Source organism: Muntiacus reevesi, chromosome X, assembly GCF_963930625.1.
Source record: "Muntiacus reevesi chromosome X, mMunRee1.1, whole genome shotgun sequence".
Classification (NCBI taxonomy): domain Eukaryota; kingdom Metazoa; phylum Chordata; class Mammalia; order Artiodactyla; family Cervidae; genus Muntiacus; species Muntiacus reevesi.
The window spans coordinates 39590404-39734582 of record NC_089271.1 but is presented as its reverse complement, the minus strand read 5'-3'; the positions used below and the strand labels follow the sequence as shown (position 1 = coordinate 39734582).

General features: G+C 37.5%; 1 protein-coding gene and 1 pseudogene across 5 annotated transcripts; both read right to left on the bottom strand.

Moving 5' to 3' along the window:
* LOC136154438 (small ribosomal subunit protein uS5 pseudogene) overlaps positions 1 to 187 on the bottom strand; it is a 7414-nt pseudogene extending 7227 nt beyond the window's left edge.
* A 25661-nt stretch (positions 188 to 25848) lies between these two features.
* On the bottom strand, positions 25849 to 141722 carry USP9X (ubiquitin specific peptidase 9 X-linked). 5 transcript variants are annotated; one of them, XM_065916535.1, is made up of 45 exons: positions 141523 to 141722; positions 107148 to 107401; positions 102958 to 103103; positions 101249 to 101328; positions 99401 to 99513; positions 98002 to 98220; positions 95631 to 95746; positions 95182 to 95433; positions 94971 to 95109; positions 93128 to 93280; positions 91923 to 92027; positions 88039 to 88245; positions 86572 to 86708; positions 85277 to 85425; positions 78731 to 78818; positions 75493 to 75835; positions 73101 to 73196; positions 72118 to 72329; positions 70120 to 70360; positions 69632 to 69781; positions 68707 to 68827; positions 62956 to 63086; positions 62484 to 62762; positions 59150 to 59275; positions 57833 to 57958; positions 56490 to 56656; positions 53032 to 53140; positions 52654 to 52800; positions 51947 to 52093; positions 50818 to 51040; positions 48226 to 48446; positions 45841 to 46031; positions 42788 to 42961; positions 40012 to 40153; positions 38061 to 38814; positions 37564 to 37687; positions 36841 to 37066; positions 36238 to 36367; positions 33453 to 33638; positions 32770 to 32990; positions 32478 to 32566; positions 29784 to 29940; positions 29313 to 29573; positions 28906 to 29001; positions 25849 to 27444 (listed from the first exon to the last, which is right to left on the bottom strand). In XM_065916535.1, exons 2-45 carry the CDS (start codon positions 107241 to 107243, stop codon positions 27307 to 27309), a joined length of 7728 nt encoding a protein of 2575 aa, XP_065772607.1. In that variant the 5' UTR covers positions 107244 to 107401; positions 141523 to 141722; the 3' UTR covers positions 25849 to 27306. The 5 variants fall into 5 exon arrangements, with proteins under 5 accessions (XP_065772607.1, XP_065772606.1, XP_065772610.1 ...); XM_065916534.1 differs by lacking the exon at positions 141523 to 141722 and adding an exon at positions 140515 to 141161; XM_065916538.1 differs by lacking the exon at positions 141523 to 141722 and adding an exon at positions 140515 to 141160 and having other exon boundaries at positions 29361 to 29573.
* Positions 141723 to 144179: the final 2457 nt, after the last annotated feature.

Genomic DNA, 144179 nt, shown 5'->3' with positions numbered 1-144179 from the left:
AGCAACAAAGAAGTGCTTGGGTGAATCTTTTAGTAGTTGTTTTTCCTGTAGCACCCAAAATGGTACAGGTTTGGGAGGAGAAGGCCCCGGAGTAGGAGATCAAGACAGAGTAGGTAGCCCCTGTGTCAACCAAGAAATTCTCAGACCTACCTGCCACATCCAGTTGCACCCTTGGCTCCAGCCCCATGATGGTTATCTGTGACAGGCAGGCTGGCTGGAGCAGGATGCTTCAGTCCTCTTGGATCATCATGAAGGAAGGCTTGGCGCTTGACCTTGAGGCTCTTGGGTCCCGAGGGCAGAGTGCCGCCCAGTGTCCCAGTTGATGGCATTTGTGGCAAGCCGTTCTAGGAGACTTGTCATGGTTTGGACACTCTTTGGCCCAATGCCCCGCTTGTCTACAGATTAGGCATTTGCTTCGTGCCTTGTCCTTCAAGGACTCGGGGTTTGCCATAGGGCTTCCCTGGAGGGCAGCCAGCATCTGGGCATGCCTGTCTCTTTCCTTTTCTCCCTCTCCTGGGCCTTGGCCTCCTTCTCCTGTTCTCTGTTATAAAAGATATTGGTGGCTGGCTGGACCATCTCTCTAGAGAGGAAGCAGGGTCCTGCTGCTGTAGCTGTTGTAACTTAATTCTGATATCTGATGCGCATTGGGACAGGAATTTGTCCTTTAAAATCACCTTTCCCTCATAAGAGTCTAAGTCCAGATTGGTAAACTTTTGGAGGGCCTCTTTTAGCCTTTCCAGAAAGGCAATGGAGTTCTCATTGGGCTCCTGAGTTATTGCTGACACTGGGTACAGTCCCACAAGTAATAGGCTTCCTTCTATTTCCATGGGTGGACTTCCTTAGGGGTAAGTCTTTCTGAAGCTTATCCTACCCAGTACCGTTGCAACCTGAGAGCCAGGCGTCCCCAGGTCAGGGTGCAGATCCCCAGGCAGGCTGAGGCGTGACAGCCTCCTAGAGATCGAATCCCCAGGCAGGTCGAGGCATGACGGCCACCCAAGAATTGGGTCCCTGGGCTGTTCGAGGCGTGACGACGTCCTGGGACCCTCGGACTAGAGTTTGGGTGTCCCCAAAGTCTCCAGCGTGACCAGTGTTAGGTAGGATTAAGGGGTTGGATATTATACAGTACTTCCCTCCCAAGGCTAGCTCTTTTCTGGTTGTCCCTCTAGAAGATTATAGAGGCAATATTGTGGGCCCGGATGGGGCTGAGGAAAGGAGCATGAAACAGGAGGGAACGAGGCAGAACACAACCTTTGAAAGAATGGCATAGTATGAGGGCATAATGTAAACCGATTAAAATCAATTGGGTCCAAGATGACAAGTCAGATTGAAGTAAACCTTAATCCCCAATCTGTAAGCCAAAAGACACACCCAGAGGTGGCAGGACAGCTCTAAGGCACTGTCTAAAGACAGAGGAGTGGGTGGTTCCCCAATGGCTGGGATGCTCTTCCTGCTCATTAGCATATGAATTCACCCCACTCACAAAACCTAGCCAGGCCTCATTCCATGACCTTGTAGAATGGGCGCTTTTCTCTGAATCCTAACAAATCTACCTCTTACCTATTGCTTTGTGTCTCACTGAATTTTTGCAACGAGACATCAGAGCCTGAGCTTCATTAGGTCCTGAAGCTGGGCTTCCTGGGTTTTGGTCGGGTTCGAGTCCCGGGAGAGAGCTGAAGGAAAGGAGGAAAAAGCAGTGGGGGAAAACGTGCCAAGGAATCCCCCTCATAGCCTGCTGGAAAATTTGCTAAATATCTGACCGGTGCTCACAGTTTTCATTGGCCTGATCCTTGGCACAAAGAAGAGTAAGGACAGAAGAACCCACACCAGCTTGTGTAACAGCTACTGGGGCTCAGCAGATAGCGCCTTTGGGACATACCGAAGAGTAGCCTCTCCAGTTCAGTTCAGTTCAGTCACTCAGTCGTGTCCGACTCTTTGAGACCCATGAATCACAGCACGCTAGGCCTCCCTGTCCATCACCAACTCTCGAAGTTTACTCAAACTCATGCCCATCGAGTCGGTGATGCCATTCAGCCATCTCATCCTCTGTCGTCCCCTTCTCCTCCTGCCCCCAATCCCTCCCAGCATCAGGGTCTTTTCCAATGAGTCAACTCTTCACATGAGGTGGCCAAAGTATTGGAGTTTCAGCTTCAGCATCAGTAGCCTCTCCAGAGTCCCTCAATTGCTCCCACTGCTGCCCGCCTGTTCGCCGGGGGGTTGAAGGAAACAAGAAACAAGAGACTGTAAAGGAATTATGATTTCGTTAGGCATATGTCCCTCCAGCCATAGGAGCGAGGACCTCCTACCTTAACTGGAGGTCTTCTGGAATCTGAGGCTGAGCTGCGGGCTTTCTGCTGAGTTCGGTTTTCGCTGCCCCGGTTTCCAGCACGATGGGCCTTTCTGGGCGCTGGGTTTTCTTTGCGTTCCGCTTCTACCACAGGAACTTCACTGAGTTGGGTTTATGCTGCGCTTGGCCGCCGCCTCGTGGAGGTTGTTTCAGCCAGGTTAAACCCAAGTCACAGCACCATAGATGTCAGGCGAGTATATGCTTTGCGGTTCTTTGTCTCATCACAACAAAGATTTGGAGTGACGGACATTGAAGCCCCCCTCCGCGTGTCACAGCTCTCGGGTCTTGGACAGACCGTGTTACAGCTCTCAGGTCTCAAATGGACCATGTTATAGCTCTTAAATAAATCAGTGTTACAGCCCTCTCTTATTTAGATAATAGCAAGAAAATCCGTCTTCAAGGCATGAGGGCACGTTGATCCAAAGACGCGAAGAGTGCCCCATCGCGTGGGGGGGTCGGGGGAGAGAGAGAGAGAGAGCCCTTTGGCTCCTCTCTTTATATGTTTTTGTTTTTTTTCCCCTCCCTGGGCCTGTCCTATCTAAATTGGGCCAGCCAGGGGTGCTGTTTGTTTTACCTGAGGTTCTCACTCCAGTCCTCGGACCTTCCTTTGCTCTATTTTCGCAGGCTTTTCCCTTCTATGTCTTTTAGTAACCGCCATTCTGGACTCCTTTTCCCTATTCTAACTACCTAACAATTTCATTTAGGATTGACTGGTTTGATCTTGCAATCCAAGAGACTCTCAAGAGTCTTTTCCAATACCATACTTCAAAAGCATCAGTTCTTCAGCACTCAGCCTTCTATATGGTTCAACTCTCACATCCATACATGACTGCTGGAAAAGCCCATAGCTTTGACTATATGGACCTTTGTCGGCAAAGTAATGTCTCTGCTTTTTAATATGCTGTCTAGGTTGGTCATAGCTTTTCTTCCAAGGAGCAAGCATTTTTTAATTTCATGGCTGCAGTCACCATCTGCAGTGATTTTGGAGCCCAAGAAATTAAAGTCTGTCACTATTTTGTTTCCCATTTATTTGCAATGAAGTGATGGGACCAGATGCCATAATCTTAGTTTTTTGAATATTGAGTTTTAAGCCAGTTTTTTCACTCTCCTCTTTCATCTTCATCAAGAGGCTCTTTAGTTCCTCTTCGATTTCTGCCATGAGGGTGGTATCATCTGCATATCTGAGGTTATTGATATTTCTCCTGGCAATCTTGATTCCAGCTTGTGCTTCATCCAGCCCCACATTTCCCATGATGTATTCTGCATATAGGTTAAATAAGCAGGGTGACAATACACAGCCTTGACATACTCCTTTCCCAATTTGGAACCAGTCTGTTGTTCCATGTCTGGTTCTAACTGTTGCTTCTTGAACTGCATACAGGTTTCTCAGGAGGCTGGTAATGTTAGGGGAAGCACACTGATTGAAACCGCCCACCCTGGCCAGGCACCACAGTCACCATCTGCATGAGTTGTTTTACGACAGGAGGTCCTGGTAAGGAACAGGGAACTAATAAGCCTCTACCAACTGGAAGAGTTCGAGAAAGGTCAAAAGGAGACACCACATGTCCGACCACCTCCCAGAATCCTTCTCTCTGGCATCCATCTTGGCTGAACATGGCATGCACCACCAGGAAGGACTCTGAGTCAGAATGATTGGCTAAAGACAACCCAGAAACTAATCCCATCACCATAAAACCTGAGACTGCAAGCCATATGGCAGAGCTGTTCTCCTGGGTTCCCTAACCCTACTGTTCTCCACCCAGGCGCCCTTTCCCAATAAAATCTCTTGCTTTGTCAGCACATGTGTCTCCTTGGACAATTCATTTTCAAGTGTTATACAAGAGCCCAGTTTCGGACCCTGGAAGGTGTCCCCCTTCCTGCAACAGTAAGGTGGTCTGGTATTCCTCTCTCTTTAAGAATTTTCCATAGTTTGTTGTGATCTGCACAGTCATAGGCTTTAGTGTAGTCAGTGAAGCAGATTTTTTTCTGAAATTCTCTTGTTTTTTCTATGATTCAGTAGAGGTTGGCAATTTGATGTCTGGTTCCTCTGCCTTTTCTAAACCCAGCTTGAACACCTGGGAGTTCTTGGTTCATGTACTGTTGAAGCCTAGCCTGGAGAATTTTGAGCCTAGCTTGGAGAATTTTGATTTGATTTGTGGTTGCCCTGATTTTCAAGTATATTAACCCAGTACTGTATCTACATGCTTTACACTGGTAGTCATATAGGCTCAAGCACATTCTTTAGAAAAAACTACAGAACTTGCCTGGTTAAGAATCTGTCTACCAATGAAGGGAACACGGATTCAATCCCTGGTCTGGGAAGATCACACATACTGAGGGGCAACAAAGCCAATGTGCCACAACTATTGAAAGCCTGTGCTCTGCAACAAGAGAAGGCACTGAAATGAGGATCCTGTGCAGAATAACTAGAGAAAACCTGCAAATAGCAACAAAGACCCAGTTCAGCCAAATAAATTAAGTTTAAAAAAATCTACAATTTTTTATTCCCCTTCCCCACATTTTATGATTTTGATGTCCTCTTTTACATCTTCATGTTCATCTTTTTGCTATTCTTTGGAGTTATAATTCACAAAAAATTTTTGTATTCTGTGTACTAGCTTCCCCCACTACCTGCACCACGTGGCTTTAGGGATCTTAGTTACCTGTCCAGTGGAAGCACTGAGTCCTAACCACTAACCCTGTACTCACTTATTTAAGTGATTTACTTTCCAATTTTTATTTTCTCTTACAGATTCTTGCTGCTTTTCTGTTTTGAGAAGACCTTTCAATATTTCTTTTAGGATTGGTTTAGTATTGCTGTAGTCTTTTAGTTTTTTTTTTCTCTGAGAAATTCTTTATCTCTCCTCCTATTTTAAATGATTATCTTGCTGAATAGAGTATCCTAGGTTGCAGGTTTTTCCCTTTCAGGGTTTTGAATATTTCTTGCCACTCTCTTTTGGCTTGCCACTTTTCTGTAGAGAAATCAGCTGATAGCCTTGTGGGGGTTCCCTTGTAACTAACTTTGGTTTTTTCTTACTGAATTTAGAATCCTCTCTTTAACTTTTGCCATTTTAATTATGTCTTAGTGTAGGTCTATTTGGGTCATCTTGTTTGGGATCCTCTATATTTCCTGTACCTGGATGTCTATTTCCTTCTTTAGGAAGTTTTCCACCATAATTTCTTCACATACATTTTTGATCCCCATTTCTCTTTCTTCTCCTTCTGGGAACCCTGTTATAAGTAGGTAGGCTCACTTTGTATAATCTGGTAGGTCTCATATATTGCTTTCATTTTTCTGCCCACTGTTCTGATTGGGCAATTTCTATTATTCTACCTTCCAGATCATTTATTATTCTTCTGCATTATTAAAGTTGCTATTTATTGCCTTTAGCTCAGCTTTCATCTTAGCACACGAGTTTTCTAATTTTAATTGGCTCCTCTTTATAGTTTCTAATTCCTTGTTATAGTGATCTGCACTTCTATTGATAGCCTTTTATAATTTCTTCAGTATTTTTATAACCTCCTTTTTGAACTGAAGATCTAGTAGACTGGAGAGGTTGGTTTCATTATTTATTCTTTCAGGGGATTTCTCTTACTCTCTTAATTGGGAGTGCTTCCTCTGCTTCTTCATTTTACTTATATTTGTCTGACTATGAATTTAGGAGAAACAGTTATTTAGTGTCATCTTGGAGGTGTTTGTCAACCTTGTGCTATACCATTTAGAGAATGAAGCACACATACACACAAAGCCACCTCATCATATAAGGATGGAGATTTAAATTTCAAAAGATCCATCTATATAAAATAGATAACTGACAAGGACCTCCTCTGTAACACAGGGGACTATACTCAATATTTTGTAATAACCTATAATGGAAGAGAATGTAAAAATATATATATATATTTCAATAAGAATTTAAAATAATACCAAGAAAATATCCAAAGATCCTATAATCTTATAGGGCAGTCTTTTATTTTTCATTTATTTATTTTTATAATTTTATTTATTTTTGATTGTGCTGGGTCTTTGTTGCTACAGAGGCTCTCCTCTGGTTGCGGTGCACAGCTTCTCATTTTCGTGGCTTCTCTTGTTAACAGAGCACAGGCCCTAGAATGCACGGGCTTCCGTACTTGTGGCTCACGGATTTAGTTGCCTCATGGCATGTGGGATCTTCCAGACCAGGGATCGAACCCGAGTCTCCTGCATGGACAGGCAGATTCTTTACCACTGAGCCACCAGGGAAGGTTGTAAGGCAGTCTTTTAAATGAAACAAATTCAATTTTATTAAAATCTTACTATGTTGTCCCTATTTCTCTCATTTTTCCTTAATTTAACCAGACAAATGCTCAGAATATGAGGTTTGAGGACCAGTCCAGGGTTTAGGGCTTCCCTGGTGGCTCAGACAGTAAAGAATCCACCTGCAGTGCGGGAGACCTGGGTTCAATCCCTGGGTGGGGAAGACCCCCTGGAGAAGGAAATGACAACCCACTCCAGTATTCTAGTCTGGAGAATTTCATGGACAGAGGAGCCTGGCAGGCTATAGTCCATGGAGTCGCAAAGAGTTGGACATGACTGAGCAACTAAACACTTTCACTAGGGTTTAGAAACCTCTTCACTGATCCCCTACCAGGGCCCCTGGAATCTTCTCATCTGGTTATCTTGTTTCCTTCTTCAATTAGTATTCCCAATTTGATTTTTAGGCTTATTTATTTATTTATTATCATTTTATTCCCCCGGAGAAGGGCATTGGCAATCCACTCCAATATTCTTGCCAGGGAAATCCCATGGACAGAGGAGCCTGGTATACTGCAGCCCATCAGTCCATGGGGTTGCAAAGAGTCAGACATGACTTAGTAACTGAACAACAACTTCATATATATTTATATGAAGTTCATTTATAAACATTTATATGATTAAAAAATCATATATAAACTTCATTTATATATATGTTTCCCAGGTGGCGCTAGTGGTAAAGAACTCGCCTGCCAATACAGGAGACGTAAGAGATGAGAGTTTAATTCCGGGGTTAGGAAGATCCCCTGGAGGGAGGGCATGGAAACCCACTCCAGTATTCTTGCCTGGACAATCTCATGGACAGAGGAGCCTGTTGGGTTACAGTCCATGGGCTTGCAAAGAGCCGGACATGACATGACTAAAGCGACTGAGCACAGCACAGCACATAGCTTTATAATGTTGTGTTAGTTTCAGGTATATAGTGAAGCGATTCTGTTATATATATATGTATTCTTTTTCAGATTCTTTTCCCATATAGGTTATTACAGAATATTGAGTAGAGTTCCTTGTGCTCTGTAGTAGGTCCTTGTTGGTTATCTGTTTTATATATAGTAGTGTGTATATGTTAATCCCAACCTCCTAATTTATCCCATGTTTCCCGTTTGGTTAACCATAAACTTATTTTTGAAGTCTGTAAGTCTATTTCTGCTTTGTAAATAAGTTTATTTGTATCTTTTTTCATAGATTCCATATAAGTGATATTCTATTTGTCTTTATCTGACTTATTTAGTATGAGAATTTCTAGGTCCATCCATGCGACTGCAAATTGGCATTAGTTTATTCATTTTTTTGTAGCTGAGTAATATTCTACTGTACATATATACTATGTCTTTTTTGGTGGGGAGGGCTGCTCCATCAGCAGTGAGAGTCTGTTGCCCTAACCACTTGACTGCCAGGGAATCCCCTGTGCCATGTCTTTTTTTTTTTTTAAATCAATTTCTATGTTGATGGATAGTCAGGTTGCTTCCATATCTTGACATTTATTGTAAATAGTGCTGTTATGAATATTGGGGTGCATGTATCTTTTCAGATTAGTTTTCTCTAGATAGTTGCCCAGGTGTGTGTGTGCTAGAGCATATGGTAGTTGTTTTTTTAATTTAATTATTTAATTAATTATTTATTTTTTTGCTGTGCAGTTTTTTCTCTAGTCACGGTGAGCTGGGGTTACTATCTAGTTGCAGTGCACAGACTTTTCATTGCCATGACTTCTCTTGTTGCTGAGCACAGGCCCTAGGGTGTGAGAGCTTCAGTAGTTGTGGCACAAGGGTTCAGTAGTTGTGGTTCTTGGGCTCTAGAGCACGGGCTCCATAGCTGTGATGCATGGTTGCTTCTTGGCATGTGGTGTCTTCCCAGATCAGGGATCGAACCCATGTCTCCTGCATTGGCAGGAGGATCCTTTACCACTGAGCCACCAGGGATGGTGCTGGTAGTTCTATTTTTAGTTTTTAAAGGAACCTCCATAGTGTTCTCTATAGTAGCTTTGCCAATTTACATTCCCACCAACAGTGTTGGAGAGTTCCCTTTTCTCCACACCCTCTCCAGCATTTATTGTTTGTAGATTTTTTAATGATGGTCATTCTGACTGGTGTGAGGTGATACCCCATTGTAGTTTTCATTTGCGTTTCTCTAATAATTAGTGATGTTAGGCATCTTTTCATGTGTTTATTGGCCATCTATATGTCTTCTTTGGAGAAATGTCTATTTAGATTGTCTGCCCACTTTTTGATTTTTTTTTTTTTTATATAGGGTTGCATGTTGCTATTTGTCTATTTTGGAGACTAACCCCTTGTCAGTTGCTTCATTTACAAATATTTTCTCTCATTTTGTGGGTTGTTTTTAAATTTTTATGATTTTCTTTGTTGTGCAAAGTTTAATTAGGTCCCATTTGTTTATTTTCATTACTCTTAGAGGTGGATTCAAAAAGATATTGCTGTGATTTATGTCACAAAGTGTCCTGTCTATGTTTGCTTTTAAGAGTTTTATAGTATCTGGTTTTACATTTAGGTCTTTAATCCATTTTGACTTTAGTTTTGTATATGGTGTTAGTGAATATTCTAATTTCATTTTTTTTTGCATGTAACTGTCTAGTTTTTCTATCACCATTTATTGAAGAGACTGTCTTTCCTCCTTTGTGTATTCTTGCCTCCTTTGTCATAGACTGACCATGGGTTCATGGGTGTATTTCTGGGCTTTCTATCCTGTTCTGTTGATCTATATTTCTGCTTTTGTTTCAGTACCATACTGTTTTGATTACTGTAGCTTTGTAGTATAGCCTGAAGTCAAGGAGCCTGATTCCTCCATCTCCATTTTTCTTTCTTAGGATTTCTTCAGCTATTCAAGGTCTTCTGTGTTTCCATAGAAATTAAAAATGTTTTGTTCTAGTTCTGTGAAAAATGCCATTGGTAATTTGATAGAGATTGCATTGAATCTGTACATTGCCTTGGTATTTCCAGTTTACTCTTTTTTCAAATTGAAGTATGGATGATTTCTAGTTTGCTTAAAAAAAATCTGTATTGAGGAGTAATTGCCAGATATAATTGTATGCATTTAAAGTGTACAATGGGGGACTTTCCTGGCAGTCCAGTGGTTAGGACTCTGCACTTCCACTGCAAGAGGCGTATGTTCCACTCCTTGGTTTAGGAACTAAGATCCTGCAAGCCATGCGACATAGCCAAAAGTTAAAAATAGAATAAAGTGTACAATGTGATTTATTGACATGCATACACATAGAATGATTACCAAGATCAAGATATTTAACACATTCATCACCTCACATAGTTAACATAGTTAACTCTGTGTGTGTGTGTGTGGTTAGAATGCTTACAATCTACTCTTGCCAACTTTCAGGTATCAAATACCTTTTTGTTAACTACCATCAGCATGCTATTCATTATAGCCTCAGAACTTATTCTTCTTGTAGATGCAAATTTGTACCCTTTGACCTACAGCACCCCATGCTAATTAGAAAGCATACTGCTCAAATCAGAACCTCTGATAGCTTCTAGAAATCTCTAGTGTATTAGTGGTGAGCAACCTTTATCTGCTCCCCCCCCCACACCCTGCCTCCCCCGCAGCCTTCCTCAAGAGACAATTTCAGGGAAAGAAAATGATGCTTATAGGCTGCCTGTATTTGCATTGCAAATGAAAATAGCTTTGAATCCTGTGGGGGAAATATGTATTTTCTTCCAGGGGAACTTGCCTGTGCAATCAAGTAGATTTATTCTAATGAGCAACCGATGCCATTTGCCAGTTACTAAAATGTTAATATCGGCAGAATTGAAAACTAGTCACATAAAAGCAGTTTTCTAATTTTTTTATCACAAAATTAGTTGACAGGCTGAAGGTAGAGATAAATAGAAGAGCATAAAACCATTTGTTACAAGTAGTAGGCTTCATCTCACTCCCTTTGATACATCAGTTAGACTTGTTTTGATGCACTACAGGAAACCAGCTTATTAAGAATTCTGCTTGTTGGTAATACATTGCAAGCTGTACATTTCAGTTAGAACTCAAATGGTTTCTAAGGTACAGCCATAAAGGTCAGTGCTCAAAATAGCTGCTGCCCCCAGGGAGTGAGGGCTTCCTAAGAGGCCCTTAAGGGAGCCCAGACCGAATTTACTGGAATTGCTGGTTTTGGAGGCTTAAAAAAATATTACAAATATAAGTCCTTATGTGTTATCAGGCAGATTTTGACACACAGGTCCTAACTCAAAGTATTGTGTGGTTGACACTTGAATTTACTAAATCATGCGAGTCCTAGTTGATTAGAACTATGGTAACAAAGAATTTGATTCCTTTGATGCTGAGGCAGCTGAGTTAACATCTGGAGTCAAAGTGCCCAGATTGGAACCCCTGAGAAAGCACTGTTATCTATTTAGTTATCACTCTGTTCTGGCCACTAGTGCAGGGGGATTTACAGAAAGGACCAGGGGAGGGTAAGGTGGTTAGCAAGATGGCACATATGGGAACTTATTAATGATACAGCAGAGGAGGAACAGACATAGGGTATAAAACTTGGAGAAATCACATGATTTGGGAGACTCTTCGAAATTCACTTCCTTATGTTTGTAGTTTTAGGCAAGAATGTTCCTTACCATAGCAAGACTAAATACATTGTCTGCCAGGCCTTAATTCTCAAATTGGTTTTCATTGTTAAAAAATGATGTAGAAAATCCTGAGTTGCATTCTCTCTGAAGTCTGCAGCATTGCAGAGCCCATTTACTAGAGGCCATGAAATCTACAGAAGTTCTCGTCTTATTTTCTGCATTTCTAGTTTTATGCAATTTCATTAGATATTTCTGCTTTGGTAATAAGTTTAGAAAGGAGAAGGAAAAGAACACAGTTACAAATACAACACTTATGGACTTTCCTGGTGGCCCACTGGTTAAGAATCTGCCTGCCAATGCAGGGGACACAGGATCGATCATTGGTCTGGGCAGATCCCACATGCCACGGAGCGACTAAGCCCATGCGCCACAACTACTGAGTCTGTGCTCTTGAGCCGGCAGTCACAACTACTGAAGCTCAGGTGCTCTAGAGTCTGTGATCCACAACAGGAGAAGGCCGCACGCTGCAACTAGAGAGTGGTCCCCACTCACAGCAACAAAGACCCAGCACGGCCGAAAATAAAAATATTAAATATATATATATATATAGCACCTCTTACCGTTTGAAAGTGAAAGTCACTCAATCGTGTCTGACTCTGTGACTCCATGGACTATACAGTCCATGGAATTCTCCAGGCCAGAATACTGGAGTGAGTAGCTGTTCTCTTCTAGAGGGATCTTTCCAACCCAGGGATCAAACCCAGGTCTCCCTCATTGCAGGCTGATTCAATTACAATTTGCTTGCCAGTAATTAATGATAACTTTAATCCCTGCAATACAGTTTTTCTAATTGAAATACATTTGATGTGTAACATTGTGCAAATTTAAAACTCAATTTTTCCTTTGTTTCCTTTGAAGATAGTGTGACTTGTTTCTGGACAAAAACATCTTCAGTATTGGGTATGTAACATTAATCACGGGGTGGGGAGTGGAATTGATCAACAAATAGTATCAGGCACAGTCAGGAAGAGGAGAAAGGGCGGCAGCGGATGAGATGGTTGGATGGCATCCCTGACTCAGTGGACATGAGTTTGAGCAAACTCAGGGAGAGAGTGAAGGACAGGGAAGCCTGATGTGCTGCAGTCCATGGGGTCACAAAGAGTTGGACATGACTTGGTGACTGAACAATAACAACAGTCAGGAAATGCTAGCTTTCTCTTCAAAGAGATAAAACCATGTATTTTGGTCCCCAGTCCCACAGATGAAACATTTCATTATTAAATGCTGATGGATTCCAGTCAAGTCACGACACAGGAGCCCCAGCCATCAGCAGCATCCATAACTGTGGGGTAGTTTCGCAAACCTACCTCCTGTTTGTTTTATTCATTTGACCGATAGTTTAATACAAAGAAAACAATTTCTCATTTTTCTCTCTCCCTGCTGAGCAACCCCAGAAAAAGTCATATTTAAGCTTTTTGAGCTGAAATTTCTTCATGTGCATAACTCATATGATGCTGAGGATTAGGGCTGTCCTGCTCGCTGAGAATGAAATAATCCAATCTTTTCATGTTGTCCTATTCTGTAGAAAAGAGCAAATAAATATAATGTGATCTTGTAATATCACTTAGCAAATCAATAAGGAAAAATCCCCACTGGGCTTTTTTTTTTTTTCCCCCAAAGCAAACACAGAGGAAAGCTAACTGCCATTGGTCATTTATGAATATCATTCCCCAAGTGTTACCAGGAATCACTTGGTGAACTACATGGGCCAATGTTCCAGAAGATCCTTTGTGCTAATTTCAACAACAAAGCCAAATTTAAACAGAAAAGTACCCCCTCAACGTTGCCACACCCCCACATTTTCTTGCTTTTCTTCCAAAAGGAGGGGTGCCTGAGCAACACCAGAGCACATTACATTTCTTTCTCTGAAGCAAATCACACGTTTCCAAAACATCTTGGCTAAAAATAAATTAAGTTGTGTTTCTTTCCGAGACGGAAATTGCTTTTGGCTGCTCACCCAGCCATACTTTTCTGCTAAACTCTGGGCTTTGTTTTTGATTTTCATGGAAGTAGGTTTATAAACACCAGAGGCAAAATGCAGCAACTAGAACAGATGGTTAAAGTGCTATTTCATTTGTCATTATCGGTTTGGGGAATACTGCAGAGTCGGGCTGCTGGGCTTACAGGCGTTCAGCTAGAGGAATTGTCTTGGGCAGAATCAAAGCCCCTCGTTGCAAAGCTGGGGATCAGTATTTTCCTTTCCTGAAAGGAACAGGTGACAAAGAAACCATTCTCTTTTTGCCCGTGGGGCTCTTCCCCCAGGTGAAGAAAAATCAGGTGGCTAGAAATCTTGTCTTTACAAATGGGGGAAGGCAATGTTGATGAAAATAATCAATAAACAGTCTATGGTAGGAATAGAAAAGAGTTTTATTTGAGCCAGACTGAAGATTATAGCCCGAGAGACAGCCTCTCAGATGACTCTGAGAAAGTGCTCTAGAGAAGCTTGGTTTTCAGTGCAGTTTTATTAATATCTCTCGTCAGAATGAAGAACATTAAACAAGTCAGGGATACATTCCTGCAAGGTTTGAAAAAACAGACCAGCACATACAGAGCGAGTCAGTATGGCCTTGGCATCTGGGAAGGGAGTCTTATCACTGAAGGAGCACCACCATGGTGTCCCAGGAAGGGGAGCATTTAATCTTTATTTTATTATTATTATTTCATTTTTACTTTTTGGCTGCCATACAGCATGTGGGATCTTAGTTCCCCCACCAGGGATCGAACCCGGGCCCCCTGCATTGGAAGCATGGAGTCTTAACCATTGGACATCCCAGGAAGTCCATAATCTTTATTTTTTAACACAAACTTCCTTACTTCTGGTCAGTGCACCCTTTTCTTCAATAATTAAAGCAGATATATAATATATGTTTCATAGGCCACAAACAGGCTGTTTAGTTAGCATGACTTTCAAGTTAGATTATGTCTAAGCCAGAGTGACTTCTCCATACCTCAATACCTGAAACCTTCTTCCATCAGTGGTCATGTCTTATCCCATGGCCTTACAGTTGGTGGGGAAAACCATTTCTAACCCAGAATCCTTTCACCACTTTTGACCTTTGACACCTTTGCCTACAAGATACTACACTACGGTTGTTTTGTTCACACACTGCATTGTCAATGTTCCTGAATTTACTAAATCCTTTTTTTTTCCTTGGGGTTCTTTAGGGAAGATTCTCCCTGCTCCTTCTCTAGAGAAACCCCGAGAGGTGCCCGGGGGTGTTGCTGTGGCTCCTACACGGGCCACCTGGCAGCAGCCGGGGCGCCATCGCAAACAGTGCCTGAGGGACACTCGCTGGGTGACAACCATGATGGCTTCTGAAATGGAGGAAGGGAATGGGGCTGAGCATGGGGGTGGGGGGACTCGGGGGCTTTATTGTAACACTTGATGTTTTTAATGAAAATAATACTTGAGGCAAATATGCTAGTAATAGGCACCTGGGTGTCTGTCTACTTGTCTGTAGTTTTAACGTTTGACAACCCCCCTCCTTTTTTTTTGAAAAGAACAACAGTACACTCTGGAAATGGTTTTCAAACCTGACTGCAGTTACATGTGGAACTTTAATAAATATTTCAGATTCCTGGGCCTGCTACGCCTATACTCAGTTTTCAGGGGTGGAAATTAGGGTCCTCAGAAATTAGGGTCCTTTAAAAAGCTCCTCAGATGTTTCTCATTCAGCCAGTCCAGTGTTAGCCCTTAGACCAGATTTGAAGCACCACTACCTTGCAAAGATTATTCTGTTGATACTTATAAATATTATAATACTTACGCGTGTGTTTTAGGTCGCTCCAGCTGTGTCCGTCTCTTTGTGACCCTATGGACTGTAGCCCGCCAGGCACCTCTGTTCATAAGGATTCTCCAGGCAAGAATACTGGAGTGGGTTGCCATGCCCTCCTCCAGGGGATCTTCCTGACCCAGGGATCAAACTTGCATCTCATTTTTTTCCTGCATTGGCAGGCAGGTTCTTTACCACTAGCGCCACCTGGGAAACCCATAATACTTATAATCCTATGTATAACCCCAAATTGTGTTAACTTACACTATGGGGTAGTTGTTTTTTAGTATGTATCTATCATTGGGTCCTTTTAATCTAATTATAATAACCTAAATTTTTGATCTTGCTAGAGTAATAAAAGGGTCTCTTTTTAGTCTCTTTGTGAAAACTAGGTCAAAACTCATTTGACAACACATAGATCCTTGTGCAGTTTTAAAGCCAAACTTTTAAACTTTAAGAGATTAGATTTTAGATTACAACACAGTCTATAAATGGCCTTTCAATATACATGAAATTTCCTTTTCAATTTGAACCTTTAATTCTGCCAGGTTTAGGGCAGTTCGGCTTGACAATAATAGCATCTTTTCCCCAGTATCATTGGATATTATAGAATTGTGTACACAGTTTCTTTTGCTTGTCCTCATGTTTAGCTTTTCTTTTCCCAGGCTTACTCAGAAATTTTTTAGTTTTATTAATTAATTTATATTTATTTTTTGACTGCAGATAGTGAGAACTTAGTTCCCTGACTAGGGATCAAACCCAGGCCTTCAGCCGTGGAAGCATGGAATTCTGACCACTGGACCACTAGGGAATTCTGCCATGTTCACTCAAAATGATTGTTTTAAAGGTAATGAGTTTAAGTACACATATGTGTACTTACATTTACATGTGTGTGCCGGGAGCCATTATGGGAGGTCCCGCCTGTGATGAGGTCATGAAGAAAATACCGGGCAGGCAAGGCCGTCCGGGACCCCATCCATGACGAGGTCACGAGGAAAAAACCTGAGAGGCAAGGCCGTCTAGGATAAGGGGCCCTCCAGGTTGGCCTCAGGTTCTACCCTACCCTATATCCTCCCCCCTTTTCTGCTGTTGTTTTTATTTGCCCTGCTGTGGATTCTTGTGTTGCCTGCCGAGAGCTCTCCTGCTCCTCTTTCACTGAATAAAGACCAACTTAAAAGCTAATTAATAAATCTCCTGAACGCTGGTACCCTATGAAGGGGCCAGAGATGAAGGAAATGCTTCCATTCAAACATTTTGCTGGCATTCTGGCTTGTTTGATAAATGTGTGATCTCATTGCACAAAATGCTCATGATTGTTCTAAACATCCTAAGCACAGTACGCTAACAAAAGAAACCATTAAGCATAGGCCCCTTCACGGGGTGAGAAAGGCTCCACAAATATGATAGCCACAAATGTGCCTAATAGAAAATACTTTAGACAGAGATTAGCTGGTGACTTCTTGCAGGTGGTTAACTTTTAGACTAAGAGCCTGTTTTGTGCCATATCTGCTGTTTCTGCAGTCCTTCGCATTTCTGTTCTGTAAAAATGTAATCCTATCTAGTTCCCATAGAGATGACGCTTATTAGAAAGAAAATACATTAATTATAAGAAAAACAGGGTCGGCTACTGAAGTTGCTTAAGTCACACCAGGTGCAAGCCATAAAATGTTAGCAGGCCTGAAGGCCAAATGATAAGAAAGACTCTTGTGAACGAAAAAATATGTGGGTGACATCCTGTTTCTGTTGAAGGTCAAATTGCTGTAATGTTTTGAGATGGCCTGTGTGTAAGCAATATGTACTTCCCCCAAAGATGTTGTTAAGGGTATAAAGGGGCCGTGCAAAAATGAACTTCAGACTTAGCCCTGAGCTTTGTCTCACTGTCTCTCTCTCTCATTCGCCGACGCCGTTCATCCTGAGGGTTCCCCTGGATCCTGCTGGGGCTGGACCCCAGCATGTGTGCAAAGTCACTCGTTGACAGTGTTGTCCCAGTGGCACACGTGAAATCTCTCCCTTTTGCTCAATCTGTGCTCAGCGGCTCAGTCATGTCTGAATTTTGTGCCCCCGTGGACTGTAGCCTGCCAGGCTCCTCTGTCCAGGGGGACTCTCCAGGCAAGAATACTGGAGTGGGTTGCCATTTCTTCTTTCAGGGGATCTTCCCAACCCAAGGATCGAACCCAAGTCTCTTGCATCTCCTTCATTGGCAGGCAGATTCTTTACCACTACATTACCTTCACCACTACCCCCATCCTCCATGAGATGGTGAGCAACAAAACAAGGAAGTGAAATTAAACAGCTCTTTTTGCTATTTGGCAGCAGCTTGGTCGAGGTAGCTAAACCTAATAAATCAAAACCAGGACAATTTTATGAGTATGTATGGCTTGCACTAAATATGCAAGCATATTTTATGGTTTGTTTTCTTCACAACAGCTAAGACTAGGCTGGGTTTTTCTCTTTTCTTTAAAAAAAATTAAGATCGATCCTCTAACAGGTGAGAAGCACTTCCATGTCAGAAGGGCCCTCCAGCCCTGGCTGTCCAGACTGTGTTTGGGACTTTGAGTGTGAGGCTGGCCTGCTTTGGGCTGGGCGGGTTCTTAGCCCAACCTTGCAGGAATCATCGTGTATTTCTTCGGCACCTGTCATGATCATGTCCTTCATCCATATGCCTGGGATACCTGTCACGTGTTCAACAACGTCTTACATACATTTCAGTAGGTAGCGAAAACTGAGAAGATTCTCTTCTCATTGTAAAATTCTCCTATCCTCTGACTTGTTTGCAACTTCACTGATGTGGACAGGCTTATTATAAGAGCAGAACTGGAGACCTAGTGACCAGCTGTACTCAGGTGAAGTGTCCCTGCTCTTTTTGTCTGGCTCCAGAACTTTCCTAGGGGTCACTGCAGCCCTTGCTGGTTCCTTGATTTCATAACATTAGAAAAAGGAAAGCAAGTTCAAGTCTATAGGAACATTAGAACAGCAGAGAGTGTTTGTTTGTTTGTGTGACTGTACCATGTGGCATGTGGGATCTTAGTTCCCCTGCAGTGGAAGTGCAGTCTTAACCATTGAACCATCAGGGAAGTCCCTCGATCATCTTCAGTGCAAAGTAATTCAAGCAAATACAAAGAAATAAGGGCTTCCCAGGTGGCGCTAGTGGTAAAGAACCCGCCTGCCAATGCAGGAGACATAAGAAATGTGGGTTCGATCCCTGGGTCAGGAAGATCCCCTGGAGGAGGGCATGGCAACCCACTCCAGTTTTTTGCCTGGAGAATCACCATGGACAGAGGAGCCTGGCGGGCTACAGTCCATGGGGTCACAGAGAATCGAACAGAACTGAAGTGACATAGCAGGCAGTCACAAAGAAAGTGGCCAAAGTTAGACAAAATAATATTCCTTAAATGTGTATATGTTCAAAATCTGAATGTTAAAAAATAAATACGAACAAGCAACTCAAAAGCCAACAATGTAAACAAACCACTTTGGGCTGTGTCCACCTATCCAGGTAACCAAGCTCAACATAGGATTTTATTTACAGGAATCCTAAACTTAGTTTTTCGATTTTAATTCAAAACTGAAAGGTCTGACTGGTTGCCTTTTTTTAACTTGAAGGTTGCAATGACTATAAAGAAAGCTGGCTTTTCTTACAAAAAACACAAGCAAGTACATCTGAAAACCCTCAGCAAGGACATGCTGACCCTAGCATTTCTCTGGAGCAAAAGCAAATGACTTTACACTCAGGATTAATGACTGCACTTGATGACCAGAGACCAGAGCTTATGAGGGATGCACTTGGGACCCAATCCCCATATTCAAATCAAGGGAGCAACTGTTGTTGTTGTTTAGTTGCTAAGTCATGTCCAACTCTTTGTGACCCCATGGACTGTAGCCCGCTAGACTCCTCTGTACATGGGAGTTCCCAGGCAAGAATACTTGAGTGGGTAGTCATGCCCTTCTCCAGGGGATCTTCCCGATTCTGGGATCAAACCCTGTGTCGCTTGTCTCCTTCACTGGCAGGCGGATTCTTTACCACTAGCGCCACCTGGGAAGCCCAAGAGAGCAATGCAAGATGATGCAATTAAACACATTATCTGAAGTTGCCTTTGAGTGAGAAGTGTGCTTGACATGCAGCACCCGTGCTTCCATTTGCTCTGATAAGCACCCTCACCTCCTTTCTTTACATTCATTTATTTCTTCAGGGCCCATAACCTGTTTGCAGTACTATACTTCTTCAGAGTGACCATTACAGCAAAATTAACTTCTGATGAAAACTCCTTTTAACAAAAGACCAGACTAAAATGCACAGGAGAAAAGTCCCTGCCCTGAGGCTACCCAGGTGCGCTTTAAATTCAGACCATTTCCGAAAGGGTTATAAGGAGGTGAGTCTTTAAATCAAAATCTCTGTGGTTGGGTTTAATATGAATAAACAAGTTTTTTGAAAAAGCGTCTTATTTTTTCACAGAGGAGAATGTTTATAGTTGAGATCCAACTTGAGAACCACACAGAAAGTCAGGCTGCCTTGTTCTAGGCATTGCTATTTGAGTGGGCAAGAACACAGCGCATAGACAACCTCTTCTGTTTGGTGTGGGATTGAAGTCATTCTGGGGTCTGTGGCATCCATACTTTAGGGCAGAGGAAATGGCTGGGAGTGGTACTGGGGCAGGATACATCCTATTGTACTTTGGAAATATGAGGTGTCATTTTCTTTTCCCTAGGGGGTCTATGTTTGTTGAAGGCATGTTAGCATCTTCTCATCCCAAGAATTGGCTACAAGAAACCCCTCATCTGAGCTACCAGAAATGTGTGAGTATAGCTTTTCAGAATGTGTGTGCACGCTTAGTTGTGTCCGACTCTTTGCAACCCCATGGATGGTAACCCGCCAGGCTCCGCTACCCATAGAATTTCCCAGGCATGAATACTGGGGTGACCTGCCATTCAAATGTACTTATTTTCAAATCAGAACTAAGAAAAAAAGTAAAATGCATATTTCAGTTTTCAAAGTTGTAACCTCACGTCAAATTCTTAACGCTATTCCTCAATGAGAGCTCACACTAAACGCATGGCAAAGGACTACTGCAGTTGATGTAAAGCATAATTTAAAATACGGGATATTATTTTAGGCAGCTGTATTTCCTCTTTTAACCTAGGCTCAAAATGTAACACTATGTTTCAGATTTAATACACCCATAAACAAATTCAGAATACACCAAAAAAACCTTACTTTCCCCCCCCTTAGTCACTAGCCAAATTTAGAAGGCCAACTTTTAACACCTGCTTTCAAACCAACCTTGTTTTCCCCTGGTGGCTCAGTTGGTAAAGAATCTGACTGCAATGCGGGTGACCTGGGTTCAATCCCTGGGTTGGGAAGATCCCCTGGAGAAGGAAAAGGCTACCCACTCCAGTATTCTGGCCTGGTATAGTCCATGGGGTCGCAAAGAGTCGGACACAACTGAGCGACTTTCACTTCCTTCCAACCTAACACTGAACTTGAGTATTTAGGAGATTCAGGTATGACATGTATGTCTTCCTTTGGTTCTAGCATTACATTTTCAGTTCATTCTTGACTTTAAAGAAAGTGTTTAAATGTGTTCAACGTGTTTAAACCTTCTAGAATTAAACCAGCTTTTCTATGATATAAACTATCAGTCTTCTTTTCAGCTTCAAACTGGTTTTGTAATGACTATTGCCTGTCACACTTGGTCACAGAGGAATAGCAATTACAAACGTAAACGTGAATTGCATATTGATAAATTATTACTGCAGAAAAGCGTCTGAAAAAACTGTTAAGTGCTACTTTTGGTTACTTGGCACCATGCTTTTCTAAAGACAAAAACACAATGAGAGGGACATCCTATAGCCATTTCTCGTTTATCAAAGTGTAAGGTTTTTTTCAACACTCACTACATTCTACTCTGGCCTGCACTCCTTCCAAAACAGTATATCAGAAGCTTTTCCCTGTAAGAATGGAGGGTCTGCAAATCTCAGTGTAAGAAGCCTACTTCAAGTGTCTGATGCTGAGTGGATAAGTGCTAAACAAAAACCCAACATCCGATTTATCTACCACTTACATTACTAGTTACAGTTAACTAATCCAAGCTTCAGTAAATTAGAAAGGCAAATCTGTTTATATTTTACTGCAAATCTTAAGTTTGTTTTTTTTTAATTGATTTGGCTGTGCTGGGTCTCTGTTGCTCCGCAGGCTTTGTTCTAGTTGCAGCGAGTGGGGGCTACTCTCTAGTTGTGGTGTGCGGGTCTCTCATCGTGGTGGTTTCTCTTGTTGATTACGGGCTCTAGAGCGCAGGTTCAGTAGTTGTGGTGCATGGACTTTTTTTTTGTCTCCAGGCATGTGGAATCTTCCTGGACCAGGGATCAAACCCATGTCTCCTACATTGGCAGGCGGATTCTTTTACCAGTGGGCCACCAGGGAAGCCCGCAAATCTCAATTTTTGGTTTTTGGCTTTTAATTAAAAATCTCAACCTTGGGGTAATACAGAAGGTTAACTACAACCCAAGAGCTTGGTATTTAAATCTGACTGAGTAACTTTAGCTTTTAAATCTCTCTAATGTAATATATTCACAACCTAGTCAGACTTCCTAAGGAAGATATGGTTAACACAGCCTTGTAGGAATTCACATTAGGCCCATTTTGCTAAGAAAGGATTTATACTAAATGCTTAAGACATTCTGAAAGTAGATGACTGGAAGAACTAACTACTAGTACTACTGATTAATATTTTCAGTAGTAATGACTTTCTAGATTTTTGACTTTAAACGCAGAGCCTGAAAAAGCTGTTTCCCTATTCACCCAACAGAACACACTAATTTACATCAAGAACCCTTTAGGGACACATCCTAAACATAGAGACCTTTGGGAAAAGGATTACAAAGGGTTAACCTATATCTCCTTGGTGACCCAAAGACACTATTCCTTGCTGACAGCCTTGGGGCACGCATAGTATTACACTGCCAGCCTTCACAATGTTAACACTTCCTTCTCAGTCCCACTTAAGAGCACCAGATTTAAGACCCCAAGTTATCTACTTCCAGATTCCAAAGATGCACCCAGTGTTTTAATGGGTGGGGAAGAACTAGATGGCAACTCAAAGAATACACATGGAATCCTCATGTGGGGATTTGCTTGCGGAAAAACATTCGTGTCCAAAGCATCTGTTTTGAATAGTTTTACATCTATACAATTGAAAAGAAATAGGAAAAGAGTTGACTTTAATTTTGTAGGGTGGTCCCCACTGGGCTCCCTCTGGGGCAGGAGGTGGTGAAGGGAAGGTGAGGCTGGGGCAGCTGGTGTTTGAACTGTCATTTACGTGAAAAAAGCCCACCACAATGAAAAACTTCTATTTTTAGATAAATGCTGATGGAGCAAAATGAGATGACCGTCTGTTTTCAGATGACAACTAAAAGCATCCCCATTTTACTCTTGAGCTGCATACATTTCAGTGGAATATCTTTAAAAATCAACTGATTTTTTTATGTGGGTCTGTAAGTTGTTTTGTGGAGGAAAGGTTTTAGTATAGCTTAAGAACATTTCCCTTGAGAATTTAGGTCCTAAAGCAAATGAATTATTAATGAAGTCTTTGCTATCACCTTAACTTTAAACTTCGAGGTAGAAATATTATCCATTTTCCATCTACCTGTAAATCATCAGATTACAATGAAGCAATTCAAAATATTGGTGGCCATATACATTTTCACTGTTAGATGTGTTCATGTGCCTAAAAATACTTAAGTCAAACGGCTTAATCCAACTAGTTTCCCAAACTGCAGAATACTGGATTTATTCATCTTCTCATTCTTTTCAAAAAACAAAGTTTGATGGAAATTAGGGCTATGTCTCTTTCTTTAGCAGTAATGCTTGCAGTAACCCAACTTAAGGGAAGTACCAACAGGTTTCTATGGAAGTCATATTTCTTTGGAACATGGCAACAAAGAGTTACTTTTCAGATGCAGAGCAGATGGAATCTGTTAGACAATTAAGTGAATTTCCACTTCAGTTCAGTTGCTCTGTTGTGTCCAACTCTTTGTGACCCCATGAATCGCAGCATGCCAGGCCTCCCTGTCCATCACCAACTCCCGGAGTTTACTCATGTCCATTGAGTCGGTGATGCCATCCAACCATCTCATCCTCTGTCGTCCCCATCTCCTCCTGCCCCCAATCCCTCCCAGCATCAGGGTCTTTTCCAATGAGTCAACTCTTCGCATGAGGTGGCCAAAGTACTGGAGTTTCAGCTTCAGCATCAGTCCCTCCAGTTCTATTAACACCCCTCAAATATGTGACCTGCTTTATTGCTGACTTAAGTGAACTTTGAAACCAAGTGTTTGACCAACCTTGGTTTTATAATGAAGGGTTGTCAATAGTCAGACCACATCTCGTTTGAAAGGCTTAGATGTGAAGATACAAATTAAGGGCTGCATCCCTCTACTTAAAGTTCCCTGCAGATCAATTACACCTCTAATTTACCTTCCATTTAGAAAATCTTATTTTAATAAATAAAAGGGGAAACCGTAATTTAATTTATAAAGTTTTATTTTTGTATATGTGCTAAATCTTAGGAACTGTGGACAATCTTCAGTCTGTTGGCTTGTAAAAGGCTGAGAAGTATGTGATCTGGGTGGTGAGATTTCCTTTTAGGAATCTGGATTTCAAAATGCAAAAAAATTTTTTTCACTCATTTGCAAGTTTAGAACATGGTGCACCTGTCCCCCTTTTTTCTTAGACCTATAAATTCGGAGGAAAAGTGCTACATTTCTGCGGACGTAAAATAATCTAAAATAATCGTAAATACAATCGGCAGCAAGTTCTTAATACATTTAGCACTTCCGTAGTGATTTACCACACCCAAAACCTTATTTTCAAACACTAAACACTCACATAGGTGCAGGACCAATTTTAGTTGAGCCCCACTAGGAAACCAGTACTGAATTTTTTTTTAAATCAGTAACACAAAAACTGGGGGGTAAGAGGAGCAGTGTTTACTTTCTCGGCAGTATGTAATACCTTCAAACTAGAAATCAAAATTGGGCACTTACAAAAAGGCAATTTTTTAAATCCAGTTATAATTCTAAATAAGGCAGGATATATCCACCAAAATTAACCACAAGATTCAGCAAAGTAAGAGTTCCAGCTGGAAAAATAAGAAAAAATGGAACTATTTTGGAGTAGTCATCTGAGTATTCACAGACTTGCTTTCATTTATAAATGTTTCAAATAAAAAAGGCTCCTCTTCTTTTTAACCCACTACTAGGGTTAAATACTTAAATTGTTATCATTCACTAATAAAAGTTAATCATGAAAAAAATATAAAACATTTTCATAATTCTAAATTTGTACACATAACAGCTGAAAGACAAGGCTGGGAAATTATCATTTGAGAAAAATCAATGAAGACAAAAATCCCAAATATGAGGAAGTTCTTATTTCTGCCTCGACAATGCTGAACATGAAAATTTGGTTGATAGAGGGCTTAGAAACAGCAGCAGTATGGTTTTTGCCAAGTTGTGCACTGAAATACTTAGATCCAATAGGGCAAAGCCCTTGTTCACACAGATTAACAATGCAAGTATCTTCAGTCTTTATGTTAACAGATTCTACTGTCTCCTATAAAGTAACCACGCCATTTAGAATTTTCGGGGGTACTTCTCTGAAAGGAAGACTAGTGATTCTGCAACAAACATTTAAAGTAGGAAATATATATATGGCTCAAGAAATCAGTTGAGGGAGAATTAAATAATCTGTAGGCACTTTGAAGACTTGAAGTTTAAAATGTGCCATTTGTTTTCAGAGAAAGACCTCAAAATCACCGCTATGTTGCTCTTACAATAACATGCATCTTAAAATTTTCAGTTATACATTAGTGCTTGCTTAAGAGTTAAATAGAGAAAATAATTTGCACAAACAAACAAAACTAACTCTTTCCATTCACTTTCCCTAGATCTTGATCACAGCACAGACCACTCTTTCTCAAGTGGAGTGGGGAAGGATTCACAAGCCCTCAAAGCAGCCAAGGTGGGATCTCCCTCCAAGGAGAAAAATTCACAGCCTTTTAAAATGTCAAGTTTTGACGTCTAGGAAGTCATTCGTTTTTAAATTAAGTATATTACATACTTTTGTTAAGGACCAGGATACACACAAATCACCTCAGATGGTTAGATGGTGTAATTTATGATAGCAACTTGTTCAAATAAATTTAACCTATTTTTGCTCATTGTTAAGTCAACTTGGAATTGAGGAACTTCTAAATTAAAGTTACCAATTGGAATTGCAGATAGTGTGTATGACTTTGGCTCACACCTAAACTCATATGTAATATACTCAAGGTAAAAACAGGCTCTATCTGGTGCCAAATTTTCCTAATGTTATAGAAAACCTAGAAGCACAGATTGACTAGAGTACTGCAAATAAGATATCCAAAGCTTTATCTTAAATACCTGCCCCCTTTAATCACAAAATAACAAATTCTCAATTTTGTTTCTGCTTTGTTCAATTCCAACTATAGCCTTTTTGACAAAACATTTGCCTATTAACTGAATTGTAAAAAATACAACCAAGCTTGTGCTCATTAAATATACATGTATATAAAAAACATACAAAAAGTACAAGATTGATTATGTTAGGAAACTTTTACAGTGTCAACATCCTGTTTTTGTCTTAAATCTCCAGTCAAGGGCCAAAGGTCAAATCTTTCTGTGCACAAAAACTCAATGGGACTGAACTCCTGAATTCAGGGTCATGTCTAGGTGTGTTATGCACAGAATTAACCTTCATATGCAGTCCTTAAAAAAAAAAAAGACAAAAAACCCAGAAACACACCACAGGACGAAAAGTTCTTCTTAAATCAAATTCTATTTGTGAATTCAGCAAAATAATTTCTATAAAATAAAACAGCAAAATATTTAAATAGAATAGGGTGGACTGTATCTGTTTGCAGGGGTATTTGGTTTTTAGACAGGTTCCAAAAAATTACACACATTCAAGTTACCAATTCTCTTTTAAATACAGTATTAGCTGATGAATTTATCATCTTAAATGTTTATTCTGATATTGATACCTCAATTATATTAACCAGTTTTCTTTTTAATTAGACCCTGCTTCAAACATGAAAATTTTTGGAATAATGGAAAAGGAGCTAGGACAACTCTTGCTTTCAAGTAAAAACTGTGACTGAGCAGCAGCTCAGCAAACATCTTGGTGCAGTGGTATTCCAAGTACTGTGGGTTTCTGAGGACTTCCGCTTCCCTGGGATCCAGCAGAAGGCAAGTTTTAGAAGGTTCTCCTAGTAAGCTCTACAAAAGAAACAAAACAAGCACACCAAATACAGTCTTCTATTATGCTCCGAGCATCCTGGCATAGCAAATTTTTGCATATTTGTTTTAAATCTTTTAAAATTCCCATTACTGACACTTAAAGTTTCTTTATCCCACCCAGAGATTGAATTGTCAAACATTAAGATGTAAGCAACATATGTGTAACTGAAATCCATCTGTTTAACACACTTCTCCCCTTGTTTTTCTATTTTATATTCTAGGTGTAAGAAGGAAAAGCTCTGAGCAATACAGCTGTCACACTGGGACAACTGCTGTCATTACGGTAATTTTTTCCTCATTGGCTACACTAACCTGGTGTGAAGCCATGCTAAATGTTACAGCGTAACTATAGCTTCAAAGTGATTAACCTAACATCAGAATAAAAAGGCAATGAAAAAGATCTAGAAACAATGTTACATCACCAATTTTCCACATCAACCAAATAATTTAAAGGTTACCAGCCTTACATTGCTCATAATAAAACTGACTCCAGTGGCAAAGAATTAACATGAAACTATTGGTGTGGCTGACATGGATGGGCTCTGGTTTGTTGCTGTTGGTTTATTTTTTGTTTTTGTAAAGGAGTTGATCCAACTGCCGTCAGGCAGGCAACACTGGTTGCAGAGTGCAATGGGTATAACAAGAAAATTAACTTTTGTAGGTTTTGTAGATCTGTGAGTCTCATCAAGAAAAAAGTCTCGCTTAAGAATTAACAGTCAGACATTAATATACTATATACACCTTTGCCATTTACACATTAGCATCAGGCCATTTATTACAAAACACTATACACTTTCCACTGCAGGCGAGTTATATATTGACAGCAAATTTCTGCAGATAAGACAGTGAATAAACTTTCCACTCCATATTGATTAGGAATAGTTTTTTCTAGTTTTAAATATTAGCCAGACACAGAAAAAGGTTGGACTGTAAGGCCTGGGTGCACAGTCTTGATGGAACCAGTTAATCATGTGCATTTCACTGATCCTTCGTCTGAGGTGGGGACACTTCTTCACTGCCTTCATAATTTTCTTGTGCTCGTTGGCCAGTTCTCTGAGGGTTGTTCATGTGATGTGCCGCTGGGCCTGTATACGGCTGTCCATGCACATGGTTATTCTGGGAGGGGAGACAAGATCTGCATGTTAAAACTTTTAATATATTGAACTTCAACTTTAAAGACCATAGGCTGAAGTTTGTGGAAATGTAAACATTTCCTTTTATTCCTGGGACTTAACGAGTAAATACGCGTAGGCTAATGATGAGAAACATTGGTTTGAAACAGAAAAGACAGCCTCAAAGCCCCAAGTAAGAGCAGCGTAGGTGTGATTCTTTGGCCAAAGTGATTTTAAGTGTCCAAAATTATTCACATTCAAGTCTGACAAATAAGGGATAACACAGCCCATTATTGCTTGTGGTAAAAAAAAAAAAAAAAAAAAAAAAAAATTCACAAAAGAGCCAGAACACATCCATTCTCACTCTAAGCATGTAACTTCTATGAAAAATCTGACTAAATGATCATATGAAATCCTCATAAGCAACAACCCTCAACACAGAATGATGTTAATGAAAACAAAACAACATTGAAGATAATGGATTAATCAGGCATGATTAAGCGTGAGCTTTCTCAGGGCTGAGGGAAGTAACTCTTCTGCTAGATTTTGGTCCTTAATGTTTTAAACCCCTGAAACATTTTTCTGTACATTCCCACCAGGTAAGCCAAGAAGATTTTAGGCTTTCACTTTCTGTAATTTCTATTAGGAAAATAAATATCTTGAATATGCATTTTCTAATTATCCAGCATGCTTCTACCTCTACTATGAACTGTAAGAATGCTTAAATAATGGCTCTGAAAGCATGGTTCCTAGACCAGCAGCAGCATCAACTGGGAACTCATTAGAAAAGTAGATTTTTCTGCTTCCATCTCCTAGACCTATTGAATCAGAAACTCTGAGGTACCCCCCCCCCACCACAACAGCCCACCAGGGGATTCCAATGCTTGTTCCAGAATCACTGCCACAAAAGATCAAAATTAGTCACACCTGGGACTTAAGACACATTCTCATTTAGAAAGTTTCATCTAAATTTAGTTACTGATCTTCTAAAAAAATTCAGGGAAATCTGTCAAATCCCTGACTTTTTTCCAATAATTTTTTACTGTCATTGAAGTCTTGGTTATGCTATGTAAGCAAACAGTTCTTCCTTCATTGCCATATCCAGGGCCTTCCTTCACTGCCTTGTTTCATGCCTCTACTCACAGACTTGGCCTACCAGGAAATGTCATCTTAATCCATTATACTAAAGATTATCATTTTATATTGATACAATTAATCATAGTTTTTACTAACTTCATCTAGTAAGTACAAGAGGGGTGCATATATTTGACCAGGAAACATCACAGGGGAAATGCAAACATGTCACACTGTGACCCCATGCCAGCTATTCCTCTTTTGATCATGCCCCCAAAGCTGGTCTAGATTATCCCCCTATTACTTTACATTGGCAACAAAAAACTTAGCCATCCTATAAATAATGTGTACAAATTCTAGGGGATAAAAACCCAAACTAAGCCTGATATACCTGCTGATACTGAGATCCGGGTGAGTGGGGGTATAACGGGGCATCTTCAGGTGGAGGTGACTCATGCTCATCCGGGGCATCTTGGTCATCTGGCTCCTGATTTTAAATATTTAAAGATAAAGAATTATTTAGGCAAATTCGGTTTTTGGGGGGTTTGAAATAAAATCTTTAAAAAACCGACCCACTAACAAATTTTAATACAGATAAAATAACTGAAAGAAACCTGATTTGGGTTCTTTCAGAAATACTAGATTCAGGCAATCTCCCCCAAATTACTTTAAAAGAAGACTCCCTCATTAAATTAAGACCACATATAGTATACATATTAAAGCAAACAAAATCTCCACATAACCCCCCGCCCCATTATCATTAATATATAAACACTGGCCTATAAAGTAAAGAATTACTTTGCTTTCTTCCATTTCTATCTGCTGCACACTGGTGGCTTTTTTTACCTCCTCTGGACAGAGTTCACAAGCTTTTGCAAGTGTCATCCTAGCACTATGTGATCTCTCCAAGAAATAACCATTTGATGTTTCATTGCTTTGCACAGGAGGAGACCAATTGTTATAAGTGTACTGAGGATTGCCAGTGTATGGTCGTCTTTCAAGTTCATCTCCAAGCCATTCTACTGCCCAGGTCCACTTCCTTTTAAGATCTCCATTGCCCTTCAAAAGAAAAGAAAGCTATGCATGTAAAAAGGTTTTGCAATATTTTTCAAAGTTAACTTGAAACGACAACTCCAAATTCTCATAATTCTCTTCTTTTAAAACAATCTTTAAATCAGATTCAGGTTTCTACAAAATTATACACACACACACACAGACAGAGGTTTCTACAAAATTACATACACAGACACACAGAGAAAAAACTCTCACCTGTAGAATCTGGTAAGCAACAGGACAATTGCTGAAGAGAGCTACCATACATTTTATACACTGGTATGCTCTCTTTTGATAGTGATTCTTAGAGCGCTGAATTGTGTCAAACAGCCCATCTCGGTCATCTGGGATTCCTTTGAGTGCATTGTGAATTCTGAAAGGAAACGACATAAATTAGAACTTCTAAAATCAAATAGCAGCTAACATTTACTAAGTACCTACTATGGGCCATTCAATAAAGGTCTTTAATGTAGTCATGTGATCTAATACTTAAACACATAAGAAATAAGAGGTTAAAAGGCTTGCACCCAAGGTCATGTGGCTGCCTAGAACCAACTTATTTCTGATCCAAAATGACAAATATTGTGTGATTCCACTTACATGAGGTATTCAAAATAGACAAAATAGCAAAAATATTCTTGCTTTCTCAGAGAAAGCAAGAATAATGGGCACAGAGTTTCACTTTGGGATGATGAAAAAGTTCTGGGGATGGATAGCAGTGATGGTAACACAACACTGTACACTTAAAAATGGTTAAAACAGCAAATCTTGTTATGAATACTTCCAATTTTTCAAAAGGTCTTTTAAAAATTACCTGCCTCCAATTCTACTCTGAGCTATATAAAAAGAGAATTGAAAACAGGTGGTTTTTTGAAAATACAAAACGTGTACATGAATGTTCACAACAGTATTCTTCACAGTAGCCAAAAGGTGGAAACAATTCAAATATCCACCAACAAATGAACAAATAGATAAAATGTAATGTGTATCCATACAACAGAATATTATTCGGTCATGAAGAGGGATGAAATTACATATATGTACTCTAACATGGATGCATTTGAAAACCATGCTAAATGAAAGAAGCCAGATACAAAAGAACATATTGTATGATTCTGATCATAGGAGATGAACGGAATATCCAAGTCCTGGGTATTTTGCCCATGGATAGACAAACCTATAGACAGAAAGCAGACAAGTGGGTGTCAGGGGCTGGGGGATAGGAGGACGAGGAAGTGACTGCTTAACTGGGTTTGGATTTTCCTTCCAGAGTGATGAAAATGAACGGAATTAGACAGTGGTAATGGTTGCACAACACTAAATATACTAAAAGTCACTGAATTGCATATTTCAAAATGGTTCAAACAATAAATTAAAAAAAACAGTGAATTTTATCTCAATAAAGAAACATTACCTGTATAGTCAGTAATTTTAAAAAACCTTTTATACACTGTATATTTTACTTAATAGAATATTTCAAATCAAAAGGCAAGTTTTGTCTTTTTTATATTACATGCATTCATAAAATTCATTTTGTTTGGAAGTAACTTTGTAATTCTGCAAAGTTAAACCATCTCAGCCACATAATCAACCACGTACAGGCTTCCTGCTATTTAATCTGAAACACTGCAGTGTATTTTCTGTTTTTACCTTCAATTTTTTCAAGTGATAACGAATCAACTGCTTCACAAATGCCATCTTTATCAATATTATCTTTGCCTCCGTTGTTCTTCAATGCCTAACAGTGCCAAGCCCATGGGAGATGCTCCATAAATACACAGTTTACTGAATGACTAATAGCCCACTATGAGAAAATTATTTTCAAGCTTGATGCCAGGGAATCATAACAACAATCTTATTACACAAAAAACAAACTCTCATGTTTAAACCAGCACACGTGCTTTTAGCGTTATTACTTATTCTAATTAGGGCTAAGATATGGCTAACTGGTTTAAAGCTATACATATTTACAATATTTTCAAAAGAAAATAGTGAAAACTTAAGATTCCATTTCAACTGACTCATAAGTTTTAAATCCTCTGATCATATTGAGAAAGGTACTGGTAGTGTTCAAAATAAACAGCTACAGTTTTGGAACTATTAAATTTTGTTTTTAATGGAAACGGATTTCTGGTTTAATCTGATTTTTGTAATATTAACTGTTTGAAAACTATGATTGTTAATTTTGATGAATAATTTGAAAATATTATTTCATGATTTCTGGCATTTGCAATCCACACTAAGACTCAAGACTTTTTATTTTTTGTTGTTACAGAATTTGTTTTCAGGTTTCTGTTTTAGTTATAGTGACAGAGAGGAAGCAGTCTACTATACAAATTCTTAATGGTTTCCCAACAAATTCTTAAATATATATTAAATAAGATTTCTTTAAACAGAACACAATTTTAAAAAGGTTATGTATTGATTGGTTGAAAAAAAATGTGCCCAGAGGCTTGCATGAACCTAACTTTGTGTATCTCCCGGGAGCAATGACCTAGTACTTGCTCAGTGTTCATACTGACTTTCAGATCTAAATTAACTACTATGAATATTGGGAACCGCCTATACTTATTTACCGAAGGGACTTTCATGTAATTCTAAAACTAACGTAATCCAATCCTAAAATAACTCTAGAGCATCACTGATGAAATGGAAACATTCACCAAAAAATTCCTCCAAATAAAAAACATAACGCCAATTGAAAGAAGAAGGTTAGTACATTAAGTATGCAACTTGGGCAATGAGAGGGAAAAAAAAAATGAAGTTGTGAGGGAAGGGGGAACCTTTTTATTCATCCTTAAGTTTTACAATAAAACATTTATTAGACTTCCAAGAGGTTAAAAAGAATAAATGTGCTGTTAATTTCACTTACTCTAAGAACTGGGCAAGAAACAAAAAAAGGGTAGCTACCTGTGAGTCTGCCAGGAGTCCTCAATCAGCAAGATCTGCAGAAGCAGATCCAAGTAGGGCCGGAGTTCGTAAGTATAGGAATATGCCACCTAAAAACAGGTAAAACATGGTGAAGACCTTATTTAAAGCAGCAACAGTGGTGATCACTTTGTAATGTGTAAGGTATAAAAATATCAAATCACTATGTTGCACACCTAAAACTAGTATAACTGTAAAGTCAGTTATACTTAAAAATATAATAAAAACAAAATAACAAGTTATAGAGACATATGAATGTATATTTTCCTTTAACCTGCCAGAGAAGTTCACTGAGGACAGTAGATGAGAACTGAGGATTCTCCCAGCAGCAAAAACGAAGCAATTTGACGGTTTCCTCTGAGTTGCTGCAGTCCTCAATGATTTTCTTCACATAACTTGTCCTCACAAATAAAATGTCTGCCACGTTCTGCTGAATTGGCATTATAGGTTGTGATAAATTAGGATCACCAAAAGGATTGGGAAGAGGAGGGTTACCTAGAATACAGATTTGTCATCAATGAAAAACTAATCGGCTTCTCCCCAAGAATATCCAGCTTTCACTACAGAAAATAGCTTCATCATTGTTTTAAAAGAAAATAATAATATAGACCGTTTCCTAAGTACAAAGAAAGTAATATGAAGCATTATAATGATCAGATATAACAAGATGATAAAACATAAAAGTTAAACACCAATACTGGTGTTTTCTTATTTAAAAGTTAGTTCTTAAACTACTTCATAAACAAGATACCAACCTCAGTAGCAAGTAGATAGAAAGATTCCCTTTTAAGCATGTGAAAAACGTGCAGGACTCAAAATATTATAAAATATTCCAAAGCATGGACTTTCAGATTCTTGTTTTATACTGAAACTTCTTCAGAATCACTTTTAATGAGGTACTATTTATGGCCAGCAGTACTTTAAAACCAATGTAAAGAATGGAGTATTTAACTTTACCATTGATTGAAGACTGCATTCTTGACGAGACATTGCAACAGCGGATTAGCTGTGACACTACCGAGTATAATTTGCCTAATTCAGCATACTGATACTTGATTGGAGGACCTGGACCTTCGTCTAAAGACACAAGCATAAAGGTAGCAGGTACACTCAATTTCAGAAGCTGTGTCTTCTCTGCCACACCTACAGTACAGAAGGGAGAAGCAGGAAGAGAAGGGAAGAATTATATGAAAGAACTGGGACGGAAGGGCTTCATAATAAAGTAGTTATTTTTTTCTACAACCTTTATGATCAGATTACTTTTACTTGGCATTCAGAGTATTATTAAATCATACTTAATACAAAAAATAATTATTAAAAAAATTAAAAGAACCAAAAATCTAATTGGAGTTAAGTATTAAAAGGACACTGCAATCCTCTGGACACTTTCTATGGCCAGGGGAGTCTCAGGGACCAGCCTAGACAGCAATCCTTAACATTAGGTGAACGCCGAAAATGGAGAAATCGGAATTCTTTTATAAATTGCCTTTCTTCTTTCTTCTAAGCCAAGCTTCTCGAAAGACGCCTAACCTCGTTCCCTCTACTTTCTCGTTTTCCCGCTCTTCAATCCATGCTTATCTGGCTTCTGCCCCTCTTTCCGGTTTAAAGTTAAGGGATAGTTCTCAAATTGTAATCATTTCACCCTTTCTTGGGTTCCTCTCTTATTTTCTTTCTACCTCTTCTTGGTCTTATTTGTGAGTCCTCCTCCTGTCTCTTAAAAAGTGATGGCCCTCCAAGTTCCCATGTCAGGCTATCTCCTCACACTGTATGCCTTCCCTGGATGATCAAACCCATTCTAATGGCTTCAAATTCCAGCTATTTTCATTCAGCTGATTCAAAAATATTTCCAAAGAGATCCTATTCTACTGGACACCTCTATTTGGGTGTCACAAAGACGCAAATTCCCTGTCCATGTTCTTCCTGTGTCTCCCCTGCTCAGTACATGGCACTACTACCTGCTCAGCTTATCAAGCTGGAATCTGGGCATCATTCTTAACATCTCTTCCATGTTACCCTTCCCTGAACATCCAATCACCAAATCCTACTGGCCTTGCATCTAATGAAAAGCACCAGAATTTGTCTACTTGTATCCCCCTCACTGTCAATTTCTCAGTATAAGCCACATTTCTGTCGACAGGTGGTCTAGGATTAAAAAATCCTCTAGCCTTACTCTCCTTGTAATCCATTTCACACTGCAGCCAGGATGATCTTTCTAGAAGCCAGACATCTATTCAAAATTCTATAATGGATCATCAATGCCCTCAAGATAAAGTCCAGAATCTCTCAAGGCTTGACAGAATAGCACAATTAGAGAATTCTGCTCACCGCTCCTGCCATCCCCATATTACATCAATTCTAGTCAGATTGAATAACCTTTCATTTCCTCCAATGAGCCATGGTGAATTTACTTCCAAGTCTCTGTACCTGCTGTTCACTCTGGATGGAAAAATTCAACCAATTCCTATAATCAATTTCTCCATTAAGTCCCACACACTCCCCAAATCTGGTATTTTCCCCATTATTGTCACAAACATATTTTATGGCAAGTACCCTTTAATTTGCTTCTATACCCCATTAGAAAGTAACAGTCTTATTTATTGCCATGTTCCAAGAAGTATAATAAATACAAGTCCACAATCCCTTATTTGAAATCCCTAGATTCAAACAGCTCTTTTCATCAATATAAACAAGTTCACTCATAAAGTTGGTTTGAAAATCTGGCCTAAACTGACAAAAGCTATTACAGTCTTCCATCCAGCCCCTCTCAATGTGAATATTCATGTGTGTGATTACAAAGTGCTGTTCTGGACACTGCTCCAGGGATGTTACATAATTCATGGTATATGCACTTAAACCTGAACAGTTCTGAACCCCAAAGCCTATTGGTCCTAAGGATTTTGCATTAAAGTTTATAGACCTGTATTTGCTTTCAGCAGCAAAACTTTAGATTACATTATGGACAAATGATGAATGCTTTTTTAGACAGGGAATACCTAAAAAAGTGAGTTGAACAGAGTAGAATTTTTATAAATGCCTATGATTTAGCATATCTAAGTGTAAAGTACAGATTCCCCTTACGCTTGTTTGTGTAATAAATATTCTTTTCAACTGCAAATATGCAAGTATTTCTAGTATGGGGAGGTAAGGGAAAAGAAGACAAATACAAAGTAGAATGTTGCTGTGTTAAAAGGGTTATGGACCAATGGTGATTAGTGACACACACAAACCCTAGAATGACAGTAATGTTTGGGTTTAGAATTTAACATAAATAACAGGTAATTTAAGTGAATATTTACATTATCCCCAACTTTTAATTTCATTTACTTCAAACCAAAACTTAAGTATAGACTAAATCCTTTACCCAAACTTGGTGAATATTACACAATCATCTGGGGCCTTTTGAAAATGTGGATTCCTCGTGTTAGTTCTGAGAATTCTTATTCAGTTGGTTTGGGATGGGGCCTAGGAATCAGTATTTTCAAAAAACCAGGTCTAGCACCACTGCTTTAGGGAGATAAAAATATGACTAAGATACAGATTCTGACCTGTGTCTGAGCAGAGATAAGACACATGCATAAATAAAAGTACAAGGTAAAAAATGTAGCAAAAAGTTTCAGATAAAATTCATAATAGGTTTTATGAAACACTTTCTATTTCAGACCAGGTTATATTTCATCACTAGACTTAAATGATTTCATTACTTAATACATTAAAACAAAATTACAAAAACTTAAATTCTTACCTAAATTGGCATACATTACAAACAGGTTGAAATACTGCTGTAAATGACGCCCATGCTCTGAAACTTCTCTTCTCAGCAGATTTAATACTGCTCTTAGTAAGTGATCACTCAGGCTTAAGTTGTCATAAGCCTGTAAAAGATGAAAACATTGGTTGTTTTTCTAGCAACAAGATGCAGGTACGATATAATTTCCTTCACATAAAAAAGGAAGATGTACATATACATGTTAAATATAGGCAGATATTTCTGGAAGGGCTGATCACACAAGAACGATTAAAAAGGGTTGCTTTTTTAGGAAAGGGGATGAATTAAAATTCATGTATAACATATAACAGTAAGTGTATAACTAAGCCACTGAATGTAACCAAATTAACAGAAAATTCCATTAAGTTTTTAAAGAAGCAATAGTCACTACTCATTGCTGGGAAGTACTTTTTAATGGAACTCATAGACATTGAGGCATCAGATCACATGGTTATTACATGCTCATGCACATTTGTTAGGCAAACATCCCAAACAGATGCACATATGTGTGGCTTCAGCTTCCAGGAAACAGAATTCATGTGTAAGCATTTAATCATTAGAAGTAAACTGGGCAATTACCTGACTAGAAGGTCCTGGAGAGGCAAAAGGTGAAGGACATGGCCCATCTTGCAAGGAAAAATGTGCAATAAAAACTATCAGTTTTGCAAATGCACCTCTCACTTCTGCACTAGGGCACTCCAGAAGGTATTCAGAGAAGCGATTTGAAACATTAAAAAGGACATTATGAGCAAACCAAAAACGTACGTTCTTGCTGTGACGAAGCAGAATACATAATGCATCATACCTAAGACAAAACAAACAAAATATGAGCTTCAATGACAAAAACGATAACCCCCATTAACATCTTACTACTAGAATAGTTAAGTAAATACTGTTAAATCAAGGTATGATATAAATGGTCTCTAAACTTCCACAACTAGAAACAAATTCATTTTAAGTTTTTACCTTTTTAATCTACGGCTGAATGTAATCTAGGGAAGCTAAAATGTGATAATTTTGTGATTAGATAACCTTTAAGTATTATCCTGTAATGTTTTGTACACAGAAGTCAAAGATATGATATACACTATAACAGAAGTCGGCTCTTGAGTAATAAAGGGCCACATTTAATCTCAGGAATTACTTAATTATGATTTCTTTCACTATTGCTACCAAGATTTTTTAAATTCTGCATTCCAAATCTGAAACAAGATTATTAGGGCTTGGAAAAAATAAAGCAGTATATTAAAGAACCAAACTAAATGCCAATAATAATAGGAATGAAAATCCAAAACAATGTACCAATCACTGGCGGAGCCACGGACTATTTTCTTGGTATGAAATCCTGTGGTAAAGAGGAACCTAGCGGCAAGCTGAATACTAATCATTGTGATTTCTTCTGCTTCAGGCAACAGGTGATCTTGCCCTATAAAAAAAGTGCAGATTAAAAAATAGTCAAATTTTTATGCCCAAGCCCCATTTTCATACAAATCTGCATTACCTACAATTTTCCAAGTCCCAACTATGTTAAAACCCCTCTGAGGCTACTTATGAAATAATTCTGTTCATTAAAGCACACTTCAATTAGTGCTTGAGTAAATAAAAACAAATTATTATATAACAAACAAAAGCTCCTCTGTCTCTAAATACCCAGACAATATATAATGCTCAAAGATAACAGTCATCTGAAATAGGACTTGAAAACAATCAGAAAGAAAACAAACATATTGACGCTTGCTAAGAAATCCTGCAAGAGGAGGAATGCTTTGTTACTAAGAAGATAAATTCTTGTTACTTACCTGGAGGAGGATTTAAGTAAACACCATTACATGTAAGCAGTTTTTTCATAAACTGAAAATATTCCAAACTGTATTGCATTCGGTTATGCATGAATTGCACGTTCTGTTTCCGTACACTTCTCTCAATGGCTGATGGCATAACAATCTGATGGGGTCTTGCGGTGATAGCAAGCTCTGATATATATCTTATCAACTCATCGCCCTGGTCTATTGTGTCCAATCGTTCATAAAAAAGTATGTAAGCATTCCACCACCTTTTCTGGCGCCTGTATGACATGCGCTTCATCATGTGATCGAATACTTCTCCCATGTACTCTCCACCAAAACACTGGTTTTTCATTTCTTCATCGTCATCCATTTTACATTCAGTTACATCTCCATCATCAAATTTATACCAACGGTTTCTCTCACCATCTCCTCCATTCCTCTGAATGATATAAGAATAGTAATGTCCTCCGCTTGCTTGACCGCTGTGTACAAGCACCCCCACGAGCCTGTATTTCGTGCTTCCTGCTGTCTCACTGTCAGACTGCTCATTCTGTTGTATCAACTGACTCTCTGGGTTTACGTTATCTCCTTCCAGCTTTGCAACACCTGCAACTGTGTAAGGTTCCATGTCCAGCTCACGAGGAAATTCAAAATAATCATTAAACTTGATTGCACATTCTCTTTCCCAATCATAGTCGAATCGTTTTAGTTGGATAGCAAGAACAGGAGGCAATTTTTTAATAAGCAAGCGCTTTACAGTATCAACCTAAAATGAACAGAGCAAATTACTAGATGTTCTCTTATAATCCACTACAAAAAAACACCAAACTTTAAAACTCTATTGTTAAATTCTCAACATTAATTTGAAATTTTAAGTGCAAACATAACGTGATAGTGAACATAATCAGATTAATTCTGTCAGTTTATAGTTTTAATGTTAACTAAAACAAGTAATATAGAAGTACCCTGATGCCACTTGCTACAAACTGCAAAAATTAGTGATTTACTCACTGCCTGATTTCAATATTGGCAGTATTATCTAACCATTATTATCTGTTTGATATTTATTGTTATTTTAATGAAGGTGTGGTTTCCTGTGAGCCAACTACAGAAATATAATAACAGCACCTAATATATATTGGGCAGTTAGGTATCAAATTATATGCTAAGTGCTGCCCCAGTAGTAACATGTATAACCCTCACAACCCTCTCAAGCAGGTACTACCGAACCTTAAGCATGAGAATGAGGAGCAGTTGAGAGATTTAAGTAAACTGCCTCAAGTCGTAGAGCTGTGAGTGGCAGGGGTATGACTTTACAGGTCATCTCAACCTCTAGACTTTAAAACCTCTCCAAGAGGTATGTAAAGTCAAAATAATACAGGTGACTTAGAGGTGAGAGGGCTTGGGAGCCCAGTAAGATACTATTAAATGTCCATAGACAAAAACCAATACCAGGTGAGTCAAAAAAAAATTTGATCCAAGTGGTTTAAAAAATACAGGTGGTAGAGGAAATCTTATGTGGCTAAATAAAGCAATGAAAACAGTTTGGTTTCAGCGAACTTCTTGGTCTTGGTTAGTAACTCTGGATGTGAGAGGAGCAATGTTTTCCTCTATGAGCTCTGTAGCTTTGCGGAGCTCAAGCAGTCTGGTCAGATATGGATGAAAGGTGCCTGTGTAAGTCAGACAAGAGATTGTGGTATTAATGAGCTATTGTGACCTCTAAAGTGATTCACTCTTATCTTTACCTGTTTCCCCTAGCCCTTTCTGGCACTAATTTCTCTCGATAGTCTTTACCTGACAAACCTTTTAAGTCCGTTATCTTAACTACCTCTCTGCTACCACCTTTAACAAAGCAGGGCAGGGAATAAAGAGGGCAAATTTCGAGAACAAATGAAAACAATCATTCTTCCAAACCCATTATATGTAACCATCATTATTTTAGACAAAACTGAGCAATCCATACCTTTTTATTGCATTTTTCACAATGATAAGCATTTGCACCTTCTAATAAATCTCCTTTGACATATTGTTCCAAAGAATCAAGAAGATTTTGGTGATTTCTAATGTCTACATTCAAAGTCGTAAAAGATTCTTCACACTCGTATCTAAAGATATTATTTAAGAAATGATCAAAGAGAATTTATTCCTTAATTTTCTAAACATCTTACTTAGTTATGGGCTCAATGTAAACTACTTTTGCAATATTTATAATAGAACACAAAACCCATTAAGTCAAAAAAATGTACTAATAGATGACAGTTACCATTTACGGGTCATTTATCCTCTGCTGGGCACTAGATTAGATTATTTACACACTATATACATAACAGGTTCTTTGTCTTCACAACAAATATTCTCTATCACCATCTCCACATCAGAGATGAGGGAAATGGGGTTCAGAATGTGAATTTGGCCAAGATTACCAGGAGAAATGGTGTTTTGAAGCTAGATCTGTTTGGCTTCACAGCTCCATCTCTATATAATCTACCATGCTCCTTCCGCCATCATCTGTTTAGATTAAAATGAGCTAAATTTCTAAATGTTTCTCCTCTTCTATAATGGAAACATTACTAAAGCACAAGTTGAACATACAAATGAACATGTGCTAAGCAATCTGACTAGGAGCCAGAACCCCACCTTGTGGCAATATTCTACCAAAGGAATTTTCAGATTTGTGATGAGACATATTCATAAATTTAGAACATGCGATGTGAGAATTTCACTCTCAACCATTAAATTAATTCACTGAACAAATATATGCCGTGCCTACCATGTATAAAGCACTGTGGGATAGTCGGTGTTTAAGACGGTCCCTCATATTAAGGGCTTTTCAATTTAGTTAGTGAAAAAGGCATTTATAAGTGACATGAATGGAATATGAAGTATTAAGCAAACTGTTATGATAACTAGGGAACAGCCCATAGATGAGGAAAAATAAGCTCGATTTTATGATTTCAGGTAAAAAATTGGTCATTTGAAAATGAGAAGTCAGCAAAGTTTTTCTGTATGTAAAAGGCCAGACAGTAAATAGTACCAGCTTTTTCGGGCCATGAAGTCCCTATAGCAACTACTCAAGTCTGTTGTTACAGTGAGAGCAGTCAGACAGCTGGTAAAGGAGTGGGTATGTGCCAATAAAACTCTACAAAAACAGATGCAGGGCTGGACTTGAACTATGGTCCATAGTTTGTTAACGGTTATTCTAGATAAATACCCTAAAACAGACTGTCACAGGACTCTCATTTATGTAACCTTCTAGCATGGAACAGGACTAGTTTAGTTGTGGAGTAGGTATTTGAACTTCAGGAATTTTACTTAAGAGTAGAGAACAGTATCGAAAACATGTATATTATCTAGGGTGAAACAGACCACCAGCCCAGGCTGGATGCATGAGACAATGCTCGGGCCTGGTGCACTGGGAAGACCCAGAGGAATCGGGTGGAGAGGGAGGTGGGAGGGGGGATCGGGATGGGGAATATGTGTAACTCCATGGCTGATTCATGTCAATGTATGACAAAACCCACTACAATATTGTAAAGTAATTAGCCTCCAACTAATAAATGAAAAAAAAATTATAAACTAGAAAAAAAAAGAAGAGTATATGTTCTCTGGACATTTTCACTTAGCAAAGAAAACCAGTAATTTCCCAATAATTTTGAAAACTGTCTATAAGAAACCAAGACAAACTGACCAAAACAGATAGCCAGAAAATTTTTTTAAAATCAGTATAAAAACAAGAGGTTAAAACGACAATTTTATGGTCCACCTAATAATGCACAAGGTCTTTCAAAAGAAGCAAAAGTTGCCCAGTCTGTGTAAATAATTTTATGGCCTCATTCAGAATGAATAGCTTAACATTTATATATAATATTACCACTCCCTCAATCATTTCCAAAATGAAATGAATCTAAAATGGTTCAAAAATGAAGCACCCCCCACTAACCATACACACACACAACCTTTGTTGCTGTTGTTCAGTTGTTAAGTTGTGTCCTTGTAGAAAATACTACCTCTTACTGTGATATTTTGGTGAGAAGGGACTTCAATAACTAATATTAATTAACTGATGACACACAAGAGAAGTTCCAAAGTAAAACTTCCATAAAGTAGTCGTAAACGTGTATCTGTCAGTAATAAACTTTAATAGTTATTTTAACTATTTTCAATAAGTTCTTAATCAACTTCCCTTTTAAGAAAAAATCCAAACAAATTTGTTTATAGTCATTTTTCGCTACAAATGCTTTGTGTGGGAAACATACCTTAAAGACAAAGACAGTGAATCAATGCTATTTTTAAAAAGTCAGTATTTCATTTGTATAGGAAATAATGCCCCACACTTGTCATCTAAACTTAACATATTTACAATATTATTAACTATTTTAAGATAAAGGAAAAATTCATTAGTAATACCCGTATATGCAAAATGCCATGTATCTTCTTAGGCATGATCATACATAAGGACATATAAGAGTATAAAATAGTAAGAGCTTAGGTGGAGTTAAAGGAACCAAGTATTATTTGACAAAACCAAACAGATCCACAAAGGTCATGTAACTTTTCTGTTCTGTTAAACTTCACTGTAATAAAATGAGAAAACAAACAACCCCCCCCAATAGTAAGGTATGCACAATATATTATTCATCCCATCTCAGGTATTTAGTAATCGGTAGCATATTTCACTTGTTTACATAATTAATAATAAACAGTACAACATACATATAAAGTATGCAATTAGTACTCACCTATGTGGGCAGCCTTGGCAAATCTTCTGATCAGCAAAGGAACCTCCTAAGACTTTACTTAGCATAGCTGGATGTCCTAAGGCTTTCAAAGCTTCATCTAAACTATCCACCAATGAATTAAAAAATTCTAAAGCATCATGTTGTTCACGAAGATTAACAGGCTCACCCCAAAGCCTAAGAAATGAATGGAGTAAAATATGTAATGTGCGACACTCCCAGAACAATAAATACCATATATTTTTCAGGAAAAAAAGCAATACAACCAAAATAACACATATAAACTGAGATTTTATTCCTCAATTACATGACGAAGTAGGAAAAAAAGGAATGCTCTTTATGTATTGATTGCTGTGGAGGAGAAATTCAGATTCACAGTAAAAGTGGTACTTTAATAGGAAAGAAATACCACAAAACTACAAAGAAAAACTACATAGGTGATGTTACTATATTTCTCATTGCACTGCATTCAGAGGTATTTCTTCTCCCCAAAAAAGTTTAACCTGAATCTACTCATGAGGAAATAATCATACAAATCAATAAAGTACCATAAAGGTCATGACAAATTAGGGAGATTAATTTAGAGATGACTGAAGAGCTAACAACCAAATTCTTGTGATTCCTTCTAGGAAACCAGTCTGAAATTGGGGGAAAAAAATTACAAAGACTATTTTGGGGAAATTGGAGTATATACTGATGAATTAGACATTACTGAATACTAAATTTCATGCATGTGATAATTGTATTAAATATTATGTAGAAAAATGTCCTTATTCTTAGAGGATACATTTTGAGGCATATAAGGGGATCAAGAGTACTAGTTGCAACTATCAACTAGTTTAGAAAAAACAAACAAAACCCAAAACTCAAGTATACCCATAAGCAAATATGGCAAAATGTTAACAACTGGTAAATCTGAGTGAAGAATATGCATCATAAAGGCCGATTCTTATACTACGTTACCTTTTCTGCTGGTGTGAAATTTTCCAGCATAAAAAATTAGGGGTGCAAAATGTGGTTAACTCACCCACATGTACCTGGAGTACATCACAGGTCTAAAGTGTAGATAATCCAAAAGTGCTAGTCTAGACAAATTGAGAGCTCCACTAACATAGGGAACAATTAACTGAGAAGCCAAAAAAAAGCAAATATATTACAAGAAGAGTGATAATTATAACCGAATAACAAATTTTAAGACAAAAGTTCAAAAAGTTTAAGAGTAATAATCTGGAAGAGAAAGAACAGAAATGCTAAAAGCCTTATGGCAGAGATGGGACAAGCTAGGGAAAGAAAGAAAATTTGAATAGTCAGAGAGGAAGGTGAGAGTTCTGCAAGGTAATGGGACTGAAAGAGCAAAAGCAGAGCTGGGAAAGGGGTGTGTGTGTGTGTATGTGTGTAAGCCAGTAAGTGTGGATTAAATAGCGGGCCTAGTTAGAGAAATTGGTGGAATTTATACGGTGAGTCATAGGGAGGTCACTGTATTATAAACTAGTGGTTTCAAAAGAAATCTTAAGTAGTATCCTGGTAGGGAAAAGGGCAGCTGCTCTGACTGAAGCAGAGAAGGTGGACCAGAGCAGCAGTGGCAGGTGACCCTTGGCTCCCCTGCTCTCAGCTGTCTGGGAGATACCCTGAAGGGATTCTAAGGAGTATTATTTAAGGGAATTCCCTGCTGGTCCAGTGGTTAGGACTCCACGCTTTCACTGCCAAGGGTCTGGGTTCAATACCTGGTTGGGGAACTAAGATCCTACAAGCTGTCTGGTACAGCAAAAAAAAAAAAAAGGCAAGAAAGGAGTACTATTTAAAAACAAAAACACTACTACGAAGGATTATGGTGTTTTCATACATAGTACAGATACGTAGTTGTATAATACTACAGTATTTTAGAACAGCGCATGACATAAGAGGTAATTAAAAAAAAAGGTGAAATAAATGAAGTCAGAGAAATAAGATCAAGACATAACTGAAGATTTTTTTAAATTAAAAAACAATAAATCCTGCCCTCCCCCCCAGGTATTTATCACACCTTTCCTATAAAATTGTACATAAGACTAGCCAAAAAGTTGCTATGGGGATGTTTCCTTTACAGATCTACTCTGGCTATTAAATGAAAGAATGATAAAACTAGGATGTGACCACTTTGTAGTCCTGATGAAATGGTGCACTTAGGCAATGATAATCAATGGGTGTTATCCTAAGAGGCAGAGACACATTATGTACTTCTCCTCACTGAGCTTATTGTTATCACCTATGAGGTAGGCCTTGTCTAGCCACTCCAAAACAAGAAAAAAATAACAGTGGAACCTGATCGAGCCTCTCTCTACCTATTTATATGACTTGTAGGGAACTGAGGAAAACACAGCACTACAGGGATCTCAATAAAATCCAAATGGGAAAATGTATGGAGTTAACTACTTACTTGTTTTTTATCCCCAACAAATAACTACAAGGGTGAAAAAAGAGACTACAGAGACATATCAACACCTGTAGCACATGGACTTCATTTGGGTCATGATTTCAAAAAACTTAATAGTAAAAAAACAAAAAATTATGAGGTCATTGGGTAAAATCAAACATTAACAAGGATATTAAGGAATTTTTTAAAGACACGTCAATAGTATCATGGTCATGTTAAAAAAGACATTAGAGATACACACTGAAATATTTATGGGTGAAATTATGTATCTGCTTCAAAACAACCTAAAAAGAAGCAGATGGGAATGTAGATTAAATGGTGATGAGTTGACAATTATTGAAGTTGAGTGATGAATACATAAGGGTTCATACTCTTCTCCCTACATATGTAAATATTATAAGCTTTCAAAATAAAAAACTACTAACATCTTATGAGACTAAAGAATGCTGCCTCTTACTAAGACATTTTCTACCTCCTTTGGGGACAATGAGAAAACAAACTTAACTATGGAAATAAACTTTGACTATTACTACTGCTTAAATATTAAGCACTTCTAAACTAACATTAGAAGTTTAATGTTAGTGTCATGAGACGGTCATAAAGGTTTAAGCAATATCCCAATTACCAGTCATCCATAATTTACCTGAACTGTTTCCAAAATCCTCTGGGCACATAGTACTGTAGTCGAGAAGCAGCTAAATGACCAAAGATGACCTGAAGGTGTCTCAAAACACCAATATTGTACTCTTTTCTGTCTTCTGTTTTACTTAATGCTGGTTTGTCTTCAAATTGTTGAGGGTATCCAAATACATCATCTCTGGGATCAACATTGCCCTGGAAAGCAAAACATATCACTAATGAACTAATCGAACTTCAAAGTACAGTAAAAATTATGTTGAGACAAATGCTGAACGATTAGTGAACAAATCACTTGTATTTCTATTTATTTCCAAAGCACTTAATGTTCAATTTATAAATTTTAATTTACAGTATCAGTGTTTATCCCCACCCATTTCACATGAGTTGTCATAAAGGAATAACTATGTATTGCAGAGGTAGGTGATAGAGCAAAGGACAGTTAAGTAATTAACTTAGGCTGTACTGGACACGAACGCAGGCTTTGCTACTTATAAGGCTAAGTGACTTTGAGCCATTAAGTGCCTCATGTGTAAATGGGTGAACATACTCTTCATGTAGCTGTTGTGAGGAGGATATGAGATAATGTATGCCAACTGCTTAGACTTGTAAACATTCAATACAATGTCCATGTTAAGAGAGTAGTACTCTTGAACAAATGGTGCTGGAAAAACTAGATATCCATATGCAGAGGAATAAAGCTGGACTTTCCCCTAACACTATACAGAAAAGGTTATTCAATATGGATCAAAGATTTGAATGTAGGAGCTAAAACTACGAAACTCTTAAAACATAGAGCAAAAACTTCATGGCATTAGATTTGACAATGATTTACTGGATATGATAACCAAAAGAACAGAGACATATCAGACCTCAGAAAAATGAAAGAGATCTGTGCAAAGAAACTGGAATCCTAGGACGCTGTTGGTGGAAAATGTAAAATGGTGTAGCCACTGTAGAAAACAATTCCTAAAGAAAAGTAAAACTATCAAATGATCCAGCAATTCCATGCCTGGGTTCAACAACCAAAGAACTGCAAGAAAGATCTTAAAAGAGATATTTGTATGCCCATGTTCAGAGCAGGATTATTTGCCAAAAGGTGGAAGCAGGGACTTCCCTGGTGGTCCAGTGGTTAAGACTCCAAGCTCCCAATGCAGGGGGCACAGGTTCCATCCCTGGTTGGGGGACTAAGATCCTATAAGCCAAGTGGCAAAAAAAAAAAAAAAAAAAAAAGAAAAATGTAGAAGCAACCCAAGTGTCCATTGATGAATAAATGGATAAACAAAATGTGGTACATTCATTCAAAGGATTATTATTCAGCCTTTAAAAGAAGGGAAATTCTGAAACATGCTATGAAATGGATATTATGTTAAGTCAAACAAGCCAGTCACAGAAAAATAAACATGGCAAGAATCTACTTTGATGAGGTACCTAGAATGGTCAAATTCATAGAGATGGAAAGACAATACTGGCTGTGGAATTGTGTGTGAGATCTAGATGTAGAAATAGACAATGGTCAGTCCCCGCTCAAGAGAAACTTAGTCTAGCGAAGGAAAAAAGCACAGAGGCAAAAAAAGCAAACCGGGGGAAGAGGTGAGGCAAGTGTATGTTTCAGAAGCCCTCCCCTTAAGTGATTCAACTACTCAGAGCAAAGAGTTTGGTGACTGAAGAGATGGAATGAGAAAAGAACCATTTAAGATATTTGCTACAGACAGAGCATGCTCTGGCTTTTCTCCTCGGCTCTCACCAACACCATGAATGGGAAAAGGTCAAATAAAAACAAAGAAATACAGGGTGAACACAAACATGACCACAGTCTCTTCTTCAAAGAACTATGCCATAGTTAGATCAACTCTGCTTCATCACTATCTAATTTATTCACAGCTTTATTTCTGCATTGGATACTTGGCAGGAGCCTAAATTTTGTTGCAAGCAGAGAGAAGCTTGTTTCCTAAGTAAAAAGAATTATGATCTGGGAGAAAGGCAAAAGTAATCAAAAAGTAAGCATAGGTAATGAAACTGGTATATTATATAACAGCACAAATGGAGATACATAGTTAAAATATCAAATAGGAAAGTAAAAGTGTAATCAAACTATTATTAAAGATGAAGGTTTTTATCATCATACAAACTCTAAATTAAACCAAACCTCCAAAAGTGAGTACATTAACTGCTGCTTTAAAAATATTAACTATCATAAAAATCAGCTGTAGTTGGAAGTCCCATAGGTAGTGAGTACTGTGTCGAGGGAGCAGTCTACACTGGGAGGTTCTAGTTTTATTCTCAAATATAGGCCAACAGGTCCAATGAAAGTAGCTCTCTAAGATGGAACAACAGTTATCGTGTATTAGAACTTCAAACACAGAAGACAAAAATGCTAAATAAAATTTACCTCATTGTCCTGCTTCTCATCCCCAGACAAATCATCGTCTACATCACTACCTGTGCCTTCAATTGCAAGAATACCATTCCTAATGGACGGAATCATGTAGAGCTGCTGAATCACAGAGTTCATGTAACAAGTAGCACCAGCGTTTTTCAGCCCCACAAATCCTTTTGGTGGGCGGGGTCCAACAGGTGGTAGATATTCCCACTCAGTAAGTGCTTCACAAGCTGAGAAGACAAAAGGTTCTTGCAGCGTGAATACAAATATCTTGCCCACTTTATACTTTATCAAGTTGATAAATTAACATCACCAACAATTCCACTACTCTTACGGTGACCTGAAGCAGTGCTCTAAGCATACATTTCAGTCTCAATAAACCTAAGATATTGGCAACATGTACCTCTGTATACATTCTTACCCCAGGGTCTGTGAACCCAAGTTTTATCTGAGGTTGCTTCCAAGGTAGTCTCAGTAGCCTCACAAGATGGCACAAGGCTATTTTCCACATGTTTACTTTTAACTTTATTATAGTTTAGTCATTATGAACTTAACTTTTTCTTCTTTTGTGTGTTTTTTTAAAGCGCCTTCAAACTCATTCTGGCATGAAGTGTTATATAAAATATATAAATACATAATAGCTTACTCAGTTTTAAATAATCCTAAGATATTACCTGGGTTAATAGCCAGGTTCTGATACCTACCAACTCTGTCATCTTCAGTTAAGCCTCCGTTTCCTTCCTAAGAAGTGTCATAATAAGAGTAACACTTGGCTTGCTTATACTACAATGTTATTTTGAGGAGCAAAGGAGACAGTGGATCTGAGTTCGGTGAGAATTATAAATCACTGAACATCTCCTTCTACCTAGCATAAACCTGAAAACAATGCAAATATCATTACTGCCTATAAGACCAGTTAAAGAAATTATAGCACATTGAACTGAAAGATAAATAGCTAGTAAGTGGATTTAGGTAAATATTTATGTGTTGATAGGAAATAGATATATATTAAGGGGGAGAACAAAGTGAGGAACACTGTGCACTACATCACAATGTGTGGTTAAAAAACTAAACAAACAGAACAAGATTTTGTGTGCAGATTCTGCATACAGAGATGCTGGGAGGACAGCAGGGACTGAAGACGATGGTTACAGCTATTGAAGGGGACGACGGGACTGGAACAGGCAGAAACAGTTTGTAGGATATACCCTTCTTTGGTACTTGAAATTTTTACCGTGCAAATGTACTACTTAAAAACAAGTGGCCTTTCTCTTTCTGACATCTTGGAGCCTGTGGAGGAATGCTGGGAACAGTACTTCTAAAACAAATAGGTCTGGAAGGCTATGGTCCAAGGCTCCACTTTTGGTGGCTATAAGCAGGGTCCTGTGAAACCAGAGGGAGCATTTGGTTCCTCTTCTGAAAATTGGAGGAGTTTATGCCCAAGATGAAACCGAAATTTGGGCAAGAGATGTGCTCACGTGTACAAAGCAAAGAACAGTGACTCCTGGTGCCAAACTGAACAAAACTGTAAGAATCTGGGAAAAAGATAACTTGTGTCCATGGAAACAGTGGCTTGGTTCTTGTGGAATTCCGCTATATCTCTTGAGGGTTTAAACTTATTGAAAACTAAAGTGTGGAATTGTTTAAAAAAATGAAAACAAAAAATCCCGATCCTACTGTATATAGATTTTGATAGGATAACTATATAATCTTTTAAGCAGTTTAATCAGAACCTCCTAAAATATTATTAATTAAACATCCTGATATTCTAAAATATTACAAATCACAAAAAAATGTGACATGTTCTCGAAGACTGCCTATTATCAATTATATTCTTAAGCTTGGTTTTCTTCTAAAACAGAACAGCCTCCATTGTGGTTTGCTTTCTTATGTCTGTTGTATCAGTCATTTTCATATCACCCTCATCCCCTCTGAGCTTCAGTTCTCTATCAGCGAGATCTGGAGTCTACAGTCAGTTCCATGGGCTTTATGTGAGCATTAACTGAGGATCAAGGGCACTAGAACGTTACCTTCTCACATCCTAGTCTTTAAAACCAGATTTTCTCAGAATTCATTTGAAAATAACATAAAGAGTTTCTAAGTGAGGGCCTAAAAGGTTTTTCAATGCATGTAATTTGAATTTTTACATTGTTGAACTCTGAAATCTATTGACTATTTATTCCCTCCTGGAAAAGGAAATGGCAACCCGTTCAGTATTCTTGCCTGAAAAATTCCATGGATACAGGAGCCTGGCAGGCTACAGTCCATGGGGTTGGAAAAGTTAGACATAACTTACTGACTAAACCACCATTTATTACTCTGGAGTTTGGATTTTAGTCCATATTTGACTGAAATCAAATTTTGTGGCTAAATGCTTGTACCACTCACAGGAAGACATTTTACAAACATCGGAAAACTTTTCTACATTAAGACTCGCTTGTAATGCTGTTAAACTAGTTTAACACCATTACTGAAAGAAAGTTTAACACCATTGCTGAAAAAAAGGAAAATATTGAGTTGAAGATATTTACTAAAAGGAAAAGAATTTGAACACATTAGAGAATTATCTGTCATCAGAACTTTGTATTTTAAAATACTTACTAGTTATTGCTGTGCCAATGTAATACATTTCAGTCAAAGAATCTACTATTTGTTTGAGGTTCCTCACACAGCCAACAGCTAATGCTACAAGTAACTCAAAGCCCGCATTAATGGTAGCTGGTGAACCACAGACTGGAATAGCCTGTTCGGCTGGCAGTTCTCCATTTCTCATATACTGCAGGTAAACATTGGACGCAGGGAAGATGAAATCATCAATTAATTCCTACAAAGTTAAAAAAGGATTATGTATTAGCAATGGTATGTATTTATATAAAACAAACAAAGTTATTTATGTGTGCATGTGTTTCTTAAGAAAGAAATGTCTCTTGGCAGGAAATATTGTTAAATTACTTGTCAGAACACAAGATCTCATTACATTTCCGCTAACTTACTTGTATTTTCTAATAAAAAGATCCCTACTTCAAAACACTTTCCTACAATTAACAAACAAATCTAATTTGTCAGGTTAAAAACTATGTTAAGTATCAAGAACAAGCTGACTGTAACACTTAAAATTCACATTAAGTAAATTTACTCTTAATTACATGTATACCAAAACTCACTTTGAATTAGAAGAAAATGTCCTAAAGAGGTACTTTTTGTTTCCCTGTGTTACCACGTATGTGAAAAAACTCATTATAGAAATATGCCCAATCTTGGGACTTTCCTGGTGGTCCAGTGGCTAAGACTCCACACTCCAAATGCTGGGGGCCAGGTTTTGATCCCTGGTCAGGGAACTAGACCCCACACACTGCCACTAAATACCTTGCATGCCACAGCTAAGAACCAGTGCAGCCAAATAAATATTAAAAAAAGAAAGAAATATGCACAGTCTTACATAATAGAGGTTTGTCTCATTTTACATAGTCTGATGAAGTGAAAAGTTCAGATTTTCTAAATAGAAAAATTAAATAGTGCTTATTTACATAGTACTGAAATTTTATTTATGTATAAAATTTAGAAATGATATTTAAAACATTACTGTAGCCTCTATATTCTTTAAAAGTAGAAAAGAGAAAAGGACAAGATAATATACTAAAGACTAATGATACCATAAATTAACCAGATTTGCTAACAAACATTCAGAAGGTTATGATATCTAGCTTAGGACCAAGATGACATAACTTACCTTAATGAGATTAGCACCTCCTTTTTCACAACCAATATGATACTTTTTCTCAGGGGTTTGAAAAGCCAGTAATTCTTTTGTTACCCCAAGATGACCTTCCAAGATCGTCTCTTCAATACCCGTTTCACCTGTTCTCTTAACATCATCCTGCCAAAGAAAAAGATCAAATGCCTAACTTATGAAAAGGTGGTAAAGAGGGAAGGAGAAGTCAGGACAAAAGAGCTGGACAGACAATTCCCTCAAATCTTTCTTTCTAAACAATTTTTTTCTCTCCAGAACTTTCAGAAGTAGGCTTCCCAAACTAGGAAGAAATGTTAATCCGAAGGCTACTAGCTATCAATCTTTTTAGAAATAAATTCTTCTACAACTAAGTATCAGATGTTAATAAAGTTAAATTAAGTGCTGGCCTATCACTGATTTTTTGATGAAAACAATTCAAAAATACTTTTCAAAAGATGAAAATTTGCAAATGGGCCTAAGATTCTAAACTGGAAGAAGTTGAATATCAGTGTTTTGAGTCTCATGTAAAACAAAGCATTTCACACAACTACTTATGCATTCATTCAGTGAATCACGAGTTAGCAATATCCAACACCACAGAGTATATTCTTTGGTTCTTTAACCAAATTGCTCAAAGACTATCAACTATCTATTAATAAAACATTCTATTTATTGATATGATAAACACAGTATTAAATGTAACTTACCCTGATTCTCTTAAGCCAATCAATTTCGTTATTAAGAAGAACTTCAGCATTGGGTATGTTAATACTACTATTGTAGGCATAATTAAGAAGGTGCCTTAAAAGAGTAAAGTAGTCGCCTGAATGTTTAGCTCTCTCTCTGGCTGTGCTCTGAAACAATAAAGTTGAATAATATTAATTTACAAGTCCATCCTTGGAATCCACTTTTTAAAAACCCAGAGTTAACTAGAGTAGATGACTAAGATAGTATGGGCAATTACTAATATTTATTAAGTAAATATAGACTGCTCTGACTTTAACATAAGCTAGAACCATCAATTCTTGACTATTCCTGGTGTAAGAATGAATCACAATGATAAGCATATTTTTAAAATGTCTCACCCCCAAAACGGTGAAGAGCAGAGTAATGAAGAAAAGTAGAGGCCTGTGTCCCATGCAACATCTGGTGCACATTAAAAAGAACTGCTCCTGTGCCACCTGGCGAACAGTTCTGAAATAAAAATTTTTCACATTCAATATATTATCTTCATGAAAAAAAGGAAGAAAAAAAAAAAAACTTCCAACACTTGTCTCTTGGGACGGGGGACGGTGTTAAGGGGTTGGTAAATTCAAAGTAAAAATACAAGAATATGTAACACCCCTTTAAGCAGCAACATTTCATAGATGAACTTAGGCTCTGTGTCAAGAACTAAAATGTCAAAATGTCACTGAAGGAGTTTGAGGGATACCCTCTCACACCCTCTCTTGGAACAGGCTGGAAATGTTCCTCTAGATACAAGAATTGTATGGTAAGTCTTATGCATCTTCTGGGCATTCCACAGAATTTTTATCTCAAAGCATATTCCCCAGATCAGCAGCATCTGAGAACTTGCTATGTGGTTTCTCAGGTCCCAGCAACCCGTGTTTTAATAAACCCTTCAGGTGACTCTAACATGTGCTAAAGACTGAGGACAACTGTATTACACAACATTCTATGGATCACTCATGGGAAAAACTTCTCTGGTCCCAGTACTGGGAATTTTACCTAAGCATCATGGACCTCTTAAAAAATATGTATCCTATACAGTTATCACTAGAATAAATGCTTCAAGAGGGCAAAGACATCATTCATTCAGTTTACTTCTGTGCCTCCAAAATGAAGAATCCTTCTGGCATGTAACAGGTGCTAACAACTGGTTACCAGATGTATAAGTACCGTTGGTTTACAAGATGGAGGTCTGTCTCCATTAGATAGTAAGCTCTTTCAGGGCAAGGCCTTGCTTCATTGTTACATGAGTTCCTGGCACCTAAAGCAACTTCTGACATATGGAAGATGCTCAAAAACTATCTCCTGACAAAACATTGGTGTATTTCAGACATTACAAACTACATTTTGAGAATAACTATGTTTCTGTCAACGTGCTAGCTGATAGACAGCTTAGAACCAATTTTTTAATTCAATATAAGAAGCTGAAAGTATACATTCTGTGTACTAACCTCCCTCATGGATATTTTTTAGGTTTCTGAACTCGTACATGGTCCTATAAACCTGAGGGACCTTTAGAAGCTTTGTCGGTTGAGTCTGGTGAAACTCAAATAAATCAACACCAAGCGTACCTAGTTTTGGGGGTAGAGGGTCCGTAACTTTTACAAAGATAAATGTCATTCATGCTGTCCCAGCTTATTTATTTATCTTTTTTGAAGTTAGGTATGCAGCCCAAAGAGCATGAGGGTCTATAAAGAGTTGATGCTTGCCAGTTCCTAATGAATCCTCCCTCACACATGCAGACTTCAGTAACTCGTCAAAAGAAACATGTCTTTAGCAGGATTTTTAAATAAAATCTGGTTGTCTGTATCCTCACAATTTGCTCAATCTGATTATTTCTCATTTCTACTATTGCTGTACTTCCACTCTCTCATCTTTTATTTGGACTAATGAAGTAGTTCAAGTGAGTTTCCTTCCACTCTGTAACTTATTCTCAACAAAGCAACCAGAGTAAACTTAAATGTTAACCCAGAGTACATCATTCCTCTGCTCAGAACCCTCCAATATGGGCCTTCCCTCATGGTCCAGGGGTTAAGACTCTGTGCTCCCAATGCAGGAGGTACAGGTTTTAATCTCTAGTCAGGGAACTAAGATCCCACATGCCCAGCAGAGTGGCCAAAAAAAAACAACAAAACAAAACAAAAAAACAAAAAAACCCCCACCCAACCCAAATGGAAAACAAACCCTCCAATGGATACCCATCTCACTTAGGGTAAAAGTTAATGTCTTTACAATGATCTATAAAATCCTCACAAGCTGCTTGCTGCCTCTCTGGCCTCACCTCCTACGACTCCCCTGTCTCTGCTGTTCCAGTAATCCTCATCTCCTCCATATTGTTCCTGCCTTGGGATATTTGCATCTGTTGTTTCTTTCTGCTTAAAGCACACTTTCCCCAAGGCAATAGGGGGAGGGATAAACATGGAATTTGGGATTAACAGACTACTATATACACATATATAAAGGACCTACTATATAGCACAGGAAATTATATTCACTATCTTGTAATAACCTATGATGGAAAAGAATCTGAAAATATATATATATAACTCAATCACTTTGCTGTACACCTAAAAAAACTGTAAAGCAGCTATACCTTAATTAAAAAGCAAACATTAAAAAATATATATATTTGGTCACATAACCAAAATATATTTTTCACATAAAACATAAAATAAAATTTTAAATAAGATATGATGGAGGTGTTAGCTAACCTAAGGCTATGGTGGTAACCATACTGCAAGATATGAGTGTATCAAACCAACAACACTTTGTACACCTTAAACTTACACAGTTATGTTGACTACATCTCAATAAAGTTGAACAAAATAAAAAAATACAATTCAAAATGAAAAACAAAACACAAAAAAATCCCACTCAAAAATCCAACACACTTCCTCCAAAGATCTCTATGTCACTCTTTTCAGAGCTTTGTTTAAAAGGTCTCCTTCTCAGGGAAGTCTTCTCTGACTATCCTACATAAAACTGAACTCCACTGACCACCCCCCCATCCCTAATTCCTGCATTCTCTCAATAGCATTTATTATTATAACATACTATATATTTTCCCATGTCTTCCCTCCCCACTCCTCACCTCCCTTTTAGTACAGACTCCAAGAAGGTTGATGTTTTGCCTGTTTTATTTACTGCTATATCCCCAGTAGCTAAGTTACATATGACAGTAATAATGATTAGAGCTCAAGTTTAAAAAGTTACCTTATAAAGGGCAAGATTAGATTGACATAAGAGGATGGAAAACTGACATTTTCTACAAATTTGATTGACTTGCACAAAAAGAAGCCCAAAGCACAATCAAGTCATTGATTAAATGCTCTTTTTTTTTTATTAGATGCTCTTAAAATGAAAAGCTAGGATTTTATAATTGGCCTTTATTCTTGGTGTACAATGTAAAAGTTATTACCATAACCACACCTTGTGAATTTCATGAGTTAACAACGTCACTAAAAAAACACTTGCTTTCTAGGTATGCAAGAAAGGAAGCCAATGTCCTATTTATTTAAATCCTGTAAACCACGTTTTTAAAATGGACTAAAATACATACCTCTTAGGTGAAACTAAATTCTGGAATTATAGAAAAAGTAATTTTACTTTTGAGAATAATGTTGGCATTGTGTAGACAAAACCAAACAAATTCAGGTCTAGGCAAAAAACACAGTTTAATAAAAATTTCCTCAATATTAATGTTCTATAGAGACAATAAACATTTGATTTCCGGGACAAATTTTGCCAACATAAATTAATTCATTTCTGCTTCAAAAATTAAGATCAAATCTCTTACAATTAAAAAGATACTTACTTGCTGTGACAGTGCAATAGTAAATCAATAATGAATGTCTGCCAAGCCTTTTCTTTACTAAGAGTATCTAAGGCTGTTGGAATCAAGGCAAAACATAATGTCATCACTTCCATTGCTTCACAGCAAACCTGTTCATCCTCCAAATCTGGCTCATTGCCTGCATTGGTCTGTAAAATTATAGTCAGGGACAAATTATCTAGAGATCCATTTAAGAAAAATCTCATACAACTTCAAGTTAGTGCTTAATACATACCTACTCACTTAAACCACTTGGCCTGAGCCTCTTTCCCTACAACTCCGAAGGCCCCTTTGGAATAGTCCAGAAATGACTCCAGAGGATGAAGTCTAATGCCATTCTTCTGCTACATTCCAAGGAGGGCTGCGGAAGCACACCGAGCATACTGCCTGCTTCTCTGCCCTTCCAGCTCCCAGAGACCTTCTGAGTTGTGTACTTCTGCACCAACAACTGTTCCTTCCTCAAGAATCATTCTGGCACTGCAGACAGACTACTCAACTGACTAGTTCCATCATGTAGCTTGCCTACAGCACTATTTTATTCAAACACAATGGTCTTAGACCACTGTTCAGGAAGGATTTGAAGGTTTTATAAACTAAAATATGCTTCAGTAGGTAGCTAATAAATTCTAACCTGAATTTATCAATAAGCAGTGTTTCTAGTACATGCTGGCAAAAGAACAGGCATTCAAATATTAGCTAAATGAATAAACAACACCACACCAGACATACTATAGGACATAAAAACATATCCCAGGCAAATCAGGGTTATGTTGGTCATAAAAGGGAAGCTCCTACAATTTAATTTCCTCTTCTATAAAAGCAGCAGCGGTTATCAAGGGCAGGTATACATAACAGAAAGTCAAGAGTCAGTCTCTCTTCTTTAAATGACTTGATTAATCTAATGGGAGATCAAGGATGATACCTAACTGGTGGATATTCTTAACTGCTTTAAAAGAATCAAAAATACTTAAATGCCATGGTATCCCAACTGACAGTCACCTAAACTAAAATTTACACAAGACAAAAAGATAATGAAAGAAGAATAAAGAGAATAGGAGGAAGCAAATTCAGTATGAAACAATTATATCTGATCATAGTGAGAAGTAAGATAGTTTAAGAAAAAGCCTTGTGGCACAAATCTGAAGTAGTTTATTTTCAAAGTAAAATTTTACTATATTCTCACCTTAACTATAGCTACCAGTTTACTTTCAACCATTAAAATGCAACTGGTTTTACTTTTAAAAATGGCAAATATAATAATTCAGCTTCATGCACAATTAAACAGCATTTACTTTAAAGTATTATATTTCTGCGGTAATTCTTACCTTCTCATAAATTTTAGTGATTTCTTCATTTGGGCTAAATACTAGCTGTAATGCCCCACATCCTGATGCCCAGATGATTTTTTGGATAGCTCTAATTACACAAATATCAGGCATGTATCTTGAAGCCTGCAAGACAATGAGTAATTAGAACAGTGGATAAAGCATTGGAATGAAAAAAATCCCTTGAAAAGCAAAAATCCTTCTCTGTAAAGGAAACGGAAATGGCTATGAAGCAGTACCACTGACTTTAGGTTCCCACATTGCCTTTGTTCCATTATTTCGTTTAACAGCAATACCATGAAGTCTGCTCTCCAAGTTATTATCTGGCTCTATACTACTTTCAGAAGAATCTGAAAAACACTACAGACATGACCTAACCTTTCCACTCCTAGTTTTTTTATCCAGGAGAAATAAAAACTTACATCCACGCAATCACTTGTACAGAATGTTCACAGGAGCTTTATTTAGAGCTGAGAAAGAGAAACAATCCAAATGTCTTTTGCCAAGTATGCGGATAAACACAAGGTGGAATATTCATAATGGGATATAATACTCAGCAATAAAAAGGAATAGACTAAAGGTCCACACCACACAGATAATGCTCAAAGCCATTATTCTGCGTGAAAGAAGCTAGACATAAAAGAACACAAACTGTAAGATTCCACTTGTGTAAAATTCTAGAAAGTGAAAACTACTATACAGTAAGAAAAGATGAGTGGTTATCTGAGGCCAGAGGAAGAAGCAACTGCAAAAGGGCATACAGAAAGAGGGACAGAGATGTTCTGTGTCTTGACTACAGTGGAGGTGTGACACAAACATGTATTTGTTAGATTTTACTGAAGTATATACTTTAAAAGGATGCTATTCATTGTATATCACGTATTATGTGTTCAGCTGCTCAGTTGTGGCCAACTCTTTGCGACCCCATGGACTGTAGCCAACCAGGCTCCTCTATCCCTGGGATTTCCCAGACAAGAACACTGGAGTGGGTTGCCATTTCCTGCTCCAGGGGATCTTCCCAGCCTCGGGATCGAATCCACATCTCTTACATCTCCTGCATTTGCAGGTGGATTTTTTTTTTTTTTAAACCACTGAGCCACCTGGTAAGGTGATTAAAACCAAAAAGTACTAATATTAACATTAGATACAATTCATGTTAAGGGGACTTTATCTGGACTGACTTGGTGATTAGAGTGAGTGGGTCTAGGAAAAGGAAGCCCCCAAATGTGATAAGGGTTATTTCTACATTAACAGAGGATCAAAAATGAAAGAAATGAACCTTCTGGAATTTGAAAGCCTTACAAGTTTAATACTAACCTCATCAGATATTTGCTGAGCAAGACGAATTGACACATTTCTAAGCATGCATTCAGATGATGGATTGGGAATGCTCTGAAGGGCACTTTGTAGCACCACTGCTTGATCATGAGTCACTTGGTTGACCTGAAAAAAGTCAAACATTTTAATACTATGTACATAGCCAGATCCAATCATTTGCCCCTCATTCATCCCCACCCCCCTCCCCCTCGGATGACGTGCCTTCTGTAAATACACTGTAGAACCTGTGTGGCTTACACAAAAAGTTCTTTGCATTACCAACAATGTGGGCTTTCTCTTTACCTTGTGCAGTGGAGGGCCACATATCCCTCTGCAAATCCCTTTTAGATCAATCTGACTTGTGTCTCTACAGCTGCATTCAGCATAACTTGTAGAGGTGAGTGAATGATAAACCAAACTGACTCATTCCAATTCTATCTAGAAACTCAGTAAAGTACTCCACATGCATGCTCCTGGGCAGAGCCTGCTCCCCATTCACCTGGTCATCAAATTCTTCTTAGAAAAGGAGAAAAACTAAGGAATATCAGTAACAGAATAGAAGCATTAATGTATAAAAGGCACTAGAGCATCACACTTAAGTTCATAAAGAAAAAATGTTACTTTAAAGTCATTAGCCAGGCAATTCTGTTTTACAAGTTTTATCTCCTCTTTATGCTCCAAGTATTTCTACAACAGTATTTAAGACAACTCTATGTTACTAATTTTGCCTTTAGTGTCCTGCTGACTGTGAGCTCCTTGAGATTAAAGGCTATTATGTACCTTCATATCCACAGTAGCACATTTTCTGAATAAAAGCGAAAAGTGAAAGAGGGAAGCATTTATATTTTCTGTTTACCTCATTAACAAGCTCCTGTGTCAGAGATTACAATAAAAATTTGTTTTTATCTTAAGAAGAATATCACTGTTTAAAAATCCTAGTAAATATACTACTTTTAATACAGAACAATTTAAGACTTAGGCCACTTTTTTTCATTATCCTTTTTAATGAAAATTTCTAATATATATGACAATGGAGAGAATAGTATTACCCACTGTGCTGCTTTAACAATTATGAACAAAAGGACCAAAATTATCTTGGCTAACCACTCCTGCTCACTTTCCATCCTCTCCCTACCCCAGGATTATTTTGAAGCAAATCCTAAATACTATAATTTTATTTGTAAATGACAATTGTTTTTGAGAGGGTTCTTTCTTTTAAACATAATCATAAGTATCATCATCACACCTAAAATAATTACGTTATTACCTCAATTACATGTGATTATTATAACATCACATATATAATCAATATTCTAATCTCCCTAAGACCTAAGCCATTCCTAAAACAGAAAATTTGTATTCCTGAACCTTGTATCTTCTATTGCTAACTTAGAAAACTATCACTTATGAGGCATGTAAAAGAACTCAAATACATAGTTTTGACTTCTCATAACAGACATTGAATTCTGGCATGTCTTGAGAACCTTTGCTAAAATGGATCAAGGATGCCATCAAGACGACAACAGTCAAAATGAGATCAGAACTGGAGGTTAAGCCTGTTAAGGTGGGAAGAGGTGCTGGCAACAGGGTAAATCAGTTACAGGTGACCCCTGAGCAGCATGTGTGTTAAGACAGACATTCCATGCAGTCGAAAATCTGCACATAGCTTTACAGTTGGCCCTGGGTATCTGTTGTTCCAATCAATTTAGGATGGTGTAGTACTGCAGTGCTTATTGAAAAATCCATGTATAAGTAGACTCGAGCAGTTCAAACCTGTGTTGTACATGGGTCAACTGTACATCTTTTTTATTAACACCTGTGTCTATATGAGGTAGTAAAAGATTCATGTGGAATTTTTAATAGGTTTAAAATAATTGAAAGAGTGACTTCCCTGGTGGTCCAGTGGTCAGGACTCTGCGTTTTCACTGTTGAGAGTACAGGCTCATTCTCTAGTTGGGAAACTAAGATACCACAAGCTGCTCAGCAAGGCCAAAATAAATAAAATAATTGAAAGACTATCTGGGGTTTCTAGTGGTTCCATACCAACTTTAGGATTATTTGTTCTAGTTCTGTGAAGAATGTCACAAGTATTTTGATAGCAATTGCATTAAATCTGTAGATTGCTTTGGGTATGAACATTTTAACAATATTAATTCTTCCACTCCATGAACACAGCAAAACTTTCCATTTCTTCATATTGTATTACAACTTCCTTTTATCAATGTCTTATAATCTTCAGACTATAGGTCTTTGATTTCCTCGGTTAAATTTATTGCTACATATTTTTTTTCATGTGACTCCTTTCTTGATTTCTCTGATAAGTTTATTATTAGCATATAGAAACACAACAGATTTCTGTATATCAATCTTGATTCTTACAACTTTACTGAATTCACTTTTTCTACTATTTTTTTTTGGTGGAGCCTTTAGGGTTTTCTAAAAATTGTATCATGTCATCTGCAAACAGGGATCGGGATCCAACAATTCCAGTCCTGGGTATATACTTGAAGAAAATGAAAACCCTAATTTGGACAGACACATGCACCTTAATGTTCATTAACAGCATTATTCACAATTACCAAGATATGAAAGAAAGCAACCTAAGTGTCCATCAACAGATGAATGGATAAAGAAGACGTGGCGTGTGCGTAGTGTATGGAATATATTACTCAGCCATAAAAAGAATGGAAAGGTTTGCCATTTGTGACTACATGGACGATCATGAGGGTATTATGCTAATAGAATAAGTTAGAGAAAGACAAATATATTTTTATGTATATGTGGAACCTGAAAGATAAAACAAACAAGTATAGCTAAACAGAAACAGAACCACAGATACAGAAAACAAACTAGGGGTAACCAGAGTGGAAAGGGGTAGGTTGGAGAAGGGCAAAAAAGGTAAAGAGGATAAGAGGTACAAACTACTATGTATAAAGTAAGTGAGTTATAAGGATGGAAGGTAGAGCACAGGGAATATAGCCAATATTTTATAACTACATGAAGTATGGTCTATAAAAACATCAAACCACTATGCTGCACACCTGAAACTAACATAACATTGTAGTCAACTACATGTCAATAAACATTAATTGAAAGTCAACAGGACTTAAGGGGGCCGGGAAGAACTCTCTGCTCAGAGTACAGTCAGTGAAATCATTTTTAATTTTAATACAAATATAATTTAATAGAAGGAAACCAATAAAATGAGGTACTACTGGAAAGGAACTGAAAGCATTTTGAATCAACTCTGAACTCTATACTTAAGAGTTACTAAGTTTAACTTTAAAAACTGCCATCTGTTATTATAAAAAGATTTTTAAAAAGTCTGTATTACCGATGCCATGGGATTCACGCCTTCCACACCTGGCTGACAAGCTTCTGCCACGGCGCGAACGTGACCATAGCCAATGGCAGTTAGCAACAGCTTGGCTATTTTAAGAGCATTGAGGTAGGCACCCCTTCGAGTTTCCATATCTGCATTTGGTAAGAAGTTATTTCTGGTTAGCATGCTCAAGACAAGGGGGAGGCCACCACTTTTCAAGAAGTGAAATTGAAAATCAGAGGAATCATCAGCCAGAGGTGCACCAGCAGGCATTAACAAGGCATAGACTACCTGGAAAAAAGAAAAACTGTATTAGAAGATTTTAAAAAGACAACTTATTTGCCTCATCATCATTAGTTTAAAATTTTCCTGTATTTTTAAATTCTTTCAAAAATACTTCACAAGTATTCCAATGTTCTTCACACTATCACATAAAAGGTCAAATTTAAAGAATATGGGATAAATTCAAAAAGTAAAAACAAACCTCTGTTAGGTATAGTACTTGTGAGGCTGAAGGACCAAAGAAAAGTGAGTCAAGAGATGGACTAAGGCTGCTGTCTCCAAGTTTGGCATGGTCTAAACAAATAGCTCTTAATTTTTCTATTGTTGTGCTGTCTGTAAGAAAAAAAAAAAGACATAGTCTAAAATAAAACAATAATTCATGCATTCATATTTCATTTTGGACATTCTGAAGACTACTTTAGTATGGAAGAGAAATCAGTTGAGTTATAGACTCAAACTTCACAAGACATAACCAGATCTGCACTGATTTAAAGCAAAGAAAAAGTCACAATCAATCAGGGCTCTTTTATCATTCAACACAGATATGAAGGAAGCAGTCTCCTCCTACTCAGAGATCTGAAATCAACATGTCTTCCTCAGACACTAGAGGCTGAAAATGGAGAAGGAAATGACAACCCTCGCCAATATTTTTGCCTAGGAAATCCTATGGACAGAGGAGCCTGCCAGGCTACAATCCATGGAGTCACAAAGAGTGGGACACAACTGAGTGACTGAGCACACAGCAACGGAGACTAAAAAATACAACATACTTCAAAAGGAAGTAGTTCTTACTGAAAATAACAAAATGAAAGTATGACAAGCTCTCCCTTTCCAACTTCTCTAATTTTTGCCTCCATGACACCATGTATTAACTGGTTTGTTACAATGCAAGAAACTTAGTGGTACCATTAGTAACTGTACCTTAAAAAGTAAACATTAAAAAAAAAAAAAGAAAAAGGAATAGTATCTCAAAGTAAAAAGATTTTTTTTAATAATATTAAAAGATGCACTTCATTTAAGTCACAGTGAAAAGATACAGTAGAAAAGAGAAAGAATCCTATTATTAGCTATCAAATACTCAAACTTACTTCAGAAACTAATAATGAAAAAATTTGCAAGGTAAATGACCTATGATTTAAATACACTTGGATAAATAAGATTTTCTTTTTTTAGTAAAAGATTTTTTTCTTGAAGAGTAAAGATAACTGAAAATTACTATAATTTCCATAGGCTAAGCTAACTCTTAGTGGCCCAGAAATATCTTATTAAAAAAATTCAAATTAGTGTTGAAATATGTTGGTTTTCCCTATTCTGAAGGGGGAGTAACATGTACCTAAATGAAATATTGTTTTAATAATATAACATTTGTGAATATTTTCTCCTGTCATTAAATATTCACCCCTACATCATTTTTAATGATTAAAATGATACGTCATTTTAACCAGTATACTAGTTTAATATCTAACAATGGTTATTTTAGGTTTTCTCAAAAAACGTTTGTTAGACAATAAAGATCCAAATTATTCTCTACAAAGAAACCAATTCACACACTATATCTGAAAATATCTTGCTTAGTTTTGTAAGTATTCTGAGTGAAGGGCAAAGGGAATAGGAGAAAAGAAACAAGAACTATAAGAAAAGGATGCATTGAGTTTTAAGTAAATCATTTAATGTTGGATTATAGTTTATTCATTTGCGGGATCTGAACCAAATCACTAGTGGCCATTTCACCTTTAGCATCTATGAACCTAAATAACTTTAGGTCCTCGATTATGTACATGATCATTTAACAAAATATGGAAAATAAAGAGTAAAATTTAAACTGCCCATAATGCTGGATTTTAGTTTATTTCTTTCTTTGGAAGAGATACCTAAGCCTAATTAATTATATGATATAGCAGCATGCTATTAAAAAGTCTAGAAAATGATGAGCAGTAACACATGGGTTAAGAGTACAAACTTTAGAGCCCAACTGCATGCATTATTTTAGAACTTCCTCTAAGCTGTGTGTCTCTGGCCAAAAGCAGCAGCAGCAGCAACAACAACAAAAAAAATCACCCTGTGCCTCAATTTCCCCATCTTTAAAATACAAATAAAAATAATTCCCTCCATAGGAATGTTGTGAGGTTAAGTAACTTAACAAGTGTGAAGATATCAGTTAGACCAAACTCCTGGGAAAAAGAAAGCCCTGAAGAGGAAAAGCAACTCCTCTGTTGGTAAAGCAACATACATTTTAACTTCTCTGTATCAGGCAAGACCCTGGTTTCCTGATGTGCTTAAGGGTCACAAGAACTCTTGAGGAGTTTACCTACAGAGGACTGTGTAAGTTCTAAGATTTAACAGCAAATTATAATGGAGGCACTTGAGTTTAGGCAAAGATTCAGAATAAACAGAAGTCAATTACTAGGAAAAAGCTTCTAATTCCACCTTGGTTTTGTTCCTCCTTTTAAAATATGTGCAAGTGTACACAAACACTAAATGACTCCTCAAATGTTATAAACAGAATTTACAACTACTTCCTCTTCTTTGAGCTCCTGCTTCCTTTCTTAAAGAATGTGTTCGTGCACAGCCCATGTGTGTAACAACCACAGTGACAAAGACCAGGTTGACACTTGCTGAATACTGATTAAATACCAGTCACCAGGCTAGGGTTTTCCATACATGATCCCATTTAATCCATACAATTCTATGAAATAGTTATTACTGGTCCAGTTTTATAGATAAGGAAGCTCTGAAAAACTAAGAAAACTTATGTCTAAGGCCATGGAATAGCAACTTGAAGAAGCAGGATCTGAACTCAAGTTCATTTGAGTCCAAAGCCTACGATTTGTCTACTGTCGTACAACCATTACTGGCATTTTCAAAGCTGGCTATTTCAAATTAAGGTATGATACTTGGATTATATAAAATATGATAAAAGCACCCTCTTAAGTTTTCTGCTTGAGCTGCCTGGCAAGAGCTCCCTCTCACCATCTGGTGGCAGTATGCTCCAATCACAAGATCAGGGATTATGAGATGGCCTTTTCAAATGTTAAAGGTGAATTTGCATACATAAAGCAACAACTCTTACTCGAATACTAGGTAAGTAAAATAAATTCTAAGCAATACAACGGATAAAGATCAAATTAAATCAAGTCATTAAGAAAAGCTTTATTTAAGAATCTAATTAACATCTGAATTGATTCTACACCATATGACTCAGGAAATGAGATGGGGTGAGAAAGGTCAACATGGTGTCTACTTTAGAAAAAGAAGATAATGGAAACATAAGACAGTTTTAAAAATTATCTAGGCCAACTACTGAACTGCATTTATCAGCAACAAACTTCACTAAAATGAGAATAAAATAAAATACATAAACTCAAAAAGAATAAAGACACTGAAAGGAGTGGAAAAAATGTTAGAGATGTCGACTAATTATTGAAGGTGTAGAGGGGATGGAAGATATTAATAGCTGGCTTAACTGAACCCAAGAAGTGCTTTTTGGGGAGAAAGAAAAAGGTCACCTATAAATCAGCACCCCACCAAATTCTAGGAAAGTTAAGGATATGAAAGCAAAACATACTTGAGCAGATACAGATGAATTAAAGACTTTAAAAACAGAGTGACTCAAGTCTGCAAAAGAAGCCACTTTCTACTCTATTTCCCCCCCTAATAGACTGATAAAGCTGGGAAGCAGATGTCTCACTAACAGAGAATAGAGACAGATATGGAATGCAGGAAAACTAAGAGGCAGGATTAGTCAGTATGTGTCCATGTTTGTTTTCTGATATAAATGTGTGTGTGTTTAAGTGTGTATTACTTCCTCAGTTCAAAGAAAAGGCCTAGGTGACAAGAACACCCCAATAGTAACGAGCACAATTTAGCTGTTGGATTCTGGTTTCTACCAGAGTACCCTCCCCCTTGCTAAAAGGAGAAATGCCTGTTTCTAGGGCTGGAATAGAGACTGCGCTACACGAACTTTAAATATCTTGTGCCAGAAAGTAAAAAGTACTGGAAAGATGATAAAACTATATCTAAACTACATCTAAAAAAGCATTGGGTTCATATAAAAAACATAGTGCGTACATCCACTGACCATAACTGGGACAACTGAGCATCAACATAAATAATGATTGTAATGGCTATAATGGATAAGGTGGTTAGATAGCATCACCGACTCAATGGACATGAACTTGAGCAAACCCTGGGCGACAGTGGAGGACAGGGAAGCCTGGAGCGCCTGCAGTCCATGGGGTCACAGAGAGTCCGACACGACTCAGCAACTGAGCAACAACAACGTAATGGCTATAACCCAATGGATAAAATAAGAATCTATGAGTAAATAGTGATCACACGTTAATTTACAGGGGAGAAGCAAGGCTCTACTTTATCGTTCTTGGAGTTCTTGAATTGTACTTGCAACTTTTCTGTAAAGGAGTAAATGTTTCCAATAAGTTTTTTTAAACATTTTTTTAAAAGTTGTATAGAATTGAATGATCTGGTTCAATTCTTTCCACCAACTCTTATTTTCAGCTCATAACTTTGTAGAATGTTAGGTTTTAGACGAAAACATCTATTAGAGCACAAACACTGAAATGTGTTCATGAAAAACAAAATCCTATGGAAAGGATACCTTGGAGGAAGGTCTTAAAATTTTAACACTAGAATACCTGGGGTCAAGAAGTTAACAGAAGAGCTAGAAAAAGTTCAGGATGCCACCACAAAGTCGAACTACTAATCAAATATGAATGTTATATATTCAGATTAGTATACTTTGGAAACAAACAAACCAAACCACCTCCCATGTACCCCCCTTCTGAAATAAATGCACGAAGGTTATCAGCATGATAACAGAGTCCCTCAAAAAAGGTTCAAGACATAGGAGCTGATGAACAGAAATCTACCATAGGAAGGCTGAAGAAAGAAGTCCCAAAATGGTAACTGCATAACAAACAGCAACCAGATGAGAGGAGGCAGAAGAAAAATTCCAGAACAACAGTGGAGCCGACATATTATATAATACCCATGATAATGGAAAATTATTTTGAGAGATTATTAGAGAATACGTGGGAAGAATTAGTTATAGGTGTACAGAAAATCAAGAAAATGAAAAGGGAAAATTATTAAGCCCCGAAAAAAAAAAGCTGCCATTAATCTAGCAAACTATTTTTCACACACTCTTGAACAAGCAAATGCTGAATATGATTTTAAGAAAATATTGGAGGAGGGACTTCCCTACAGGGCCAGTGGTTAAGACTCTGCCCTTTCACTGCAGGGGGCTTAGGTTAGATCAGGGAACTAAGATCCTGAATGCCATGTGGTGCAGACAAAAAAAGGAAAAAGAAAAAATTGGAAGAATGTGGAAGTAAGTTTACATTTACACAACGGAAAACCAGTAGGTATGTAAAACTGACAGTTGTATGAGGGTATTATTTACAGATAATACAAACACAGATAATAAAAGCTAACAAATTGAAAATGGTTGTTTCCCAGGAATAAAACAGAAACAATGCTATAGATGACACATGATCCAAAACACAGTCCGAGGGTCAGAAAATGTTTTCTGTAAAGGGCCAGATAGTAAATATTTAAGGCTTTGCAGGCCATATGGTTTCTCCCATAACTGCTGCTATGCTATGACAAAAGCAGTTACAGACAGCATGTACATGAATGAGCATAGCTTATACACCAATAAAACTTTGTTTATGGATATAAAAATTGAAATGTCAATATAATTTTCGTAAGTCACAAAATATTCTTTTTTATTTTTTTCTATAGCATTAGAAAATGTAAAAACCCTCCTTAACTCTTGGACTGTTCAAAAAGCAGGCAGTGGGCTGGATTTGGCCAGTGAGCTATAGTTTGCCAACTCCCATTATTTTCCATCTAGGAACATAATTTGTTAACAAACCCATTCCTGTCTAACATGTACTTTATCAACACTATAATTATTTAAGAAGGAAATTCTTACCTGGTGGCATAAGTTTCATAAGTACTCTTGCTCCATCTCTAAGAGGTGGCATATTTAAGCTGCTACCCAAGTCTGCAACTTGCCAAAGGAAGGAGATGTATCTGGGATTCAGTGACATTATCTAGAATACAAAATACACAAAATGTTTATCTGTAAATTACACCTCCACAAAGGAAGTTCCCAAATAAATGTTTGTTAATCTCCATACTGTTGCTTCTGTCATTTTTATCCTGAAACGGTTGGCCTACACCATCTTCTTACCTTTAGAAACCCTTCATAATGTAGACTGATTATATTATCCGAGCCACCTCTAGTACTTTGTGCCTGACAGCTTTTTTACTATTTTGTTAAAACTATTCCCATTATTTATACAAGTCAGATTCTGTACAAACAGCTGCCATGCCCCACTAACAGTTAAATTCCTAATCCAACTGATAGAGAGCACCAACTCTTCCGACACTAGAATGGCTGGTATTATTGTAGCCATTAAAATGTTTGTGGGGAGGTAAGGGAGGGAGACGTTACCTTCTTTAGAAACAAAAATACATTACTGTCGATCTGAGAAAGACTGCGGGTATTTTCCTACAGAAACAGTTCTGAAGAATTCACTTTTTGTGACACAAATACAAAATACGGTGCTATTTTTCTCAGTGAACTTACAAGTTATAATTAAGTTGTATAATAGGCTAGTTTTATGTAAATATAATGACACTCTATCTATACAAAATGTGGTTTTTAGAATTTCAACCAAGTTACAGTCACCTTTCAAAGGGATCCATTTGAAAGTTGATGATTAACTGTACAGTTGATATTTTGCCACAATAAATTGTAAGCTCAAAAAAAGAACCCAACTATTCTATACACGTTCTTCTTAAATAATCCAGCATAACGCCTTGCATACAGTAGTTCAAAACTATCTACTCACCACCCCAGGCAAACAGCTTTCCACTTCTGGATTAGGACCATCACTGTAATGATTACCATGGTTTCCAGGAGACCCAGTTGAGGAATCAGAAGAGCTATCAGGGCTTGAAGGCATATTGGAACTGATCTGTGTAAGTTTGGCTGTAATTAGCTAAAAATGATATACTAAGTTAGTATCAAAGACAAGGAAAACTACACAAAACAGTAGTGATACACCAATCAAAACAAAAAACGACACACTATATTCTTAGAAATATAATTTATAACTACTGTCTAACCTAATCACTTAAACAGTTTTGTTTTTAGAAATCTTTTCCTCTGCTATATTGTAGGTACCAATATGCCTGTCTCAGTGTTATAGTAATTCAAACACCTAATACAGTCGCACATATAATGGATGCTCCATCAACATTTATTGATTAAAATGTTGACTACTAAACTGAGAGTCCCAGGCTTGATTTTCTTGAAAAATTTGGTAATTATACTTACCGACTTATCTTTTAAGTTTAATTGTCCGATCAACTTTCTATCATCTGCAGGATCTATCAGTTCACCACCCACAAAGAGCTCAATTTTTGTATGAGCTACATTGGCTTTGATACGATTGAGAATACATCGTCGTACTGAACCGATTGTATCATTTGTATGAGACCATACATCCAAGTCATCAACCTGTCTGCCTTGGTTTGGAAATCGAACTATAAAAGAGAGATGTTTACCACGGAAAGCTCTGGGGAAATAAAAAGGGAAAACATCATTGTATTCAACAGACTTTCAATTTTCTTGCTAAGAAAATAAAGCTAGGAATTTAAAATGGAATATTTTCTTACTAAACAAGAGAAAATGAGTTAAAGACATTATTATTTTTGTGTGCTGTGCTTAGTTGCTTAGTCATGTTGGACTCTTTTCAACCCAATGGACTGTAACGTGCCACGGGGATTCTCCAGGAAAGAATACTCAAGTGGGCTGCTATGCCCTCCTCCAGGGGATCTTCCCAACCCAGGCACTGAACCCAGGTCTCCCACGTTGCAGGAGGATTCTTTACCATCTGAGCCAACAGGGAAGCCCATATTTTTAGGATCTTAAAACAAGTATTTACTGCTCCTTTCAACTACAAAAAGTAATCTTCAAAACACAACAATCATAGTTGTTATTCTTGTACCTAGTTTGTAGGTATCTAGTTACAAGACATTATAACAGAGACATGAGTAATATTTCACTTATTTTTATGCTATAAAAGCCGATCAAAACTCATCCCCTCAATGATATGTATGTTGGCATATTATCTTCTGCAGGTAAGAAGCAAAAAAATAAACATATTCAAGGAGCAATTTAAATAATTTCATGGTCAAAAACAGAACTCCTAAATACTAATGGCTCATATTCAATAAATATTTCTAAATTATACACATTATTTGAAATTACTAAATGGTAAAATCTTAAGAGAAATATTAATAGACCCAAAGATGAGTGAATTAGCTAAGCAGAATTTTAAGAGGCATAAATTCCCAGTTACAAAATAAAAGAGTCACAGGACAGGTAGTAACTAGGCTTATCATGGTGATCGCTCTGTAATGAAATATTCAACCATTATGTTGTATACCAGGAATTAACATAGTATTGTAGGTCAATTATACCTCAAGATCAAATAAACTCATAGAAAAAGAGATCAGACTTATGATCAGCAGGCAGGGGGAAGGACAGAGAGCGAGGAATTGAGTAAAGGTGATTAAAAGGTATAAACTTCCAGTTATAACTAAGTACTAGAGATGTAGTGTTCAACATGATTAACATAATGCTGCTATATATGAAAGCTGTTAAGAGAATAAATCCTGACAGTTCTTGGCACAAAGGAAGAGTAATTTTTTTTCTTTTCTATATATATGAGATGATGTATGTTCACTAAACTTATTACAATCATATCATGATGTACTAAATTATTATAAACTTATAAAGGCTGTATGTCTATTATATCTCAATAAAATTGGGTGAAAAAAGAAATGTTAGTAATCATTTGAAAATATTTCTTACTATATTGGCTATCTGTCAAAGCAGCCTATTTTAAAAGTTCTTTTTAACTAACTCTGCAATCAGACTATACTATTATTTTCGAAAGTGGAAATGAATGGTGTCAAAACACCTCAACTGCAAAATATCCCTGGCAACATTTAATGGGCAATAAAGTCAATGGCAAAAACAAAAACAAAACACCAAACAACCTTCCCCCCACAGAATAAAAAGAAATCAGACTTAATTTGAATGCCCTAAACAAAAACCAATAAAAAACAGATCCAGAAAACAAAACAAAAATGATCTACTATTAAAAAAAGATTCTGTAAGATACAAACACTGTTCTTAAGCAAGATGGTAAACATTTTCAAAAATGAAAAAATTTCCTCTCCTTCTTCCTGTACATCACTTTTTAGAATCCAATGGCTAGGAGACTGTCAAATAATTAAGGAGCAGCACAGAAGATCAGTTACAAACCTTGACATAGGTAGAATTGTTCTTTCTTCATGATAATCACTGTCACATTCATTTATATATTCCCTTAATACAGTTAACACTCGAACCATTCGAACAGCTTCCTGTCTTGCACAATTAATACTGTCTTTGTCACCATCCAAAACACATAAAGTGTCATAGGAGGCTTTCAAACGATCAAAGCAAGACTGAATGAAGTCTTCATGGATAACCACCTACAAATAATGGGTCAAATAAAGACAGTTCGAGTTTTCTATAATTAAAGATGGGAACAATTAAGTTAAAGGTAGATTTCATTTAACCATAATCATATTTAACAAGAGGTTATACTGATAATAAAAACACTATGTTTGAAAATAGACTTGTGGTTGCCAAGGGGGGAGAGAGGTTAGGGGAAGGAAGGATTGGGATTAAAGATGTAAACTATTATATACGGAATGGATAAACAACAAGGCCCTACTGCATAGCACAGGGAAATACATTCAATATTCTGTGATAAACCATAATGGAAAAGAATATGAAAAAGACATATTGTATATATGTATAACTGAGTCACTTTGCTGCACAGCAGAAATTAACAAAACATTGTAAATTAACTCCACTTCAATAAAATAAAAACAACAACAAACACTCATTATGTTTTGTCAAAGAAAGCTAAGGTTATTTCTAAGTTAACAAGTATAAACTAGACACACAAAAACTGAATTTCAGGATGAGGTGTTAAAACTGAAAGAAATTCAGCTGAAATCTCCTACTATAATTATACTCAAAAAATAATCACTTCAAGATAATTTTCAAAACTAGACTCATTTAGACAGCATTTTGTATGAGAGAAATGTGGATTAAATATTTTAGGTATATTTTTATAGTATGAGTTAAAACAAAAATTTTCTAGTTAATTCTGAATTAAAGATAAAAATTCTCATTAACAAGAGTTCTTCAATCAGAATTCAAACTTATGAAAACTAATACATGTTAATCCTCACCTGATTGACCTGTAGCCTTGGACCAAGGTTTGTGTATATCTCTTTAAGGAGATCTATAGCTCGACTGGCAATATCATCATTGCTCTGAATCACCACCTAGATTCAAAAAGATTCAAGTGTAAGTATCTTTCAAGAAATATCTTAGTTGGCCATTTCCATTCAAACCATACCTTCAGTATTTTTAATACAGCATTCAAATATTTGAAAAGGAATATCGACTTGTAATAATCAAATAAAATTAAAGTGAGAAAACAGACCAAAACTGTAACAAAAGCAAAACTCAAGCCTTTGTATAAATCAAGTTAAGAAAGGAAGACACATTTCACTAAGAAGAAAATATGCTGTCATTAGTATCATTTACTCCTGCAATTCAACACCTTGGTAACCAAGCAGTGGGCTTCCCTGGTGCTGTGTTTAGTTGCTCAGTTGTGTCCAACTCTGTGACCCCATGGACTGTAGCCCACCAGGCTCCTCGGTCCATAGGGATTTTCCAGGCAAGAATACTGGAGAGGGATGCCATGCCCTTCTCCAGTGGATCCTCCCAATGCAGGGATTGAACCCAAGTCTCCTGCATTGCAGGCAGATTCTTTACCATCTGAGACACCAGGGCAGCCCAAGAACACTGGAGTGGGTAGCCTGTCCCTTCTCCAGGGGATCTTCCTAACCCAGGAATCGAACTGGGGTCTCCTGCATTGGCAGGTAAGCCACCAGGGAAGCCCCGCCTGCCAATGCAGGAGACGCAAGTTGGATCCCTGAGTCATAAAGATCCCCTGGAGAAGGAAATGCTAACCCACTCCAGTATTCTTACCTGCGAAATCCCATGGACAGAGGAGCCTAGAGGGCTAGGCTATGGTCCATGGGGTCGCAAAAGAGTTGGACACAATTCAGTGACTAAACAACAACCAAGTAGTGAGATATTAAAGAAGGAATTTAAATTAGGAAATCAAGGAAATCAAGATTACATGAAATACAGCTTAGCATAAAAGGCTACCCACCCCATTACTATAGATCTTTATCATCTAGTCATATCAGTGTTTTTCAAACTATGTATAGAACTCTACGAGTGATGAAGAATGTTAGGGATGAACCCTGTAATAGGCATGGGAGGGGGAAGGGAGTAAAGCACAGGGAGACTGAGTCACAAGAAAAAAACAACAACCAGGCTTTCTTTTCTCACTTCAACTAGTTTTACATTTTGAAGTGTTATGTAAACTTTGATTTTTAAAAATGGTTTCTGCTGTTTAAAAATGAAAACCACTTAAAGTGTGAATAATCAAATACTAAAATAAACCACTTAGTCTGCCTATGGTTTGCAGAAACACATTTCATATCCAGAAAACAATATAAACTGCTGCGAACAGGTCAGATTTTTAAAGATATTTAAAGACAGGAATAATAATTAGTAACTACAACATGGATGGAACCTGAGGGCATTATGCTAAGTGAAATAAGTCAGAGAGAAATACTGTATGATCTCACTTATATATGGAATCTAAAAATCAAAGAAACACAAACAAAAAATTGAACTCATAGATACAGAGAATAGATTGGTGTTTGCCAAATGAGTGAAGGGGCTCAAAGTAACATATAGCATGGTGCTATATTTAATAATACTGTACTGCATATTTGAAAGAGTGAATGCTAAGGCAATAAATTTTTCTTTTTGACCACGCCACACAGCTTGTGGGATCTTAGTTCCCTGCCCAGGGACTGAATCCAGGCCCTGGCAATGAAAGCAGAGCTCTAGCCACTGGACCACCAGGGAAGTCCCAAGTAAATCTTAAAAGTTCTCACTACGAGAAAAAAAAAACTCGTGACAATAGACTGTGATCATTCTGTAATATGTACACATCAAATCATTATGTTGTACACCTGTAACTAATATGGTGCTGTATGTCAATTATAACTCTACTAAAAAATATATATAATATTGCAAGTTAAAACAGTGCTGATAAAGTATACATTCATAAGCTTCTCTAAAGTCTTCTTTTCTGTCTGCTATATTAGTATTAAGTGCATAATAAGCTAAAATTAATACTGAAAAGAAACAGAGGTCTACATTAAATTAAGAAGGGGAAGAAAATAACTTTCATGGAGAGGCATGATTTCTATGGTTAGTGCACTTTCTTCTAAACACATCGGGGGCAGACAGATTCTAAGCCAAGAGAAAAGGAATACCAGTGGCAGAAGGACAGGGAGGTGGAGGGAGAGAGATATGAAAAAGTCCAATGACAAATGATATAGTAAGATAAAGATGAACTATCACTAGCTCCTAGGACAAGCAACAGAGCAGCATATATACATGCAATTTATACATAAAATTGTGATTTCTTACCTATTTGAAAAAACTATATTACATACAGTGTTTATCAAGTTCCTACTTCTCACTTACCCTCCAAAGGTAGTCTAATCCAATTAGTTCCAAATCATCCATCATATATGCTCTCCTTTTGGCTACCAGTTTTCCTTCCCGACAATTCACAGCTTTGAAGAATCGTTCAAAACATTTCATCCCATTTTCAGTCAATAAGGATGGATCAAGCTGAAGTACATTGCTTTCAAAGAAGTCCTTATTAATATCAGGATCCAAATCTGGTTCATCCCCCATCAACTTGGAATACCACTTAAAACAGGCTTCGCGATCACAAAGGTAAACTGCATTCTCTGCTAAGCATTTCCATATTTGTTTTGCCTGAGGAGCGCATAGCCACAGTTGGCCATCCTTTAATAAAAATCTTGAAAAACATAAAATTAACAATTAGATCTACATAATTTTGTATTCTGAAAGGCAATCTATTTGTATATATGGGAAATAACCCACTTATCACAACTATATTTTAACTACAGGTAAAAGGATGTCAGTTCTTATCAGCATCTTAAAATAATTCATTTCTTAATTTTTATCTATTACTAAAAAATACTAGGTATTCATTCAGCAAGCACGTATTAAGCATCTACAATGTGCCAAGAACTCTGCTACATCATTGGACCTAAACTAGGGAAAACAAAACAAAACAAAAACAAACCTTTGTTCTCTGTACACCTGAAAACACTGTAAATCAACTATATTTCAATAAAAACAAAAGGATATACAGTGGGAGAAAAAAAAAGATTTGTTCCCTGATTTGATCTCTGAAACCTGCCAACTTTCTAAGTATGTTTAACAGGTTATCTGAGTTTTAGCATTCTGCTTATATGGTATCACTGGAGAAAGAGGTATTCTATTATGTGACTTTCACAGATAAATCATAACACTGAAGAGTTAAAATTCCTTAAATTTTAACATCTGCTGATGATCTAACAGTCATCACTCAGCACTTGGCCACATTGAACTGAGTAACCTACATATGTCTTAAACTTTTTAATGTAAAAATTCAACAGGATGCTTATCAATTATTCGACGGCATTCTCAGGGGTCTTTCTAGTTTGAGGGCTATACGTTTAGTTAAAGACAATAAAGGTGAACTCTGTTTAACCTAGTTTCTTCAGTTAGCTTTCTTTTTCTTTTAGCATTCATCCACCCACCCTGTCTGCCGTATCTCTGAATGACAGAATGAACATCTCATTTTATTCTGAAAAACTTAACACAATTTTTAGCTAATCTAATAGTGCCTCTTTACCCAATTACAGAGTAAGGTGAATGTATTTAAGGTTCCCTTTTCATTTCAAAGCATTCTGAGTTATTAATTCTAGTGTCTTTGGTATTTTCATAAGATTGTTGACCTTAAAGAGGGCTTTCTAGCACCTGTCCTACTTAATAACCCTGTCACCCTGTCTAATTTATAGATAGGAAACTGAGGTTCAATGTGATAAAATACAACTGTTTTCATTTTTGGGTTGTGTGTGGGTGTGTGTCTTTTTTTTTTTTTTTTTTTTGCTTTCTTTAAGCAAAAATTCCATTTGGAAGGGCACTGTATAAAAAATAAAAACAGAGTTGCTCCAACTGTTGGGAAGAGGAGGAAAGAAGTGAGAAAGGGAGATAAAACTTCTACTGCTTGTCCAGAAATCTTGGAGGAAGCTCCTCAGAAGCCCTAAAGCTCCAAAGTAGGTTTGAAAAATCACTTGTCTAATAGAAAGAGCAAAGACTGAAGTCGGATACACCTAGTTGAATAGTGCAACTAACTATATACCGGGGCTGTGTGATTCCAAACATAGCTTTAAGCCATGTGAATCTCAGTTTCCATATTAATCAAATGGGGATAATACCTGTCTCCCTGTGCTGCTATGAGGTTTAAATGTTAAGTGAGTAAAGTTCAGTTCCTGCGCCTTCAGAGAACTGATGTAGGTCATACAGATAAGTATTATAGAGCAGGGACTTTAACCGGTTCTCTGATCCCAAACTTTAATTTAGCAAAAGAGCTTATAATCACTCTTCTGTTCTAGGCAATCTAAAGGATACAACACATACCAATCTATAACAATGACTTAACTATGCAATGATTCTCAATCTGGGGAGGAAGGTCCTTTCATTCAGATGGTTGAAAAACCACACCCCCACCCACACCCCCACCCCCACCCCACTACAACTCACAGAACCATTTTGCTTTAAACAAAGGCCAAATTTCTTAAACTCTGGTGTCTAGACTTTACCCTCAAGTTAAAATCTTAATGTAACTACTTATCCAAATATTTCCAAGTAAGCACATAATAAGCAATAAACATAAGCCTATAATTAATGCAGTCCAGGAGAAAATTCCCCAGTGTATCAAAATAATACATGCAATAGATTTTCTGAAGCACTGATCATTTGGGCATCTCCCTTAGCGTGCTTATGATCTGAAAATATATGGTGGGGTTTCTGAATTCCAAGAAACCTCTCATCATCAAAATTTTTTAACAATTTTAAATATATAAGTGTATAATCATTAAAAGCTAATCACTGAGTATATCAAGCCCTGGACTACATTTAGCTTTGGCTTACAGGAATAAGGGGTTTCCCTGGTGGCTCAGCTGGTAAAGCATCTGCCTGCAATGTGGAAGACCTGGATTCAATCCCTGGGTTGGGAAGATCCCCTGGAGAAGGAAGCGGCACTCCAGCATTATGGCCTGGAGAATTCCATGGACTATTCCCATGGAGTCGCAGAGTCGGACTCAACTGAGCGACTTTTCACGCCCTCACTCACTCACTATGGGAATAAATCTCTTTTCTCCATCCCCAACAGAATGTTATTAACAAATGATTTCAGACTGCCTTTGTCAGCCACTGTTAGGATAAACAAAGCACCAGAGAACTCAAACCACTCTTTTAGGGTACTGGTCAAAAAGACTTTTGTCCCCATTTCCTTAATATGGTTCTCCAGCTGGCTGTGTCAAATATAGAAATTTGTTCTTTAAAAACTAAATATATTCTCAATATAAACACATATGAAGACCAGAAGTCTATACAAAAGGTTTAAATATGTTCTTCTCCAATACTGCAAAGAAGAAAAGTTAAAACCCAGTCAATAATTTAAAAATATTTAATCATGAACACTCAGGGAAATGTCCTGTGACTTTCACGTAAGGATTTCCAGATTGGAAAAATCAAAGGTGACAAGAGTCACCTGACAAAGACCTAGCCATACAGCGTATCAACTTGACATTCTTTATCTGTGTCTTAGAAAGAGCAACACTAATTGTTTAAAACAAACCTAAGGAAGTTAAGCCGTTCTTGGACTTCTTGAACATGACTGTATCTACTTCCCAGCCTCACAGTTTGTGGGTCATAGTCTTCATGGTCTGCAAATTAAGAAAAATTGTGCATTACACACATGGTTACCCATATCATTGCTGACTTAACCGAAGGAAAACAAGTCAGTTAAAAGATCATTAATTCTTTATCACTAAAGGCAACTTGAAATTTACTTATTAGTCATAGTTTCCAACCATCTCCTTTTTCCCCAACCAGAATAATCTTCCCTTTTTTCTCACCAAAAGAAAATGTTCTGTTAAATGTGTCGCCAAAAATAATTCTTCATACAACCCTCTGTCCAATTTTCATACATAATGAAGTAATGTCTGATTACAGCATAAGACTGACCTGAATGGTCTATGAACTGACCACCAAGACAAACTTTTTTCTCTAATTTCCTTTCTGTTATATTGAAATGTCTTCATGTAAAAAAATATATAGTTATAAAAAATTATATTACTAACTTCTATCTGGACATTAGAGTGACACAAGATGCTCCTCTATATAATGAAGTTATCATACCATAATTATCATCAGCATGTTGTTATGAAAGTCTTAGATAAATTTAAGAAAACCTACCCTTCTATCATGAGTATGAGTAGGTACTGGTCACAAGGTCTAGCTTAAATGGGAAATTCTTAAACAAAAAACTTAAAGAAAAAAAGTCAGTAAACCCTTTGATTTTACTTTCATTTGAATATATCATACAATGGGAAAAAAAAAAAAGAGCCTTGGCGTTTGCAATGGAAGATCAGAGCAAAAAAAAAAAAAAATCTTTAAAAGCACCTCCAGTCCTAACACACCGCTGAGAAAAGGATTCCTGGTAATGAAGGCTGTGTTGTTAAGTCCCACATTCTGATTACAGAAAGAATGTCAGTGCTGATGGTGGGGAAATGAATATAGCTTCCAACTCGGCAACCACCTAGATACTTAAAACAGAGGTAGCCTGAAAGCTTGGCTCATTGCATCAACGTAAACATCGGGAACACGCTACAACAGAGCTTCCTAGCCCATAAAAATGGATCCCAGGCTTTGGCCCAGCAGTGTGAAATGAGGATACAGTCAGTCTTCCACAAGGCAGCGCTTCCTCAAGAAAACAAACTTCACTGGGCAAGTTAACCTGATGTTAAATCTTCTGAAAGTGCCTTCTAGTATCTGTTGGCCACTGACATCGGTGTTGCCAGTATAAACATAAACTGCTTCGGGATACCAACTTTTCCTGCAGAACCCTTAAGGCACACCATAACATTCTTTCCCTTCCTCCGCCAGCATTGCAGTATGGATGAAAAACGCAATCACTGTTTGATTTTTCCCAGTTTTGCTAGATGACACAGACTTTTTCTCTGTAGCAGCACTCGGACTCCCCAAAGGACAGTAAGTAAACACACATATAAAGTTCCACATGCAATTAGCCCAGGGAAGAATAATGAATTAAAAAACCTGAATTCTGGAGAGAATACATATACACTGCTATTGAGGATGCTATCGTATTAATGATCAATTTTCAACCTCAACTCGCACAAGCACCAACCCCTTTCGGTGGCCGCCATCTTGCACTGACCCTTGAACTCAGAAAGCTCTTAGTTGTTCCTCTTCTCTACTGGCTCCTGATGGATTATGTCTTAATTGCTGAATTGTAAGATACTAGTCCCTTGTGAGATATATGGTTTGCAGATATTTTCTCCCATTCTCAGGTTGTCATTTCACTTTAAACTGTAGCAGTTAAATGTATGATATATTCCAATCACTGTTTTTTATCCTTACAATTTTCCTTTGCCTAACTCAAGACCACAAAGATTTATTTGTATGTTGTTTTGTTTCAGCTGAGCCTTGACCACCACAGGGGTAAAGCCAAGTATAACAAATTCAGCAAACTGCAATCGCAGTTTCTCTGCACACACAGATGAAACCAACCATGGACCATTCAGTACTGTAGTGTTTACTACTGAAAAATATTCATGTATAAGAGGACTGTCACAGTTCAAATGAGATTTTCAAAAGCCAACTGTACTTTATCTATTGTAAATGGAATTATTTTGATTTCATTTTCAGAATGTTCATTGCCAGTGTATAGAAATACAACTTGTGTATACTGATCTTAATCCCTGCAATCTATGGGAACTCATTTATTATTAATTTTAATAGATTTTAGCAGATTCTTTAGGATTTTTTGCATATGAGATGTGTTATCTAAGATTAGAGACACTGTTTCTTTTCCAATATGGATGCTTTTTCTTTTTCATGTCTAGTTAATTTCACTAGCATCTCAAGGAGAATGTTAAACAGAAAGGACTAGAGTGGAAATCCTTGTCTCAATCCTGTCCCTGAGAGGGAAGTAGTCAGCCTTTCACTGTTAAGTATGATGCTAACTGTAGCTTTTTTGAGATGTGCTTTAGCAGGTTGAGGAAATTTCCTTCTAGTCCAGGTCTGCTGAATGTTTTTATAATGAAAGGTGCTGGACTTTGTCAAATGCTTTTTCTGCCTCTACTGAGATAACCTCATAGTTTTGGCCCTTTATTCTATTAACAAATGACTTTGGAGTGTCAAATCAACATTGTATTCCAGGGACACACTGATTATCTTTCTTATACGTTGTTAAGATTCTGTTTGCTTGTTTTTTGAGAACTTTTAACTATATTCACAAGGTCTGTAGTTTTCATGTCTTTGTATTATTTTGGTATCAGCGTAACAATGGCTTCATAGAATGAGCCTGGAAGTGCTCCTCTTTGTTTTATTTTTTAGCTGTGTTGAGTCTTACTTGTGGCATACAGGATCTTCGTTGTCATGTTGGATCTTTCATTGCAGAGCATGGACTCTGTAGTCGTGGCGTGGGGGCTTAGTTGCTCTGAGGCATGTGGGATCTAAGTGCACTGCAAGATGGATTCTTAACCACTGGACCACCAGGGAAGCCCCAGTTCCTCTATCTTTTTGAAAGAATTGGTTTAATTCTAGTGTTAATTCTTCTTTATATACCCAGTAAATTCACTAATGAAGCCACCTGGTCCTGGGCTTTTCTTTGTGAGAAGTTTTTTGATTACTAATTCAATCTTTTTACATGTTATACACCTATTCAGATTTTCAATTGCTTCTTGAGTCAATCTCAGTAATTTGGCATTCTCTTATTTTTCTTATTTTCGTAAGGTTAGCAGTGCTATCTTCTTTTTGACTTTCCCAACTGAGCCTAACTAGAGGTTTGTGAATTTTGCTGATCTTTTTGAAGAACGCTAATTGATTTTTCTCTTCTCTATTTCACTTATCTCCACTGTAATCTTTATTAATTTCTTTCTGTTTTCAGGTTAGTTTTCTCTCCCCCACTTTTTGAAGGTGAAATGTTACTGATTTGCTATCTTTCTTCTTTAATGTAAGAACTCAGCAGTATAAATTTCCTCTAAGCACTCATTTAGGAACACTCCATTAGTTTTTGTATTTCACGTGATTTTTCATTCATTTCAGCATATTCTCATTTCACTTGTCATTTCATCTTTGACCCACTAGGTTAGTAATGAATGTATTCTTTTGACACACTTGTGAAATTCCCAGATTTACTTTTTAATTCATAATTTAATTTCACTGTGGACCAAAAAAGACCCTACTTTGTATAATTTCAACACTTTTAAGGTTAGTAAGGCTTGCTTATGGCCTAGAGTATGATCTGTCCTGCAGAATCCTGTGTATATATGAGAATATACATTCTGCTGTTTTTGGGTGGCTCTGAATTACTGTCTGCTGTCACTTGCTTTCAGTCTAATTACTTCCTTTAGTATTTCTTCTCAGGCAAGTTGGCTAACAACAAATTATCCCACTGTTTGAGAATGTCTTTACTTTTCATTTTTGAACGACAGTTTTGCTGAATTAAGGTTCTTAGTTGTCAGGTCCCTCCCTCTGCCCCTGGCACTTTGAATAGGTGGTCCTATTGCCTTCAATGTTCTGATAACTTAGTTGTTAATTTTAGAGGGGCTTCCTCGTCTATGAGGATGTAACTGAAAGTGGCAGCCCTGAGAAGACAGAATGCAAAAATGTGATCTACAGTAAAGACAAGTCCTCCAACTCTATCCAGAAACCAAGGAAAAAAGGTAAATAAAACCTTTACAAGTGTTGAAGTCAGTACAGTCTATCCTACCAATAAGGTAAAACTTAAGTAAAAACTGAAAGATGGTTTTACATTGTGTTGTATATGCACATGAAAAACTTTTAAAGAATAACTTGGTAAGCACCAAGACAATAAGAATAAGAACATGAGTAAATACTGAAGATAATTTTTTTTTCCTGAAGATAATTTTAGTTATAAATAATGCTAAAACAAGAGGTAGAATCAGTTAACTGTACTATGGAGGAAGTGGGGTTTTTTTCCTCCCCATAGCTTAAGATACTAGTAGAGATGAAACATGGGCAGGACAAATACTTAATATTGGTGAAATACTTATCAGAAACTAAGAATATCAGTAAACTAGAAACCTGATATTATCCTACTGAATAATGTCTCATACCTAATGGGATCCATGCAACACTTTTATTATATAGAGGCTAAAAGAAATTTATTTTAGAATTACAGACTTGGAAATTAGTGACTGATGGTATCATCAACCACCAATTTCTAGATGCTGTGAAAAGCCTGTTTTAATAGGAGAATTTTACTAGCTGGAGACTGATCAGTTATTAATCAGAAGAGTACTATAATATAGGAAGAAAAGGTATATCAAAGGTTAGGACAAACAGAAAGTATGGTTCCAATAAACTCAGGGGAACATAGCAACAAAAATTCAAGGGCTTACTATATGCCAGGCATTATTCTAGCATAAATAACTTGTTCAAGGTCATACACCTAATACGTTAGGTCATGTTTCAAATCCAGGCAATCTGTGCAGATTCACAGCTCTTACTTTATGAAGATACAGATAATATAAGAAGGGGAAACTGAAGCCTGAAGATGTTAAGTCCATGCAACTGAGATGAAACAAAGACTCATGGAGAGTTTGACTACAAAGGAGCAGAAAATTCGAGTGAGGCTGAATTGCATGTGCATCATCTTCTGATAGCCTCTACAGCAGGGGTCTCAACCTGTGCCAATGAAACTAAATGAAATACCATATGCAAATAAAGGATGTAAAAATTAGTAATGGAGTCATGTGATTTATATTAAGGCTTCATTGGGGGAAGGCCTGTATTAGCCTCTGTTGAGGGCATTATACCAAAAAGAGGAGGTGACATCATACTGAAGAATCAATTACATTAAACTAAGCTTATACCTCTCTCAGATTTCATTTGACATATGCAAACATGTCCCAAATGTTGGCTGCATTCATATACTGCAATGATTATTCTAGCATGCTACTTAGAAGGAACTAAGGAATGAAATTATAAAAGATCACTGCCTGATGCCTATCAGTTGCCTGATGCTTAGATTGTTTATGCTCAGAGTGGTAAATGGAAGACAGTCAACAAAATCAGCTCAGGTATCTGAGAGCTGCTTCATTTTTCAATTATGTTTATCTGACTTTTATATGGGAATGTATGTATGTACCTGAAGTGTTAAGGAAAAATATCCCTGCAATGTGTAAGAGCCTTCGTTGGAATTTTATTCAACAATGCCAACAGTCTAAATCTTCAAATAATGAGGTATGAGAAATATCCTCATTTTTAGTACATATATTGGCTTCTGCAGACTCTAACCTGTTAAAAGGAGTGGTATGTTCAATATCCATTATGTTAATTCTATCTCTCTGGTAATATAAAGTTTTCTTTCTGTGCCTATGGGGACCAACTTCAACCTACAAGAAAGTTTGGGGGTTTATTTTGGAGCCTATGAATTTGGTGTAAGACAGAGGAATATGTACCAACAACCCATCTGCACTCTGGCACACACACTCAGACACAACTGTCAGAGGGCAAAAACACGCTGAAACAGAGGTCCATATGTGGCAGGTGCTTAAAAACTTGACTGTTGACGCCACAGAAATCTCTACCAAAACATGTTAAAGCAAATTCACACTTTGAAATCCAATGTAAATATGTGGATTCTAGTAGTCTCGGACCTCATAAACTTTTAATTCATAAAGTCTGAAGAACTTATGAAACACAGACTCAGGATTACAAAAGAACTATGGTATTTGCAAGAACAGACTTTGACAAAAGTTTTCTTAAAAAGATAAAGGTGGTGGCAGGAAGGAAACAAAGGATGGAAGTGAGTCAGGTACATACCTAGAAAGGTAACAACCAATTGTAGTATAGGCAGGCAGAGCTCCCAGGCAGAGAAGAAAAAGAAATCGATTTAAGAAGGAGAGTAAGAAAGGCAAGCACTTAGTAAAGAGCCTTGAACTGCTGGCCTGGAGTTTAGGGTGTGTAAGATAAAAAGTAAAAGATCACAAGCTCATAAAGGAACACAAGTTATAAAACCTTGCATCTTTAAAAATATATCTGTTGTCACTTCTATGGTAACTGATTAAGAAAAGCTGGGAAGGGAAACTGCTGTGATTTCCCATAGCTCATGTTAGATTACAATACATACCTCTGGCATATAGCCTCATGCTTTCCATGTAAGTTGCAAGGTTTTCTGCTACCAAAGTAACTAGGGCATGATTGTGCTGAAGTTGATTGATTAAGTCGTGACGATAGAACACATGGGGACTTCGCTGTGTTTGACTGAAACGAGAAGAACTTAACAATATAATTAGGCAATTAAACTCTGCTGTAATCAAGAGCTTATACAATTCTAAATTCTTAGCTCCTAATTTAAAAACTTAAAATGGTTTCCTTCGTAACAGAATTAACTTGGCCATTTACTTTAATGATAATATTAAGCGATTTAAAAGAAAATAATCAATGCCTCAAAAATAAGACATTAATTCCATTATTCTTACTTTATAGAAAATCTACACATTAATACTTTCCAATTCACACCATGGGAAAAAATCAATGACTGATGTCTTCTTCTATACTATATATAATAGTACCAAGGTGCTTCTAAGTTTACATGATTATTATCAGAGTTATAAAACAAACATTTCTTGTAACATTAGCACCACGAAGATTTACGTTGTAATTGTAGTGGAGGATTTAATCAAAGAAAGGGCTTTCATTAAAATGTTATTAGCCAAAGTATAGAATTAGCTCTTTATTTCTAGCAAATATGCCAATATACTTTCAGTGGCATGTTGTCTATCAATGTCATTCCTCATTTCATTTTATCTCTCCTGCTTTGTTTCCCTTTTCACCAGTATCTACACTAATCCATTAATTTTTCTTACAGATGTTATCTTCCCATGATCGGTTTACTCTGAAATAGTTAATGCTTTATTGACTTTGAAATGTCATACTATGTTAAGTCTTCACAGTAAAATAAACCTACTGGTTTTTTAAATAGTTAATTTTAAAAGTTAATTTCAAATATTAAATTGCACGTATGTTTAAATGATGCAAGATGACAAGGTATAGTTTGAAAATACCTTTTCTGATTTTTTTTTAGCTAAATTTCTGTTAAATAGCCAACTTTAAATATCTTAACATGCCAAACTTTAGTTACTGAAATAATTTGTTCTTGAACTTTCTGGTTATATGAGCTGGAATAGATAACATGAAGGCAGTATTATCACCTCTATTCTGATACTTATCACTAAATTCTGTCTTCTTCATCAATAAAATCAAAGAGGTGGATGTGATAAAGGAATCCTCTTTTTGAATTTAGTGTGTAAGCTTCCTGTCACCCTACTCTAGTTTTCTTTTTAAAACCTGCTTTCACCAAACAATGCTTCTTTTCAACAAAATACGTAATTAAAAATACTGAAATTTTCTGTTAAGTCTTACCTCAAATTCTGAGGTGCTTCACCAAACAAACTACAAATTTCTCTAATTTGTTTCAGTGCAGGAATTACCCATTTGTCATTTGTGCGAAGCTCTTCTATAAAGCGATCTATCCACTGTATCTTCTGTGTGTCACGGTCCTTAAGAAACAATTTCAGTGTTTTATATAGGTCAATACTCAGAAGAATTCTACCTCCAAATTAGTTTGAGAATTACCAAATAGAGCTCTTCTTGTAATACCAGCATCGTTGCAGTAAAGAATTTAATGATAAAAAAAGCTGCTTTAAATATGCTTTTATTCCACATATACTACCAAAACTCCTAAATACTATTATAAAAACTCAACATGACATGGATTCACATATATCTACTGAAAGGTATTAAGCACACTGACAGAAAGTTTGATTTTAAAAGTTGCCAGGAGGTAGGCATTTAAGCTTTACCCAATGCTTTAAGAGATTCTGCCATATAATTAAATTCCAGTAAGAACACGTAACTCCGATTGCTACTCTGTATGGGTTTGTTTTTAGCATAGAAAGAAGAGAAAATTTGTATTATACCAAGGAAACAATGGTACAGCCACTGAGTGAAAAAAATTCACCAAAAATAAAAATAAGGACATCTCCACATACACACAAGGAGAGAAAGAGAAACAATGATAAGCAATTAAAAATTAATGTTATAAAATCAAAACTACTTCAAATATTTTTACTTCTCATACTTTATTTACTTTACTCCTTCCCTGAGTCCATAGTAATCAGAAATGCAGGTTTGTGTACCTAAAAATTTAAGTTCGGATTACTTTTATTTTGTGTTTGTGTGTTTAATGAAATAATTTAAACTTGAGGTTCTTATTATTTGATATACCAAATACGTAATGAACTATCTCAAGTATAGGAAAAAAAACACCTACACCTGCTTGAACTTATCTAAATTTCAGTTCATCAGTATAGCAAAAAGTTTTAACAAGCAGGAAATAAGTTTTTCAGCAATATTCATTTTACCATGAATTAAAAGATACACATGCTACAAGTTAGAATGCAGGGAAGTTGTACAACTTGCCTACAGGGAAGGCACTAAAATGTTTCAGTGTTTAGGAAATTCTATTAATTTTTCTTAACTTCCCTAAGAAGCAAAGAAAACCTAACTTCTCTTACCTCTGAAGTCCATAATTAGCTTTAGTATCGTATGATCTACTTGAAATTGATATTTAGCACCATATATCTGACATTACCACAACTTTGTAACTTGCTTATACTGTCTTTCTACCAAGAAGACTAAAATGTTTTCAGATGATGCAGAAAATTTAAGACATAAGAGACAGAGGAAGGCAGTGAACCAAGTATGTCAATTCTTAAAGATCACTTCAAAAATAATGTCAGAAAAACCTAGAACTATTCTATATCTAAAAGTCATCCTCATCGTGAAAGAGAAAGGTCACAAAAAGTGAGCAAGACAGCACAGCCTTACCTGGGAACAACTGTAATCTAGTATTTTTATGTGGGCGCTGAGAGCCAGGTCCATGATGTCTACAGGCACATCATCACTATGGGCCAGATTCCAGAGGAGGTTCAACACTTTGTGCGCCATCACACCATCTTTGTCATCTTCTGCAAGACGACGTATCAGTTCAAGTAGCTTTTCTCGCTGCTTTTTACTCGCATTTGTCCAACTGGCCTAGATAGAAAATAAATTGTAAACGATATGGCACCACCACCTTTTTATTCATCACTGCTTAAAAGTGTCACCAGATAAACAATATTCATCAGAAAAACAACACTCAAGTGGTATTTGAGCAATAAGATACGATAGATTTAAACTCCAAGAGAAATAAAAAAAATCTCCATTTACAGTTAAATACCATAGATCAGGGTTTCTCAGTCTTTGTATTACCAACATTTTGGACTAGGAAAACTGTTGTGGGGGGCTGTCCTGTGCACTATAGGAAGTTTAACAGTACCCCAGCCTCTACCCCACTAGAAGCCAGCAGCAACTCCTCCTTTTATCTGTGACAACCAAAAATATCTCCAGGTATTGCCAAGTATCTCTGGGAAGCACAAGAGCCTCCTGCTGAGAACTAGTGCCTTAGACTCAATCTGTCATTTGTACCTTTAAAATTATATTAAAAGATGTTAAAGACAACTTGAATTGCAAAAATATTCATAATAAATGAAAAAGCAATGTGCATTGCACACATTAAAAAAAAGTCTATAACAAACTCTGTTATTATCTAAGAAGTTTCTAACTTACAGGCATGATACAATGCTATTTCAATTCAGTAGATGACTGGCCACTCGTTTAAAAATTCTAAAATAGAAAAGAAACAAAACAAAACAACCAAAACACCCTCCCTAAAATACTTCTTTCTAAACACCCAGTTTATATAACGGTGTGTGTGTGCCTGTGTCTGTGTGTATGCACTACTGGCATGTAGTGGGCAGAAGCCAGGGACATTGCTAAACAACATGAGGAAACGTGTATGTATAAAGTTGGTAACTGGTTGTTTATTGGAAAATAAACTGAAAGCAACCAAATGGCAAAGAGCAGGATGATTAAGTAATTACAGAGGAGTCTTTCAATGGAATTATTATGCAGACATTAACAATGTGGTAAATACAGGATATCTTGAAGTCAACTGGAATGCATACTTCCAATTCCTCCAAACCCCTTAAAATTATGAAAGGAATATCAGAAAGCTGCTAAGAATATGACTGAAATATTAGATTATATTACAAATAAGAATATTTTAAAGAGACCGGCAAGCATAATGTGCCTCCTAAAGGAAAAGCACATCACCAACTACGATATATATTAGCAAAAGAACAATGAAAAAGCCCGTTTCATATTTTTCACAATCAATAATCAATCCAGTTTCAACAAATAATTTACAAGGAAAAACAAAAGACAATGGGGAAAACTATAGCTTCAAAGAGCCTTAAAAAACATTTACAACTGATGACAAACTATGGAGCCTAATTCAAACAAACTTCAAACAAAGTATAATCTGAGACAACTGGAAGTTTTATCACTACGTGACAATTAAGGAAGCATTAGTTTTTAGGTATGATAATGATATTGCAAAGTTTTTCTTCATGTACTCATCTCAAACACATATATGCTAAAATCATTAAATATGAAAAGGAGAAATTGATTAAGAACATTTGTTCATCCAAAGCCACCATAAAGTTAAAAAAAAAAAAAACCAACCACAATTTACAACACTTGAACTGATAAAAGACTAGCATTCAAAATGTGTCAAGAATTTCTATGAATCAATAAGGAAGGTATAAATAACTCAAAAGGGAAAAATTAGGCAAAAGACTTGAATAGGCTTCTCTCTCTCTCTCTCTCACACACACACACACACGAAGAATAGAAACATATGAAAAGAAGTTTAACTTCATTAGTGATCAAGGATATAAAAACCAATACCACAATGAGGTAACACTTCATACCAAGCGGACTGTCAAAAATCCCTAATTCTGACAAAAACAAGCGCTGGCAAGGATGTGAAAATCTTGATGGGACTGTAAACTGGTATGAGCAGTTTAAAGAACATAGACTTAATTAGAACTCAAACAATGAAAAAGTAGACCAGCTAAGTACATAAGTCTAAGTCACTAAGCTTTGAAATCATTTGGTTAGCCTCTATAAAGAACTACAAAGTGACCTGGACTTCATGTTCCCTTTCAATCCTCATTAGCAGGAAGTTTCGACACACTATAAAAATTCTAGTTTTACCCAACATCTCCAAAAACAGTTTGTTACCAAATAATAAATGCTCAATAAAAATCTATTGAGCCAAAGTAGGTGGAACATAGATAATGGAATTCTTTTTATATTTAGACTATTATTATATTTAGACCACTCTGAGAAGAGGGGGTAGAGGGTCTAGAGAACATCATAATATTCAACCTTTCTTCTTTCCTTTTCCCAGCATGGTCATCACTGGTCACAAACCATCATTTCATAAGTCATCTCAAAATTAGAAATGAATGGCAATTAGAGTACCCACCTAACTGATTCTATTATTTCCTTAGCTGCCTTTGATGACTTCAAACTTAATTCTTCCATAAGGCAGTGATTTACAACTCTACTGTAATTATCTGAGAATCCTGCTTAAAATACAGACTCCGAGGTCCTAGCAACTCAGAATTAATTGGTCTTGGATGGAAGCTAGTAATTGGTATTATTTTTTCTTCAACTGTGAAATACACATCAAGAAGGGTACAAACATACACATTATAGTACATAATATGTATATATATGTACCTATGTAACTATTACCCAGGATGAAAACATCAAACGGTAAACGGCACTCCAGAAGCTAGCTGGGTCTATTTCTGAAGTTTATGTTCTATCAAGGTTTATGAATTCTTGTGTGCCTCATTCCTTTCTTCAACCTTCTGTTTATCAGACTCATCCTTGTGGTTGAGTTGGTCATTCTCATTGTCATGTTTCATTATATGAACATTCCACCATTTATCCAACTTACATAGCAATTGTTTACTATTACAAATAACTGTGCTGCAAATGTTGAATGTGTATACTGGTGCACATATGCATCAGTTCCTCTAGAGTATATATTCAGAACTCAAACTGACTGTCATGAAAATCCTAACACTTTGCCAGAAACACCGAACTATTTTCCTAAGGGGTTGCAGGAACTTATGTTCCCATCGGCAGTCAGTATAACTTATTTTTAACAAGATACCTTCATGATCTTACACCAGTTATTAACAGAATACCCCTTGGTGAATACTGCCATGGCGTCTTGTCTTCTTAATCCACAAATTCACTCATCACTTGGCTTTTACAAACCCAATACTAGTAACTGGAGAGACCACTATACAATATGGCCTTAAAAAGTGCAGGACGGCACTAATGCAGATATGCCCATAGGAGCTCTTGGGCTACACCTTATGAACTACAATTCCACCAGGTCCATGAACTACATTTCCAGCTTGCCTGTGCATATCACCCTAGACTACCAGGACTACCCACAGCAGGTAGTCCTTACTGCTGACGATGTTTCATTGTGATCACTTATCTTTCCCTTCAGTCCTACAGAACCTGTAATAAAAACACAGACTGCTAGGGGGAAGGAATCCAAATTGACTGTCAACCTGAGTTTAAAAAACAAGAAGAAAAAAAAAAAAAAAAGGTTCTTTATTTGTAAGGGCTATTATTATAAAAAGTGTTCATTGAAAAAGAAAACAATGGTCAATTCTGTTACACCAGAAATCATTTAATGATTTCTATTTAAGTATTTACTGGGGAAGAATCATTCATAGATCTAATGAACTAATTCTATTAAAAATGAAACTGTACTACTAAACTACGTTAACTATTACCTTAAAGCAATCAAAAAGATGATCAAGTTGCTCAGGAGAAAAATCCCATGCCAACTTTGCCAGTAGATCGTGTACATTCTTCACAATGGCTTCATGCTTCCCTGCCTGTGGAAAAAACAAACAAAATCAGAGCACACTAAAATCTCAACAGCAATAAGTAGCATATACTGTCTACGAACACTGTTAATTAATCAAGTGTTCCCATCTCCATCTAACTGTGTAACCTAAGAAAATTCCTAACATTTTAAATGTTTTATAACAGCCATCTAAAACCTGACAGCTTGATTTCTTAATGGTTAAATGTAGATGGTTAATGTAGACTTTGGGAACTCATGTTAACTTTTAGTACAGTTTATTGAATTTAACATGCCAATTTTAACAATACAAATAGGAAAATAATAAGGCACACCAGTGGTATTGTTTCAAAACTGGAACCAAAGACAAAACTGAATGTTTTCTCAGTTTCTGAAGACTAAATAAGGACTTCCCTGGTAGGCTCAGTGGTAAAGAATCAGCCTGTAATGCAGTAGACGTGAGTTCAATCCCTGTGTTGGGAAGATGCCCTGGAGAAGGAAATGGCAACCCACTGTAGTATTCTTGCCTGGGAAATCCCATGCAAAGAGGAGCCTGGTGGGCTACAAGTCCATGGGGTTACAAAAGAGTTGGACACAAGTGAGCAACTAAACAACAACAACAAACTCAATAAACAAAGCTTTATAGTACAGAACTCATGAATAATTCTCAAGTGCTCCAATGAACAGAAAACTTGTCATTAAGATAATCATAGGAATCATACAGTTTCTATCTCTGAAACCAAAGACTACTTACCGTTCTAAAAACTATTCTTTGGATTATTACAGGTTTTTATAAATAATTTAGTGATTTAACTCTCCTGACACTAGAGTTCTTTAAGTATATGAAGAAATCAATTATAGAAGTCTTATACTCTTTCAATAGACATTTCTCATTATTTTACTGTTTGTTTCTTATTTAAAACCTACAAATTGCTGACTTTTACCAAACATATACAGTAGATGATGGACTATTTTTATTTTAAAAATATGACTGGCTACTTCAAAAAGATTCTTGACAGGACTTTCAAACAATGTAAGCCTTCATTCCATTTCACTACAACTACTTCATTTCTTTAGTTTTTAGTACGTTTCTTTTTACAAATCAAATAACCACCATCTTAAAGTCCTTACCTGTGCTGCCCAGATATTATCAAGATCTTGTAAGGTCAGGGCTTTTTCTTTGATGACAAAACGAAGAATCTTCTCTAGCTTTTCCACATACTGTGGTTGATGAAGACTATCTCGCAAGACTATCGACAAAATATTGTTCTGCTGTATCCATTCCTAAAAAGAATTAAAAAACTTGCCTCAAAGCTTTCAAAAATATATACATAAAGTATTGCTCACACTTCTAAGCATTAGTAGGAATTTAAAAACTCACAAAATATAATGTACTAATGTAACACATTTATGTGTTTTGATACAAAATTATGAAAAATCACAATTTCATGGAACTTAATTTTGCACAAACAGAAATACTTCCATGAATTAAAAATAGTGAAATCATTAAAAAATACTTTACTCTAGCATTTACTCAGAAAATTATTACTTAAATGTAGCAATCACCATGGTTTAACTATGGTAGGTACAGAACCCATTTTAGGATTTAGATTTTTTATACCAATTTTGATTTGGATAAAAGGTACTTTTAAATTTTTTGCTTTTATTTATTACCCAATTACACTATTATTGTTTATCCATTAGCTTGTTTAATCTTAACAATCCTAATGAGGGCTATACTGCCCTATTAACCGAAAAGTACACAGGCTCAGTAGTATTGGAACCAGAAACTGAATCAAGGCTGTAAGCTTCCTAAGTCTGAACACTATGCTATATTGCTTGACAGGCATTTATTTAATATTTAAGCCAATAAAAGAAAACGAACTCATGATATTATACAAAGTAACAGCCCACACTGTATGATTTCAGTGTTCAACTTATTAAAACTATATAGTCCCAAAACATGTTAGAGAAGGAGGTACACTTCTCAGCTAGTAAAGGTCCATTTTTACTTCTAATCTGTTACAGGCATATATTTTTGAAGAACACAATTAAAATGTGGCAGTATCAATTTGCTACAGAAGTTCCTAAACACTTACTGCCATTTTCTGTATTCATCTAGGCTTTGTAGCAGCTCAAGGACCAGAATGAGACCTCAGACCACACTGAGTAACTCTGTGCTAGACCTCCCATAAGGTGAACAGACAAATAACACACCCCAAACCAGAAGGCTACCACTTGACCCCTAACACACAGTCAAAATCAAGGCATCCTCCACATACCATACCTTTTATCACATCCTAATCACTGTTTTCCCTATTAAACTGAGGCCTCCTTGAGGTCAAGGACACTTCTTTTACAGATGTCTCCTCAGTACTGTTAGACAGTATGCACTGAGGTTATGCAACCAATATTTAAGTGGCATTCTTACTCATTTTTAAATTACAAGGATGCAATAATCTCTGGTAAGTAAAATTTCCTAAACTTTCAACATCAAAATAATATAAACGCAAGTGCTTAAGTGAAGTCCTTACAATTATGATAAAACATTAACTTAAGTGTTCCTTATTCCATTAATTTTATTTCCTATTTTAAAATCTTTAAGTGGAATTCATCAAATGAATAGGTGACTTCATTCAATAGGTACCAGATACTACCCAATCACCTTTCTTTACTCAACTTCAACTCCCACCCAGCTAATAATTACTTCAGAACACCTACATTCAGCAGTAAGTGTATCAAAGATGTGCTAAGCTACCCATTATCATCAAATAATTATATATCACCAAAAAAAACACAAATAATAAATCATGTTAGTTACAAAAAGTTCTCAGGATTAACAGTCACAAACTGATCCAACCATCTCCCAATTACAAAATTTTCTTTAAAATGCTAATATCACTAACTTTAAGTAGAGCTACGGTTTTTGCCTTAGACAGATTCTTATTCATGAAATTAGAATCAAAGGACTTACCGCCATTCGTTCAGCTGTGAGCCATTCTTCCTCCTCAGGGTTACCGTGCCGATGGGTGTAGTATGATACACTCGATATCACCTTATTCACCTCATTAAGTGCATTCATCTTTCCATTGAAAGAAGAAATTTGCAATAATCTATAAGAGAAATGAAGTGTTAAATATGATTCTAAAATTCACATAAATTATTTCAAGAGGTAAATATCTTACCTAAGTATCATTTTTAACCTAAATATTTCTAAATTTTTTACAGTTTCTTCTTGTCCTGGAACTCTTGAAGCTAAATTTTTCAAAGATTTAATAATCATTGAAAGAGCATCATTTTTGGCTTCATTCTTTGCTTCTTTTTTCAGTTCTTCATCAGTTAAGTTTTCTAAAAACTGTGGAACCATTTCTATTACTGGAAGAAAGTACTTTTTCACCGTATGAAGAGTGAGAAACTCATAGCATTGTCCAAATGGTCTGAAACAAGAAAGACAGAAGTTTCTTTCAATATACAATTTCTTACAATCAACTAGGACTGAACTCAGACTTTTTTTTTTTTAATCCAAGTTACCAGCTAAAGAAACCATATTTGAGAAAGGAAACTCAATTTTTATTAAGCAATTAAGTAGCAATTTCTAGAATGCACTGAAGATTCATTTTAAAACATAACTTACTTAATAAGGGCTGCAATTATTTGAACATTTAATGCTGATCCATTAATAAAACGATCATGCAAAATCTGGAATCCATTTAAAGTGCCGAATTTGTTGAGAAGATCCACGAGCCAACCCTGTAATACAGTTAGTAAAAAAGTTAACTTCCGACTTTGGGATGGAAAATGCTATCTGAAGTAATTTCTTAAACACATTAGAAACAGGAAATGCAATAAAGGAAAATAATTATGTAAAACCATCTTTGAAAAAAAGACACAAAATATTGCATGTTGTTCACAGTAATCCTGTCTGTGAGAGAAAAGCATAATTGGTAGTACCGATTAGATCATTAGGGCACAGCTGTTTGTTTGTATCAATGTAACTGGTGAACTGGAATTAGAAGCCATGCTTCTATCTCAAATATCCCATCATGAGACTACCTTATTATCTGAGGTCTATTTTTAAAAATTTAAGAGGGTAAAAAGACTTTAAGAAAAGAAAGATTATTTGGTAACCTAAGATACTGTTTGAAATTTATTTTTTGTTGTAGCTTTGAATAACCACAAATACTCTTGAAACACAATAATCTTAAAGCTCAAGAGTGACCTATCCATTAAAAATGAATTCCTGGTATCCTGTTTGTTGCTCCTAATTAGAACATGCTGGTTGATGCTTTGTGCTGACTTCTGAATACCCCCCAGTTCTCATGTTAGAGGTACCACAATGCTGTATACTATGAATTACCTTTCAACCTCCTCCCTAAGAGACAAGTACAATGTAGCTGGGATAGGCAACAGTATGTGTAGTTAAAAGCATGCCTATAGGTAAAATTAAAAACAAATCAATAGCTTACATAGATAAAAGAATCAAATATATATAAAAACTCATCTACCTAAAACAGCTTTCTATTCCTTGCCTTCTAAAAGGATGCATTTTGGAAGTCCCTAAAGGAAGAAAAACAAAGGGAGCTGGGGGTGAGGGAGGGGAGGGGCACTTTCTATATTAGGTCTTAAGCGAAAGTCATTTCTACAACTATTTAAAAACAAACAAAAAAAAAAACAATGTTCAGGACATGGGGAAAATGCCAAGTATTAGATAATGCTTTAAAGAAACACTATCGCAGTTTTGATATGATTTTTATAAGTTCATTATAATATTTTCCTTTTAATTTGGCCTTAAAAGGCTAAATCAAAACAATGAAAAATCTGAGCATTTAATTCACCAGGTCCCTTCTGACATTCAGCAATTCAAAGAAAGTACATTTTTATTATGTAATATATTTTTATTTCTCCAGTAACTGCAATGGGACTATTAGGCTGATACACTCAACAGTTATTATAATATATATAGCATATTATATATATGTGCACAAAGTAAAAATCAGTCTAAAGTTAATCTCATATGTTTTTAGTTGAAATGTACATTTAAGCAATTGGAAATACTCAAAAACTAGTAATATTCAAGAAAAGCTAGGCTTCAAAGATACATAAAAAAATCTTCAACTCAAAGCCATCCTAAATCAAGTTGTCCCCTCTGAGACTTGCAGATTATTGACTATAGAGCAAAAAATTTAAAAAAAAAGAAGGAAAAAAAAAAAAAAAAAAAAAAAACAGGTATATTTTGGAGATTATCATTATTTAAATACTGATTTACTCAAACAAAAACAAGCCTGAAGCAGCAACAATATCAATCTTAGGAAAAATCAGAAAATCTTAGCTCAATGTAATCAATATACTTTGATGACTTCCACTTTTAACAGGATAAACCAAACATTTTTAAGTTCAAATTTTCCTGTTTTTAAAAAAAAGAATAATAAGGTCATCAAATTTAAAAATGTCTTCCTAAATTCTAAAATTTAAAAACTATATATGGTTAATTATTTAATATTTATTAGAATAAGTATAGTTAGGCATTCTTTTTTTTTTTTAGGCATTCATTTTTTAATGTACATTCTATTTATGCTGGTATAGAAAATTTACACTGGGGGACTTTTGCATTTTGTATACTAAATATATTTAATTGATATTTGTCAGCCTTGCTATTTTGCTTTCATTTGTATTTTCTATTGTTTTATGACACATTAGACAGGCCTCAGTCAAAGAAATAATCTACTCCACCCTTATTGAAAAGGAAAAACAAGTTCTGTTTCATACTAACTCAAATTATGACTATTTCCCAAGAGAATGGGCAAAAGACAATGGGACTAACTATACTGAGAAAGCCAAAAATATTTTTAAATTAAAAAAATAACAACAACAATGCAAAATCCCTTTAAGAGCTATATGAAATAACTCTACTCCATGCTACCAGGAGGTTAAGGTCATTTAAAGTTCTGTAGCAGAGCAGAACAACTGTTAACATTTAACTTAAAAAAAACAACAAATCAACACACTTTTGGTGATCGAGGGTCTGGAGAACGAGCAAAGAGTTCGTCTTCAGGCAACTGAACATTTGAGGAAACGGATTCACACGGACGTGTACCATTGTAGATATGGAATTTGCAATGAGGATTTAAGGCCATGGAGAGAAGTTCTAGAAGTGGAAACCAATCCTGGGACAACTTGGCCACACATAGCTCCACCAGGCGATGAGTATTATTGATAATACACCTCTGTTATATAAAAGGAGAAGGTAATTAATGAGATAAAGACATTCTGAACAGAAGTATCTTCCAATCTTGATTAATTATATTTTAATAATTATCCTTCAGTTGTTCGATACTGATCATTTGAGTTATGTTTAACTTTACTAATATTGGGATCAAACCGATGTATCAAAAAAGAAATTAGGGAGGTGGCAAAGTGTTTCAAAAGGGAGGGGACATATGTGTACCTATGGCAGAAACCAACACAATATTGTAAAGCAATTATCCTTCAATTAAAAACAAATTTTAAGAAAGAAATTAGCATTTACTTAAATTATATAGTATCTACTTTCAAAAAACATTTGCAATGGCTTACAAAATGAAGTAGGCACTGCTCTGTGTCCCCAGACAAGATGCAAATTACCACTGCTTCCTCTCTGCAATTTTTAAACTAGAGGCAACAACTCTAAAATCTAAGCAATGTACTAAATATCCAAGATGGAGTAGGTTTACTATCTAAGCCTCAATGCAAAAGTCTGATACAACTCCCAAAGCTTCCATTCCATACTCAAAAACTCACAATTTGAGACCATATTTCCCTACAATAAACAAGGAACAGAGACTTGTAGTAATTACAGTACTTCAATCTAAAAATGCATATTTTTTTTTCACTTTTTAAGATCTTTAGAATCTGATTATATCATATAATCATATAATATCATATCATATAAACCTGAGACCACTACTGAATACTGGCTTGTGGTTAAAAATTTCAAGAGATCTTCTCCCCCTCCATCAGGTGTCAAAGTTGAAATATGCAGGTTTCTTTGGTGTCTCTTTTTGTATGTAGAGTTTATTTCTCTGCATTGACCCTTTGTGTGCCAAATAATAGGTTCCCCATCTTGGGCATTTTCCTTCCTTAGTGGTACATAAAATGAGTGACTGGTGCATTTCACAACCGTGTCATATTTTCAGTGAAATATGGTGGCACCTCAAAAGTCACAAGGCACTTGAGAAATAAGGAAACAGATTAAACCAATGTTTTCTAACTTGAAAACTCACACTCATTCTAAATGATTATGCTTCTTTCAACCGAAATTATAACAAAATTTCTCATTTTAAAAAATCCTTTAATTCAAGTAGTGATCAAATATGTAACCAAATATATATATATATATAAATCAGATTTTTAAAATAAAAGACTCACATGAATTTCAAACTTCCAGCCACTCACTGCTTCGTCTGTAAGGATCTTAGTGAAAGATATTGTTAGCCCATCTCGAAAAAATCGCTGACATGCTTCACTTTTAACATCAAGGCCTAAGAAAAGGAGAGAAAAATTAATGTAAACAAATTGTTTATCTGATTGTCTTACAATGTCCAATTACATGATAAAAGCAGTAACTGTAAAATATTCAGTAACAGCTAACAATTGCAGACTAGTTTTGGGAAAAACTTCATAGCATTATCTAAGATGTCAAAAAAGTAACAGATTGAAAAATAAAAACAACCATCAGTGAATTTCAAAAATACTTAACTAACAAAAATAAATGAAAAAAAAAACTTAACTGTATAAAAGTACATTAAGCCAAGTAATACTAAGATGAACTGAAAATATTTCTAATTATGACAGTGGCCCAACATTAAAAACACAATGGTTATGAGAACAATGTGCTAGGAGATTTAAATACGTTATAGTATTTTATTGACAACAAACTTTAAAACAAACAAAAAATGATGCTTCTCAACTATTTTTAAAATCTCATTTTGGTTGTAAATTATCCACTTGACAAATACTATTATATTATTCTACAGAAGAGCTTAATCAATTAAAGATAAATTATCATTTTCATTATTAGTCTCTTTTACTGGCCTAACATCTGTTTCTTAATGTCTTTAATTCCATCTGGTTTCAGAAAGGCAATAGTGCTACATGTCCCCAAACACACACAAAAAATCTTTTAACTCTTGATGACAAAATGAAAAGCCATTCAATTTGTATATAAAGTATTATCTGATTTTGGTTGTAAAAAGACATGACATTTAACCCTAGTACTGTACTTTTAAAAAATCTGAACCTTGTCTAAAATTAAAATAAACCATGGGTCCTAAAGAAATATGGGGGAGTGGGAGGGGTAGAGACTGCATGTCCCATGGATATCAATGATATTAAATGAAATAACCATTGTGTGTTTTTACCTAACATTGTATAGTCAGAACTTAAAAACATGCCTAGGACCGAAGTTTTCAAAAAATTTGCTGAACTGATGAATAAATGTGTAAATGAACAAAAGAAATTTGAGCAGGAGAAAACAATGGTAATCTGAAAATGCATTTTCGTAACTCATTATATTGGTTTTATAAGATTAATAAGGTGTAAAGACACATTCTTTAAATGAAGGAGGGTAATTAAGACAAAGGAAATTTTACCCTTGCCATAGAATGAGACAGACTTAAGCAAGGTACCAAAGACAATTTTTACAATAATTAATTTCAACTGATAATTGGAACACATCCACGGCTACACAATTTCAGAAGCTAAAATGTTACTGCTGTTTACTTTAACCTCCAAAGCCTTAAAAATAAGTAGATATTACAATAGTAGCCCTTTGCTAAGAGAATTCAGTTGCACCTCAAGAATCAATCATTGAAAAAAATTATTTCCAAAATTAAGCTTTTACTTCTAGACAAGAATAAAAAGTTTTTAAAAAATGGGTTATTAAAAAAAAACCACACAGTATCTTATCTTTCAAGTCTTTTTTTTCTTTTCGAGGAAATTCAAACCTTTCTGTGTATTAAAAAATAACACATAAGCTGGACAGTTTAAACATGATTATATATAAATTTCATGTATAACTTCAGAGAGTTCACAAACATCCTTGAAGGTTGTCCAAAGGATATGAACCCGTGCTCCAGGTATAAATCTTAAGCCAGAGCAAGAAAACTTGCTAAATGTTCTTGTCTAGGAATATACAGAAAAAGTATTCAGGCAAGAAGTGAAACTATTTTCTAGTAGGATACATTATATGGAAAGCCTCATACCATTTAAACTTACCTTTTTTACTAAGGTCAATAGCAGCTTCTAAAAGCACTTCTAATTCCCCTTTTGGCAAAACTGGAACCACCCATCGAGGCCTAAGAGTTTTAATAATATAAAAAGATGTTTATTGGTTGAACACTGAAAGAGGCACTATAAATGAGTTACTAATTACTTACCTCACCATGAAAATATTAAAATTAAAATGACACTAAAATATTAAAACCACAAAGTTGGCAAACTATCTGCTTTGTTTGACTAAGTGTCATCTGTTATCTCTACAAACAAAAAACTTTTTAAAGACACTGTCAAGAAAAAAATATAAAAAAAAATATAGCAATGAGAGAAGGGGGAAATAGATTATTTTAATAACTTAGCTATAAAACTACTATAATAATCAAATATCACTTAAATGGATATCTATTGTTAGAATTCATACGAAAGTGCAAAAAACAATCATTTTATGTTTCTCTTCCCCAAGAAATTTGGTAACATGCAATTCTGTCCTTGAGTGAGCAACCACCAGACAAAAATTGAAAAGCAAAATATAACTTTTTGCTATTGTATCTCTGTTATAGAGAATGGTCAGGGACATCACAACTTTATACAACTGTTTGCTTGCTTGACTAATTCATTATATACATTTAATGTGTTCTTTCAAATATACCTCTAAAAACAATGAATTAAATGTATATTAATAGGAAAAATATTTAAGATAAATGAAATGAGGAAAACATTTCAGTAATATATAAGAATTCCATTATTTGTAGAGAAAGCAGTACTTATGATAATAAACACAAAGATAACCTGGAAGAACGCACACCTTATTGCTAGTGGTAATTTTTGGTTGGAAGGTGTGTACCTAAGGAGGAAATTACAGTGAACCTTATTGACATAATATATTTCTATGTTTAACAGTGCGTACTCACATTAGTTACGTAATCAGAATGTTTTTAAGAAGTAAACTTAGTAAAGCAAGTAAGTCCCTATAAGTGTGTGTTTGCCTTTTCTTTTGAGGGGATATGTCACACCTCCCTAGGACTCACTTGTTGAGCTTACAGCCTGGTGTAAGACCACAGATCTGTAGGGGCGAGGGGGAGGGTCCCTGACACACTCTTCCCTTATCTTCTTTTTAAATATTTTCCTTCCGAATACACAAGCTTAAACTTTCACTCTCTGAATCTTATTCCAAATGAAGCATGGGGGTGGGTGGAGGTGAATGTTTGTATTATGAGTATGAAAAAATGTATACTCTGAACTACCCCCATGAGATGAAGATCAGGAGAAACAAATGGGTGAGATGCTTAAATGCCTCAAACTAATCAGTTGACAAGGGGCAGGCTCTGAGGAACTCAATCTCCTATGACCTGGTTTACCTCAGGGTCATGCAAAAAGTATTCAAGTCATCCAGTAACCCATTCACCAATAAGAAAAAAGGGAAACCACACATATGGTTCTACTTCAGTAATACACCAGCTAGAGTGATCATCATTAATCTTAACACTTTATTGACACTGTTACTTCCTTTCATTTTTAAATCCATTAAGAACCACAGGTTGCAAAGTACTTGGCAATGACTAAGATGTTAAGATTATTTAAACAGGCAACATAGTTTACTGTGATATTCCTCTCCACTCTTGCTGTTTTCTTAGTACTAATGACTATGCTGAAAATCTTGTTTTTCCTGTGTATGACATATATCAAAAAACAAGACAAAATCAACTCACCTATTGATCATGTCATCCAACTTTGCTAGGTCAGTATGTGGAAATGCAGGCTCCTCATCTTCAAGCTGTGATGGGGCATCACCCTGACCTTGTTCATCGGGAGGAGTTGCGGGGGAATTTTCATTGGAAGAATCAGGCGATGAGGTCTTAAAGATTAGATATTCCAGATTTAAGTTTCTATAACAAACGTACATCTAATAATTCAAACACCAAAACAGATTAGGGGGACGTAATTTAAATTTTTAAAGAAGATATGATCATTGTAAATTTATGATGTATCAGGCAGTCTCTGGGCTACTACACTTTAACATAATTTCATTTAATCCTCAACAGCCTAAGGAAGTATTCTTCCACTTAACAGATTAAAAAAACAAAACCTCAGACAATACATAATTAGCCCAAGGTCACAAAGCTCCAATTCTGTGGTCAGGATTTAAATCCAGGTCTAATTCTAAAGTCTGAGTTCTTTTCTACCATGTGTGCTGCTTCTCCACTTACATTTTCCATTATATGAGCCCTTCATGATACAAATTATTGCACACATTTTACAGATTAAAAAGTCTCTTGACTTATAACTTTTATTTTTCATTTTGAAGAGGAAAAATAACTTTTATTCCATAGTTACCCTAGTCTCAAACTACTATTGAAACAATTATTAAAACTTTATTGTGGTTTCTAAACAAGTCACTTCATCTTCAACTAATAAGGCTAACTTTACTCTTCACTGTTAGTGCTTCTTCCCCACCCCCCATACTTTAGTTGTAGAAATACTGTGCACAGCTAAGTGTATGAACTTTTAAAACCCTTATTAATTTTGAAAGCAGATGGTATTTTTCTTCTAATTGAAACTAATCTAAATTTTAAGCTAATTTTTGTGTGTGTTTGAATTTTTCTACCCACTGTAGGTTGATGGCCCTTTTAGAGAAGGCCCCATTCCTTATCATTTTATTAGCACTTACTGAACAGATGCATAAATAAATGCTTGTACTGAAGATAGGTGGGTATGCTATATTCTAGTTACAAACTTTATACATGAACTCATAGAGACGATTTGCAAGAAAACAGCAAATCTTTACTTAAGATGATGAAGACTATGCAGGTGCTAAAGGGCTAGTTTCAAGGCAAAAAAACTACAGAACAGAATTCAAGTTTTAGAAGCCCAACAGAAATATTTGCATTTTTTTAAGTATGTAACTTAGGAAGTCTGCTTCATTAATTTTTAAAAAGCATCCCCCCCATTTCCTCTGGTATATATGTATTATAGATATGCTCACAGAAATTGTAAAGACAAAAATAACAATTAAGATACCCATAATAATACACCAAAGATAAGCACCAGAGACATTTTCAATTATTTCCTGAAATTTTTGTTCTGTGATCTCCACAAATCCTGTCCATATACACGTATAAATTTTCAATAAAATTGGGATTATACTTGCTTAAGTTTGTGTCTTTTTCCATTTAAGTATTTTCCCACATCACTAACAATCTTTTTTAAAGGGCTGATTAATGGTCATATGGCCATAGCATTCAATCAATTAAACAAAATTAAAGGACATTTAGCATTCTGCAATTTTTACTGCTAACATAAAATTATACTTTTATATATAAACCTTTTACATAAAAATTCTCAATTTTTCCTTAGGACAGGACCCTGGGAATATAATTAGTACAACAACGGTAAAAATTATTTCTTTTAGGGCTGCTGACATATATATTACCAAATTCCATTCCAGAAAGTTTGCACCCTCCCATAAACATCTCCCAAGAGTGTTCATCTCATAGGGCCTTTGCCAAGGCTGCTTCATTTATCACTGAGCTGTAGTAGAGCTTAAAATTTTCTCCTGTGGGGAACGCTTTTAAAAATTACTATATATTAAGTGAAAAATCTGATTGATTTTAGAAATTCCCTTTATGCCATATGAAAAAAAAAATATTCAAGGTAAGCCATAAGGTGGGCAGTGATTAGTGCTTTGGTTGCTTCTCCCAGGTCCATTAAGTGTCAAATCTTTTGAAATAACTAGAATCCTAACATTAAAAAGTAGAGAATAAGAAAGCGAAAAAGGGATACTACAGACGGTTATGAATATAATTTGTGGGAATTCCCTGGTGATCCAGTGGTCAGGACTCCGTGCTCTCACTGCCAAGGGCCCAGGTTCAATCCCTGGTCAGGGAACTAAGATCCCACAAGCCGTGAGGCCAAAAAAAGGTAAGAATGCAATTTGTTTGTTCCTTTTTTAATTATCATCTCCAAAAATATAAAGAGCTCTTTAAAGGAAGAGGACATAATGCAGATGCATAATATTAAGTTGAAGATCACAAACCCAGGCGCTCTTCGTATACCTTAAGAGTAAGATTAGAGATTTAATTTCTACCTAAAGCCATGCAAATCACAAACACTGGCGAATGATTTAGGAGTCTGTGCACAGTGCAGGTATGAAACAGAAAAGAGAGGGCAAAAGACACTGGAAATCGAACTACAAGCTCCTGGTTTAAAAATATAAATCTCTGGCATCCACCACAAACTGACTACGTTTAAAGAAACATGAGTACTGGCTAACAAATTTATGACATAGGAAAGACTTAACTCTGTCCAAGACCTGTGACCATATACCTAAGTATTACATGTCCTAAAAGTGGGAACTGGAGAGGAAAAGGAATAAAGTTGACATTTATTAAAACCTGACTTGCTCACTTCTCTAAAATGACAGAGGGAGAGGACGAAAGTGGGGAAAGGAGGGCGGGAAAGAGGACGACGCACATGGGCGCGCGCACACACACACACGTGCAACTCTTTCCTATCATACTTGTAAATAGAGAGAATGACCTATAATAGGTATACAATAAACACTTACCCTCCAATGACAGATGTAAGTATTCTACAATAACTTTTGCCTAAAACTTACCCATACAGAATTCTACATAAACATGCACCAACTGTAAGCAAGTTTGTGATTCACGGGCACGCCCCGCAGTGACAAATTCACCTCTAAGTGCTGTTTGAGCTGCATTACAAGTTTTAATGTTTGTCTTATTCAATTTAATGTTTCCTGGTATAAAAGTATGTACAATAGAAAGCTGAAAATTAATTCTTTAAACTCCCATTTCAAGAAATGAGAAAAAGAACAGCAATTCAAATTCAAAAGTAAAAGGGAACAGGAAATAAGGGTTAAAATCATACAAGTAGGAAGGAGGAAGAGAGTTAAAGTCAAAAATTGGTTTGAGGGAAGGTTTGATGAAATTGGTAAATCCTTTAGGAAAGGGTAATTGGGAGAGAGAACACAAATTAGCAGTATCAGGGATGAAAAATGATGTTACCACAGATCCTAAGACATTAAAAAGATAAAAAAGGATATTATAAAGTCTTGCTTCAATAAATTTGACAATCTAGATGCAGTGGACAAATTCCTTGAGAAAACACATTACCAAAAGTCACACACACACACACACAGACATATCAGAAAATCCCCCTGTTAAAAAAAAAAGCTGGATCTGCAGTTATATCCTTTCCACAAATAAAGCCCCAGGTCAGATTGTTTCAATTTTAATGGTGAAATTATTAATGCAGAAATAACTGAAAATCTTACACAAATTCACCCAGAGAACAGAAAAAGAATATTACCCTCTGAGTTTTGAGGTCAGCATAAAATCTTGATACCAAAATCTATTTTAAGCTCTTAGAAAATATTATTTCATTTGATCCTCTTAATGATCCCATGAAGTAGTTACAGTATTGTTATCTTTTTACAGCAGAAAAAACTGAGGCTTAAAAGGTCATATAATTTACCCAGTCATAAAGCTAGCATCGCATGGCGCAAAGCTAAAATGTGAACACAAGCAACATGACTTGAGTCCATCCTCTCGCCACAGGCTACATCAAATGACTTAATGCTTTGCTCTGGAACTGACAAAGGGCTTAACTTTAATGATTACTGGTAGAATAAGACACCAGAGGGAAAAAGGGGGCTACAGACCCAAGCATCACCACCTATACAGCATTTGAGAGTCTTGTTACTGTGTAAGACACCTGTTTATTTTTCTTAATAACAGGTTTATGGTTACCTCCCAAATTATTCAGAACATGCTCCTAATTATTCAGAACATGGATATTTAGTTATTTAGAACGTGGGCTATCCGTATCCGTAACAGACACACCAGCGTAGCTTTAACTAGTATCTTAAACTTCCTACCTGATTCTGCTGGAGGGCGGGCTGAGACTGTCCATCAGGAGCCTGGCCCTGGCTGTCATTCCCTCCTACTGGAGAGCCACGAGTCGTGGCTGTCATACTCGACACAGGGCAGATCTTTGCAATTTTGTCTGCTTATGTAGTTGTCTTGAAAAAAGAAATTATAGTCCACTTATAGAAGATGAAGTACCAGCATTTGTCAGTCTTAAAAAGCTCCAATTCAAGAATAAACCATCTTGCAGAGACCATTGCATAACCTACAAGTAGAAGAAAAAAAAAGCACATTTGTTTCAGACATAAAAAACATTAAGGAATTGCTCAAATTCAATATTACCAGTGAATCTAGTCAGGAGAAGGTGGCTATATAAAAGAGGACAAAGTGAAAAGTTAGTTTCATTAATACTGTATTTAAATAAATTGATAATAGTGTATCAGTAGTTACATCAAGAAAACATACAAGTACAGCCTCATAATATTTCAGTTTCCTCCTGGGATTCCAAAGACCTTATCAAGGTTATTTACTTGGCTGTTATTTTGATTCAATTATGGAGTGGCAAAAACTGTCATCAACTTGCTAATGCCTTGAATATACACAATTTCACAAACCTATTTAAGACATAAACCAAGTAATAAAATCTGAATTATTAAAAATATTTCATGTCAATGTATGACAAAAACCACTACAATATTGTAATTAGCCTCCAACTAATAAAAATAAATGTAAAAAATAAAAATAAAAATATTTCAGGAAGAACTGTACAACTAACATTTATCACTGGTACATGGGTATTAAAATGGTTTCTAAACAAATGTACAAGTGGTTTTAACACAAACTTTAAAACTTTGGGGGACTTTTTCTTTGGAGAGGGTTCAAACTGGATCCTACTCCTCCAATACAACCTGTTTTGTCAAACGACCTTGACTTTTCCCTTTTGGGAAGGTTTTGGCCACAGGCACTCCCAGAGCCACAGCAGGGCTCCAGACCATTGTTTAACAATGGAATTCTTCTTTGCTACCTGAGCTGCAAAGGTGTATAGAGGAAGACCACCAAATCCTCAATTCTGTATTCTTGGTCGCAGAGTAAAATCATCCAAGGTGCTTTTAAAAACTCTGATGTCCAAACCCCTCTCCAGAATGAATGAATTACAATATTTGGAGTTAAGCCTAGGCATCAGTACTTTAAAAAAAAAATCTCCCCCATAACTAATTCTAATATGTCACAAGAATGAGAACCTCAACTGATTGATTTACAGGTATTTAGTTTTAAGGAAACCACATTTCCATTTACTCCATGTTTGCCTCAAACTTAAATATAATCACTTAACCCAGAGATGGGGTTTTAAGAAGATTTCCTTTCACTTATCAAACTGGAATAACAAAAAGTTTAAGACTGATAATATCAAGTACTGGTGAGGCTAAAAACAGAAAAACCTTTACTTAATACGTAAAGTGGAAAAACAAAAGGTAACATGGTTGAACAGCCTCTCTCTCACTTTTGCTTTCCATTTTTATACAACCTACACTACAAAAAAGTTTTACGTGAAGTAGACAACTTAAAAAACCCAGAAAAACCCACCTATCACTTTCTTCAGCCATTTTGGGTTGGCTGGCAAATTGTTTAACTATTCTTTTTCTTACCACTCAAAACATAAGCTAACCAATTCAACTTCAATCTTCTCTACTTCAACCCTGCTCCATCCAATCTCTTCCTTTTGATCCCATTACTCATGATCCCCAATGAATGATATCCCAATTGTCACTCCCCTCAATCTTTTCCTGGATGTCTCTTAGCCTATAAATGTGCTTGAATCTTCATTACCAAAATGAAAATTCACCAACTTCTGCCCTTCCCTTTCCCCCCAAATCTTAAAAAGAATGCCTCTGCTTCCCCCTTCCTTTCTTCCATTCTCTCTCATCATCTAGTTGAATCTAAGCTATCAAGACTGTTTTAAGTCAGTGGGTCTTAGACCTCAGTTGAGGTCTATGGACAGGTTTGAGGATTAACTCCCCTCAAATTACATGCAAATCTTTATAAATATGTACTTTGGAGGGGGAAGAAGGTCTGGTTCACTGACCAATGCTCTACTAATTGACGGCTGATAGTCAAATGACCGTCTGCTGCTGTTCACCCTGTCTGTCCTCTTCTCAGAATTAGCCACAACTGGCTGCCACTACTCCCATGTCTGTTCCTGAACCTTTGAGGTTCCTTGGCTTTTACAATCCTGAACTTTGATTTCCTTTCCACTTCTTTTCAAAGGGGAGGGAAGAGAATAGTAAGTAGATAGTAGTCACATCAGTGAGAAGGACAGATTTTGACATTGAAACAACAGTGAAAACATCCACTAAACAGTTGACTTTAGGTCAAGAACTGAAGGAAAACTTGGGGGTGGGGGTCTTGAAGAGAACGCTAATGTTCACAAAAGAGTGGGAGATGGATTTATTAGCATCGTATGGGTTGTTGTTCAGTCACTAAGCCATGTCCAACTCTGTGATCCCATGAACTGACGCGAACCAGGCTTCTCTGTCCTTCACTATCTCCCTAAGTTTGCTCAAAATCATGTCCACTGAGTTGGTGATGCCATCCAACCATCTCATCATGTTGCCCCATTCTCCTCTTGCCCTCAATGTTTCCCAGCATCAGCGTCTTTTCCATCAGACAGCCGATGTACTGGAGGTTCAGCTTCAGCACCAGTCCTTCCAATGAATATTCAGGGTTATTTCCTTTAGGATTGACTGGTTTGATCTCCTTGCAGTTCAAGGGACTCTCTAGAGTCTTCTCCAGCACCACGGTTCGAAAGTGTCAATTCTTTGGCGCTCAGCCTTCTTTATGGTCCAACTCTCACATCCATATATGACTACTGGGAAAACCACAGCTTTGACTATATGGACCTTTGTCAGCAAAGTGATGTCTCTGCTTTTTAATATACTGTTTAGATTTGTCATTGCTATTCTTCCAAGGAGCAAGTGTCTTTTAATTTTGTGGCTGCAGTCACCATCCACATTGATTGTGGTATTTTCCTATAAACTAGAAAACCATGGCTCTAAGAAGTGACTTGAACAAAACACAGATAAGTTAATAACTCTAAAGAGAATTCTATTACTTTGTCCACTAAACCAATGCCATCACTCTTCAAAAGGTATTTCCAGGAAGCAAACCCAAGGGTGAATGGATAAACATTTGGTATACACACACAATGGAATAGTATTTAGCGTTAACAAGGAAGAAAATTCTGACTTCGATGTACCTAGAGGACATAATGCTAAATGAAACAAGTCAGTCACAAAGGGGCAGACAGTCCATGACTCCACTTATATGAGGTAACTACACTCAGAGAAGGAAAGTAGAAAGGTGGTTTCTGGGGGCTGGAAAGTGGGGTGACGGGCAATTATTGATCAAGAGGTACAGAGTTACAGTTTGGGAGGATGAAAAGTTGTGGAGATGGTTGCACAATGTTAATGCACTTAATGCCACTGAACTGTATTCTTAATAATGGTTAAAACTGGTTATATATTTTCCCCACAATAATGTATTTATAAAACGGCTCTCTTGCTTTGTACTCCTTTAACATTAGGACATTAACTTAAAACATCTTAAAATTATATTCTCATGTTGTTTTTTTATCGTCAACATCGTTCCATCCATATGCATCTCAGTGACTCTCCATCTATAGACAAATCAAAAATATCTGGCAAAAGTCAGAGGACAAATTATTCTAGATAAAAGCATTCTGTGGATAACTAAGGGACTATCCTTTTCAACAAAATAACACTAAGGTAAATGGCAAGGGCAGCAGTCTGAGACCTCTCCCCAAATAAAACCTTTCTCTCAGACCACAGAATTAAATCATCTTCTCCACATTCCTGTGCTGGGCAGGCACAGTAGGTCTCAGCACAGCACATACTCCACTCTATTCTGCTATTTTTAACAATCATCTCTCTACCACCTCATAAGAATTGGATACTTTTTCCTTAGTGTGCTAGTTTGAGAGATTAAGAACAAGACACAGGAATGGAGCAATTAAAAGTACCTTCTGGATTCAAACATAACGCTTGCTCAAAACCCCACCTCTGCCACTTACAAGCTGCCCTATCTTAAAGTCCAGTAACAACTACTCTCACTAATTTTCCAGGTCTTTAAAGCAGACAGTGCTACCCACAAAAATGCCATGAAGGGGCTTCCCTTGTGGTCCTGTGGTTAAGACTGTATGCTCCAAAGGCAGGGGACAGAGGTTCGATGATCGGTTGGGGAACTAAAATCCCACATGCCATGTAGCACAGCAAAAAGAGAAAAAAAGTCATGAGAATTATTTTAATAAAAGTGTTTCATAAATACCAAACACAGTAATTCTCAAAAATTTTAGTTTTCTTTTCCTCTTCTATAGTGCACTGTGCAGGGTTAGTGAATATTTGAGCTAAAAATTTGAAAATAATGTATTCAAATATAATTTGGAAAGTCTGAATGGAGGGGAAAAAAAAAAAATCAAAGATACGCTACAACTATGTTACCCAAGAATAACACCACTATTTTTTTCCTCCTTTTTCTTTTCTTTTTTTTGGGCTACACCACAGGGCTTTCAAGACTTTAGTTTCCCCATAGGGATCGAACCTGGGTCACTGGCAGTGAGAGTGCAGAGTCCTAACCACTGACAGCCAGGGAATTTCCAACACTGGTAGCGTTCTTATTTTTTTTTTTTTTAAGTGAAATGTTAGTTGCTCAGTCGTGTCCAATTCTTTGCCACCTCATGAACTGTAGCCCGCCAGGCTCTTCAGTCCATGGGATTTCCCAGGCAAAAATACTGGAGTGGGTTGCCATTCCCTTCTCCAGGGGATCTTCCTCACCCAGGGATTGAACTAGGGTCTCCTACACTGCAGGCAGATTCTTTACCATCCGAACCATCAGGGAATCCCCTGGAACATTGGTACCTTTCTTAATAAATCCCATTCAATTCAAGTGAATGGGATTTGAATGGCTATCACACTCCTTTACTTGATTATAAGTAGTACTCTCAAGGTTCTAAAGGAGCTTACCTTTCAAGTCACAGATATTTAGGCATTCATAGCTGAGTTAGAACAAACTTTCTACCAAGTCAAAGTAGCAGTATCCTACACAGAACTGAGCAAGTCAATAATCATTCAAATCATTTAAAGTCTGACACAATACCCACCACTTCCTGTAGGAACACTAGAAGTCAACAAATCACAATGTGAAAATTTACTGTACGAATTCAAGTCTGAAACCTAACGTTTTATTTTAGAATAATAAGAATACTGCAAGGGTCATTGTTCTCCCTCCCTTCCATATGAATTTTATTTTACCAGAATGCAACTTGGATTTTCTGCAATACAAAACGGCAATATTAGGTGTTTTATCTGGGGAGAGGTCTCAGACTGCTGCCTTTTCCATTTACCTTAGTGTTATTTTGTTGAAAAGGATAGTCCCTTTAGAACCTACAGTATTTTTATATTCAAACTTAGCATCTTCCAAAATGGGAATAGCATCACGTTTACCTGAATAAAGCTTGGTCACCCATTATACTAAATAACCTAGTATTCCATAAACATCAACCATCTGTATTTATTTTAAACTTTGTATGACTGAATTTCTATAGCAGCTTTCCAATGCAAGGGCCTTAATACCACAGAAACCCTCAAGACAAAGAATGGTCCTTCTCTACATTCTTCCATCTCTGCTCAAACATTCCAGAATCCCTTTTATACAGCACACTGAAAGTCTCTACAATTCCACATATATGATCCTACTATACTTAAAGAGTCCCTTCTCTTTCTAAATTTTCCTCTTTTAATCCAAAATAAAAAGGACGTTAAAATAAAAACTCAAAGCTTAGTCATTTAAGAAATACATGCTGAGTATCTACAGTGGGCCACATATTGTTTTAAGCATAAAGGAATAAATACATGGCATTACACAGCTGGCAAATCTCTCTGCTCTTGTGGAACTAACATTACACATTGTGTTGAGAGATAAATAAGCAACAATGGCAAGTCCAACAGTCCAACAAATTATTTACTGATCATCAAAATGAGTTCATCAGAAACTAATTTGATAGATCATCCCTATATACATCCATGAAATTATCTTGAAAACCTAACTTATTCTGGTTTTATGTATGAAAACCAAAGGGGAAAATTATTTAGCATCTTTCTCCATCTAGTGACTTTCTATGTTTAATTGGCATCTATTACCCTTGTTTTCCTCTTAAAACACTTGACTCAAGAGGTGAGAGACGTAACTGTGAAACACAAACTGTACATATCTAGCACTAGACCTTACTACTCTGACCAATCACTACAAAATGAAAACCTTAATTACAATTAATTAGACAAACTATTATTTTGCAATTAATACTCTAGCACGTAACAGAAAGAAAGAACTTACATGTTGGTTTAAAATTTTACTGCAAAATGTGTAAGTCATCTCATCTTTATATAAGTCAATCTTTGTAAGTCATCTTCTAAGTCTCATCTTTATAAGTCATCTTCTAAGTCTCATCTTTATAAGTCAATATGAAACATCTTTTAAGTACTAAGCTTTATTTCAAAATAACCACTATTTTAGTGTATTGGCTTATTTTAAGCCCAGAGTACTTAGATCTTCTTGAATCTTAAATTGGAATTTCTATTGCTATGATAGATTCAACATGTTTAAAAGCAAACTTTTTATGCATTGTAATCTGGAAGAAAAAATATCCTTCCCTACACAGCAGTTCTTCTACAACATAAGAAATGATACACATGGGGTATTACAGGTTTGACACACTTCCATGGACAGAGAAAAACTGCCAAAATCCTCAACATGCATGAAACAGAACACGAAATTAAAAAAAACAAACAACAATCAAAAACAGGTATGTACTTTTAATCATTTGTGCAATACCTGGACTTCTGGTTTTTTAAAAATCCCTTCTAAGATAACATTGAAATGTTATTTTTAGATAAACTCATTTGCAAACATTGTCATTGTATTTAACTAATTATTTAACTACTTATTATTATTACTTGTGACATAGCTCACAATCAATTATATTAATACACCATGATCCATAACCACTTTAGTGGGTAAGGCAAAACACATTTCAGTATTTATACTATCCAAGGAATTTTTTCTTTTGTGGAGTTGTTGGTTCTATTCCATTCAAAGATTCTCTGTGGCTCTACAATTCTGTATCCCATTATTTACAATGGGTGTTTTTTTGCCCCACACCAAGTAATTATCGATACCAGCTGGATGTCCTACAATTCAACTCAATTTTGACACTATCTACTGAAAGACAGCTTCAGATTCCACTTGCTAAGGGCTCAGTGTTACAAGATTGACCCTCCTCCCACTTCACCTACCAGCCACAAATCCAAGTTGTCACCTGTGCTTCTGACCGACAGGCTACAGAATGGAGGCTCCAAAGATTCCCTCTTCAGGTTAATTTGCTAGAGCAGCTCATAGAAATAAACATTTTACTTACTAAATTATTGGTTTATTTATTGTAAAAGGGTATAAGTTAAGAACAGCCAGATGGTATACACTATTCATAGGGTTGGCTTCCCTGGCAACTAGCCCCCATCCTTGGCGATCTAGGGGCTTTTCAAGTTATTTCATTAACATAACAACAGACACCTTCCAGATCCTCACCACTTAGATAATGCCAAGTTTTAAAAGCTCAGTTGCCAATAACTGGGATACACACCATTTCTTATTATAAATCACAATATCACAGGTTCCCTTCCAGTTCCATCTTAATTTGTACATTACTCTAGAAAAGTTATGAGCATTTATGTACGAGGCACAATAGTAGGTCCTTTATTTATATAATCTCATTTAACCACCAGGATACCTATTTCATGATTATCAGTCCAATTTAACAGAAGCAGAAGCTAAGCGATTAAGTAACTTCAGTTTGTCCAAAATGGCATTAACATCTTTTTAGATTCTCAAAGCCGTTGGCTCTTCCACTATATATCATGAAGATTCTCTACAGCCCCCAAGATAAAGATATTCTTTCCATATTTGAAGAGGGATAATTAAGAGGGAGGGGAAGGTGGGAGGCAAGGATAAGAGACTGATTTTTCTCTTAAAAGTATGGTTACTATCAGGCCTGTCTGTGCCAATTATGTTTCTCTTTTTTTGGCATTAAAAACGATCACTATTGAATTTTATTAAAATGCAAACCCTAAAATATCATGGCCCTGCTTAAAAATCCTCAAAGACCTGATGAAGACCAAAATACTTCTCTAATGGTCTAGGAGGCTCTTGAATACCCAACTTCGGGCTCATCTTGCAACTACTCTACCCCAAACTTCTTGTTGTCCCTTCAAAATGTACTTTCTCATGCTGACTGTGCAGCCTTTGCAAAAGTCGTCTTAGTCTTGCCCATACTGATTCACCAATCCTCAACTCTCCTTACTCAGAATCCATCAAGTACTCCTATCAGAGGCTCTCAGAGGAAACTGCACTTTTCTTTCATAGCACCTGTGTATGATCTCTCTCTCTACCAGAACAGAAAAGCTGGAATTCCCTGGCAGTCCGGTGGTTAGGACTCTGAAATTCCACTGTAGGGGGTACCGGTTTGATCCGTGATAGGGGAACAAAGATCCCACGTGCCTCAAGGAACAGTTTAAAAAAAAAAAAAAAACTCTAAGGGCTGAAACTGTATGAGCTTTGCTCATCATTGAATCCCAAGAATTCATTGGCACACAATAGGTAAACACTCAAAACAAAACAAAAAAAAGGGGTGGTGGTGTTAAACTACAAGTCAAACCTCTCCCTTTCCAGTTCTATTAATTCCTTTTATGACATGTCCAACATCATTTTTTCCACTCCCACTCACACCACTCCAGGCTAGACTCCAATTTTAACATCCTGGATGGTCTCCACACTACCAATCTTTTTAGTATATTATTGCTAAATTAAACTCTCAACACTTTCAGTCTCCGAAACCTTTAGTGGCTTCTTCCTCTCTACTTTTTACATAATATTGTTCAAGATCAATCACAGTCAGCCCTAACTTATCTTTTCAAGTCTATCTCTCATTCCCCAATTTCAATACTATCGCAGTCAGGTTGACAAGCCTCAGAAAGTGAGGCAGAGTGAAGACGCAGTCAAGTGGAAGGGCCAGAATTCTAACTGAGGCAGTGTAAGTTCCAGGGTTCTACAGTCTTAACTACCAGGCCACGCACGAATAATGCTTGAAAATAGGGAGAAAACTACCATTAATCTCACCATATCCGCACCTCCAAGATACAGTTATCAAAACATTTATGATGCAGAAGCACATTTGATAAAACTGGATTTTTCACCTAATTTATAATTTCCTCATGCTAAGTATTCTTCTATATTCACCTTTAATGACTACATATCACAAAATATTTTCTTCTAAAGCACAATAGCTGTACTCCTAAGAAACATGGCATAATCAAAAATGATGTTATAAAAATAATAGTTCAATGGGAAAATGCCATTTCATATCCATAACTATAAACCTAAATATCCCTAGGTAATTTTAAAATGTAGCCTTCACTCAAGAGTAAAGGCCTTTCGTCATTCCACCAGCACTGCCATTATCATTATAACAGGACTCATCATTCTTATCACACATTATTATGATAAATTATACACAAAATCAGTCAAGGTAGTTATATTAAACAGAGTCCCCACCCCTCCAGTGTGATGCTAGTTTTAGATAGCTTCAAATTCGATCAATAACTCAGGCTAATGCAAATGAAGATGTCTAATTAATCTTTGATTTTTTAAATCTAAATACATTACTTAAGCTAAATTTCCATATTCTATTATTATCACTATTAAACACACACACCATTAATTTTTGTCACCAAATCACTACGTACATCCACTAGTACTTCCTAGAATCACAACAGAACTGCATCCTGCATTCTCAACTCTGTGGCAGCAGAAATTTATTCATTTAGAAATGCTCAGTAAATGGTCCTTTTTATTCAGAACTTCTCCATACTGTGTCTGTCAAGCCATATGTACACAATTGGGGTACCAGAGGTTTTTATATGTATATAAAACCTTCAATAAATTCTAGCATCCTTCCCAAAGCATTCTCAACTGTGAATTTTTTAGTGGCTGTAGGCAATGAGTAATAAATTAAAAATGACTTACAGGGGACTTCCCTGGCAGTTCAGTGGTTAAAACTCCCCCTCCCCTCAACACAGGGGAGACTGACTGGATCCCTGGTTGGGGGACTAAGATCCTTGTATGCTGCTGCTGCATCGCTTCAGTCGTGTCCAACTCTGTGCGACCCCATAGACGGCAGCCCACCAGGCTCCCCTGTCCCTGGGATTCTCCAGGCAAGAACACTGGAGTGGGTTGCCATTTCCTTCTCCAATACGTGAAAGTGAAAAGTGAAAGAGAAGTCGCTCAGTCTTAGCGACCCCATGGACTGCAGCCTACCAGGCTCCTCCGTCCATGGGATTTTCCAGGCAAGAGTACTGGAGTGAGGTGCCATTGCCTTCTCCGAATTGTATGCTGCACCGTGTGGCAAAAAAAAAAGACTTGTGGAATGATGGTATCAGAAGCTCTGTGGACGCTCTCACCAGTGAATCAACTGTAACTGGTAAAAACCATTAAAAAACTTTTTGTAAGTCTCTAGAAATCATCCTAAGGGTATACAGCAAATGAATACTAAAATCTACTCAGTAAAAACAGAGAGCCTGGCATTTTGAGCCAGCTCAGCAGGACAGAAGCTCCATTCCAGGTGGGTCCAGAGAGGAACACAGGGCTCTTGCCCCCAAACTCCCAGTCAACCCCACCCTCCCCTTAAGAGGAGGAAGACAGCAAGCATTTCTCCTCATCCTCAACTCTCAGCTGCAGAGGCTCCTACTGCAGGGAAGAGCAGCTGGGAAGTCTGGGGGGGGCTCTTTCCTTCTATCCAGGTCCCACCTGCAGAGCAGAAGCTTTGACCCCAGGTTCAGCAGGCCAAGAATAACGCGGTCCTAGTGCCCCTCACTCTGTCTCATGCACATGACTGAGGTTCCACACCAAGAAACTAGAGGCTGCTGCTCCCACTCAGCACTGCTCATGAAGCAGGGGTGTCACTGGCAAGCACCCCATGAAGCAGGGCCACTGCTTGACCCCAATTCTGAAGCAATGGTGTAAAGGTTTTGTTCAAGGGGAGGAGGAAGCCAGAAGGGATCTCTCAAGTTGTCTCCAAGTGAGCTGACTTTACTTGGAACAGAGTAAAGGGAAGTTCATGCCCGAGGCTGCACTTTAACATAATGCAGGCTGAGGTAATAAGCAATTAAGGGGCTGGCTGTCTGATGGGGGCAACAAGCTCAACTTTACCAGAAAGAACAAGGGGAAAAAAACAGCCAAGAAGAGCCTCCCTGAGGTCAGAACAAACCTAAAAGACTGACCTCAAAGATTACCCCTTTGGAAAGTAGGGGAAATCGAGCTGGATAAGGCTGTGGGGCAATTAAATCCCAGGATATCACCTAAAACAATACAGCAATCAGCCAACATTTTTAGTGGAGACTAACATTTGCAGGTGATGCCAACAGAGTGAGACAGTTTGAGAGGGAGATCATCACAAAGCCTCGCTAAAACCACTGTTGTCCCAGGATGGCTGTGTGTGTAACTAAAGCTGTGCCCGCTGAAGAGCAAAAGCGCAGGCTGAACAATGCAGGGAAAACAGACTTCTTTAAAGTAGTCTAGCCAGTCAGTAGACAAATAGGTGAGCAAATAACAAGGCCCTGGGGATGGGGGTACTGGGGACTCAGTATACAAATTTGCTGCATTATATGAAAGGTCCGATTTTCACAATAAATAAAATTACAAGATATGCAAAGAAACAGGAAAGTGTGCCCCATACACCAGGGGTGGGGAGAAGGCGGCAAGCAAAAATCAAACAACTTGGTAAGTATGTTTGGGACTTCCCTGGCAGTCCAGTGGTTAAGATGGAGGGCAAGAGTTCAATCCCCGGTCAGGGAACTAAGCTCCCACATGTGGAGTGACACTGCCAAAAAACAGACTTCAACCTCGCCCCACCCCATCCCACTTTCAATAATAGATAGAACTAAGCAAAAGGTCAACAAATAAAGACTTTAACAACTACACATCAACTAGGTCATATAGACATCTATAGAACACTCTACCCAACAGCAGAATATATAGTCTTCTTGAGTATACATGCTAGACTGTCGTCAGTCTCAAGATATTTAAGGACAGAAAGTCAAGTCTATTCTTTGAACACAGTGGGATAAAATTAGAATTTAGCCAAAGGGAATTTTGGATATTCACAAATATGTGAAAATTATATAGATTAATTTTGGCATGATAATCATTCAAACCACTTACTAGCTCCTCAGCTCATTTTCCCGGTATAAAATCCTGCCACATACAAATAATAAAAATTCTGAATTCTCCTTAAAGATAAAATGAAACTAAGGTAGGATTTTGTCACTGAAATATACTTTAACATTTTTTTCTTGGTTAATGTGTATATAAAGTACAAAAAACTTAGGCAGACAAAATGGTTAGACTAATCCACAGCACTTACCTTAAGAAATAAAAGCATTTCGAGTCCTTATAATCACTGATTTTTAAGACTGTCCAGCCCTACAAACAACAGGTATTCAAACATATACACCCAAAACATTAATGAAAACTTAGGAAGTATTGTAAAGATTAATAGTCGTTAAGTACAATCTATATTTAACTATTTCAAATCAATGATACAAAGAGATGCGGAGGAAAGCGAGAAATTAGGAAAACAGTATGGAATTAGCGTAGAAAAAGAATGAACCAAAAAGGAAATGAGGGAAGCAATGGGGCAGGAGTGACAGTTAACATCTACTGACCAGTTACTACACATCAGGTATCATTTAAAAGTTTTGACCTATTAACCCATTTAATACTCAATCTCAAGATTTAAGTACTCATTATTATTACCATTTTACAGATGCAAAAAAATGAGGCACATAAAGGTAATCTGACTAAAATGAAATAACAAATAGGGGACAAAGCTAGCAAATTAAAGTTCAAATCTAGATACCCTGGTGCCAACAGTTTTGCTCATCTCCCTGCTATGCTACAATTGCTATTCCTATTTCAGCGCTATAGGAGGAAAGACCATAGAGGGGATAAATAGAAGGACTTCATCAATTCTATTAAGTGTGTTAGTCAACCACTTTTGTTAAAGATTTCAAACTTATTTTGCCAGAAGCAGTGTGGTATACAAAAGCAATTCTCTAGCCAGAAATATATGAACTTAAATTTCTACTCTGGTACGTAACTGTGTGATCTTGGGCAAAATCCCCAAACCTCTTTGGGACTTGGTCTCCTCACCTGAGGAGGACACAAGGCTACGGTTGTGATGATTAAATGAGGTAATGATTACCTTTAAATGTCAGAGGTGCCCAGTTAAGCATTAGTTCCCTTTCTTCTCAAATAATATTTCATTGGAGGGGGGACACTTCAGAGACAACTATTTTGTTAACTAAGCACTGCGGATGGAACATGTCGGAGGGTTTGGGAGTGAAAAACATTTGGTAAATATGAAGTCGGGGGGTGGGGTGGGGTGGGGAATGTGTTCTGTTACGAAACATGTAACAGGCATACCTTGGAGATGCTGTGGGTTCAGTTCCAGACCACCACAATAAAACAAATATCACAAAGCGAGTCACATGAATTTTTTGGTTTCCCAGTACACACAAAAATTGTGTTTACAGTATACTGCAGTCTACTAAGTGTGCAACATAACACAATGTACACACCTTAATTTTAAAATACTTTATTACTAAAAATGCTAACCATCACCTTAGTCTTCAGCAAGTCATAATCTTCTTGCAACAGTAAAAAAGATTACTGATCACAGACACCATAGCAAATAATGAAAAAATTTCAAATATTGCGAGAATTACCAAAATGTGACCGAGACACAAAGTAAGCAAATGCTGTTGGAAAAATGGCACCAACAGACTTGCTCAATGCAGGGTTGCCACAAACCTTCAATTTGCAAAAAAACCCATCTGTCAAGATCATTAAGCAAAACACACTGTAAGGTAGTTTTTTTTGTAGTGAGATTTACCTCACTGGAAATACCAGTAAACACACCTGAAAATCATGTTAGCTCATAAGCAATTTTCCCCTCAATATGCTAATACTTTGTACCAAGTAATGGCAGCTGAATAATGCAGCCTGAGGATGGCATAAAGGTCTGGACTGGAAAGCCATCATCCTCCATTTTCCTTGGCTCAGTCTGGCCACATGCTGCTCTGTCCTGAAAGTTACATACACTGTTCCCGCTAGTCTCTGTACATTTTCATTTTATCTCAGTCTTGTTCCTAACTCAGTTACCTCCCCATTCCCTATATGGAAGGGTTACCTTTAAAAAAAATAAAGACGTCTATATTTACCATACTTCGTCGGGAATTTAGGATCTTTTAAACTGTGCTGTTTATTTTACTGAAATTTTTCTTGTTTTTGTTGCTGTTCTAACTACAAGATTACACAGCTTCTGAGCGACCAGTTTGCTCTCAACCCTATTTTCCCCGTAAGTTCTGTTACTTTGTGGTGCGTGATTTTGCAGAACATGGTTTTTTAGCAATTGCAATATGATAGATACACATGGAACAGATCATATTTAACCTCCAAGCATCTTTTTCTCTCTCTCAAGGTGGCCAACACCTTGAGAGATTCCTGAAACACTTGAATGGAAGAACGATTCTGAAGTGCCATGCACAAAGGCGGCATTCAATAAATAGTAATGTTTTAACAAACGCTGGTTATTTCTCCCTTGAAATGCTAGTTCGATTATTATGCACACTTGACAATTAATTCTGAACTTTCCTGGGCTCCCTATGAATATGATCTCTAGATCAGTCCAGAGGAAAACTATTCTCCCAACTGTAAATTACCAGGATTCTGTGTTCCTGATATACATATCATCACTGTGCAGGTTGAACTTAATTAATAAAATGAACCGCCTCAACAATGTTAAAGTGGTTGCTTTTATTATTCTGTTAACATTAACACAGAAATCCCATATTTCAAAAATTTGCCCTACTTTTTGAAAAGTCTCAAATCAAATCTTACCATCTGTAAGACAATTCATAGTACAGCATTCCTATCAGAATTTGTGCTGGCTCTAAAGAAAATGTTACAATAGGAAAACTAAAGAAACCAGTAACAAGACATAGGTTACTTACCGTGTAACACTCAGTAATTTCTATCTTTTGAGTAAAATAATGAACAAGTGAACTGCCCCTTTAAGTATAAATATATTTTTCACTTAGTAAATAGGGAAATAACCTGGTAAACATGGAATTGGAGCCCCAGTTCCAGTCATGTGACTCCAAGCATCAGATTTCCATCAATAATATACTAAGCTGGCTCAAGTTTGCCAAATCTGGTTCTACCTTAACAGTATTAAAAAAAAAAAACTAAATTACTTTCTATTTTAAGGCTGCTTAAATATGTGCATAAATGAAATTAGAATTCAACTCCTTATGCTTACTGCTCTACTACAAAACAAGTTTACAAACTAAATACAAACAAAACTATTAATAATAATATGTGACAGATGGCAGCACATTGCTGACTGTTAGGGCATAGGTTCCTTTGAGTGCTGCATGGCTATCTTACTACCATCACGTACCACGCGGGAGATACAGCTTTCCTACTTAAATTACCCCATCACTCTGTCTCTATACAGGATTTGCTGTAACATCACTTTTCCTTCACACCAACACATCATTTGTGTGTTAGGTCTGCTTCTGTTGCTCTCATCTGCCAAACTGTACAGTTGAACCGTTATTACATTAAAAACACAAAGCAATCATTAAGTGCTGAGATGGTGTGGCAGTTCTTGACTCATAAGACAGTCATCCAGGTACCCAAAAACACATAACTAATATTTAATATCATAAAAATGAAAAAGCCTTGTTTTAAAAAGAAAATACTTCTTCTAAATTGAGCAGAAAAAGGGCACCATAGAGATACTTGTTTTAAGGCTAGAACCTTGCAGGGCATCAGGGAGAGGCGCTCAAAGACTAAGACTACGAAGATTTGGAAACTGCTCCAATTGTAGGAAATTCTACATTTACATTTTCCCTTGAAGGTTTCCGGTTATAACACTGTAAAGCTCACTGCTCTCAGCAAGGTCTCTTTTTTATTGAGTCTAAGGTCTATTTCCCTTGTCACTGACAACTACTGCTTACAGTTCTGCCCACTGAAACAAACGTTAATAATATTCACCACTTTCTAAATTATAATCCTTCAAAATACGGGGATTTATACTATACATAAACTCAAATCACTTCTCAAAAAAAGACATACTTTTCCTTAAATATTCCTTTACTAAATTCTTAAAAAGAATGCGAGGTCTCAATAAATTTCAGTCCCTAAACAAATCAATCTACTCATAAAAAAGCAAGTGAGCAAGACTGACTTAAAATATTAGACACGGTGCCATATCAAATATCACAGAACATATGCCTACTTATCAGTCTACTCTTTGTTAAAAGACAGGTTAAGATAAACAACTCAAAGTTATTCATTAACAACTCTTACCAATCTTTATCAAAATTAGTTAACACTTGGCTTCCCTGGCGGCTCAGATTGTAAAGAATTTGCCTGCAATGCTAGAGACCCAGGTTTGATCCCTGAGTCAGAAAGATCCCCTGGGGAAGGAAATGGCTACCTACTCCAGTATTCTTGTCTGGGAAATTGCGTAGACAAAGGAGACTTGCCGCCGGGCAGAGTGGACACAAGTTGAGGGAGTGACACTTTCACTTAAAAGTTACTAATCCCATCATGAATATGTTGATCCAACAAATTGAAAAGAGACTTCAATTTCATTTAGTCATTTTATACAAGGCAGATAGATTGCCAATAATTACCATTTTCAATGTGCATACAGTAGGTAAGTACTCTTTTCGCCTGAATCTTCTCAAGACTAAACCACAAATGTAAAGAATTTGAAAAACCAAGAATTTGAAATTTCTTCTCGTCAATGAGATTATCTTCACTACATCTGAGGTTACATATAATAAATTTTTAATAAGTCTTGAGATATAGTTCTACTGTATTTAGTTTATTCACAGTTGTACAGCTATCACCAAAATCAGTTTTAGAATATTTATCACCCCAAAAAGACACCCCATACTATTAGTGGCAATCACCCCCATTCCCTCCTGCTTCACCCTAGCCCCAAATTAATTGATACTCTTTGTCTTTATAGATTTGCCTGTTCTGAATACTTCTTATAAATGGTACCATACAACATGGAGTCTTGTGACTGGCTTCTTTCACTCACCATGACTGTTTTCAGGCTCATCCAAGTTTTACCACATATCATTTCTCTTTGCTGTCGAAAAATATTCCATTGTGTGTTACATGTTTTATTTATGTATTCATTAATTGGACACTGCATTATTCTATAATATGGTTTTATACATGTAGACTCCACTGAGAGAGATAAGAAAAAAGCTATCCTTTCAAGTTTGCATGACTGTGTACAATTAATCCTAAAGGTTCAAAATAACATTCTTGCAGTATACCATGAAGGCTAATACTCAAATCAAAAGAGGAAGCTACATAAAGTCACTGAACATGAAAACATTAAAAAGTTTAAAACATTCTAATGTCAATTATGGCACCTCCCCCACTTAGTATACTGAGACCTTTAAATAAGAGGCCAGAGGTTAGCAATATTTTTGACAGATCACAAATGAAATAAGCAGCAGAAGTGCTAAAGGCAAGGGAACCTCATCTTTAAAATGAGAGGTTGCATGCTAAGGGCCCTTTAGCTACATTTTATGCCTACGTGCTGTTGGCAAAAGGCGGCCAAATTAATAACAAGGGGAACGCTAATGGAACTCATTTAGTCAGACATACAGTGCAGTGATTAAAAATATAGAATGAAGACAAACTGCCTCAGTTATTTACTAGGTGTCCAAACCGGACAAGTTCCTTCACATCTGTATCTTGGTTTCCTTACATATAAAATGAGGATAATAGTAGCTATCTTTTCAAGTTGCTGTAAGAATATAAAGAAATTTTATGCATATATATAGGTGCTATGTGTGTGTGTGCGCAGTCATGTTTGACTCTCTGTGACCCCATGGACTGTAGCCCACCAGGATTCTTTGTCCATGGAATTTTCCAGGCAAGAATACTGGAGTGGGTTGCCATCTCCTCCTCCAGGGGATCTTCCCAATTCAGGGATCGAACCCTCATCTTCTGTACTGGCAGAAGCTGGCAGGCAGATTCTTTACCGCTGAGTCACCAGGGAAGCCCAAGGATGAGTAGCAGGCCAACCCAATAAACGTGTGCAGGGACAGAGGAACCTAAGGCAGTGTAGTTCAGAGTAACAAAAGACCAGCACCAATTACCAAATAAGGCTGATGGCATGCATAACTGGGTAGCATCCACAACCTTGGTTCTCCCCCGCTGTCATCAGATGTAATATAGATATATTTTTTGGCCATGCCATGGCATGCAGGATTTTAGTTTCCCTGACCAGGGATCAAATCTGTGCCCTGTACAGTGGAAGCACAGAGTCTTAACCACCAGACCACCAGGAAAGTCCCTAGATGCAAAATTATAACAAAGAAAATTTGGTCTATACAAAAAGTTCACTGGTGGTAAAACATGCAGTCTTATTAAAACAAATCAGTAGTGTTAAGGGTATGCAAGAGTTATCTCTATCCCTGCCTATTCCTTAAAGTATGTTTATATAGGTGAAATCTTGTTAAATAAAGGCAGGGTGAATAAAATATCAATGAGAAAGATAACTTGTTTTATCTTGGTGACATTACTGAATAGCAACTCTGTGCCAGACCCTGAAAAGATAGACTAATAAATAACACACAGTTTCTGCCCTTCAGGAATTCACTAGTCTAGCTCCCTCCCCACTAAAGGTACAGACAGCAAGCAAATTCTTTAAAATGTATTTCATAACTGAATTTCACACACACAAAAAAACAATAGCCAACCTGGGCTCCCCTGGTGGCTCAGTGGTAAAGAACCCACCTGCAATGCAGGAGACTCAGGAGATGCAGGTTCGATCCCTGGGTTCAGAAGATCCCCTGGAGAAGGGTATGGCAACCCCACTCCAGTATTCTTGCCTGGGAAAACCCATGGACAGAGGAGCCTGGTGGGCTGTAGCCCGTGGGGTCACAAAGAGTTGGACATGATTGAAGCAAATGAGCATGCAACACAAGCTTAGCGACATTTATTAGGATGCATTAAAAATAAAAGTCCTGGACAGTCCTGAACAAACGGAGAATGGAATAAGCTTCCTGGTTTATAGCTTTTATGATAACAAACATACTTTTTTTTAAAATGTTTTTACATTTTGCCCGTCCTTCACCCATTTCTCCCATCCTACTCCCTACCTCTGGTAATCATCAATCTGTTCCCAATATCAGTGAACTTCAATTCATTTAAGATTCCACATACAAGAGAAATTATAAGGTTTCTGCCTTTCTGACCTATTTCACTTAGCATATTGCCCACAAAGTGCATCTATGTTGTCACAAATGACAAAATTCCATTCTTCTTTATGGCCAAGTAGTATATACAAACATACCACAATTTCTTTATCCATTTATCTATCAATGGGACACTTAAGTTGCTTCCATATTTTGGCTATTGGAAATAATGCTGCAATAAACATGGGGGTGTATACGTCTTTACAAGCTACTGTTTTCGTTTTCTTAGGAAAAATACCAGAAGTAGAATTGATGCATCATATTGTAGTTCCTGTTTGTAATTTGAGGAACCTCCATACCATTTCCTACAGTGGCTGCACCAATGTACACCCCACCAACACTGCACACTCCTTTTTCTCCAAAACCTCACCAACACTTGTTATTTCTTGTCTTCTCAGTTTATTTCTAAAGGTCGTATTTTAATTGGAAGTATTCAATCTCTCACGTGCAAACATATTTCCAGACATATTCTAAAGCCATAAAACGCACAATTATGCTTTAAATTATCACAGGAATGTTTATCCTCTTTGTTACTACTAGATCAATTACTAGTTCATCTTAAAGAATCTCTTATTCACTGAACTAGTGATTTTGAGCAGCAAGACAGTGTGTGTGGGGGGGTGTGTGTGGCTGTGCTGTATCTTCACTTCTGTGAAGGTTTTCTCTAGTCTCATTGTGGGGGTTTCTCTCGTATGGGCTCCAGGGGGTGTGGACTTCAGGAGTTGTGGCTCCTGGGCTCTAGAGCACAGGCTCAATAGTTGTGGTGCACCGGGCTTACTTACTCTGTGGCATGTAAGATCTTCCCAGACCAGGGATCGAACCCATGTCTCCTGCATTAGCAGGCAGACTACTTGACCACTGAGCCACCAAGGAAGCCCTTGCAAGAGACTTAAGTCATCGACTGGCCAAGCTTCAATTTTACAGGTAAGAAAGAATTAAATGGACCAATAAATAGAGTTTAAAAGACCAATAAGCATATGGAAAAAGTTCTATCATCATTAAACACGGGTAAATAGATACTGAAGTCACAATTAGATATTTCTAAATCTGCACCCAAATGGCCAAACTTAAAAGGATCAACAATACTAAGTGCTAAGGAAGAACATCAACTACATTGATGGTAGGATTCTAAACTAGTACAAATACTTGAGAAATCTATTTGGCAGTATTTACTAAAGTTAAACACACATATACCCTACAATCCAGCAGTTTCACTTCTAGGTGTATACCAAAGAGACACATATTGGACTTCCCAGGCAGTCCAATGGTTAAGACCCTGTGCTGCCAATGCAGAGGACACAGGTTTGATCCCTGGTCAGGGAATGAAGATTCCAGATGCTGCACCACAAGGCCAAAAAATAAAAAGTAAACCTAGAGAGCAGGGAAGCCACTCAAAAGATAATATCAAACTTCCCTTGGGAGTCTAACGCACTGGTTTTCAAAGTGTGGTCCACTAAGGGCCTTTCAGTAGATCTAATGGATCAAAATTGTTTTCACAAATAATATGACATTATTTGCCATTTTCACTGTCATTCTCTCGAGTATACAGTGGAGTTCTTCCAGTCTATATGATGTACAAATTGAAGAAAGTAGTAGACAGAGACTCCATCTTTTTTCTTTTTTTTTAATTAAGTCAGATATGAAATTTTGCAAAAACATTTTTTAAATGTCACTTTTAATTTCTGTTTTGGAAGTTATTTTACATGAAAGTATTATTTACATTAACATGCAATGAATTTTATTTTCAAACACACACAAAGTTTTTAAATGTCTCTGTTTTAGTTTCTAATATAGTAATAAGCATCAATGGACAGAACTCCACAGAAACAAAAGCTCCTTGGGGTCCTTGATAATTATAAATGGGTCCTGAGATTAGTAAGTGTAAGAATGACTGGCCTACTGATAAACAATAAAAACGATAAGCTTCTTTTGCTACTTAAAGTGATGAAAAAACAAAAAACCCAAGGTTATCAACATTTTCTCTGAAACCATCTGTGCCAGACAAAAATCACTGCTACTATATTTATCTGCATACTTTCTTAAAGCTTAATCTAGACTTCAGATGCGGAGAAGGCAATGGCACCCCACTCCAGTACTCTCGCCTAGAAAATCCCATGGATGGAGGAGCCTGGTGGGCTGTAGTCCATGGGGTCGCTAAGAGTCAGACACGACTGAGCGACTTCACTTTCACTTTTCACTTTCACGAATTGGAGAAGGAAATGGCAACCCACTCCAGTGTTCTGCCTGGAGAATCCCAGGGACGGGGGAGCCTGGTGGGCTGCCGTCTATGGGGTCACACAGAGTCGGATACGACTGAAGCAACTTAGCAAAAGCAGCAGCAGACTTCAGGTGAAAACTTAACCAAACTTTTAAGCTGCTCTGCCAGCCAAGAAATTACACCTCTGGCTAAATTCACACTACAAGCTGTTGGACAAGCACAATTAACCCACAGGATACTAAATAAAATAAAGCCCTCCACACACACACACGCACAACCAAAAACAAGGGTGAGGAAAAATTCAAATTACATTATCTCTCCCTACTTGTCAATCCCATGCTAGCTAATAAGCTTAGGCCTATTAACTCTTAAAAAAAAAAAAAACTTTTCCGATGTTCCTTTACTTGAAAATGTCTCTTCTGTAAGACTCCAGTTTTTTCCACATCTCTAGGGATACAGATAAAATTTACTAACTTAAAAAAAATAAAGTTCCTTAAGTCATCTCTTATCCAACACCTTGGTTTTACAGATAAGTGTAGTGAGGACTCACAAGGTTAGTTAAGTGATTTAACATATAGAGGGGGATACTCAACTACAACAGCCCTTCTGACTCCAAACCTAGTACACTTTCACTGACTACGTCATTTTCATTTCACAATATGAAAAGTTTTTTAAAACAAAAAACTCTCCAAAATAGGAGTCACTGGGGTTATTGCAACTATTTAAACAATAACATTATTCATCTATTTTGTGTATCAATCTATTTAAAAAGCTGTAAAATATCACCTATACAAATCATGGAGAGCCTACAGTTAACACTTAACTGGATGCCAGTCAGATTCTAGTCCCCTACATGTTGAGGGAAAGGGTTGGTTACATATATATAAAAAGGCATGTACTTTGAGAATCCACTGTTTAAGTAGTGGAGCCACATTGAGAAAGTCATTCTATAATACAGATTCCTTTCTCCTGATGATCGTTCAATAGATCTGAACAGAAAGAAGCTCTCAGTGGAGAGAGTGGGGGAAAAAAGAGTTTAAAGGGAGGGAAGATAATAAAGGTTTTTAGCTAAGTACTGTTTTTTAAAGGCTTTCCAGGTGGCGCTAGTGGTAAAGATAAAGAACCTGTCTCCCAATGCAGGAGAAATAAAGAGACACGGGTTCAATCCCTGGGTTGAGAAGATCCCCCTGGTGGAGGAAATGACAACCCACTCCAGTATTCTTGCCTGGAAAATTACACGGACAGATGAGCCTGGCAGTCTACAGTCCATAGGGTAGCAGAGTCAGACACGACTGAAGCGACTTATCACGCACTCCATTCAGTGATACAGAAACCAAAGCATCATCCTCATATAAGTAAAGTCTCAGGTACCTCCTTCCCTTACTCCACTCCCCCTAAACCACTTTTATCTTCAGCCATGCGTGCGTATATGCATGCTCACTCACTCAGTTGTGTCTCCTCTGTGATTCCATGGATTGTAGCCCACCAGGCTCCTCTGTCCACGGGATTCTCCAGGCGAAAATACTGGAGTGGGTTGCCACTTTCTTCTCCAGGGGATCTTCCCGATCTAGGGATTGAACCCAGGTCTCCTGTACTGCAGGCAAATTCTTTACCGACTAAGCTACGAGGGAGAAAATAAATACTACTTCCTACTATAGAGAATCAGAAAATAGTTCATGAAGGTGGCTTGTGAGCTAGGTGGCAGGCTAGCCACAAAGGGGAGATAGAGTTCCAAAAGTACAGCCACGGGAACTGCAAAGACTAGAGCATCCACATCAACTATGAATAGTTTGATTAGGTGGGAGAACAAGAAGTAACCTCTGAAAAGTAGATGGCAATTACACCAAAATGACCTATTTGGATAAAGCTGACATGGTAAGAGTTTTGAGCGATATTTGGGACGAGAGAAGGAAGAGAAATGGAGGTACTTGAAGAACCTGATTTTTGGGGCTGTGTAGATGAACAAAGGGGTCCCCCAGGTGGCACAGTGGTAAAGAATCCGCCTGCCAATGACACAAGAGCCGATCCCTAGATTGGGAAGCTCCCCTGGAGTAGGGAGTGGTAACCCACTCCAGTATTCTTGCCTGGAGACTCCCCATGGGCAGAGGAGCCTGGCGGGCTACAGTCCCTAGGGTTGCAAAAGAGTCGGTCATGACTGAGCTACTAAACAGCAACGACAGATGAACAGAAGCCAAAGAATCTTTCCATCAGTCTCCTTTCACTGACATGATTCTTCTTCCCATGGTGCACTGAGGATAACTAAGGTGATCCTTGTGTACTGTGCGTGTGTTCAGTTGTGTCTGACCCCGTGCAATCCCACGGACTGTAGACTGCCAAGTTCCTCTGTCCATGGGATTTTCCAGTAGAAGCAATTCAAGATAGCTGACAGGTAGCTCTGATAATGACATTCATTATAAGACAGAGACTCCATTGGGCTTCTCCGAGCCTCAGCCCAGACTCACAGTCTCTCTCACCCCAGTTCAGCATGCTTCAAGTTAAAAACTCTCAAGAATTTTGGATAACTATATTGTACACTTGATACTAATACTGTATGTCAATTACATTCAGCAACAACAAAAAGAATTTTGGTAACTGATTGATATCTGTGTACAGGGAACACGGTAAACGTATATACACAGGTTAAATATAAGAAAACGAGACTTTCTGTAGTCATTTCCACAAGAGTCCGGGCAAACGCTGTATATAGTCAGTACCCTCCTTTCATACCTAATGCATTCCTGAAAATATGACAAAAGTCAAATCTTTCAGAGCCAAACAACAGATTCACATGTTTATAGCGGTCTTTCCAACTTTGTCAGAGTAAAGGAAAGTATTATAAAATCCCTAATTACACTTCACCTTTCACATATAAGCTTTATTACATACTTACCATACTTAATTTCCTATTTTGTTCTAATTATTTCATTCACCATTGAACAAAGTCAACCAACATAACCAATGAGCAGAACCTAATCCAGTTAAGGTTAAAGATTCATATCCCCAATCAGTTCCTTGCCTCAAAGACATTAGGTTTGAGCCCCAAGCTGATGCACGTTTGTTTTCCTACTCATTTTTAAAGGGGCAAAATACAATTGAATTTGCAAATTAACATACAAGACAGTACTGTACAAATGTAGCGTAACTGCCGAAACAGAACTGTTCTCAGACAGGCAATGCTGCTGTTGCTAAGTCGCTTCAGTCGTGTCCAACTCTGTGTGACCCAATAGACGGCAGCCCACCAGGTTACCACCATGCAATAAAAAGACATTTGCTTCATTTCAGCTAATGGACAGAAGTCTGAACGCGACTTAAAGAAGGGAGGTTACTTCCCTGGTGGTCCAGTGGTTAAGAATCTACCTTCCAATGCAGGGGATGTGGGTTCAATCCCTGATCAGGTAATTAAGATTTCACATAATTCGGGGCAACTAAGCCCATGCACCACGACCAGAGACTCCCTCGTACCACTAAGGAAGAGTCCATGTACCACAACAAAGACCCAGTGCAGCTCCCCCCACCAAAAAAGAAAAAAAAGAGGGAGGTTAATACATAGTGTATTAAAGTACTGAGTATACAAAAATCTTATGTATCACCGTTGAGGACTAACATGTTTCAATGGAAAAAATACAGAAACAGGAAGCAGAGCTCAAAGTTCTTGGAAGAAATTCACACTCTATATACACACACACACACACACAATTAGATTATTAACTCTTACCTCCTTTCCCAGTCCACAGCACAGTTTAAAGGGTGGGGCGGGGGGGAGGAGGAAATAAGACTGGAACCAGGACTGACAAAAGTGAAAATAAACATTGAGAAAGTGAGATAGCTTAAGGAAAAAAAAAAAATTTAATTCAAAACAGTCTGGGACCTTTTTGGTGTATATGCGAACCATCCTTAAACTTCAATAGCCACCAAAGAAGAAATACCTAAAATGAAACAGGCCAAAAATAGTTAAATTATACTCCCGATGTTACTCCCACTAGCAAAGAACAGAAAGCCCCTAAAAGGGGGATTGAAGAAAAGGCAACCGAAGTGGGAACTCACACAAGGTGTACCAAGAATCCTGAGTCAAATGAACAGAGGACAGGGAAAAGAAGTTTTAAACAGCAGGAAAGTTGGAAAATCATATTAAAATCAATTTCATGATTTTTGAGCAATATTTACCAAAGCAGCATCTTAAAAAGGAGCAGCAGAGTGAGGAGGGACCCAAAACAGCGTCTTCGAGGATGAACAAACAGCACACTCTGAAGTCCTGAGGCAGAAGTGGAGGCAGGACAGGAGCAAACACGACTTAATAAACTGATCATGTGACGAGAGCCTTTAACACACAGCTAATAGCAAGGCTGCTTCTACATGACGACATTATCAGGGGGTGGAGTCTGTGTGTTTTGCTCCTTGCTTTCATTCTCTTATGCCACCCAAACTTTTAAACAGAATAGAAAACAGTAATTTCATAATCAGATAATTTTAAAAAAAGCACATAACATCTTTAGAAAGCTTTCCATCAAATAATAAATTGGTTTTAAGTATTTAAAAGCAAGTTTGGGGGTTTTGAAAAATTCATTTAAACAGAATATTATCCCCTCAGAAATCAAATTGATGAATATTTTGATCATGAACCTTTCCAATTTAGCTTTCCTTTAACATGAGTATCAAACACCACTGCACTGGCTTTTAAAATGGTGCTCTTTGTCCCCAGACTCCAGTTCTAAAGGGTTTGTGAAAATTAATTTTTAAACTCCCTCCAACCAGTATATATAATGGGGACAACTCTGTTTTGTTCACCTTGTGTATCTGTTACCTGGTATAACACTACACAACAGGCATTTCACATGTAATCATTGAATTTAAAGTACAAAGCAAAACAAAATAAAAAATACTCAAAAAAATTAGACAAAGCTATTAACCTGAAGGAAATTAGGATATGCTGGATTTCATCTCTAAACCAGTAATTCTCCAAGAGTAGTTCCATGCTTGGGAGTTGTTAGAAATGCATGTTCTCGGGCCCCATCCCATACTTACTGAATCAAACTCTGGAGGCAGGACCCAGCAATCTGTTTTAACAAGCCCTCCAGGTTTGAGAACCAATGCTCCACACCAGGGCTGCCAAACTACAATCACAGATCAAACCTAGCCTCCCGTTTTTGTACAGCCCAAACTTGAGAATGGATTTCACACAGGGTCAACCTGATGGCAGAGCATATGAACTTTAAAGTCCCAATAGGGAAAATGCTGTATTGTTAGTCTTCCCCCCATTCTATGCCTCTCATTAGACCAGAATTACAATTAATTGTACTCAATTATCATTAAAGTTTAAATTTTATCAACAAAAAACTTACCTAATAGCTTTGATTTTGCCTCTTAGAATGCAAAAACTGAAGTCTATAATATTTACAATCTGGCCCTTTACAAGAAACAACTCAGGCAGTGTTATCAAGGAGAGGCCAAATCTTTCTACACTACCTAGGCAGAACATGCGGAGAAGGAAATGGCAAGCCACTCCAGTGTTCTTGCCTGGAGAAGCCCAGGGAGGGGGGAGCCTGGTGGGCTGCACCGGCGGACACGACTGGAGAGACTTAGCAGCGGCAGGCAGAACATGGGTCTAATACCACATCATTTCCTTATCCAAGTTAAACAGGGGAGACTTACTTAGAAGTTCTAAGTAGCCAGCTGAAAGAAAAGACCAGAACACAGAGAGGAAACCAACCACCTAAACTTACAACTCTTAATAATCACCAAAGTCAGTATGAAGGAAATGGACATTAATTTTAATTGACAGGAAAAAAAGGTTTCTCCTACTCCTTTTCTTTCTAAATTTTCTTCTCTTCCCACTTCATAGGCTCTGTAGCAGAGGATCGGATCCAAGACAACCAGCCCAAAGCTGTCCCAAGGAAAACAATTCTTCAGTAATGGTTGGCCAATTAGTCTAAAGTATTCAAAGTGTACACGACTGATCAGTTACAGAAAAGATAAACAGAAAAGGGCCATAATATGATACATCAATTTTGTATAGGCCATTCTAGACATGAGGAGTCAAACATTCCCCCAAATTTTGCCATTCAGGCAGTCAAAGTTATTGTTTACAATCTCGGGGGGAGGTTTCTTTTTGTTTTGGAGGGTTTGTTTGTTCTTGGCCACACGATGAGCCATGTGGGATCTTATAGTTCCCCACCAGGGATGGAACCCATGTCCCCTGCAGTGGAGGCACAGAGTTTTAGCCACAGGACCACCAAGGGAAGTCCCGGTAAACAATGTTATTCTATGTGTTCTGTAATACACAAAGGTGAAGGACAGAATCTCTGACCTTATTTATCCATTATTAAGAAAAGACTTTAAGTGTGAATTTTGAATGACTACAAAGGTTATGGAATCCAAAGAATTCAGTAATCAACGTGGCTTGTTAGATATGGAAATAGCTTCACACAGAAGCTAGTCTATGCACACTATCTTAGTGAAGTTACTTAGTCTGTTGAGCCATGTTCCACACCTGAAAAACAAGGAGTTTGACTAGATCCTTCCAGGACTGCTCATCACAGAAGGATTATTTTGGTCAAGTTAAGTGCAAATAATTATTGAAAGTCTACGTGCCAGGCATATGTCAATGACTTAGGATCTTGAATGTGATCAGATAGATGCCACCAACCCAGAAAGAATTTGAGCTAATAAAATTAATCAAAGCATCTGAACAAAATAAGTAAGACAAAAAAATACAAGCAGTGCAGAGATAACTGACAGAACATCAATGGTAAAATAACAGTTGACACCAGAGTATGTAGTAGTTACTGGCCCCAAATTAAAAGCATCCTAAGTACGGCTATTTCTAAACCCAATACTGAAAGAATACATGTCCGCTGTACTTGACATTTGGGCTCACTGGAGAAGGCTGGCATTCATAGGGAAATTCTATTTAATTTACTTAAAGAGAATAAAAGGTAAAAGGCAAGTTCCACTGACTTGAACCATAACTAAGCATATTGCTTGCATGCGTGCGTGCTCAAGTCGCTTCAGTCGTGTCTGACTCTATGTGACCCCATGGACTGTAGCCCGCCAGGCTCGTCTGTTCACGGGACTTCCCAGGCAAGAATATGGAGTGGCTTACCATGCCCTCCTCCAGGGGATCTTCCTGACCCAGGGATCAAACTCATGGCTCCTGCATTGCAGGCGAATTCTTTACCGCTGAGCCACCAGAGGAGCCCCAGCATATTTCTTACAACTTAACTAAGGCCCCTTCTATGAAGCACAATAAGGAATAATAAAATTAGAGCTAGGAAGGACTTTAGACACCAGCTAGTCCAATGGCCCTCATTTCATATAACAAAAGCTTCCAAACAGTAATCTCTAGAACAGTGCCTGGCACGTGGTAGATGCCAAATAAATATTTGATGAAAAGAAAACTAATGCCTTAACAGGTATTAATAATGTTAGTATTAAAGTTGAAACTCTAACTCTACGGAGATGCTCAGTAAGAGATAATAAATAAATATGTGTGTTAACTCAGAATCTCATTTTCCCTTTTTCTAAAATGCATTGCCAAAAAACAACCTAGCTGCTCATCAGAATCATATTCTTAGTCTTTAAATGCCAGTTGCTACCTCACATCTACTCAATTATAATCTCCAGAGAGTAAGACCCAAGCAAATACATTTTGAAAAAGCTGCACAGGTGATTCTGATACACAGCTCAACTAGAAAATTGTTAGACAGTGACTGTAGAACTGGAAACCCACTAGCTATGAAATGCATGTAGAGAGTGTGTGTGTGTGCTGAGGCCCAAAAGACTAGCATAGGCACATTTGAAGAAAAAAATTTATGTAACGTATCTCATCTTAACAGTATGCCTTTTCACACTGTATTCCTTAAAAGCGTACTACATTGATCATTACTTTATATGCAACAGTAATAACTGAACAATAAATTCAAACTCCAATATCAGACCTTTCGTGATAGTTTTTTTTCCTTATAATGGACCCTACAGCATAGAAAATAGGACGACAGTGATCATTAATGTAACAGATCTGTGACAAATCGTGTGACACCTTAAGGATGCTCACAGACTCTGTATTAGCAGCCTTCTCATATAGAATTTTAGCACAATGGACCAAGGGAATTAAAAGAAACACCAAATAAAGGTGTTATTGCTATTTCATTCATCCCATAAAATTATCAACCAATACTGCAAAAAAAAAAAAAAAAAGCAAAATAAAACCCTTCATTTTGAAAATCTTTTTGTGAAAATTACTCTGATTTTAAACTAAGGTAAGTAAAACTCAAGAGTTCTCAAATTGAGGTAACAGAAATTCACATGATACTAAATGTTCACTTACAGGATGATTTAAATAAATTGCTGGGAAAGAAATGTCTGATGTTGCATCTTTTAGAAATCTTAAGTTGCCTTACGTTATTTTAGTCATAAACAGATCCACCAACTAAACGATCAACCTGAACGTGTTGGGAAACATATGGAAGGGGAAGGAAGAACCTATTTGCAGCAGAGTTTTAGCATTTCCCTTAGTCAATCAAGATATTTCCAAAATTGCAGACTATTATATTTTTATTAAAATTTTAATCTAAAGCCTCTCTGGTACAGGAAACAAAAGTCCCATAAAAAAAAAAATTGGCATCATTTTATTAACAAGGCAGAGTAGTCGAAGCACCACTACTTGAACCTAACAGACCTTAGTCCTTTGTTTAATGGAAATAATATTTAATATCCACATGAGGTGTCAAATGGAGTGTTTAACATAGTCCTGGCACATAATTCAACAGATGACAATTGTTGTGATAATGGAAAACAGTTAAGGAAGAAAAAACTATCTTATTTATCCATTAGAAAGTTCAGTAAGAACATGCTACCAGCAATAACACTGGTTTTTCAACCCTGACAGCGTGACAATCACCCACAATCCTTTTAAAAGACACCTCTGCCCAGGGCCCACATCAGACCAATTAATAAGTCTTTGGGAGCAGGACCCAGGCATTAATTTTTGTTTTGTTTTTAAAAACAAAAAAAACTTCCCTAAGTTATTCTAATGTACAGTCAGGGTTGAGGTCCAACGCATTAAACCTTTTCTAAACATTGTTAGACTCAATGTTAAAATTAGAAGAGAATTTAACAATAAATACAGTACCTTTCGAAGATACAGCTCCTCAAAGAACTACATAGAAACTAAAACCCCATTTTCCAAATTTTGGGGGAAAATATTTCAAGATTCAGAAAACATACCACCACTAAGAAAAATATAATGCAGGCTAAATAAAAGCATTACACTGCTTAAAATTAAGGAAAAAAAAAAAAAACACACCAACTAGCTCCACAACCACAGAATAAAATTCCCCTACCCCTGTAATTGTCCAAAACATTTATAAGAGAACTAATCCTTTAAAACAACTTTCTTTTAACCTGATTTAAACAAAGTTTGGTTACAATATAAAAATTCTGAAAGAACAAAAATTGTTATGAAACAAACAATAAGCTTACGAAACAATGAGCTAAAAGAAAGAATGCTTGCTGTGTCCAACTAATCAAGAACTTGAGGACTAGCAAATTCATGAGCAAAATCCATTTTCAAAAATGAAGCTGCATTATTAATATCATATCAGAAGAATTATCTTTAAGCAGGTATGCATAAAATATCTCGTTTTCTTGAGATATCAGAAAATTTATTTCAAAAGCCTGGGTTAAAAAAAAAGATCCAAAGTAAATCCTCCTGAAGCATTTTCATCGATAAAACAAGAAAACTATTTAACACCAAGGGATTCCAGAAATTTGATGAAAGGTAACACTTGCCCTTCAAAGTTACTTTCTTAAGAATTTAGATTCTCAGATTCTAGATTCATAGATTCTTGTATGGTTTTTGCTGCTATTTAATCCCTCCAGAAATTTTCTCTCTCAGAAACTACCAAGGTCAGCAAACAAAAGAAACGGCAAGAGAACATTAAGATAACAGGTTGAGTTACAAATTGTGTTCTTGCAAAAAATATAGGGAACAGGGTAGAAGGAAAAAAGCACGTATAGTTCAAAAGGATCATTTTTAAATGAGAGAAAACAAAACCTAATAAGCTATCAGAAATTTTGAGTTCGCCCTTGGTGTATCAATTCCAAATGTTTTTCACTCTAATCCAAGCGCTGTTACAAGTATGACAAAGCACATGGGTTATCAAATTGAGAATGTTGACATCTTTGTACATTTAATGCATAAACCTTTCAGAACTATGAAGGCATTTGGTAAAACCAAAATGGCAGCCCACCGAATCAGTACACCAGTAAGATTTAAAAAAGAGTTTGTAGTCTCTATTTTTAAGTTCAAGTGTACGGATTAACAAAGCCAAGCGAGTCACGGTTAAGGAGTCCTTACCATATAATCACTAAGAATGGATAATGCGCTCCAAAAGAGGTTAAGTACCTGCTAAAAAGTTTCTTTAATCAAAGACTCCCAAATTCTTCCTCAAAAGTTAAGGTTTACCAATGTTAGGCAGATTCAGGGGGACTCGAGGGTTTCCAGGTCAGAGAAAGCTGCAAAAGTCTTTTCCCTCGCCTCGAAATGAAGCGTGACTATTTAACCAAGAACCCGCTCAGTTACATTCAAAGACAATCTGAAGAAATTATACACACCTGTAAACTGCAGGACGGAAAACCCAATTAACATTTTAAGTATGGAACTTCCAAATAATAACAAGCTTAATTTAAGCAGATTCTGTTGAAGAGTTTAAAAATCCCCGGGTAAGTTCCAGTTGCCCCAGAAATCCATACAAATACTGCAAAACACGTATACACCTGCTCCATAACTCTTGAATATTTCACAATGAATGAAAAATATACCATTTCTCAAATCCGAAGCCTCACGTCACAAGAATCCGAAGGTTTTATCATTAACCAACTCGCACATGCTAGTACTTTTTTTTTTTTTTTTTTTCAGAAACAGTTAAAAATATCAAGGTGGTGGGTCCAAGCTCGCTGGGAAGCGATTTCTGCATCAAAACATCTTCCGCAGCTTTAGCCCTCCGTAAATGAGGGAGGTGGAGGAGGCCGATAACCCGGCTCCGGCTCCAAGACCCCAGGGCCCAGGAGAAGCTGCGGGTTATCACGGGAGGGTGGGGGGGAGGTGGACAAGTCGGCGGGCCCGATAGCCAGGCGTAGCCGAGGCCTAGCTCTACGGCTCCAAATCACTCCACCTCAGTAATGGCGTTTGGTGTCAAGTGGAACGAGACCGGGAAAGAGAGCGATTGCAAGCCCGCCGAGCGCCGGGCTGCAAGCCCCGAGGCCTGGGGTCGACGAGCCCCCGGCGCCGACCTGGCCGTGGGCTGCGGATGCGGGGGCTGCACGCCGCGCCCGGAGACTCCATCCTCCGACTCGGCCCCAGACAGGACGGGAAGGGGAGGAGGGGGGAGGGACGGAGCCGTCAGCCATTTTCCCTTACAGTCCAAAACACACAGACACGCTCCCGGGACGCCGGCTCGGCGTGGAACGGGGACCCGCGCCCCCACCCGCGCCGCGCGCTCCCGCCCCGCCCGAGGCCCAAGACCGGGACCCGGAAGCCCCTGGCCCGGCCTGCGGCCGCGGCGAGAAAAACCGCGCACACGCACACCCCCTCGCCCTCCTCCTCCCCTCCCCTCCCCTCCCCTCCCCTCGATCCAGCTGTTGGCCCCGGAAAAGCGCGTCGTCCCGGCGCTGCTGGCTACTCACCGCACGACACAGGCGTCTTCTCTTAAGAAGCAAGACACGCGGAGGCGACAATCAAGGCTCAGTCCCGGGACAAGGCCGACCCTGGGTGCATCCCAGGCCCAAGGGTGACGGGCGACAAAGTGTGTCGAAGGACCGTAGGCGTAGGGACCGGGGAACTACACAGGGGCACCGGAATTCGCTGCTCGCCGCGCCCGCCTTGCAGCAGAGGTGGCCGCGGCCGCCTCCTCCTCCCCCTCCTCCTCAGCCGGCGGCGGGCCTCTTCCCCCTCCTCGCCTCGGGCTGAGGCTCTTTCTGAGCGCAGACGGGCTCCGGGCGGTGCGTTTCTCCTGCGTCACCTCCTCCTGCTCCTCCTCCCGCAGTGGAGGCTTCACCTTCCACTGGTCGCCGCCTCTGTCCCCGCTCCGGGCCTGCTCGCTCTGCTGCGGCTTGCTCCAAGCACCCGGCGCCCAGCGAAGCACCGGGCGCAGAAGCAACCGCCTCCCGCGAGGCCTATGAGCTGAGCGATACGGGGAGGGGCTCCGCGCAGCAGAGGCCCGGACGGGCCGGGTGCAGGGAGGTTGCGGCTCCGGCGGCGGCGGAGACTAGCTTCCGCAGCCGCGGATGCCCGTCCTCTTCAATATGGCGGATCCGGCAAACCAAAAAAAAAAAAAAAAACCGCTCGGCCAGTGGCGGCGGCGGTAGCGGTGGCAGCAGCAGTGGCGGCGGCGGCGGAGGCAGCAGCGCGACGGCGCAGACTCCTGCAAGCCCCAGCACCGCCCAGACCCGAGGTTCCCCGCCCTCGCCAAGCCCCACCCCTCACGGGGCCAGCCCCTGAGCCCTCCTCCTCCTTCACCCCACCCCCCTTCTCGCTCGGCGGCTCCTTCTCCCCCGTCCAGCCGGGGCGGTCTTCCGTCGGGGAAGAATGGCTCCTGCCTCGGGAAAAGTCGGGCCAGGCGAGAGACGCTTGGAATTCGAGGAGCCGGGCTGGGGGAAGGGAGGAAAATGCGGTCAAGATTTTTCAAACAGTACCGTTTATTTCGGTCGGGCCCTCCAGGGTTGTACTACGGCCAGGAACTGTTCCATGCCCCTCGCCTCCGGGGCGGTGTGAGGGTAGAAGGGGCAGAACGAGCAGAAGCGGGGGCGGGGAGACCCGAAAGGCTCTGGCACGCCGGAGAAGGAACTGGGATGTCAGGATTGGCAGGGTGCGTGGACAAGACAGAGTTAACCGCGCAAGCCACAGTCGCGTCGCTCAGAGTTTGACTTGGGCCGCTTGTTTTTGTTCCATTGTGAACCGAGGCCCCGCCGCCGAGTGCCCGGATGATGACGTCACCACTCCCCCCCTTTTCCGGGATTGTGGGGGGAGGGGTGGCGGATCTAGAGACCGCGCGCTGGGCGGTCGCGCTCGCAGCGGTTGGGGGGGGGGGTCCCAGTGGCACAGCTGACCCTCGACACGTGTGGGCCGGCCAGGCCCACGGGGCGGGTACCTTGCGAGGGCCGTGGTGCGAGATGCCAAGGGCCAGCCACCTGCTCCTTGCCGATAGGGAGAAGGTGTGGCTATCTCCTGTGATGGCAGGGGGGAGTTGGGAGTGGGGGCCCTCTCCCCAATCTTAGAAGCAGGTGCTCTGAGAAGTTCATTCAGGTGATCCTGCAGCACCTGTGCCAGAAAGCATTTGGGCTCCTTCACAGCCTGACCGTGACCTGCCACCCTTTGGAGCTTGAAACATCAAAGAGAACACTGTTAGGTGCCACTGGTGGCATAGCGAATGTGCCAAGATTAGCCTCATACCAAATCATCAGCACAATTCAGTGTTAGAACCCGGAAGGGCCTTACGAACCTATGTCATCCATGTCATGCATTATTTTATACTTTTGTTTATAGTCCAACGTGAAGCCTATCAGGCTAAACTCAAATAAATGGAGTGCAAGGAAAATACAGCCTGTCTTGAATGCCCAGAAGAAAAGAAATGCAGCTCCTAACTTAGGCACAGATACTCTTTGGATGTAAAAAACGCTGTGGACACCAAATTGTATGCAAAATTAGAGCAAAACTCTAAAAAATAAAATTACATTTTGTGTAGAACAGGGTTGGATTTAGTGGCTACAATTAAGTTCCTTTTTAATAAACGCTTGTTAAGATGGAGTTCAAACTAGGATGACACTAGGAGAGCATAATGTTATTAGTACGTTAAATTTTCAGGGCTTCCCTGGTGGTCCGTTGGTTAAGAATCCGTCTCCCAATGCAGTGGACACCTGTCCAAGCCCTGATCCGAGAAGATGCCGCATGCTGGGAGGCAGCTAATCCGTGAGCCACAACTACGGAGCCCGAGTGCCCTAGAGCATGTGCTCCACAGCAAGAGAAGTCACCCCAGTGAGAAGCCCAGGCAGGGCAACTAGAGAGTAGCCCCCGTTTTCTGCTACTAGAGAAAACCCATGCCCAGCAATGAAGACCTATATTAAAATAACTTTTAACTATTTCCGTATACAGTAGTAAACTATACAGTTTCACCATAAAAATCATCCAATAAAGTGTCCAAGACACAAAATTCATAGGCTAATAACTGACACCACATTTAATCTTATTTTTATAATTATTTCCATGAATGGATTGTCTTCCACTAGTGTATGAGCTCCTAAAGACTAGACTGCCATCCACGTACACTTTGAAGTGAATGGTTGTTTTATTTAATCCTCAGAACCGCATGAGATAGCCAGAACATTTATTACTATTGATGTTAGATAACAAAAAGAATAAGTGATTCTTACAAGGTCACCAGACAGGATTGGTAAATGTTGAACATAGGTCTTTTACCCCTATCAAAACTGCACCTTTAGGGACTTCCCCGGTGACTAAGACTCCAAGCCCACAATGCACGGGGTCTGAGTTTGATCCCTGGTCAGGGAACTAGATCCCACATGTTGCAGCCAAGAATTCGAAAGTTACGACTAAGACCCAGCACAGCCAACTAAATAATACTTAAAATAAAAAAATTTAAAAATGCACCTTTAAAAGGATGTCACTGATTCTGTTCAACATTGTACATGTGGCTCAAACCAAGGAAAGAAAAAGAACTACAAGGCATTCAGGTAAGGAAGGAAGAATTAAACTATTATTTGCAGATGACATAATCTTGTATGTAAAAAGTCCTGGTGAATCCGCTATAAAAAATTATTAGAGGGGCTTCCCTGGTGGGCCAGAGGTTAAGAATCCCTTGCCAATGCAGGGGACACAGGTTCAATCCCTGGTCAAGGGATGACCTCACATGCCACAGAGCAGCTAAGTCTGTGCGCCACAGCTACTGAGCACACACTCTAGTGCCTACAAGCAGTAACTACTGATGCCCATGAGCCACAACAACGAAGTCACTGCAATGAGAAACCCATGCACCAGAACTAGAGTTAGCCCCCGCTTGCCAAAATCAGAGAGAGCTTGGGTACAGCAATGAAGACCCAGTGCAGAAAAAAAAAAACTATTAGAGCTAATAAATGAGTTTAGCAAGATTGCTGTATATAAGGTCAATATTTTAAAACTCAATTGTATTTTTATATGCCAGCAATCAACAGTCTGAAGATGAAATTAAGAAAACAATTCTACTTCCAATAGTATCAAAAAGAATAAAATACTAATGAATGAATTTAAGTAAAGGACAAGATTGGTATACTGAAAACTACAAAACATCATTCAAAAA

Excerpts from the sequence above, each read along its gene's own strand:
- USP9X (XM_065916535.1), bottom strand. The coding sequence starts at position 107,243 with ATGACAGCCACGACTCGTGGCTCTCCAGTAGGAGGGAATGACAGCCAG. Across the intron at positions 95,110-95,181 it reads AGGTTAAAAATGATACTTAG|ATTATTGCAAATTTCTTCTT; the intron begins GTAAGATATTTA and ends TTTCTCTTATAG. Across the intron at positions 85,426-86,571 it reads GAAGCACCTCAGAATTTGAG|TTCTTCTCGTTTCAGTCAAA; the intron begins GTAAGACTTAAC and ends TATATTGTTAAG.